This window comes from Ochotona princeps, chromosome 1, assembly GCF_030435755.1.
Source record: "Ochotona princeps isolate mOchPri1 chromosome 1, mOchPri1.hap1, whole genome shotgun sequence".
Classification (NCBI taxonomy): domain Eukaryota; kingdom Metazoa; phylum Chordata; class Mammalia; order Lagomorpha; family Ochotonidae; genus Ochotona; species Ochotona princeps.
Window position 1 is genome coordinate 40,193,710 of NC_080832.1, and position 144,179 is coordinate 40,337,888.

Consider the following 144,179-nt stretch of genomic DNA (forward strand, 5'->3'; position numbering starts at 1 on the left):
TAAAGAACAGAAAGAGATAAAGCAAGTGATAGTCCAAAAACTCTATATTAATAAGTGACTGTTTAATATTGCATTTCAGTGGCTTATTTAAAAGATCATGGTTAAAGATAAATAAATGCCCACATAATTATAAGAATTATATAATTCTAAACTTTTATTTATACACAAAATATATGAAAATTTTCATATATGATGTCAAAATGATTAGAACTACTGAAGAAACAGAAATCTCAACAGTCTTTTTTCCATTGTTAGGAAAGAAAATGATACTTAGTCGGGTTCTTCTAGTCAAAGATATTTATGACAAAGACAATTATGAACTGGACGAAGACACAGACTAAAGAGGAACAGGGTGGAACAGCATTAGATAGTTGTGCTGCTAGGCTTGACTATGGACAACATTTCAAGTTTACTCCTCCTGGTTTGAGCTTTGCAGCATTGTACCCACACTGGGTATTGCCATGTAAATAATCCCTGAGTGAAAGTTGCCATTATTCTATGTAGTGGTTTTAGAATACTTAACAGATACATTCAAATTCTTTTGTTATTATTATTTATTTGATTAGGTATGTTTGTAACTTTTTACATTACAAATGTGAATGAGAATGTGCCATGTATGATTTTTTTCTTGTAGTAAGCAACATCCATATTGCACAACTCTGCTGTTGCAAAGGCCCCTGCAAGGGGGCGCTCTCACCGGGTTTTCGACCAGATGGTTGTATATGGGTAGCACTACTAAAGTTTAGAACTTGCAGTGTCTCTCAGAATTTTTAAAATAAACTGTAAACTAATAAAAAATTTAAAAAAATCTCAATAATACAACTAAAAAACTACATCTAATAGACATATAAGTAAAACAGAAACAAAGCAACCTTAAGCACACTTGAAATATTGTACAAATTTAAATACATTAGCCTTCATTGCAAGAGAATTCAATATATTGCAGCTGTTCGATACAAAATTAATTTCAGAGAATTAGTGTAACACAGAACATAATCAAGCTTGAAGTCATATCTAAATAAAATCCTTACAGCATTGATTGGAGGAAAGATGCCTTTTCCATATTTTGTCGAAATATCATTTATGGGCTAATAGTTACCCTAATTATTAGCTACGAACTAATGTGAAAATGACTGAAATAAAATTTGCATGACCAGGTAACAAATCAAAACTTTCAAATACATAATGCTTTGAGTTTCTCTGTGCTGTTTCACCAGAAAATATATAGCAAAGATTGTGAAATCAGCCTTCCCCTATTATGTTGCTTAATGCAAAAGCAGGAGCTTCTTCCTGTAATCTACTTCTGGTTTGGACCCATTACATGTGGGGAGCGGCCGACCCCACGTGTATGTGAGGGGCCCCAAGATGGCGGCTGGCCGAGGGTCAGGAGGTGGGATTTGTCCCGCCAGTAGGCAGGCAGGAAGTCACAAAGATAGGCTAATGTTCCCCCACTGTGATTGCTGGCCTATCAGATAGTGCCCGTGGACCCACGGGGAGAAGTGATTGGTGGAGAACTGTATATAAGCAACCCATTTTTGACAATAAACCTTTTTGTTCGCCTGTGGCCCTTTTGGCTCACCCTCTCATCTTTTGTTTGGCTTTTTCCCTTGCCTCCCTCTTTTGGTTCGCCTGCCCCTTTTTGTTCGTTCGTTTGTGTGTGTGTTCGTTTGGTGTGTGTGTGCAGTGGTGTGTTTGGTGGTGTGTGTGTGGCGGTTCCTGTGGTTCCTGTTTTTTCCAGGCCCTCAAAATTCCTCGTCATTTTAGTGTCGCTGCAGGGCGGTGACAATTACACAAACTTTCCCTGTTATCCCTATATCACCCAATCTCTAAGAAGTATTATGTTGTGGTCAGATCGAGTCTTTCTTAATTCTACAAGTGAGAAAAGTTATGCAGTGTTTGTCTTCCTGTATCTGGCTAATAGAACAATGTGCTTCAGTTTGAGTGCAATGAAGAGTATACAAGTTTACACCTCTGACTAAGCTGTGTAAAACTCAATATGGTTTCATAAGCAATGGAATGTGAACAAAACCAGAAAAATCTGAGTATGGTTGGTGAGTTGTGTCAAAATCAGCATTTTATCTACATTACAGTACTGCAGTTTTGCAGGATGTCATCTTTGGAGAAAATCAGGTAAACTGTGTATAAATACACGCAATCTCTGTACCACTTCTTTAAAATACATGTAAATTTAAAATTATTTCAAAAGAAAAATTTGGCCGATAAAATCAGAATATAGAAAAAATATTTTAAAAATTGCAAAATAAATGTCGTTTAGCTACTGGGAATATTCTAAAGATGAAATGCAAATAACTAAATGCGAAGACATGGGATTGTCTACAAAGGTGCCTGTTTTCTAGATCTGTGCTCCCCTTTGCAGTTGGTGGAGATGGGAACAAGAATAAACCCATGTGTGTAATATCAGGGAGGAAAAATTTCCCCTAAGTGACAATGAATTCGATATTAACGAAGGTGGAAGTACTTATGTTGGACAGGATCAAAATCAGGAATATATCGGTGGAAAAACTCAGAATGCGGAATGTCTCCCCCCTCTCGGGTTCCAGATGGTAATCTCTACCTCATTCCAGCTTTCATGTCTCTAACACTGTATCAGTATAAATCTCAGCTATGTTTACACAGCAGGAAAAGAAATCTTCGCATATATAACATCATCTTGCATTGGATTTGACCGGAAAGCCATTTGTAGAATTTCAGCTTAGAGACAGGAATGAGGTTGGAAGGTTCCTGGAAGCCCAGAATTCTCATTTGGTCACTATTCATTTTAATCACACTAAATGGAAATGATGACAAACAGCAGTGTAGGAGCTCATTGTGGAAGCAAACACTGAATCAAGAAGTTATGTGCAAGTGCAGGAATATACTTGCAGCTTTGATTTCTTCCCAATGCTTGAATATAAATAGAAGCACTTTCAAAAATTGTCTGAAATAGTTTTAGTATGCACAACATATGAAAATAGCTTATTACATCATGCCTCACAAGGAAAAATCTATTAATATTTCAATGTGATTGCTTGGCAAAAACAAATCCCCCTGCAAACCAGAAGATTCTATGTACTGAGGAGAATATGTGCATACTATGAATTTTGATAATTAGGATATATTATCAAGCAATGTGACTCCTTTAATTTTTTAAAAATCCATGGATAATTAAAAGACACTTCTAGCTGTTACCTTCTGATAAAATCACAATCAATTATCTTCAAATAATTTAAAAGTACATTCTATTTATAAAGCTAATCAAGCTAACAATGGTTCATTAACAGAAAATTAACACCTCAACCACTAATTATAAAGTACAAAATCCACTCAATTATCTGCTTCAATAGGATAAATTGGAAATAACCCAGGGTGTTAGAGCAGAGACCGCCCATTCTGTCTTTATAAACTCACTCTCTTCTTCACACATTAGTGTTTTCTTAAGTGACTGTGACTGAGTCACTTCTGCAAGAATAAAAGAAAATTTTGGTGAATCTTTCTTTTTTCTTCAGCTTTTGTTTGTTAAGAGTTTTTAGCTGACTATGAAATTTTTATGTTTATAATCAAAATAGACTTTGGAAATTCAAAACGAAAATGAGCGATATAATATTCATTCATGAAAGTAGTGAAAGACATTTTAGTTAATCAGATGGAACTACACATTTGGTAAACCTAAATTAGAAACTTCGGTTATCATTCTGTGTGACCTTGGAAAATTTACTTACGCTTTCTTGTTTTAATACGTGTGACATGACTCATACATTGGATCATCAACCAGAATAAATGTTAGCAAAATATCTAAGTGTTTGTCATAATACCTAACTCATAGCAATACATCTAACAGTAGAAACAGGGGTAGAGGTTGGCTATATCTAAAGCCAGAAGATCCAATAATTTCGACACTAAGCTTTTATCACAAATTGATTTTTACCTAATAATTCATCAATAGTAGAGAAAGGAATAATTGAAAGAAAATTTACTTTCCTAAAAGTTAAAAGTTGTATTATAACATGATGTTTGCTTATGTACATTATAAAATACATGGTTTTAGCAAAATGCTGCTTCTTTTTTGTGAAGGATTTATATCCAACACCTCAATACAGAAAAGTTTATATTTGGGTGCTTGGAAACATAATTATTTAACAGGGAAATATCTCTTTGTGAAAATTCTGATGAACTTAAGAATCAGACATTGGAGAAGGTTGGTTCTAATTCCCTAAAGAAGGAAGAATGGGACCTACTCTCCATTTCTCTCAGAGAAGAATAAGAATGGAGCCTTCCTGAATGCATGATGGTCTTCTCTTTCAAATGGTGGTTTAAGGCTAAAGAATTACAGTGTATCAATTAAGGACAATTTTTCAGTGAAACATAAGCACAAGTTTGAAATAGATCAAATTTTGTGACATTTTTTCATCCACTGTTTACTTGAACAATTATTTGTCTTTAGCCCCAGTACAGTTAAGCTCTCTTGGCTGTTACTAATTGAAAAAGCAATACAATTCCCCTTAAAATATCATTTGTTCAATAGTAACATCTCCCAAGAAATTTATAAGGATTCTTCTGACCCAAAGAATAGAAAAGCATTCCTAGAAGTGGAAGCTAGTTTATCATTCGTGCTTATGTCAATACCTTGGGGCAGAGAAATCTAATTAGTATCACTGACATGACACAATGATGCTTATTGATAAAGTCAGATCTGACAGTATCATTTCCCTATATGCTGCTAACTTTTCACACTGAGAACACAACACACGACACATGCACACACACACACACAGAGGCATACAACACACATTTAGGTATGTATATGTTTCTATGAAGAAAGCAGAATGGCATTTCTACAGGAGAGATGACTACTTGTTCTGTAACCTTCCATGACATTCATGCACTGCTTCTGAAATAATACCGTGCAGAAGGTTTGTTTTCTAAGGACTATCCTCACTATCAAAGGCAAACTAACATGAGGCTTTCTTTCCTTGGTAACAAGGACCATAGTAAATGGTTCAATTTTCAAAAGAAAAAAAAAAAGTCATCTCTCTACTTCTAATCCTATGCTTAAATGTCCATCAAAACTTCTCCTCTGAGAGTTTCTCCTCATTGTCACAACTCTTTGTAGTCTTATTTATCATCAGGAGAAAAAAAACAGAAAAAACTTTTTATGTAGAACCACTGCTTCAATCTTCAGCTAACACTGCTTTATGCATTCACTGCTGTGTTCTTCAAAGAAAGCATTCAGAGCCATTATATTGACTCTCAGGTTATTATTCTAGGAGTCATCATCCTACCATTGTTCTTCTATTTTGTTTTTTTTTTATAATGTATTTTATTGTGTTGTTGTTGACAATCTTTTCATAGTTAATTACGGTTAAAGAAAGAAAAAGAAAAAAAAAAAGGTTCAGGGGGATAGGGAAGTGGGCAATACTATTATGTCCATATTGTTTCCATCTTGTATCTGAGGTAAAGGAGGATATTGAGGGAGAAGCCCCACCCGGTTTCCCGCCCAACCCGAGTCCCGGATGTGGGGCATGCTATGAGATATGTGCTCGAGTGGTGTTAATAGTTCTCCAGTTGTGAATCGCTGCCAGTTTCGCTCGATGAGGTCGTCCACTGATTGATATGGTCCATCATAAAGTCTCCGTTTGCCCCATTTTTTGCTGCTAACATGTAGCTGAGATGAATGATTGATCTGCTCTGTCTTCTGTCTTTTCTTGATTAGAGTTCTGAGTCCAGCAGTTCGATTGGGGAGATCTCCAAAGAAACTTTGAGGTATTCCCAGACTAGTTTCTTGCATGTTCTAGCAAGCACAGGGCCCGGCACAGTCCATCACCCCGATCAGCTGGTGGTTGCAATTGCTGGGTTGGTTCTGTTTTCAGTCCTGAGTTGCACTGGAACCAATGGGTGTTGCAGTCCAGTCTGGTTCTGCCCAGCACGTACTCGGCCCTCACACTAACCAGTGGGAGCTGCAGCCTAGTTGGGGCGACCCACGATAACCCCCACCAGGCCCGCCCCTGGTTTGCCAGTATGTGTAGCAGAAGACCAGTCTGTCTCCCATCCCATTTGGCTCTGGCACTTGTCAATGGGTATTAAAGCTTAGTTCTATCTAACCAACTCAACCATCCAGCCCTCACGGGTGTTGTTGAGTGCCTCTCTATCTAACCATCCCAGCCCCCGTCCTAGTTTTCATGCCCTCCCACGGGACTAGTGACCCAAGAAGGGGAAACCCACTTTTTCCCTCCCAGGTCTCTCTGTCCCGGTTTATGCACTCTTTAGGTGGTTCTGTGATTTGACTTGACAGAATTAGTCCCCAGTGCCAGCTTCTGCGGCTATGCCCAAACATCCCTCACCCACTCTAATTTATGCTTGCACCAGCAGGAATAATCATCCCAGCCTGGCTTTTCCCTGATCTATTCCACATGCAGTGCACAGGTGTTGTAGCCTTGCATAGTCTAGTCTGTCTCTATCCCAGCCCACGCTCTCCGGTGGGAATAGCTGTCTGGCGAGGGAACCAGCCCCTTAATCCCCCCGCCAGTTCTGCCCCTCCCTTCCTTCCTGGATCTCACGTGTGCTGGTTGGGTGCTGCATTCATATCCAGTATAGGCAACCACACCCTGGCATTCCATAATGTGTACTGGTTTTGTCTTCTATTTTGTTTAAACAAGAGTGTCCAAAGAGGAAATGAATAAAATTTAGGTTATCAAAAGGATCACCTGAAGGATGTTTCATTGGAGTAAAACAGAAATTAAAAAAAAAAAACTGGAAATAGAATAGCCCTCACAACAAAACCTGGAACTGGATTAATGTGGTCTTCCTGCTAGAATTAAAAGACAAGCCATTAGAATAGATAGGCAGAGAACAAGAAGGAAAGCTTAGAACCAGACAGGAAATGGTCAGCGGGGACTCACTTATACCTTACTAGGTAAGACACAAAGATTAGTTACTCCTCACTAAGGTGTTGAAGATTTCTCTGCACACCCCTCCTAAAACTGCATCTCAGCTGTTGACATATGCTTTGTTAGAGTTTTAAGCCAGTTTAGACTATCCTAAACTCTGCCAAGTTCAACAAAATTATGCTTCAACACTAGAAACTAAAAGGAAAATAGACACGAGACTGCTGAGTAGTACCCTATAGCCATTTTAAGGTATATAACCCGGTTGTATATAAACTAAAATTGAAATGTCAATGAAGTAGTCAAAGGATGTGGTTAAGAACTTGCATTTTCTAATATATTGGTCACTCAATACCATGTCAATTCCATAATGTTGTAAATTGTTGTTGATGTTATGTCGGGGCTTTTAATTGATCGGGATGATATTCTGCCAGCTCTACCTTCAGATGATGGTCTCCCCAAGAAACCATTGAATTTATCTGGACAATAAGATGCTGGACTCCATGCTTAGTATATGCTTGCAATGTAAGAATCTTCACTGAATTTGAACTGTAATACCGCAACACGGTGGAGGAATCCACCATGGGGGGAGAGGTTGCGGGAATCCCAGAACCTATGAAACTGTGTCACATAACGCAATGTAATTAATAATTTAAAAAAGAAAAGTCTATGTGACTCATTTGGAGACTCCAGTTATTCATGCACAATTACTCTAATTCATATTTTATCAGCAAGACTCATTAAAAAGAAGTGAAAGCAGAACAAAAAATTAAGTCCAAAAGGGACACACATTTAAAATTATTGGACAGAAATTTTAAATATGATGGTTTGTGGTCTAAGTAAGTAGCTATATTTAGTTAATTAGGGACAGTGGCTTAAGAACACAGGCAAAGGGTTAGAATATCTTTAACATACCCTGAAAGTTACTGAATCATTTTACAGAAAAATAATGCTCTGCATGACTGATCTCTTCATAAAATAATGGAATAACTTTGGGGAGTTGAGAAAGAGTATAGCATTCCCCTGCTTTCCACAGGTGATGACCTCCAATATCTACAGCAAATTCTAGGAACTAAATTGCATACATTCCTTTCCCTATAAATATGTACACATGATAAAGTTGGATTTACAAATTAAGCACAGCAAGAGGTTAAAAATAATAAGTAATAGTAAAACAGTAAAGAGCACACTCTGCTTTATGAATACAGTCTTTTAGAAAACTGTTATTGTACTATACTCTGTCTTCATGTGAAATGATACAACACCTTTAGCATGAGATGAAGTAGATGATGTGAGCTTTGAGATAGCAATAAGTAGCAACATAATGGTTAAGTGAACATAATAAGCACTCTGACACTGCAGAAATAGAACTGATAATCAACCAAGAAGGAAATTAGGTCAGTAGGAACAGGTAGCACATACAAATGCAGCGTGGATACATGGGAGAAAAGAATGATTCACCTTCAGGGGAGGATAAGGCAGGAAAGCTAAGATGCTTCATCATTCCACTCATATTGTACACTATATGAATTATATATTTCTGGAATTCTCCATTTGATGTATTTGGACTGAGGATTACCACAGGTCATTCAAACCATGTAAACAAAACCAAGGAGAAGGGGAAACTACTGTAATTAAATCTCTGAAACTATACTAACATACAAACACTGAATAAACTGAGTGAACTGAATGTTTTTCCACAGTTGGTTATTGATGAAGCATTGTGAGAGTCTGGTACTTCTTCAAGTTTACTTTGGAATATATTATTGGGGCATTTTATGAAAAAGGACAAGATAAGAGGAAAGATGACTAACTCACATTTGGAATTTTTAATTGATGGTTGTTGTTCTTTTCTTTTTATTATTTAAAATTTTCATGATACAGCTTCACATTCTCAAGGATTTCCTCTTCCAGCCTCCTCATTCCCCTTCCATTACATTGTTTCCCCCCATATTATTACAGCAGTATAGTCCTTCAGTAACAATCATAAGTCCTTTATCTATAATTCATGTTTTTCCACCAAGGGGTATAAATATGTATATATGCTTCAGGAAGGACAACTAAGATTGGTGTTGAAACTGTCCATGTGTATGGGGTAATTAAAGTCCTGAGGTCTGATGAAAACATGTAAACAAGAGTAATATTACAAATAATTGAAGAATAGCAATTTATAAGAGTCTGACAGAAGTATGTAGTGAGATCACCAATAATTTTAGAGAAGCAAGTTGAGAATCAAAGTAGGACTGTTTTATGCATGTATGTCTGGAGGGAACAGATCCAACAGACGTGTGTGTATACGTGTGTGTGTGTATGTGTGTGTGTGAGAAGCAGAGAGAGAGAGAACTTAAGGCATCCATCATGCAGTTGTGGAGGGAGATTGACTTGCCCTGAATTTTCAGGGTAAGCCAGCTGTCTGGAGAACCATGTAAGAGTGTTTATTCTCAAAGGAGTTTGCTAACAGAAAAGCTTTTTTTTCACATGGAATTATAGTTTTTTTTATTAAAACCTTTAATTAAGTTATGCAATTAACTTCAGGCCATATTTTGGAGGGCAGAAGCATCTAGAGTGATACTTAGTCAAACAGTTGAATATAATCTCTTAGCAAATTTGGTACATAAGCTCAACCATTGGAAGGTCCAAGACTGCGAGTAGGTAGAAGCCACACTGACCTAGGCTACAGAATGATGTTAGAAGAACAAAGGAAAGAAGAATTTTGCAGAGGGGTGAAATTTTCAGTAAACAGTAGACAGAACAGCAGAGAGACTCCACGGAGCAGAGAATAGAGAACAGAGCAGACAACTGCTAGTCTTGTCACCACCAGCCATTCTTGTATCTATGCAACTAGCTGGGAACTGCAATCTGACGAAGATAAGGTCAGAAGAAGACGCCACCTCTCCTGACACCAGCAGGTTTGACTGAGTCATAATTCTACAACCCCGCTGTTGTTGAGTCCAGCCAGAGCAGCTGCCATGGGTCCTAGCAACTTTCCTGCATCCAGGAAGGCCATGTTGCCTCCCTTTTTCCTTTGCCCTCCACCAGTTTGCCATGATAGAGTTGCTACTGAGCTCTGTTATGACCAGGGGTTAGAAGGCAGTCACACTGTTGTCAGGAAAACCAGGAATGGGAAAACGTGAAGGTTAGATCGCGGATCCCATGTAGGCTATAACATTGGGAGTAATGGGCATAAGTCATTAAGCTAAGAAGACAGGAAATCGTAGGTCAGTTCCCGTGAGAATTGTCTGCCTATGGAGACTGGAGAGATCCTTGTATACGGGAATAGGTTTAATAGTGGAGCTTTCCTTGGCACAGAGGAAAGCTGGAATTGTGAACACGTGAGCTGCCTCCTGCGCCCTCTCCCCACTCTGACTGCAGATAGAGACAATCCAGCACAACCGTCTTGACTATCCCCTGTGCTCTTGACTCACCCACAACCAGTAATGGCAGCTCTTTGGCCCCAGCCAATACATCCCTAGCAGATTCAGTGACCCACAGAGGCCAAGAATCTCCAAGAATAAAATCCTCAGTTAAAAAAAAAATCCTGAGAGGAAAACTAAACACCCAAATGCACAAAAATCAGTGGAGAAATAGAAGCATGAATCAGAAAGCAATATGACTCACAAAAAGAAACACAGTCATAATATAATTAATATTGGACTGTGAAGAAAAGCATGAAAAGAGATCCATAATAATGAGTGTAAGGCTACTCAAAAAAAAAAAAAAGAGAGAAACAATTGAGTGAAATTAGGAAAGCAGCACCTTACACAGAGGAGAAATTCAACAGAGATAGAAATATTGAAAAAAAAAGAAGCATTACAAATGGATATTGAGTAAATTAATTTAAGAAAAGACACAGTGACAGTGTAAAACCTTAACAACAAAATTGATGAGGCAGGAGAAAGAACATACCATCTAGAAAACAGGTCTTTTGAACTATCTCAGACAGAATCTAATTGTTTTTTTCAACTCTAACACACTCTTGCTGGAATGTTTGGATTTTTCCATGCCAAGTAACATGTAATCTGCAAACATGGATTTTTTACATATGCCTTTTCAATTTTGATATTCTTTATTTCCATCTCCCACTTAAGTATTCTTGCCAGTTTTTGCAAAACTATTTTGAATAAGAATAGTGAAATATACAACTATATTTATTCCTAATCTGAGAGGCAATACTTTCATCTTTCCCACACTCAGTATGGCATTGACTGGTTGCTTTGTCGTAGATAGCCTTTATAATTTTGAGATATATCCCTTAGTTACCCAATTTATGCAGAATTTTTATCATGAAAGGATGTTGAATCTTATCAGATGTTTTATACACATCTATTTAGATGACAGCATTTTTAAAATTTTGATGGTATAATTTATGACATTCATCAATTTGTATATATTGTGCCACCCTTGTGTCCCTTGAATAAATCACATTTGCTCATGACATATGATTTTTATGTGGTTTTATACTCAGTTTACTAGTATTTGGTTAAGCGCTTTTGCTCAACAAATGTTCATAAAGAATTTAGGTCTACAGTTTTCATGTTCTCTCCCTTTCTCTCTCTCTCTCTCTCTCTCTCTCTCTCTCTCTCTCTTTTCTTTCTTTCTTTATTTCCTTTTTGTTGTTGTTGTTGTTGTTCCAAACTGATGCTGGTCTCACAAATAGTGACGCAGTTTGGTTATATTCAGTATTTTAGGGAACTTTGCTAAGTATTGTGGTTAGTTTCTCTTTAAATATATTTTAGAATTTAATGATAAGCTTTCAGTTCCTGGAGTTTTCCTTGAAGGAAACTAATATCCAGCAACCCCAATGTGAGATATATGTTCCCAAATCATGAACACATTTTAGCAAAAGGTATTTGTGTTTTTACCAATACTGATCACAATAGTCAAAATATCGATCCACCAAGGTGTTCCATCGTCATTAGAATGAAAAAGTAAATAGTGATATATGTCTATCTCTGTCTAAAAGTAGATCAATAGATATGATAGAGTTATATGTGTGTGGATGTATAAATGTATAAGTATAAATAATGCGATATTAGTCATCTATAAAAAGAATATAATTCTACCATTTGAATTAATACAGTTGCATCTGGAGGACATCTTCTGAGTGAAATAAACCAGACACAACTAACTCATGTTCTCCCTTTTCATTTAAAAGAAGAAACAATAAGTGCTGAAAAAAAGCCTATGTATATTAATATTACTGCAAACATAATTTGACTAAACTTTGTTTTATATTTCCGTATACTTCTGTCAAAAGAGTTGTCAAAAGTGATATATCACTGCGATTATATCTGTGGCTATTTTTAAAAGTCCTCTATAGAAGTGAAATAGACATTTTCATTTGATTATGATTTATAAACCTTTCCTATACCCCTGCTGAGCCATGTTCTTTGTATTTTGTATTTGGTGAACTTTTTATTTAGTGGAAAAGTAAGTCTTTTTACCATAATGCAAATTAATATAATATAAAATAATATAAAGATCACTGGATGGCTAGCTTGCCTTTTGAAAAATTTAGAAAAATTGATGAACCATTGGACACACAAAGACAAAAAGGGAAAAGACTAATATTAATAAAATTAAATATGAAAAGTAGATAACACAATTAATATAACAGAAATGCAAAGAATAAGAATTATTACAAACAGCTATATGCAAACAAAGTGTAAAACTAGAAGAAATGGATAAATGTATGGACATTTACAATTCACCAAGATTGAAACATAAAGATATAAAAAATTCTAAATAAGCCAATAATCAAAGCCGAGACTAGATCATAAAAAATGTCCCAGAGGGCCCGGTAAAATCCTTGCCTTGAATGCGCCGGGATCCCATATGGGCACCGGTTCTAATCCTGTCAATTCCATTTCCCATCCAACTCCCTGCTTGTGGGACTGGGGCGGCCCAACACCTTGGGAACCTGCACCCACATGGGAGACCTGGAGGAAGTTCCTGGGTCCTGGCTTCATATCGGCACAGCACCGGCTGTTGCAGTCACTTGGGGAGTGAATCATGATCCAGAAGAACTTCCGCTTTGTCTCTCCTCCTCTCTGTATATCTTACTTTGCAATAAAAATAAATAAAATGTTTTTTAAAAAGAAGAAAAAGAAAAAAGCCAACACAAAATGGGGAAATCATGCTACACACGAGATTAAAGAAATACATGCAATTCCTAAGAATAATAACCAAAGATATGAAATCATCACGTGAAACAATTGTTACCATGTTATAGCTCCTCAATTCTCAATATTTAAGATATGGAATCAATGGAAATGTCCATCACCTGATGACGAATATGGAATTTATGTTATTAACAGATAGATGCTCAGTTTTCATCATCCATTAAAAGAATAAATTCTGAAATTTGCAAAACAAAAATGAACATGACGGAAAGTCCTTATGCGTGTGATCCTTATGTGGGTGATCCAGAACAAGCTCCTGGCTCCCGGCTTCGGATCGGCATAGCACCGGCCGTAGCTACCGGCGGTAGCTTGGGGAGTGAACCATCGGACGGAACATCTCTCTCTATGTCGCTCCTCCTCTCTGTATACCTGCCTTTCAAATAAAAATTAAAAAAATGTTTTTTTAAAAATGTCCCACAAAGAAATGTCCAGGACTAGAGGACTTCCCTGCTAAATGCTATCAAACTTTTAAGAAAAAAAAAATCCTAATACTTCTTAAACTACTCAAAATATTTGAAAGGAAGCACATCCTTCCAGACTCATCCTGTGAGGTATATATAACCATATTTCCAGAACCAAAGAAAGATAAACAAAAAAACAAAAACAACAACAACAAAACAGAAGCTCAATATCCCTACTGCAAAATTCTCAAGAAAACATCAGTAAATCAAATCCAGCAACACGTCAAACAGATTATCTCCATTCTAACTGAAATTCATCCAGGCCATAGAGGGATGGCTCATCATATACCAATCAGTAAAGGTGACATATCTGAGCAACAAAATTAAGTATAAAACCATGTAACATAATAATAGATGCAGATAAAGCATACTATAAAACACAAAATATTTTTATAAGTTTTTTTTTTTAAAGAATTATTCATTTTTTTTACAGCCAGATATACACAGAGGAGGAGAGACAGAGAGGAAGATCTTCCGTCCGATGATTCACTCCCCAAGTGAGCCACAACAGACCGGTGCGCGCCAATCCGAAGCCGGGAACCAGGAACCTCTTCCGGGTCTCCCACGCGGATGCAGGGTCCCAATGCATTGGGCCGTCCTCAACTGCTTTCCCAGGCCACAAGCAGGGAGGTGGATGGGAAGTGGAGCTGCCAGGATTAGAACCGGCGCCCATATGGGATCCCGGGGCTTTCAAGGTGAGGACTTTTAGCCGCTAGGCCACGCCACCGGGCCCTTTTATAAGTTTTTAAAAGAATCTATGTAGAAAAAAAACACCTCAACACAATTAAGACAATATATGACAGTACGTAGGAGAAAATGTGGAGGCATTTCCAATATGAACCCAAACCAGGGAGAATGTCTACTCTTACTACTATAATTAGATACGGCTTTGGATATTTTACTCAGAGCCATTATTCAAGAAAAAATATATGAATATGTGAAAATAAAAAACTAGGAGAGTAATTTATGTTAACTGGAGTTAAAATGTACACTGAAAATTCCTTGCTTTGTTCTTTGCCTCTTGATGTTGGCCAATCTATGTGCAGAGTCTTGGCAGGCATCCTTTCCAGCCTCCTTATTTCACAGAACAGAAAGACCCTCCTAACTTGGATCCTGCTTCTTAGAAAAGCCTCCTCCTTTGGCATTCCCATTTGTTGACCTCAGATTGCTACTTCCCCTAGTTTCCTGGATGGCTCTTATTGAGCATTTCTTCTCAGGTATAAAATGCTACAGGAAACACTTCCTGAACATTTTGGATCCAAGATAGTTCCTCCTTTATTCGTCCCAATGCTTTTTTAAGTACACACATCTTGATTATATCAACTTCCATATTGAGTAAAAGTTGCTCAATTTCTTCCTATAAAGATACAAGTGTATGGTAGGCAGGCATCATGTTCTACCTCTGCATTCTTGATGTCAATGTTTAGAAGACTCTCCAATGTTTTCTCAATATAGTGAAAAGAATGGAAAAGAAGAAATTAAAGATGAGATGTGAATCTAGTTGTCAAACAAAGAAAAGCAAATAAAGGCACTTTTCCATTGCTAGGACCTGTCTGATTTTTACCTGCATTTTTTTATCAGAACTTGAAAACAACAATAATTAACGAAAGAGGGGGGCTGATCCACAATGGAAAAAAGATGTTTATTTTGTGAAATATGACAAGATTTATGTGTGTTCAAAAAAGGGAGACACATGTAAGGAGATTAATAGCCTAATAAAGGGTCACCTTTTCAAGAGTCTTTAAAAGTAAACCTAGGGCCCGGCGGCATGGTCTAGCGGCTAAAGTCCTCGCCTTGAACGCCCCGGGATCCCGTATGGGCGCCAGTTCTAATCCCGGCAGCTCCACTTCCCATCCAGCTCCGTGCTTGTGGCCTGGGAAAGCAGTCGAGGACGGCCCAATGCATTGGGACCCTGCATCCGCGTGGGAAACCTGGAAAGAGGTTCCTGGTTCCCGGCATCGGATTGGCGCAGCACCGGCCCGTTGCGGCTCACTTGGGGAGTGAAACATCAGACGGAAGATCTTCCTCTCTGTCTCTCCTCCTCTGTATATCTGACTTTGTAATAAAAATAAATCTAAAAAAAAAAAAAGTTAAACCTAAATGACACCTTTAAGAGCCTAAGATAAATATCACTCTTCCTCTATATCCTTGTCTTTCCCACTGATGTCTTTTCAAGCAATGGCCACTCCTTATGAAAACAGTGAGATTTTATACAATATATCTTTTCAGAAGCTTTAAACTGGAAGTTATAATTTCATAATTATTCTGCTGGAATCAGAAATTTACTGACTCACATTTAAGTAACAGCAGGAGTAACTGGATTTTAGCTCTGACAACTGTATCTCAATCTTGCTTCCTGTTCCCAATTAATGGTGATTCCCTAACATAGCCAGCTTTCAAGTTCATTAACATTTTTATGTCTTCTTCCTTAATCCTAGTTTTATGGGCTACCTGATTAACTTTTAATTTGTTTTTTTGTATTTAACCCATTCTTTTAAAGTGAAAGACCAAATATAGATGTTCCTGAATTAAAACTCTTCCAAAAAAGACTTTTGACATTAGACATGAAACCTGGGTCGCAAGAGCATTCATAACCTGTGCCTGAATAATATCCACCACCTCTGTCACATTCATGAGCCCTCACTGCTGCTCACATAAATCTCTGCCAAAGTGACTTTTTATAAATCTCTCCCATCCTTAATGGTGTCCTCATTTGTTGGCTTAAAGAAGTTTTAATGGTTTTCTATTACTGTGTAACAAATTATTATAACTTAGTAGTTTAAAACCATAAAGCTTGGGGCTGGAAGTATGGCTTAGTAAATAAATGTCACCCACTTGTGACACCATGTGGGTGATGATTTATGTCCCAGTATCTCTACTTTCAGTAAGTTTCCTGCTATTGGCATGGGAAAAGCAGCCAAGTATGCTCCCAAAGAGACATTAGTGCAAGAGATATCACGTGACTAACCTACATTGCCAAGACTTGAGTCAGTATGATGTATGTTATTTATATGACAAACTTATCTGTTAGGAGCCACAGACTTACAGGCCTTAGACTTGGCCTACCTGACAGCATGCTGCATTGCAAAGCCTGCCTTGGGCAAGCAGGGCAACAGCAAGCAGGATATTGCGGCCAGTCCATCCCGTACAAAGCAAGCAGAACAGAAACTCCACCCTCATTCCTGTTCAAATAATTTGTTCCTCCCCTGTTTCAATATAGATGATTAGTTCCTTCCCTGTTTCAATGAAGATAATTAGTTTCAGGAAACCTCTCCCTTTTTCCTCCACTAGAGAAGAAGGTATATACATATGAGGAGTAAGATAAAGGGCATGGGCACTCTTTTTCACCAAGTACGTTTGTGTGTTTCTTGGGTTAGCAGCTGGGCATTCCCAGTCCACCCTCAGGGTTTGAGTGTCGTGTCCTGCAGGTGGGGACATCTAACCACAGTTTTCAGAAGATATTTCTTTCATTTGATGACATGTGATTGTGATTTTGAGTTAATCCTTCTGATTTTAGCACTTTGCAATTTACAATCAAATCAGAGATTCTATGCACAAATTCTGTTAAGAGTGTAGGATTTTACTGAAACTAAATTAGCAGTATATAGAGGTTTGGAAGTCTGATGTACAGACTTCCAGTTTCCTAAATAATCCAATTCTCAGCTCTAGCCAATCACTGTCTTCTATAGATTCTCACCCAGTAAGTCATGTCTGATTTGTTTCAGATCATGTTGGCATCCATATGTGATGTGTGGTGTGAATGTGTTTGTGTGTTTCAAAGTGTGTGTCTGTGTGTTATGTCTATCAATATCTAACTGTGTGCCCCCAAGATTCACACTTGAAACCAAAATCTCTGACATGATGGTATCGGAGGTAAGTTATTTGGGTAAATTATATGAGTCAAGTATTGTTTTTAGGAAAAGGAACTTTTCTTTCTTCTTGCCATAGGAGAATTAACAGAAAAATGATCAACTGCCAATAAAAAATAGTGCCATTTCCAGATATTGGACCTGCCAGTATCTCAATGTTAGAATTCCCAACCTCTGGAACTGTGAGAAGCAATTCTCCTGATACTTGGCATTCTGTTATGGTGGCTTAAACTTATTCAGACATAATGTGTACAGTTTTATTTATGTAAATGGTAGTTAATGCTACTCAAAATAAGTGAATATATACACAATTTTGATTTGTCTTTATGGTATTGCTTTTCAAATTTTGTTTTAAAAGATTTTATGAGGAATTTTTTAAATTACTTAGTTATCTGAACATTGGAGCTACAGATTGCCTGCGAGGGTGCAGGGGCCCAAGCAGTTGAGCCATTTCTCTTGCCTTCTCAGAGACATTGGCAAGGAGCTGCATTAGAAGTGGAGTGGCTGGGACATTAAACAGAGCACATGTGGGATGTCAGCATTACAGGCAGAAACTTTACCCACTATGCCACAACACTCATCCTGATACATTTTAGAAATTCATTTTCCTCCTAAACACTTGTGGACCTAGATTATATCTGTGATATTTATTCATGTATTGCAGTATTTACCACGGCATGTGATCTATAATGGACAATAGGTATCACTTATATGGGTTAATAAATGGAAACATTGAAAAATCCCTAAACAAGGTAAGCATGGATGAAAATTTTGAACCAGTTAAGTTAAAAACTGATGCATTGTCATTTCTAGTCCTCACTTGCATGATTCACACAGTGAGATTATCTCTATCTACTAGTTTTATTGTGAGGACTAACTAGAGTAAGAAATACAAACTGCTTAGCACTGTGTGCCCTAATGGGGGGTTGTTCCTCTCCTTAGGGTGACACATGGAAATGAGTGGCTACATGTGCCGTCGGTTTTGACCTCCTTATGCTATAAAAGTCCATAATTTTGGTAAAGGGAAGACAATCAGACACGCATATTTCATGGGTCCATTAGAGGGAAAAGAGAAAGTAGGTGAAGACACAGAAGGGCAGGAGGATGTTTTATTCAGAGTCTCAGCACAGCTTCCCCCATTACATAGGCGCAAAAGGAGTTGCTTTCATCAATAATACATATGTTAAAGGGAAATATCAACTTGTTTCCAAGTGGTTTTTTTCCACAAACATTTTCAGGAAGGGTAATTCCTATTGTGCCTGATAGATGAATTAGGTACATGATCTTAACACTGTGCTTCCCTCCCCCCAAAATTGTAAGTATTATTTATAACTATTGTAGATCGCCAAAAATTTGTTATTAAATGTGAATGCAACAGAGTTATAACATGGTAAAGCTTGTCTTCTCATAATATAAAGACTGCTTTAGTACAATTATCAGACGAATACACATGTACAAAACAAAAGTCACAAGAAGTATATCTGTGGGAAAATTAATTCAGAATTTTAAGAATGCCGCATGTTAATTGTCCTTATTTTGTTCGGAGGAGTCTATTACATATACAGTGAAAGCTGTTTATTTTGCAGGGCATAAGAAGGAATGTGCTTAGGGCAGTTTGATCCAGTTAGTATTAAGTTTCTGACCTTTAGGAGAAAACAGCAAGTGTATTCAAGAATAGGATTGGAATAGATGGGTTATACATAGCATATATTCTGAAGGTCTAAGAGTGTCAGAAATCAAACTCTGTAATTATAAGCAATAATATTATAAGATTCTATAATATGAATCTTCCATAGCTCTAGGGAATCATTTCAACAATCTATTCTAATGGGAAAACGCATCAAATGAAGCTGAACCATGTAACAAAATTAACTGCATTGGTAAATTCTTTCCCTCAAATTGTATTAATGTCATCAAACATTATATCTTCTGTTATCATTGGAAATAGTTACAATTTGCAAGACTAAATCATTTTCACAGTTGTTAAATTTGTTATAAGAAATGTGTGAAATTATTTTATAAATTCCTCATAATACATTCTCATCCTAGTCATTAAAATGTATAGGCTATAACTTGATGTGTTTTTAAAATCAAATTGTAAGTGCAAATGTAATAAAAATAAACTTATAGTTGCAAAATAGAGCTAAATAAACTTCTTCCTCTTATTTTTCTCAAGGTCATGGTAATTCATTTTACATCTCTGTGGGAACACCGCACTGGAAGTAGGCCATGGAGAATAATTTTGAATACATAAAACTGGGCAGGTTTGGGAATAAGGAATGTGGAGTTTAACACAGATGAACTTTATTTTACACGGCAAATGGATTTCCAAAACTATATAGAGAGGTGAATCATATAGGAAATCATTTATGACTCTAAGTAGCATATGACTTTTTGCAAATAAATAATATTGCCCAGAATATACTAAAAAATATGAGTATGGGTATCCATCCTCACACTGATTAAGATGCTGAAATTCATTTCCTGGGTCATGAGAATGTGTATCCATGGTGACCCCTGCTTCAGTCACAGTGGGACGTACACAATATCTTTAACCACTTTAAGCAAGGAACTATTTTTTTAACATCACTCAGCATGAATGTCGAAGTTATTTCTGTGGGGCTGTGTATCTGATTCCCACTTCTGCTTGTGGGAGTTGGAAAATAGGTCATCAATCATTTCTGTTGTTTCTACAGAAGATCATCGTGTTTTAGCAACCTTGTAAGTGTCCTTCAGGCAATGATATCTTCTGCCCTAGTCAGGGACTTCCCTCCAGAGGTCAGTGCTCTAGCATAGTGGATTAAGCCACTGCCTGCAGAGTTTGATCATAGGTTGGAGTTTAGGCTATGCTATTTCTGATCTAGTTGCTTGTTAGTGTGTCTGGGAAGGTAGCAGAAAATCTCCCATCTGTTTTAGCCCCTGCACCACCAGCTAATCAGAAGAATACTGGCTTCTGCATTCAGACCTGTCCTGCTTCACCCACTGCAGCTCTTTGGAGAGGCAACCAGTTACTGGAAGATTTCCAGGTTTCTGTTCTTTTCTCTCTCTGTAAGTATGCTTTTCATACAAAATTTGAAAAAAGGAATTTCCTACCAAAAATGTTTCCTTTTTTAAAATTTTACTTCTTTTTCTAATTTTTGTTGTTATGATTTTATGATACAGTTACATAGGCCATGGGATCTTGCTTATCTCCTTCACAATACCCTCCTTCCTCAGTGAGTTATCCTACATTATTACCATAGTATAGTTCTTCATAAACAGTCATATGTCTATCATTGTGTGTATGGACATTGGCAGAGAGTCCAGCATTTTAATGTCAAGATATAGTAAACAGTTTCATTGGGAGTCCATCTTTAGTCTAGAAGTAGAGATGCATGCTGCATTGTGTCTCACAACTGGATATGATAGTCTCTATTACATAGTTTCTATATATACCATTAAATGAAATGCCACAATGCAAAATCAAAAACAGGAAGAAAAATAGAAATTTATAATATCATAAGTTAAATAACATGGCCTAGATATAATAGTCTACATTAAATAATTACTATACATACCTTTAAATGAACAGTCACCAAAAAATCAACAACAGGAAGAAAAAACAAATTAACAACACCATGAATTTAAATAACATGACTAATGGGTTGCTGAAGAAATGAAAAAGAAAATCAACAACCTTCTTGAAGATAATGATGCTACTGTCTGATCTATGAGTCACTGAAAAATCCAATTACAGAAAGTGTTTTGAAGAGATGAAACTAACAGAACAAAATCAAAATCCATGAGATACAGTTTCCACTGATCTTTGTTGGTGAGATATGTCTCCTGTAGGCAACAAATAGACAGGTTTTGTTTTTTAATCTAGTATACTAATCTATGATGTTTGATTAAGAGTTTAAGCCATTTACATTCACGGTTAATATGAACTTGCATTTTCTAACACACTGATCACTCAATATCATGTCAATTAACTCCATGATTTTATAAATTGTTATTGATGTTGTGTTGTGGCTTTACATTGGAGGGAATGATATTCGGCCAGCTATACCTTCAGACCAGAGATGACCTCCCAATGAAACTGCTAAATTTATCTGGACAATAGGACGTTGGACTCTATGCATGGTACATGCTCGCAATGAAGGAATCATGACTGGATATGAAATGTTCCACTGCAACAATGTGGAGGAATCCAACATGTGGGGAGGCTTTAGGAAGGGGTTGGGGGAATCCCAGAGCCTATGAAACCGTGTCATAAAATGAAATTTAAGAAAATTTTAAAATAAATAAATTAATATATATATTCATATATATCGCCATTCTGGCATTAGGAATTCTCCACTATTTCTTTCTGAAAGTTTAGTTTTACATTCAAGCCCTATTCCACTCATTGGAAAAATAAATGTGGGGCCAGTGCAATGGCCAACAGACTAATCTGATTGTCAGCTCTGGCATCCAATTTGGGTACCAGTTTGAGTCCTGGCTGTTCCAATTTCAAGTCAGGTCTCTAACTATGGACTAGGAAAGCATAAAAGGATGGCTTAAATTTTTGGACCCCTGTACCTGCATGGAAGACCTGGTGAAGCCCTGGCTCTGGCTTTTGCAACTATTTGGAAAATGAAAGAGTAGATTGAAGATTCTCTCCCTCTTTCTCTTTTTTTTCTCTCTTTTTCATTCTCTCTCATTCTCTCTCTCTTTCTCTCTCTCTCTCTCTCTCTCTCTCTCTGTCTTCTTCTTTCTGTAAATCTGTTTCAAATAAATATAAACAGTGGCTTTAAAAAAAAGAAAAAAGAATTGTGCAAGTCTACTAAGAATGATGAAAAATAAATCAATAGGCATGCTTACTTACTGTCTATATTTGATATCTTATATGTTAAGGGGCATAATATTCTTCCCATTGTCTGTAGCTAACTTGATTTTAACTTAGGACAATATCTGTACAACTTTTTTTTCCATTATATAGTTTTGTAGGTATGAAGATTCTTCCTTCCACCTCACTTAGTGCACTTTCTCATAGTCCTAAAACTTAATATTGTTAACTCCTTTTCAAGGGGATTTGGTTTTGAATCCTGGAATCAGGGCTGTGTCTTGTTTCTTCAGCATGGTTGTGCTTTGACTGCTCCCAGGCACTGTGGGAGCCTTGCCATCAGAGACTACTTCATTAACTGTTGTCCTCGACTGCGCTTTTTCTGGGCCACCAATGTAGAAAAGTTGGAATGCCCAATCCATGTGACAAAGAAGGTGGGCCATGGTTAGGAGTAATCCAAGCAGATTTAATTTTTGACACCAAAGTCCAAGTTGAAACTTATCACGCTTCCTGTGAATATGGGAATGAGTGATTTTTTTTTCCTATTTAGTTTTTAAATGATAGCAAAGCTTTGTGCACTCTCCTTAATGTTAGCTCTTTTCCCTAATTTATCATTCCTTTCCAAAATCCAAGCACTTTTTAAATTTTTTATCTCCATTGAGTTAAATAGCAACTATTTCCACCTTATCTTTCACCTTCAGGTTCACAAATGCCCCCATACAACACAATGCAAACTCTTCAATGATTCGCCTTTTTAGCTCAAATATTCCTCTTATTTTTTGCTTGCCTAACTATGCATTTTTCATAAAAACAGAGATTGTAAAATGCTTAACTGATTTCACGTATTATGTTCCTTGATATGCCCTCATAAATAGATGTTCTACTTTTCTATTTATAAATATTGCAAATCAAATGAATGCACAGATTCATTATGAGGGAAATAGAACTTACATACTAAAAATCACTAATGAGAATTTTCTGTTCTATATTTTCTGTTTTCTTTCCAGCATTTTTATATATTTTCTTTAATTTAGAGATAAAAAGGAGATACACTAATAGATTCAAAACTCAGATTGATTTTCCATAAAAAAACACTGTTCTATGAGTTATTTATTTTCAAAATTTCCACTGACTGTGACTGACTGCCAAATTCTGCTGTCATGTAAATTGTAGAAATATCCCAAGTGAGATATCATGCTATCAAGAAGTGTTCTATTTCCCTATCACTTGGGAATGAGTTTCGAGCCAATTGAAATTTTTCCAATTGATGGCAATAATGGTTTTTGTCCCCTTAAGAATATTTCCTCTGAGTAGTTTACCAGCTAATCCACCTCCAATAACCTTTATCTGGCAACAGAATCAAATGATGTAGAAATGATTTAGTCTATGTTAATTTATTACTTCCTATTCCAAATGGCTCCGTGGGGGGGACGGGGGAGGGAGGCCTTTCTTATAATTAATCAGAGTTTGTTTGACCTGCATCTCCAGCCCTCTTTATACTTATCTTTTAAGAACTGTTAGCACTTACTCTTGGGAACTGGTGGGAGGCTTATGGCTAACCTGATCAACCAAATAAATGGCTGCTTTAGTTGGCAGTGTTCCCATAACTTTACTTAAGACTTTAAGCATGTCATGTGAGTAATGCAGTACAATTAGACCTACGAATTCAATGCAAGATATTTTCTAAAGTGAAGGAGATAAATGTAAGCATAAATGCTATTCTTGTCTTACGTTTTGTCAATTCACCCAACCAACCTGTCCTGAGAAAATCTCCTGAGATACACAGCCCTAGCTTAAGGTACTCACTTGCTTAGGAATAGCAAATCAGTAGAAAACAGCTTTCTTACACTTTCCTTCTTTTACATGGTGCCTTTGTTTAAAAAGTAAATCTTAAAAAAAGGAAAGAAAACTACACATCTAGGAAGTGTCATATGCTATATTTGTTCTCAGCTATTAAAAAAGTACTAAGAGACCCTGTCCTATGATTATTTTCAAGTAATTTAACTATACACTTGCAACATGAATCTCTTTTTTGAAAACGTCCATCATTTTCAGGTTATTTCTCACTTAATTCTTCCTTTGACCTAGAAATGATGACATTCATAAAACAGAATATTCACATCATGCTACTGCACCTTATACACACACACAAAGATGTCAACACATGTAAGAAATGATCTGAGATAGATCTTGTATTTGTTTGTTTGCATTGACACATTTTATGAGAAACCTACATGTACTGGATAAATTTAACAGATTATGTTTATTAAAATAAAATTATTTGAAATTAGGCATTGGGTCCAATGGGTTAAGGCATGGTTTGCGGATCTGGTAATCCATATTACAGAATCTACCTGAGTGCAGGATACTATACTATTGAGTCAGCTCCCTGCCACTGGTTCTGAGAAGCAGCAGATGATGGTGTAAGTATTTCAATTCCTGCCACTTATCTGGGAGGTCTGCTTGGAGGTCCTGTCTCTAAACACCAGTTTGGTCCAGTTTAGGCGACTGCTGCCATTTATGGAGTAAATCAGTAGATGGAAGATCTCTTTCTCATTCCCTTACTTTTTCTCTATCTTTTACATAAGTAAGTCATTTAAATATTGATTCTAAAAACAGATGACCATTTATTCTAACTGGATTTCAAAAAATGTGCAACAGGTGACATATGCTACTCAGTAAAACACCCTTTTGTATTCCAAATTAGAGTTCTTAAAGAAAATATATATTTCTTTGAAAAACAGAGTTCCAGGGAGAGGGAGAGACAGACAGACAGACAGACACATAGGCCTTCTATCTCTTGGTTCACACCATAGTTGAATGCAACAGCCAGGGCCTGCATTGTATTGAAACCAGTACCCCAGATCACCATCTGGGTCTTCCATGTGGGTAGCTGGGGCACAATGACTTGGACCATCTGCTTTCCCAGGTATTAACGCTGACAGCTGGATTGGATGCTGAACAGCCAGGACTCCAACAAGCACTCCCATGGAGGATGCAGGCATTGGATTAACCTACACATCACCATACTGACCCTTAATTGGAATTATTTAAAAATTAAAATATCCTATTTTGATCAATTTTATTGTAATGCTGATATATCTAAGTGAAAGAAAGCTATATTAAAAATTAAGCATTAGATAAAAAAACAATATCTCCTTCCTAACATTTTCCTTTCACTAAAAATATGTGGCATATGACATTTTTCCCCATATTCCACATTTATTCAAATCATAATACAGTTTTTAGTGACTTAGTATCAATAATCACATATTTCATATCCTGAAATATGTGAATATAACAGATATATAAACAGTGAATATAATAACCAATTTATTTCAATATCCAATGCTATTTAAAATTCATTTGTATTTCTGACTTTTGTTTGCCAGTGTAATAGCACCTATCCCAAGCAAACTGATAAGCTTTGTCTCCTCTGGTTTCTAGTTACAGAACTTGATTCAGTTTTCATTTGCCTATCGCACTGTATTCTCCAACTGATTGGGGAGTTAGTTTCTTAACAGTAAAAGAAAATAGTGATGACTGTTCTAGAAGCCAGGAGATACCAATCCAAAATATACTCATCTCTTCTATCCTCAAATGAAACTCCTTGACCTGGGGAAGGTCTATCACCCTTACAAATATAAAAGACAAAGAATTTAGAGCAAAGCAAGAACCAAGTTGGAGATCTCCTACTAGATGTGTTCTTTCTATCAGTATTTCATTATTACCTTCTTTCTTCAAGTTTTATAATTTTCAAGATAAATTCAAACTTTTAACATTAACTTTTATACTAATTAACATGAAAGTTGGCATTTGTTATTTCCCAGGTACAATCCTAAAGTACTTTGTGTGTTACTTTTTCTTTAACAGTTACAAGTACTAAAATAAAAGTTTTAGAAAAAATAAATTTAGTAAGGTTTAGTTGAGCAGTGAGCAATTCCCAAATCATTAGTTGCTAGAATGAGGCAAGATTTAGTGAGACTCTGGGTTTGCCATGTGCTAGATAACATTTGTAAATGGAACAAGGGATGTAATATAAGGTAAATGGATTCAAAGAGAGTTCAATTTGTTAAAATTTGTGCTTTCCTATTTCAGCCTGGTTTAACACAATCCTGACTGTTGTCATTGATTGAGACTGAGTTAATTTGTTGGAATTAGGAATTTGACCCAATATTAGATTCTCAGCTTGTTTATACTTCAAGAAAGGCTACAATTCACTATGCTCTCAGGTATGCAATTACAAAGGATTTTAGATTTTGCTTTTTATTTTTAGGTCAAATTTAGCTTAACAAATCAATCCTATCTACATAGGAGAAAAAATATGGCTTGATATTCCCAACCCATACATGGCAATGTAAGGTCATTAGTCCCCAGATATCCAGATATCACAATATGACTATGTCTGAAGAAAAGACATTTTAAGGGATTATAAAGTTGAAACAAGGCCATTCAAGTGGTTTCTAATCCAATGTGACTTCTAGAAAGAAAAAGTTCAGACAAGGGCATGTGCGAGCCCACAGAGGAACAACAATGTGGAAATCCTATGAAAAGGTAGCATGAGAGTCACAGTGTCAGAGAGAAAGACACAGGGAGATCTTCCAAACCCTGGTTCATATCCCAAATGATGACCACCACCAGAGTTAGGCCAAAAGGCACTCTGGAATCAGAAACTCCAAATGGATCTTCCACATTGGTGGCAAGAACTTGGGTCATCATTGGCTGCCTCCCAGACACCTTTACAAGGAATCTGTGTGGGAAGCATTAGGAAGTGGGGATTCCAATGGACATTTCCATATTTGGAGGAGGCATCCCAGTGGACACTTAGGATATTGTACCTCAATGGCCACCTTTCCCTGATGACATCTTGATCTCAAACATCCAGAATCCAGAACTGTGAGAAAGCCATTTTATTGAACTACACACTCTGTGGCAGTTTGTTAGGGCAGCCCTAGTAACTTAAACAAAGGACTTAAAAGTCAGAAATCTGACTTGAGAAGCCACAGCCCTAACTAGCATTCTAGGTATCATGGCTCACACGGTCATTTGGATTTCCCTCTGATTTTCCATAATATGAGTATCAGGTGTTCTAATTATCTATATAATTAATACTTGCATACAGTCTTTTTACCCTGGCAATTTTAGGGAGCTATGCAAAAATTTACATTTCAGCTTATATTCTCAATAACTTTGTGGCAGATTTTATATAGACTTACAAATGACAAATCTTTGAACAAAACACCAAAAATTTTGTGAACGATTAATCTTGAAAGCGAATCTTGTAAATTTATCACACCTAAATTGCTTTTCAGGACATGCATTGTGGTGTAGTGGGCTAAGTCACCAAGTAAGACACACGTATTCTGAACCAGAGTGTTTAGGGTAAAGTCTTACCTTTACTGAAGGGCAGGAGGTGGCCCAGATTCAAAGGTTCTGCCACTCAGATGGAGGACTAAGAGGGATTTCCTGGTAATTGGCTTCAGTTTAGCTCTGTTGCAACTTTGTGTACCTTCGAGGAGTGAATCTACTTTGAGGAGTGAATCATAGAATGAAATACTTTTCTGTCTTCACTCTCTCGGTCTCCTCCCTCTCCCTGTCACTATGAATTTCACATAGGTAGATAATTTTTAAAAAATAAAAATAACTGAATGATTTTGTTAAGAAACAGTTTTACAGACAACATAGAAATTCTGAGCATTAAGAAACAGACAGGATTGTCTTAGCACAGTCTCCTATAAACTTCAGAAGATTCCATGACCGATATGTGTTGTCCTCTATTGCCTTCCCCGGCCCCAAGCAGGAAGCTGGACTTGGCAACCAGTTGCAGCCAGACAAGAACCAATGCCAATATGGGATTTGAGTGCTTGCAGGGTGAGGATTTACCCACATGCCATTGAGCTGAGCCCAACATTTGTATTTTCTGAAGTGGAGAATATCATTAAATTTATGCAAATATTTTTCCAAAATTTATTGAAAATGTGTAAAATTTCAGAAAAATAAATACAATTGCCAAAAAAAGAAGACTCAACTGGATAAAGAAAGTATTGCCCTAAAAGCATGGAGTGTAGAGTATCAGTAGTTTGAAAACATCAGGAAAATATCAGGTCTCAAGAACTGAATTCTGACAAAAATTCAAAAACTTAATATCAGTCTTCTATAATGTATTTCTGATAATCAAATTTCTACAAATGAAAATACGTTGCACTCAGGTCAAATAATGTTAATAAATCACAAAGTTGTCCTAATGACAAGAAGTTGTAAAATATATATAGTATGACAATATTTAAATTCAAACATGCAAAGAATTATTTTCAGAGATTCAAATAAAGATTGTAGTTACAAGTGGCATAGAGATATTACTCAGCATAGTTTTGACATTTATGTTTCAGAAGAAATCAGAGGATATAACTTAGCAACACGAAAGGAAATTTAAAACTATTGCCTATCGATTTTTATTCAGATCTTAAGCTGAAATGTGAATACATGCTTATTCTTTTAGTAATAATTCACAGACTTTATTAGCAACAATAAAATTACAAGATAGCAAAATACAAATTTTTTGAAAAAATTTAATAGATAGTGCATTCAGAAAGCTCAACAATGAAAAAATTGTAGAAAAGTACTAAGAGAGAACAATCCACCCTTTTCCCAATTTACCCAGCTTCTAACTCTCTGAACAAAAAACATGTTTTTATTCTTTTATATACTTCTACATATCCTTAAGAATATATTAACAAATATGGATAGTTTTTTTCCTTGCCAATGTTTTACAAAACACAGCATGCTTCATGAAACTTTTTTTAATTAGCATTCTATCTTGGTAATTGTTTTATTTCAGTACATATGGTGTTTCCTTGTTTTGTGTGTGTCAATGTGTATGTATGTGCCTTGTGTAGCATTTGTTTTAATGGTTATATCAGTCAAAATATGTTATGTTAGACCTATATCATATTTATGAATATATATATTTTAAACACTTCTTAAAATTTCCTCAAATTTTCTATTCTATCAACAATGGTCCAATTATACATACTTATACAATTATACATACTTATATACATATACAGATATAGAAATAAATACAGACATAGATAGGTAAACATACATGAATATTTGAAGAACATATTTCCAGAAGTGAAGTATCTGGGTCAAAGTATACTTCCACTTGTATTTATGATCAATATTTATCATACTGTCACTCAAAGAAATGCACCCTTCTACTAGCAATGTAACGGAGAACATTTTTCCAGTATCACCCTGCATGATTTAAATTTTTTTTCATTTTTTATTAGTATTTATGATATGGTTCCATATGCTGTTGGTTTCCTCTTTACCCCCAAATTCCTTCCCCCACATACTGATTTTCCTTATATTATTATAATAGTATAGTTCTTCATCAACAGTCATATGTCCATCATTGCAGCATGGACAATGGCAGAGCCCAGCATCCTATTCTCAAGAAATATTTAACAGTTTCATTGAGAGTCCATCTTTGTTTTGGAGGTAGAGATGCATACTGTATTGTATCGTTACATCTTGATATAATAGCTTCAATTACACAGTTACTATACATCCTCTTAAATGGAAAGCAGCAAAACAAAATGAACAATGAGAAAAATAGAAATTTACAAGACCATGAAATTAAGTAACTTACTACTGAAATGACTAATGTGTCACCAAAGAAATGCAAAAGAAAATAATATTACAGCATAACCTTTGAGTCAGTGACGAATCTGAGGGAAAAAAAATGTTTCGAAGAAATGAAAATAAAAACAAAAACTTGAAAATCCATGAGATATACTTTCTGCTGATCTTTGTGAGATGCGTCTCCTTTAGGCAACAACAGTTAGCTAAGTTTTTTGTTTGTTTTTTTTTTTAATCTATGACATTTAATTGATGGTTTTAAGTCTTTCATATTCAAGGTTAAAATGAATAGGTGGTAACTTGGTCCTGTCATTTTAGCAATGAGTTTTTCAAAGTTTGGTTTATTCTTCTGGTGTTATTTTACTGGGATGTTCTTCACTTTTGTTTTTGGTTTTGGTGAGAGCTATTCATTTTTCTATTTCACTTATCTTGACAATAGTTCCTTCATTATTTTCAGAACCACCGTAACCTCTCTTCTGCAAACCACCTGTTCACATAAGATGTCTATTTTTCTATTGAGCTTTTTCTTTCATTATTAATTTCTGGAAGACCTGTAATATATTGGGGAACATAGCTCTGTGTCTCTAACACAAATCCATTTTCATGTCTTTAATCTAATTTTTCCAAATAGAAATTGTTAAATTTCATTTTAAGCTGATTTTTTTTTGTCTCTTGGAAAAGCAAATAATATTTATAGAAAGACTGACAGAGAGAAGGATCTTCCACCCCAAATGACTCAACAGTTCACTCCCCAAATGACTCAACAGAACTGAGTCAATCCAAATCCAGGAGCCAGGAGCTTCTTCTGGATCTCCCATGTGGGTGCAGGGTAACAATGCTTGTCAGCCTCTACTGCTTTCCAAGGCCACAAGCAGGGAGCTGGGTGGAAAGTTGAACAGCCAGTACGTTAACCGGTGCCCATCTCTGACCCTAGTACTTGCAAGGTGAGGAATTAGCCATTGAGCAATTTTGCCGGACCCACAACTTTTTGAGTTTACTTTATAAGTATAAAATCTCCAATTCCAAGTTTCAGAAATCATTCTTTTACACTTTCCATTGATACTCTTACATATGATTTATTTTGAAATATTTTAAAATTTCCAACAGATTTGAAATTTATCATATATAATGTATGTATGGAGATATGCTGTATTTAATTCTTATTTTCTCAAAAATACCATTTTTAAATAGATGAGTCTAAGAATATAACAGTAGGATTAATGAGTTTTAACATTCATTATTATTGTTATGAGTGAGATATAGATCTTCACTGTTGGGCTAATACAGTGTTCTCATGGATTATTTTAAACATGACAAAAGTGCAACTGGAAAGCTAGACAAAGTAATAATGCCAAGACCACAATTTTTCAAACCCTACAGGAGTCATACTAAAATGATCTCAGGTAAAATATTAAAATTTTAATTTATCTTTCAGTAAACTGAATTAAAAACGTTGTATGCTTGTGATTGTGAAGTGAATTGAAAATACGTCAGCATAAACATTTTGGGGGAAAAGAAATACAGAAATGGTAGGATGTGTGGGTAGAGAAGGCAGAAGGAAAGGCGTTGGGAGTATCACTATGCTACTAACAGTATATTGTAAAATACTGAGCATTTGCTCACATTTAAATAATATAATTATTAAAATAAATATATTAAATTCTAAAATTCCTATTTTTTAATATTTGAGAAATTCTAATGCGTTAAGATTCTAATCCACAAAATTAATACAATAAATATAAACAAGGAAAGGATATCACCTCATCAGTTTATATAAGTGGGAAATGTCTCTGTCACCCTTGGTAAGGAGCTCATGTCTCAGCAGTACTGCAGCTCACCCATACACTGCATAGTTGCTTAGAAGTCATATTGTGGCAAAATTTCCTCCACATCTTAGACATCAATTTGCCTTAAATCAACAATAATCAGAGAAGAAGGTTAAGAGCTAAATCGAATGTTCATGTTCAGCCACTCCCCCTTCCTAATGGATAAATAAGGGCTACCTGAAAGGGCATGGGAAAAGAACTCAAAGTATCTTTTTCTGAAGGCAAGAAGCATGTTTCTAAACCCAAGATTTATTGAGCGACTGTCATTTGGCTTAGACAAGCCTGCTGAAATCTCACTTTTTTCCTTGACTGGGCTCACTCCAAATCTATTGCTAAATCCTGAGAGGATAGGAAGAGTTGATGTGTAAAACTTATTCTTAATGTGAAGTTTCCTGAGTATCACTGCTCCTTCTGTATTAGAGGATATTCACCTAATTTAACTCTTATCCGGAATTCTAAGAAAAGACAACCATATACAGAAAAAGAAATGGGCATGTCTGGGTAGGACAGAGTTTATTAGAAAATGTAAGAACACCTAGGGAAAGTTAATAAAAACAACAGCTTTACCAGTCTAGTTGAGACTTGCTTCTTAATCAGTTGTGTGATTTACATCAAAACAGCCTTTAAGCCTTAATATATGCTAATAAAATGAAGTACATGATTGTTCATCTCTGAAGGATCTTCAGGCAATAGCATCTATTATGCTAAAAAAAAATTAAGGCAGCAACTTTTGATAGCATGAGGAGTAAAAAGTTTATTGATTTATGTATTTACTTACATATTAAAAATTACCTGTTTTGCAGTCTTGATTAATCAAATTACTGCCAAATTTCCTCATAATTATTTAAAATACTTAAATATATGCTTAAATATGTTCAGGTATTTAACAAATATTGAAATATTTCAACAGTTTGTTATACTGTTTTGAGTAATTACCATAAAAATTTCACTGTGCTGACAAAAAAAGCAACTAAGAAAAAATAAAATTTAAAATTCTGTGCCCCCAAAAAGCTTTATAATAATACTAATTAAATACGTTTTATGAAGAAATTATTTTTTTAGTCCATGGCCTAAATATTTAGTATGGAGTAAATGAAGGAATTAAATTTATAGAGACTGGGCCCAGCACCGTGGCCTAACGGCTAAAGTCCTCACCTTGAACACACCCCGGGATCCCATATGGGCGCCTGTTCTAATCCCGGTAGCTCCACTTCCCATCCAGCTCCCTGCTTGTGGCCTGGGAAAGCAGTTGAGGACAGCCCAAAGCTTTGGGACTCTGCACCCGCGTGGGAGACCCGGAAGAGGTTTCAGGTTCCTGGCTTTGGATTGGCGCAGCACTGGCCATTGCAGTCACTTGGGGAGTGAATCATCGGACAGAAGATACTCCTCTCTCTGTCTCTTCTCCTCTCTGTATATCTGACTTTGTAATAAAAATAAATAAATCTTTAAAAAAAATTTATAGAGACCTCATGAGAAGTACAACTCAACGAAAGTACAATTAGAGGAACCAGTACTGTAATACAGCACCTTAAGTTGCTGTCCGCAGCAGCAACATTCTATTCTTCCACCTCCCTAATACTGTGTTAGAGAAAACCTGAGTTCTGCGTCCAAGCAACCACATGGGAGACTTTGTAGAAGTTCCTGGCTTTATGATCAGCCTGCACCAGCTCCAGTCACTGCAGCCATTTAGGAAGTAAACCATCAGAGGGAGAACCTCTCTGTCACTCACTCACTCACTTGCTCTGGTCCTTGCTCTTATATAAATCTGCGTTTAAAATTGATGCTCTTAAAAAACACAGACACACAACCAGAAAGGCATTGCTATGGCCATATTAGATACTTTCTTCTTTTTTTTCCCCTTTTGTTAATTTACTGTGTTGATTGTTCACAGCCTAAAATATTCTATTATAAAGAATAGAATGTTACAGAATCCATTTTTATCTTCAATAATTAACATGGGATACACTAGCCACTCAAATACAGTGATCTTTCTACAGGAACATAAATAGTGCATATTGCCTTAATAAGAAGTTTCATGCTGATTTTTTCTTTATTTCGGAGGAAAATTTTATTTTCTTGCGGCTCTTTCAAAATGAATTAAAATAAACATTCATAGTATTCTTCTGCTCTACTCATACTTTTAGACTGCCCTATTTTTGTTCAACATATTTTATAACATGACTACCTAACACAATCCAGAAACTCTCATAAAATACCACATATTATCAAGAACTTGTTACCTTAATACTAGCTAAATTAGCACAACTGGAAAAATTATTGGGACTTTCTTTAACTTCATCAATGAGAAGAATCACCAGAGGCCCTAGGTTTATGGCTTGCCAATAGATAAAAGGAAATCCCATATTGAATCGAAATAGTGAAAGGTAAGCTCTTGAAAATCTTGTTCATTTTCTTTTCTAATTGAAAATTCATGCTTATTTTTCAATGATAACGAATTATGATAGTATGACATTTGCCTTAAGGGAAGCAAAACTGTCTGCAGCTGAAGCAGCTGGGAGAAGCTGAAAGATTCCGATTTTGAGTCACATTTGTTCTGAACATCTCCAGCCCTGGTGTTAACAGGAGGACAGACATGAGGTTATACCAGTAGCCATCCCTAAACCACTTGGGTGACTGGAGACTATATTGTAACCCTGCATGGAAAAAAAACAGCTTAACTGTTAAGAAAGTATGCATCAAATCTAGGTACTATTGTTCATATAGTTATGGTTTCATTTACAGATAAGATAAACAGTGTCAGATATCCAACAAGAAACTAGTACCACTTCATGACACTTAAGACACATTAGCTTTATTGCTGATATCTGTCTTCTCCAGTGGATATGGCTCCTGGAAGGGCAGAACTTTCTGTTTGAATCCAGACCTAGAGCAGTACTTGGCACACAGTGAATGCTCAATAAATTTGAGTGCATAAGCCAAATAAGCTTAAATTATCTTCCATTTGTATCACCTGTTTACACAAAGGAGCTTATAACTGCCACTCTTTTGCATCTTGATTCTATCCCTATTACAGTGTCAGCATTTCCTAAAAGTGGAGAAAAATCTGGCTAGTAACAAAGTTTATAGTATTTTCTTCACATATTTAATTAATAACTGCAAAATAAGATTTTTATGTAGGCACATACAGTTAAAGTCGGTTTTAAAAAGTATTTCCAAGTATTAACATCAATTTTATGTCTGTATATTTCAGCAATAAATTTATTTTTAGGTATTTGATATGATGTTAGCTAAGTTTACAGGAATTTAATTTATGAGGTTAAGTTAAAGGCATAGACACACAGTCACCTTTCTGAATCTAACATTTGATTTAGTGACATTTTATTTAACAGAATTCCATTCATTCTCAGAAATCAACAGGCATGAGACAGTTCCTTTAAAAAAGGAAATGAAAGATTTTAAGTATATAAAATATAAGCGACTTGTTTTGTAGTTTTAAATTCATCATAAAGCTAATAAATAATAAAATTTTCCTGGAAACTTACTCTTAGTATACAATAATAAAATTAATTATGACGAGAAACAAAAAATTCAACACAAGAGAAGAACTACAGCATCTTCCATGCACTGTGTATACTCAGACTTGAAATTTTATTTAGGAAATAATACTAAACACATGTTTAAAACTGGTAGAAGAGATATTACAGAGGCAAATGACTTGAACTGCACAGACTTTAAGGATCAATTAGAGAAAAAAATAAAAAAGAAAGAAAAACCTCTTGACCAAATGCTATTGGTCTCCTCTCTAGACATGTTTTCCCAAAGTACTGACCCTGATCACCATACATTTGTATAACTGACATGAAGCATGGTTTATTTCAATATGTGCAAGTTAATACATAAAAGTAAACAGCATCTTTACCCACCACAAAGCTACTGTCATATTTATTGGCTTCTAAGATCATTTCTATATGCATATTCTTATTGTTCAGGTTATAGTTCCTTCAGAATTATCCATCAATCCTTCAGTTCAGTGTCATATTAATGAATAGGGGGACGTGAGGGTTGGGATCTGGCAGGTGATAGGAGCCTCGAGTTATTACAAAGTAGGAAAAGGCACAACAATATAGTAGAGGATAAGAGCCAACCCAAGTTTGATAATCATGAAAAGATAAATCTCAAAAGGTAAAAAATCAGAAACTCCTTACTCCAAGAAGCACTTCAGAGTACATTTGGTGACTGAAATCATGGGGTACTCAGCCCAAACAGTGGAGGGGGAATGTGGTATTCTTGAGAAGGACAAATGTGAGTTTAAGGTTATGAAAACAATATCTGCAATTAAGGAGGAGATGGAAGTTGGAAAGCCTGTTTAGACTTTATGAATGGGGCCTGCATTGTGGCATAATCAGTTCAGTTACTGCCTGAAACACCAGCATTTCATGTTGAGTGTTGATCCCAGTCCCAATCCAGATCCATTCTAATGTGACTGGGAAAAGCAGCAGAAGATGGTCCAAACCCTTGGGCCCCTGCACTGTGTGGGAGACCTGAATCCCCTACTCTTGGATGCAGCCTGGCCTGGCTCAACCAGTGTAGTCATTTGGGGAGTGGATGGAAGATCTTTCTATCTCTCTGTGTCTCTCGCTCTGTAACTGTCTTTCAAATAAGTAAAATAAATCTTTTTTAAAAAGTGGGAGGGCCCGGCGGCGTGGTCTAGCGGCTAAAGTCCTCGCCTTGAAAGCCCCGGGATCCCATATGGGCGCCGGTTCTAATCCCGGCAGCTCCACTTCCCATCCAGCTCCCTGCCTGTGGCCTGGGAGGGCAGTTGAGGACGGCCCAATGCATTGGGACCCTGCATCCGCGTGGGAGACCCGGAAGAGGTTCCAGGTTCCCGGCTTCGGATCGGCGCGCATCGGCCCGTTGCGGCTCACTTGGGGAGTGAAACATCGGACGGAAGATCTTCCTCTCTGTCTCTCCTCTGTATATATCTGGCTGTAATAAAATGAATAAATCTTTAAAAAAAAAAAAGTGGGAGCAATTCTGTCAACTGTCCAGACTTTGAATTATTAAATTTCTCTAAAAATATCAAATATAAAACCTAAGTGATGCAATACATTTTTTTAAAGATTTCTATTATTATTGGAAAGTTGGATATACAGAGAGGAGGAGAGACAGAGAGGAAGATCTTCCGTCCGATGATTCACTCCCCAAGTGAGCCGCAACGGGCCGGTGCACGCCGATCCGATGCCGGAGAATGCCGGGAACCAGGAACCTCTTCCAGGTCTCCCACGTGGGTGCAGGGTCCCAAAGCTTTGGGCCCTCCTCGACTGCTTTCCCAGGCCACAAGCAGGGAGCTGGATGGGAAGTGGAGCTACCGGGATTAGAACCGGCGCCCATATGGGATCCCAGTGCGCTCAAGGTGAGGACTTTAGCCGCTAGGCCACGGTGCCGGCCCGATGCAATATATTTTAAAAGAATTAATTGGATAAATAACTATGATATTTACATTTCTGGGTCATGGAAAGAACCTAAAATCATCAAAAATATTTATTCATCTGTGTTATGATTATTGTACAGAAATGATCACAATTTCTTTTTCCGTCCCTTTTATTTTTCTTTTATAATAAATGTAATGTATATGTATTTTCTCTGAAATTGATTTCCAATACTGCAGCAACTGTGGTCTTTTGATTCCACAATTAAAAAAAGCTGGATTAACTAGGATAATTAGTGAAGAACAATTTACTAGGGTTTAAACTTCAAAAGGACTTTTCATAGTTTCAAGAGTCAAAAACAAAGTTGAAGTCCTGATGCAATACTTTTGCTCTGGGGCACAGACCCAATTTGGAGAAGGGGGTCAGGATTTTTCGTTCATATTATCATCACCAAAAAGGAAAAAAAATCCCCTTCGGAGATCAATAGCAAGATGCTTTTGAAAATAGGAAAACAGAAATATTCCCTTAAATGTAGTCCATTGATATCTATTCAACTTATTGAAACAAATTAAGATCTTCAAATGATCCTTTTGTAGTTGCTACCAAATTCCAGGTATTCTTCAAGGCACTGTCAATGTGACAGTAAATGGACACACATAAATCCCTGCACTTGCAGAGCCCATATTCTTCAGGGGGAAATGTAAAGTAAAGTAAATAAGCTATATGGTCTACCAGGCAATCAGTTCTGTGAGATAAAGTAGAACAGAAATGGTGACTGCAAAGAACCATAGCACCCTTGCTTTTTAAATAGAAAACAGACTTCTCATTGAGAAAGTAGTGTTTGAGGAAAGGAATAAGCCACAATGATATCTGGGACAAAGAAGGGGAGTGAAAAGTACCTGTAGGCAGGTGGGGCAAGTTCACAGAAGAGCAAGGATGGCACTTTGGCAAGACACTGTAAACATTGGCCAGATTTGTAAGAAGAAATGAAGGGAAGCCCATGGGTGGGAGAATGTTCGAAGCAGAGATTTAAAAATCACCAACCATTTTAATTTTGTACAGATTAAAGTGCCAGCCTAATGAGAAATTACGTTATTCTCTACTGCTGCTTACTGACTTCATGACGTACTCCTCACACAACAACGGGATTTTGGCTTTCATGCTTTCAGAAGATTTGGAAAAATGAAATGATCTGATGATTGTTTATGATAATAGAGATGCATTATTCCTAGTGTGTTGAAAACTGACTCTACAAGCGAAGGCAGGGAGTAAGAAAACTCATTTGAAGATTAACAAAATACTCTAGGTAACAAATGTTGAAGATTTGAACTGGAGAATAGTTCAGAATGTGGGCACGTGTCGAAGAGCCAACAGGATAGACACACTAACCGGAGGTGACTCTGAAAGAGGACAAGAAGGATGACACAATGTTTTCATCCCTAGAAACTTTTAACTTTGGAATTGGGAATGTTATGACCTGGGGATGCTAGTGAGAGTTGATTTCAAGGTGAAGAAGGAAAAATTTGGTCTGTGAAATGTTACATTTGACATTGTCATTAGACATGCCATTAAAGACAATAAATAAACTAATGCAAAGGGAAGGATAGTACTATGCTTCTTTATGACATCAAAATGTAAAGTACACTTTGTTTTCTATCACCAAAGCCACATTTTTAAAAACTGTAGCTAATGCTTTATACGTAAACATGCACATAGCTCCATCATCTGAGTACAACTAAGTAAGTGCAAAACATCATTTTTTTTTCTTAAAAGGCAAGAATTTATTGTGTGGTTTGTGATTTAGCCAAGTAAATTATCAATTAGACACAAGGGAAGATAGCATACTTGGTTTTATTGTGAGAGGCAGAAATGATGCTCAGAAGTGTTTTGATGATACCTTGCTGCATGGACACAAACTCCACACTCAGCTGCAATCTCACTTCGCAGTGACCACTTTTCATTGGCCAAGTATTTAACTATATCATACACCATCGCTATACTATGTTTTTATATTCTATAAACGATGATATTTCTCCCTTGAACTTTTGAGAAAAAGTAACACACATTTTTTTTTTTGGTTGGTTATCTGGTTTTCTTGCATTTGTGGTTGGTCCAATTTTATTCTCACTCAGTATACTTCTTCAGTGGCTGCTGGAAATTTGTTCCCTTCTGACAGGTTTATACAAGAAACATCAGAAACGATTCTCATTAATATCAAAAGCTGTGCCCAGCGACATGACCCCAAGTTTGTGCCAAAGAAGTCCCTTAGGTCTATTGTACAGGTTTCTAGCGAAGCATAAAAAGTTTTTCTAAACCACACCAGATGAGTTTATACTAAAAATAAATTAAATAAAAGAAACTCCAAGATGATGCAGATGGATGTTTATTAAGGATTTTTCTCAGATCAGGTTGAATGTTTTTATTTTATTTAAAATTAGCTAATATTTTGACCTGATTTTATTTTATTATGATTCAGTTGAATCAATTTTAAAGTTAATTCCAGTATCTGAATTTAGTCTATCATATCATGTAAACATTGTAGGAAAACATGTGGAAAGCCTATTTGAATCATTCCTCTCCTAATTGCCATTCAAAAGTAAATTTACCTCATCATTAAAAAAATTATCTTTCAGAAGTAAATCTACTAGTTGTAGAATATAGAAAAATCATTTTGATTAAACAAATCTGTGTTCCAGAACATCTGTAGACAAATTGCCATTTTTGCATGATCAGCATGACTGTGTTCAGGCTAAGCATGTCTACAGCTAATGTAAAATACAATGTGCCTTGGATCTTATTTCATTTCAAACACATAAGTATCGTGAATGAAAGTTCAAATGTCATGTTAGAATTCTGCTTATCTTGTGTGCTAAAACTTGTTCTGAATATCCTTATGCATGATGGCAACTGTTCAAGTAGTCCTTATACACCAAGAAAGGGAAGCAAGCAATATTATTAACGAACCAGTCACAATAAGTCATTAAATAAAACAAAAGAGGAAAATGCAGATTCTCCATAGGTGTTCTTGACATCATAACTTCTTTTCAAACTGATGGACATGTCCATAAATTTCAGGTGGTATATAAAAACAAAAGAAGCTTGAATCAGAAGACACGCTGCCACAACTCTTACTTCGTGGAGAGTCATGAACATTTTTCTGGACATCCAAAACAACTTTCCAGTTTGTCAATTCAGCAGAACTTCTGTTCCCTTGGGAAATTAAAGACACTTCAAATGTTTACTATAACAATGTGACCTACTTAGCAATATTAATGACAACCTAGCTGCTTAGTTTTCTTGTGTATGATTATATGAATTTTAGGAATAAAATGTAAACAAGCATTTTATATAAAAAGATTTAAGAAATGACTTTCTTATTCTTATGCAAACCCTTAGAGAAATAAATATCATGCATATGCATTTCAAGATTTGTTTGCAAAACCCTAATAATTGTAAACTGTGTTAGCATTGAATCAGGTTGATTACTAACGTATTAAAGTTACTGTATTGAACTTACACAATAATTAATATTTTATGAGACTACTCAAAGAAAGGCCTCAAATCTTTCTTGAAATTATATCTATATTTCACCTTTACAGTACAGAAGCACTCATCTACTTTCTGGAGGACAATACAAATAAGCTTCATATGCCAGCATCACTGCTTTCTTCCATTTCTAAAGAGGCACTTCTTCATATTTCTTAAGAGTATATTTTCATGATAATTTCTTCCTTTTTAAATAGCAGTCAAAAATGTGTGCAAATATCACTAATAATGTGATAAAAATAGCTATTTATTTTTAAACCAGCTTTGGAAGCAGCTGCTCCTGAAACAACAGAAGTAAAAAAAAAAGTTCAGAAATACAAGGTGAAGCAGGTGGGAGGAGAGATGAAAATGGACAACTGGCCTATGCCAAACCTGTTGCGGTAATTCTTCAAAATACACAAATTTACAAATAACAATAAAAAAAGCAAGTCATTGTTCTCAAACTAGGGAGACAAATTCATCAGGGCAAATAGAGAGTGAGGGAGAGACAGAGAAAGTGTGCACACACCACTGCAATTAAAACACCAAATTATGGGGTACTCATTTACTAGGTTACACAGTTAACAGACAGGGAGGTGTTACAGAAAATCACATAAGGGGAAAATTTTCAAACACTGCTAGTTAACTGGTGTTGAAGGCAAAATTTATGAAGTTGAACAAATATCCCTTGACTAAGCGGTTTTACAAACGTTACTGGGAAGTGAGTTTTTCACAGCCTGAGCTAGATAGAGCAGTTTCAATAGGCATCACTGCTATAATGTGTTCACTCATTTTAAAATACTTTACACAATCCAGCCAACTCTCAATTGCTCATTTAAGCAACAGCAGACATGCAGCAATGCCAGTGCAAAGCTTCCAAATGTGTAGCAGGAAAAGACTGTGAACAGGACTTATAATTAGATAGATACACATATAAATACGACTTTCTACTTACATATGACACTAACTTGAGGGCAGGGTTGAGAAGCTGGCTCTGTTGGTTGACACTGGAATCTAGTGAGCATCAAAAGGAACTCATGAGTTTAAACAGCTGACTGTCCTCCTGCCATTACAGTTTGCACTTCACTCAAATGGATCACACAAATTAACACTTGTTCGTGTTGTGTATCGACCAAGGCTATAGAAGGTGTCTCGGGTAAGTAGAAACATGAATCTATCAATAGTTAGTGTTCTCTGAAAGGCTAAGAACTGCTGTGGAGTCTTAGCCCCAGTTCACCCCTATCTCTGTGACGGTCCCAGGTGAAACAGGGCACTTGATAAGCATTATTCTTCTGAATTTAACTAAAGACTGACTTTCTTATGGTGTTTTTCACTCATGTTAATTTATGCAGTTTTAATACTTTAGACAGTTTATTGGTATATTGCAGATTGGCATACTGATTTTTTTTTAAGACTTTGTGGAATTGTAACAAAAACTCTGAAGTTTTTGGCTAAAAATTATATCAAGTATGCTATACGTCTTTACCTCTGTTGGTTTCCAACACTGCTTAGAGATTTTTTCCTATCAAAAGAAAATATTAATGGTAAAATCTCAGTCTTACAATTTATCACATTGAGAGAGTGATAAAATAATTTTTTACGCTTTCGAAATTGAAATTTAAAATAAGAGTTTTACAACTAGCTACAATTATAGATTTTTTAGGGAAATTAAGCTTCAAATAAAAATGAATTCTAAATTTAGATTTGAATTATTGCACACTGTCTTAGATGCCCTCGGATGCTTTCATTATATTTCCTCCATGTCATTATTTTTCAATATTTTCTAAACAAAAATGTGTGCATATAAAATTATTTAGGTAATTATTTTGAGTATGAGAAAAGCTATTATATTTTGTCACTTGATATCCACATTATGTTGAAATCTCTTGATTTTTAAAGAGAAAAGTCACTAAAATGCCACATATTCAAGACTGCACTATAAATTAAATGGAAATTACATTGATAGACACACTGAAAGTATATTTCATTGTTCCTCATTTTCATTAGCTTCAGAAGGGGAAGTGGTTATTCAAGGCTAACATTTCATGTAATGATAACATACATCTCTAATACCATTGAACATGTATGATTTGCTTCATAAGTTTATCTCATCAAGGATTTATTAGAGCTCATTAAAATATATATATGTTGTGGGTGTGACTATACATATATATTTTTTCAACCAGTACACAATAATTATAAATTAGCCCCTTATCTGAGAGTGGCAAATTATGTGTTCAAAATTAGCTGTGTTCAAACATTATTCACTCTCTTGATTAGATTTTGAGGGGAAAAATGTTCTTAAATTTATTAGACAGGGATACCATGGGTTCTTGAAACAAAGACACATTGTGAAGACAGCAGTTTAAAAAGAATCCATTCTGTTTCCGAGTCACATCTCAACTGGGTAAACTTTTTTTTTTTTTTTTTGCAAAATTCCAGAAATCAAACAACACAGAAGAGTTCAAGTGTTCAGTTCATCAGCTCATCTGTCATTCTCTGTCTCCAAAATGAAAGGCCAATGATAGTCTCCAGGATACAATTTCTCTGAAAGGAAAAATCACTAGACAAAAGAGATATTAATCATAACAATTGCCAAGAATTATTCAGCCCCTGTATCCAATCAAAGCATGTTTTTATATGAACAGTTTCAGAAAAAAGAATAAAAGCAATGAAATGGTCACTGTGATAGCTGAAATATGGCTTCATGGGAAACGGGACTACATTCAATGAATTATAACTGTTTATATGTTTTTTTCTGTTAATTGTTTCAGCTTGTATCACTGGCACTGATTTAGGAGTCATTAATTTTCAATTAAATTATTACCAAAATTTACAAACTTGACATAAAGAATACATAATATTTACAAAGAACTTGGCACTTACAGAATAAGTTATTGACTTTTTTTTTTCCTAGCCTGGGACACCCATGGTTCAGGGAAATGGAGAGGCCTGGTTCTTTATCATGTATTATGCTACATTAACTTCAATAAAGGAGCCCCCAGCTGACAATTCCTCCAGAGTGCCGTCCCTATTGCTGAAAACCAGTACCTTCCACTTGTAATCCACAGGAGCAATGTCCAGCAGCTGTCAGTCTAGAGAGAGCAAAGGCTGCATGTTTTCTTCCTCATTTTTATCCATGTGTTTTAGTACTGTTGGATCCACTACCGACTGAGATCTGAAGAAGGTGAAGTCAATGACAGTGAGTTATTACCGAATAATCACCCAGATAACATACTCTTTTCCTTTTCATTGTTTTTTCTTATCATTGTTTCTCCCACAGATGTGGATTATCAACAAAAAAACTCAACATTTTTATATGTTTTTTGTTAAATTTCTCACCAGAACGTTCAAAAAAAAAAAAACTAAAGTAATACTTTAAAGTCTTGTAAAATACTTAAAGATTTTTAAAGAGCAAAAAGTTTTATGTTTAAAAGGCAATGCTTACGATTTGAAAAAACACATAGTTTCAAATTTATTTATACATGTCTCTGATAGCAGGTTGGAATTCCATCTCAATATGTCAGTAGGAAACGGTATGAAAGTGAGATGGAAAAACATCAATGACACAAGACACTATTTTGCAAAAGGCTGCCATCCTAATAGCTACAGCATTATGGAAGCAGCTGCCCTTTCAAAATTCTCTTGGATAATGAATTCTTCCCCTGCTGCTGCATTCCAGCCAATTGGCTTTTGCTGTGGCAGTGTGCTTCTTAGCAGACCTCATTAACTTTTGAAGAGAATGACTATAAGCTAAAATGCAACTGTTCATGCTAATGAAAAAGAACAGCAACGGAACTAATTACCATAGGAAAAAATAATTACAGGATTAATGGATAAACTGACTCCTTCCTTTAAATGAACACATTCATTTATAAAGAGAGAATGAAAAGAGTGATAGCAGCATCAAAAAGAGAATAACTTTTGTTTCTTATGTAATTTTCTGCATTTTATCTCGATGTTTAATAGGTGTCTCAGAAGAAAGACTGGTAAAAGTTTTCTGCTTATTTGCAAGACAAGGAGAAGAGGAGAAGAAAGAATACAAAGAACAGGATGGGAGAAGAGATTTTGTATTATTTCTAATGCAACAAAACCTAATTATTTCAGGTAAATGAACATGAACAGATAGAACACATTTTAACAAAATGGACAATTGCAAAATACACTTAATAGTTACGTTTTTAAAGCTACTTTTAGTTTAATACCCATAATTTCTGGCACAAATAAGATCTTAATATCTTAACTTCTGTCTAATAAAGTATTCTCATAATGAAAGAACATTTCTTTTCTTAGAATTGTATCTATGTATTACTTGAGATACGTTGAAAAATTTTTATAATGGAAAATTTTATATTAAGAAATTTTTGAAAAAATAAGCATTCAAAATGAAAAACAGGACAGTATTTCTTACTAAGAAATACACAAATTTTTTTTCATAAAGTTAAATCTACTATATAAGTGTTGAAGTACATCCTGATGATATTCATTAAGGATACAGCAAAAATGTTCACACAGCACAAGACACAGAACTGAAATATTTCCATAATATTCTATCAAGACAAACGTCACGGATCATTTGCTCTCATTTGCTTTGCATTATAGAATATGTTATTAGAACGTATGACAATTTGAACAAAAACTTTTAGACTACATGATACTATTTCACCTAGAATCAGGTTCTTAGCTGATTTTTATCATGCACTACATATGTTAGCATTGTTAGATGATAAATGCTACTTCTTAATGTTGTACAACTCCTCAAAAACAAGGAAAAAACCTGGCAGAAACAGTATGTGATTAAGATTTTCTTTTTCTTGGTACCTAATTGCTGAAAACATGCTGCTATGTAAGAACAGACATTTTTTTCATTTACTTTCATAATTAAAGGAAGAGGATTATAAATGCAACAGCATGACTGCTAATGAATCAGGTTATTCCAGCTTCAAAACAGTGAAAAGGCAATCAGCAGCACATCACGCATTTAATCTGTCTGCACAGCCTTTGTAGACCTTGCAATGGATAAACTGTATGTATGTATGTATGTATGTATTTTCATTTTTTAAACATTTACTTATTTTTATTGCAAAGTCAGATATACAGAGAGGAGAGATAGAGAAGAAGATCTTCTGTCTGATGTTTTCACTCCCCAAGTAACCACAATGGCTGGAGCTGAGCCAATCTGAAACCAGGAGCCAGGAACTTCTTCCAGATCTCCAACGCAGGTACAGGATCCCAAAGCTTTGGTCCTTCCTCAACTGCTTTCCCAGGCCACAAGCAGGACGCTGGATGAGAAATGGGGCTGCCGGGATTAGAACCGGCGCCCACATGGGATACTGGGGCGTGTTCAAGGTGAGGAATTTAGCCATTAGGCCACCGTGCCAGGCCCGGTACATAAAGGTTTTTTGATTTGGGGAGCTCACTGAGCCAGAAACGTGCTTTGACTGCCTGCCTAGCTTGTTAGCAAAGATGACAACAGTAAGCAGGGGAATCCAGTGAGGTCTACACTGAAAAACCACAAGTGTATGGTGCAAACACATCCAAATATAAGCTCTGATACTAACGTCAGATGTTAACATTCAGTTATGTTTACCATACTTCAAAGAATCACTGACAGACAGCAGGGCATTCCTGAACCACTCAACCTATATTTACTGAGCATTGTTTAAGGGGAAGCCCTTCTCAGAGAAGTCGAGATTTTAAAGAAAACAAGACAGACAAAACAACTACTTGAATCTTACATTGTGGATAGGGATATGTACATAAAATTAAATAAAAATGAATTGTTTCAGGCACCTATAAGTGCTATGAAGAAAACAAAACACTGGAAGATGACAGATAGATAGTTATGAGCATGGGGTAGAAACAGATGTAAGACCAGGTTGTGCATAAAAACCTAATGACTTGGGCCTGGCGTGGTAGCCTAGCAGTTAAGGTCCTTGCCTTGCAAGTGCTGGCATCAAATATGGGTGTTGGTTCTAATCCTGGTGGATCCATTTTCCATCTGCCTGCTTGTGGCCTGGGAGGGCAGTCGAGGACAGCCCTAGGTCTTGGGACCCTGCACCCGTGTGGGAAACCTGAAAGAAGCTCCTGGGTTCTGGCTTTCGATCAGCTTAGCTCCAACAGTTGGCGGCCTCTTGAGGAGTGAATCAACAGACAGAAGGTCTTCCTCTTTGTCTCTCTTCCTTCTCTGTATGTCTGAATTTTCCAACAAAAATAAATAAATCTTAAAAAAGAAAAACCCTAAAGACTTGCAAGGAAGAAACCTTTAATTAGGAACAACTGTTTGAGATACAGGAAAAGAAAACTCCAAAGCATAGTGACAAGTCTAAAGACTCTCAAGCAAGAAGCTGGAAGAACTAGGAGAAGCTGATTGTATCTCACAGGTGTGGGAGGAGGGAGTGGGCAGGATAAAACCAGAGCACAGAAGGAAGCATGCCAGATCACAGAGCACCTTGTGACTGTGATAAGGAAATTTGTTAATTCTTAACCAATAGACATTTACAAGTTTAACCTAGGGTTATTAAATGACCTGATTTTCAATTCCAACAGTTTTTGAATTTCCATATAGATGGTGAATGGTGAGGAGGGGTACAGGTCAATGTGGAGATGAACAGAGCAATTAGGACGTTACTATGGGCAAGGTACAAGCAAGCAATGCCATGATGGTGGTGCCACCAGGCTGTAGAAGATAAAGAGAGAAATATGAGTGACAATGACATAGGAGGAATAGATTGCAGAAAAAGTCATTGCCTGCTAGGTTGGTTAAATCCCATGGGTCACAAATGGTAGCCCTCGCTACGTTCATAAATACTACAGCTCCATTGTGACAGGCTGTCATGATGAGTCGATCAGTTTTATGTTAACAATGAGAATCATATACCATGAATTGAAACTCTGCTGCACTACATACATACTACTGAACATGAGGATATAATCTCTATAAACCAACTGTCATCATTCGAATTGTTTTTATTTGGAAGGATACTACTCTTGGGAAGTTGCTATCAATTATTTTTCTTTAAAAAAATTATTTTGGTTTTGGGGGAGGCAGGCATGGTAGCCTAGTGGCTAAAGTCCTTGCCTTTCATGTGCCAGGATTCTGTATGGGCCCCAGTTCATGTCGTGGTTGCTCAACTTCCTATCCAGCTCCCTGCTTGTGGCCAGGGAAAGCAGTCAAGGACAGCCCAAAGTCTTGGGACCCAGCACCCGAGTGGGAATCGGGAAGAGGCTCTGGGCTCCTGGCTTCGGATTGCCTTGGCTGCAGCCATTGCAGCTGCTTGAGGAGTGAATCAACGGATAAAAAGAAATATATCTTAAAAAAACAAAACCAATAGTTGGAAAAGCCTTCAGACTCTGCATTCTTTTAAAAGAGTAGTGAGGCATCCAGAAGAATAATGTCATCATTACACAGAAACTAACAATAACAGCAGCAGCACAAAAGAAACCAGTATTAAGAAGCCTGTGTGCCACTCCATGAATCAGTGCTTTTGAACAAAGGATCATCATTAGGGCAGGATACAGTTTATAAGATGTCCTTGCATACTCGCAGAACTGGAAGATGACAAGAGACGTGTGGGTGCTGTAGTTTCTATTTCTGAGTAGGGAAACTGCATCAGAAAAATATTTGTTGGGCCCAGCACCATGGCCTTAGTGGCTAAAGTCCTCGCCTTGAACGCCCGGATCCCATATGGGTGCTGGTTCTAATCCCGGTAGCTCCACTTCCCATCCAGCTCCCTGCTTGTGGCCTGGGAAAGCAGTCGAGGACGGCCCAAAGCTTTGGGATCCTGCAGCCACGTGAGAGACCTGGAAGAAGTTCCTGGATCCTGGCTTCGGATCAGCATAGCGCTGGCCGTTGCGCTTACTTGGGGAGTGAATCATCGGACGGAAGATCTTTCTCTCTGTCTCTCCTCCTCTCTGTATATCTGACTTTCCAATAAAAATAAAGAAAAAAAAGAAAAATATTTGTTAACATTATATAAATAAATGCTGCACTGGTGTAGTGAGGAGAAATCTGAAAAAGAAGTCTTATTATTTGCTAAAGACTAAAATCAGAGCTGATCATGCACTTACATGAATCAAATAACCTCTAGGGTCTCTACCACCGTTACATTCCAGTTAGATCCAAATCACCTGGAAAAGTGCCTACTATACTTTCTACATACTTTACTATAAGCACAGACTGAAAGAAATGCATAAAAGTGCTGTAAGTCAAAGTGACAAGCTACTCTGCAACTCTGTAACTCTAAAACAAACTCTACGAGCAGCAACAAAAATCTGTAGAGAAAACAAGAGTTTTCCCTAGAAATACTTCCCCCTTTAAACATAGATTTGACAGAGGTATTAAGAATGAACCACAAGTTTTCTGAGTGTAAATGAAATTAGGTGTTTGCGTTTGTGTGCTGTTATCATATTCTTTAAAGCGAATTTTGCACAGAATTCCAATAAGTCTTAGGAGAGATGTTGTCTTAGCAAAAGCAAATGCGTACTTTTCCCAGACACCCATCTGCTTTTCCTGAGGTACACCATCAAAATACATATTTTCATATGTATTTATACATATATATGAATATATATACAAATAATATATATGTATAATTTTCACTTCACACAGAAAACATAGAGTTAAAGGGACAGGGATGGTGAGAGAGAGAGACAGCAAAAGCTCACATTTTTCCTTGTTTATTTCCAAAGGCACACACTACCCAAGTTTGGGACAGCCCAAGTTAGAAACATGAACTGAATTCGTTTCTCTCATGTGAGTGATATGTAGCCAAGTACCTGAATTATTTCATGTCTCCTGGGGTTCACATTAACAGGACTCCGGAGCGGCAATGAGAGGCTAGAGATGAATCCGAAATTCTAATGTGGGATATGGGTATCCTAAATGGTATCTTCACTACAGTGCCAAATTTCTGTCCCTTCAATACAGTTTGAAAACTACTGAGCTTAGTGATTTCTAACAGCCCTGCTAGACTTTCTGTGAATTTAAAACAATACTAAATTGAGATGGCCTTGAAATATTTGGTCTGCTTTTAAGCTGACAAACAACAGTTGCATATATTGGTAAGGCTTAATGTGATGAGTAAATAGTGTCCTTATATAATCACACTTTTACGTAGGACCAAAAAAGGTAAAAATAAGAAGACAGAAACAGAGCATAGAGTAGTAGTTACAGTGATTGAGGCCACAGCTAAGGAAGGCAAGATATTAAACCAATACATAAAGTATCAGTTGGGAGGAATGGATTCCAGAGAAGTCTTTAAAAGCACTGTAACTGTATGAATAACAACATAGTGTGCATCTAAAAACTGCTGAAAGCAGATTTTAAATATTCTTACTACTGGAAAAATAAACTACTCTCTCTGACTCAAAATCCCTAAATATCTAATCACAGAAGCATGGAAGGCTTTAAATCTCACCAGAAAATATATACAAAAAATCTTGGAGTTAATCTTGGGGTTAACCCAGTTCCAGCCTCTACCCAACCAGCATACCTTTTCATGGCCTTGGGGGAGAGTTCCTTTTCCACTTCCTTGACTGGCACACTGTAGGAGTCCACATTATATTCACTGTCATCATCATACTCATGGTCTAGCAGTGTTCTTGCCCACGTTCCCATATCATACGGGGGCAGCATTCCTCCAAACTCAGAGGGAAGGATCTCAGGATGAATCAGTTGGTGAAGACTGTTCAGGTTGTTTCCATGCAAAAATATCTATAGAGGAACAGGGAGGCAAACACAGAGAGGAAAGTAAATACCATCCAAATGCTAGGGCGAGAAAGGACATAAATAGCAAATATAAATATTGTTATTTAAGTATCTCATTCACTCTGCGAAACAGTAACATTAGGACTATTATGCTAATATTTTATACAAAAACCCTGAGGCTCAGGCATTTTGAGTAGTTTCAGGCAGATGAGATAGTAATTAAGGTAAACAGATAGAGTGACACATTTAGTTTTCTATTTCAGAGTTGGGACATGAGCAGAATAAGAGGAGATGCTGATCTGTACATCACCCTCGCATTACTGTGCCAATGTGCCCACGTGCCGAATGAATGCTGTTAAGACAGACCCTCCTCATAAGAGACTCATCAGTTATTGAGCCTATCAAGTTATTAAGCCCAGAAGCTGTGAATAGCATGGCTTTTTCTTTATTATCAATAAAAATAAGGATATTGTAACCACTAAGTTACTGCTTCACAGTGCAAAATGGCTAATGTAAATAAAAGAGGCACATCAAGAATATCATAATGAAAGCCTGAGTGGAGCCCGTGTCCTAGATGGCATATGTTCTGTAATGTTGCCAGCATCTTCTCCATCAGGGGTTCCAATGTTAATTGTCCAACTAGAACATGAAGTAATGGAATAAAAATATAATGTTGAGTGGATATGTTAATCATTGATATTAAAACCTAAAAGGACATTTTTTATTAAAGTTGGAAATTATTTAAATCACATAGTCAAGATTTGCATCTCCACAAATTGGTGCACCTCTTCTCTTTCACCATTTCTTTCTTTTTTTTTTTAAAGATTTATTTTATTTTTATTACAAAGTCAGATATACTGAGAGGAGGAGAGAGAGAGAGGAAGTGGAGCTGCCGGGATTAGAACCAGCAGCCATATGGGATCAAGGCGAGGACCTTAGCCACTAGGCCACGCTGCCAAGCCCTCTTTCACCATTTCAATCTCAAAATTGCAGAGTAACATTCTTTCAAAACACCATCATCATATAAAAATGCATGTAATACTTAAGAATTATAAGTAATCAAAAAATAATTTCATACTTCAGGCTACATATGAACATTTATATCTGTTTTTCATACTTTTAGAGTCTGCTGAAGTAGATATATGAGTATAGGGGTACAAAGAATAGTCCATAGAAACAAATAAAATTAGAGGAGTGAAATCCACCGATTAATAAATATATTCAACAAATCATGGAAGAATAAAAGCAAACAACAGTAGGTCACTGGTCAATTAAAGCAGGGCAACTGACTGCCTGCAGTCCAGGATGCGGGGTCTGAAGTAGAGGAAAGTACTGTGTGTACACAGTGCACAAGATTAACTGTAAACTTTACATCTTCCCACTCCTGTCTGAAAGCACAGGAGCTGATGATTATGTCCAGGAAAACACATACCCCATACCCACACAGCCCCCCACACTCCCCTAGTTCTCTCTCATGAAATTAAAATAATATAAAATAATTTTCCTGGAAAAGTTAAGCTCTGCCCTCTGAAGCTATTATTTTACTAGATATACACAATCTTTATTCCATAAGATGTTCTTCCCATGTACGAAACCTATTTTAAAATATGTGATAGTTATGGTAATAAATCCTTAGAGTATTATAAGTAATCCTGGAACTCTTCCTCTCCCTTCTCTTGTACTGCTACTTCTCCCTCAGCATCACTTTCAGCCTTGACCACGCTTTCAATTTCCCCAAGAAAATAGAGCAACCAGATGAAACCCGCCCACCAGCATCTGTGCCCATGTGCCCGGCCTTCCGCGCTGGTACAATGGAAGGGGAAGCCCTGCAAAGGCCAGCCTCTCCACCCATGCATTGCAAGTCATCATCCTTCCCATTCTCACTGACATTTCTCATCAGTTCTGTCTTACCTCTTTCACATCACGACATCTCTTTTCTGATGGATTGTTACCATTAGAAAATATATATATATATATATGTATATATACACACACACACATAGATAAAGATAGATGATAGATAGATACAAAACAAGATACCGATACCACTGCTCCTCATGAAGACACATACACCTATCCTGTCCCTACTTCTGCCTACAATTGTTATCACACATCTTGACTTACCTTTATTATAAAATTCACCTGTACATTGCTCAAATACCAGTTCCCATTTTCTCTTAATCAAACCAAAACATGATTTGTCTCCTGTGATAGACAATGTTCTTGGCAAAATCATTCTCGCTGCTTAATGCAGTGCTCAATTTTCAGTACTTAATTATTTTGAACTCTCAGTGGCTCAAAACCCCTTGAAGCTGGACATACAATTCTTCACAATTATTCACCTGTTAAAATGTTGCTCTTGGATTTTTCATTGCTTTGATTAATTCTGTGTTGCAACAATGCTCGTTGAGCTATTGCTATGTTTATTTTTTAAATTTCTAATTGTTTTCCTTCTTTCATTTTATGCATGAAGTCTTGTAGTTGTGAACTGTTCTTTTTTCTTTTGCCTGACTACCTTAATTTTTTTAATTGCCTGAAGAATAACACTTCCATTTTAAACATTTTGCTTTTCTACACTTTACCATTAAAGAGATTATACTAGATGATCTGGAGTGGAAAGGAAGGGGATGAAATACTATAGGGAATCAGCAAGGAGTAAATAAAGAGTTCATTAATTTGATGAAGAGGAAGCTTAGTGCTTGAATTCTGGATTCAACAAAGATCCCTGCTTTTCACAGAAAACATGATAGCAGAAGGACATACTAATTTAAGGAACTAATATTGGGTTGAACAATGAAGATGCCAAACAGATTCATAGGGAATAAGAAAGTTTACTTTGCATGGAAAGATTTCAGAGTGAAATTTTCAGGGAAATGCCTGATAATGACATCCAAAATTAACGGTCTAATCAGTCAGTCTCATTGGAGTTTAGGGTCAAAGTTAAGTTAATCACAGGAAGACCCACATATGAGTACATGGAATAAGATACACAGCTACTTCTTAAGTTGTCTTTTATCAGTTTTATATAAAAAACAATTATTGTGGGCCCAGCACCATGGCCTATAGGCTAAAGTCCTCGCCTTGAACGCGTCCCGGGATCCCATATGGGCGCCGGTTCTAATCCTGGCAGCTCCACTTCCCATCCAGCTCCCTGCTTGTGGCCTGGGATAGCAGTCGAGGACGGCCCAAAGCCTTGGCACCCTGCACCCATGTGGAAGACCCAGAAGAGGTTCCTGGATCCTGGCTTCGGATCGGCGCAACACCGGCCGTTGCGGCTCACTTGGGGAGTGAATCATCGGAGGGAAGATCTTCCTCTCTGTCTCTCCACCTCTCCGTATATCTGATTTTGCAATAAAATAAACAAATTTTTTAAAAAATACAATTGTTGCATCACAAGTATAATGTGTTGAATAGTGCTCTGATGCTGAAAAACCTGGAATACCAGCAAGGAAATATAAAAGGCATGTATCGTGCATGGAGTATGTAAGTAGAAACTAAAATATTTTGAACCGCATGTTTATATGAAAATTTCCAAATAATGTGTTTTTAGTTAAAAAGATAAAGTTCAGAAACCCCTTTCCTATCTGAAATAATACTAACAACACATCATGCTAGGTATTGTCAAAATTGTAATTTCATTCAAAAAAGCCCTAGGATCTAGAGATCTTGTCTTGTGGATAAAAGAGCAGAATCATGACAAAACCAGGTCAGAACAAGCTATCCTGTGTGCTTATTTCCAAATGTGTCTCATTTCTGTGACAGAAAGTCACAAACTGCAGATATCCAAGGCCATATGTGATGAGGTACACGACTGATCTTTCTATCCCGTCTCCTTCCACCCTCCCCCATAGTTGTGTTATAGCTTTCTTGTATCGCTCTTGTTTGTCAAATATAATAAGCCTGTGTCTAACTAAAGATCTTGGTCTCCGTTATGCCTACTGCCTGAAATGCCTTTTCCCATATTTGTACAATCCCACTCTACTATCTACTAACTATAATTTAGAGGAAATTATTTAACCTTCTGTGCTCACATTCCACTGTATAATATGGGAAAAATTACAATTCTTACTCTAATGCCTTGTTGTAAGGGTTAAATGAGTTCACATATGTAAAGCACTGTGAACAGCGTGTGGTATACAAAAAAATATACTACATAAGCACTTGCTACTATAATTTGTACTAAAAACCCCAGCAGGTGTTTTAGATCACCTGATCACTCCTTCAAAAATAAAGCTTGAAAGTGCATTTTTGAGGCGTTTCAACATATTTTCTGATTCTAAAACATAAACAATTTGATTCTTACTAGTAGAAATAGTTTTTAGTATGAATTAGAATTAAAGAATTCTTCCTCCTAAATCATCTTCAACAAGTAATATACAGTAAACTTCTGCTCACTGACGTTTGATACAATTGCATAATTACAACTTGTCCACACTCAAAAGCAAGCCTCTACAACATGGACATACCCAGCATACCTCCTTATTAATTAAGAAACAGGAAACATTATCTTGCACATAGATTTTAAAGTGAATACATTTTACTGTCAAACCAATCATTTGGAAATTGGACACAGCACAAGGCGTAAAAATAGCTCTAATACAGAGCTGGAAGATTCCGATTTGTACATTATTTCTACAACATGAACTGTTGTGAATATATATGAACAAGCAAGTTACATATCCATACAAAGACTTACTTTCTTCAGCATGGAAATAGCAATAATGTTGAAAAGATTAAATAAAATAATGTACCTTAAAATGTACTCTTAGAATGCACATTTGGTAATAATAATAAATATGTTCAGTATCTATCATGCAACATGTACTGTGATACTTTGCACACATTTTCTTAGTTTCAGAAAAAATGATTTTTATATATGTTCATATAGGTATAGATAGATAAGATAGACATCACTGAATTTTTAAAAATTCAGGTAATTTGTAACTTAAAGAGAAACTGAAATGCCTGCAAAATACATTCTTTCCAAACTATGTGATAAAACGTGATGATCACTGCAAAATTACATTAGAAATTAAAAATGGATTGAAACTAAGAAACAATACCCTCTTCCGCGTCTTCTCCTTTAGAAAAGGCCGGATCACAGTGTACAGAGCATGAATATACCATGGTTGATTGACAAAATGGATTCCTCCAAATCGAGCTGGAAAGCTGTCCTACAGTACCATAGAAATGAGAGAAACGAAACATGCTTTAATATACTGCGAGATTTAGGTAAGGCGATACAGTGTATCTTATCTCACACACATAAATTGGATTATCTGTGTAGTTATAAAGAAAGAATCTTAGACATTAAGAACCTTAGTACATGAAACATCAACATTTTCACAGAAATGGAAGCAATGCGTTATAAACCAAATCCTTTTTCAAAAGTAAGTAATTGATAAAAATTGGGGGGGGGACATGTTTCATTATCTTTAAAATTTGCAAGGAGTAGACACAGCTGCTGTCTGTCACCTCACTCCCCAGATTCCCCCATGGAGAACGGAAGTTGTGAACAGAATCCAGGTCTGCCCTGTAGGTGACAGGAAGCTGGAGGCAGGAGCAAAAGCCAGGAATCAAACACCGGCACTTCCCACGCGGAACTCAGGAATCTTAACTGGCACCTTAACTGCTGGCAGGACTCTCCCCAAAAGCGCCATATTGTAAGCCTACAGGCTGCTCATCCTCAAGCATTTGATGTAAGTTTAAAGATAGATAAATGTGTTTATTTTTGTGCAAAACAAACCTTAAATCTGTGCATATTTTCTTCACAATATGCATTTCCACAAACTTTCTGAAACCCTGCATAAGCACAGATTTCATTCATTTTTCGAGAAAGAACTCAGTCTTCCAATTACAGTTTCCGCTAAAAAAACTGGGAGACACGTCATATTAGTTACCGGAAACTCTCCAAGAGCTGGCATGATGATGACTTTCACTAAATAAGATCCGTGGTAGTTCCTACTACCTGGTATTTCTTTACTGTAGTTAACTTTTGTGAAGTTTCTCTGATTGTAATATAGATTCACATATCTGAATTCCATCATCACCATTATTATTGATATAATGATTGCTACGCTTCTTTTACCTGGCTATACATAGTTATGATCAAGAGGTTTTCTTGAAGGTTTACTTAGCAACACAATTTTCCTTTTTAACTTTTCCCTAAGAAGGTAGCACCTGAAGAAATGTAGTCACTCGCCAGCCCTCCATGTGACATTTCAGTGTCTCCCTGGGAGAACCTCATACCTTGGAAAATGTGATCAAATGAAGATTTTACACCAGCTATCTGCTTCCAGGGCCACCAGGATTCACTTACTCTACTGTATTTTTCCATAGACTTCTCTGTTTGTTGCAGAAGCACCTGCCTCATGATTCTGAGCAGTATATCTGGAAATACTTTGGTTTTTATGTATCCAACATCTTGTAGTTTCATGCATGAGAATTTTTGAGTCACTGTACTGCCTGCAGAAAAATTGCTTAACACGTGTTTCAGTTATACCCCTGAGTAAGCATTTCTTATTGTGAACAAAACTGAATTAACCCATTAGTAAAACTATTAGCTCAGTTGTCCTGAAACTCTGGGAATCTCAACAAGTCCAGTATTACTCTCTCCTGGAAAAATCAACATGCATTAATTGCACGTGATGCCATGGTTTTCTTGGCTATTTCTTCAAAAATATAATGATGGAAAGTAGGGGCAGAGTGAAAACAAAGGAAACCATCACTTTACAATGAAGTAGTTCTAGTTTTAAAATATGACGTAGTGTCAGCGGTTAGGTACCAAGTCCAAAACAAGGTCACTGTCCACAGTTCTGCTGTTACCTTTCCTGTGATCAACCTCACTTCTCATTCTATCCATTATACAATCTTTATATCCCTGTTTCATTGGATGGTCATATCAACCTGCCGCCTACTGTCAAAGTGATCCTAGTAGAATTCAACACTCATCATCTCAACACATGTTACTTCCCAGAGTTCCCTTCTTGCCTGTGGTTACGATGCTGTTGTATAAATTGGATTTTGCTCTCTTCCAAATACCTGTTATGTTTTCTCTCCTTTTTGTAGAATCTACTCTTACAACAAATCTAGTAGTTTTAGCTTAACCTTCCACATTACCATGAAGCTGTTTTGGATTCTTTTCTCTCACTTCTTATCCTAAAATTAAATGAGAGAAGTGCTCACAAGCCATCACCTACACAATGCCTACAACCATCACTGCACTTGCTTCATGACCTTGAAATGAACTCTGTGTCAATCTCCATGCTCTGTATGGTAGACTGTTGGTCTCAAATTTGTGTCCATTTACATCATGCCTCCCACAGAGGTCATGCGATACAGATTAAAACTATGAATCTTGTGTCAGAAATGTTGAATGCAAAAGTTCTGACAATAAGATATTCTTGAGCAATATTTAAAGGATCAGAAGGAGGAAGACATCAGTCAATGTCCCGCCATTCTAGCAACTGAGAAGCCGGGTCTCAAAGGGGAATTTATTTACAACACTTCCTGAATTCTATCTTCTACTTTCCAGGTATCACTTAAGAGGTGGGGGGCCTCTGAAACAACAGAAGTGAAGCAGATACTAAACTTTTCACCTCTGAATCCCAACTGCAGGCTTATGACCTTGAAGTCATGAGTCTAGCATTTGCTTGAAAGTTGGAATTACAGAGGGGGGAGAGGGCACACACACACAAAGATACATACATGCTGGTGAGAGGAAGAGATAGAGAGAGAGAGCGAATCCCCCATTCACTGGTTCACTTCCCAAATGGTCGCAAAGGCTAGGCCTGGACTAGACCAAAGTCATTAGACCACAGTTCCACCCTGGTCTCCACGTGGGTGCAGAAGTCTAAGCACAGGACTTGAACCAGCTCTCAGAAGATGCTGGCATCACAGGCTGGTGGCTTTAACTGCCATGCCACAACACCAACTACTCTAACACAGTTGTAAGCCTTAGCTCTGGACATTAGATCCACTTTCTTTCATCAGTTTATTTAGTTTCTGCCTTGTGGACTGAATTTTGAGTAAGCCTTTTTTATTTTGCCTTTATATAGCTGGAATTTTGAAGACACATACTCATGTGTATGTGAGTGTGTGTCAGTAAGTGTGTGTGTGTGTGTGTCCCACCACAGAGCAAGGTAAATGCTAATTAAATGGAATGGACTCTAATATCTACTGGTTAATTTAACTATTTATATTCTTTGACCCATAGGTTCCTATAAAATGGGAAAGACATTTAGTAGAATTGTTTGTGGTATTTAGTAAGGTCCTCTCCAAGATATAGGACTACCATATTACCATCTGTCCCAACTCATACATATGGACATGACCTTGGAAATGATTTTATATTGTGGTTTACTGGGTGACTGCTTGACCTTATGCAGCACAACATAGAGAATCATAGTCAAAATTATAACATATGACATGGTAATCATTAAATGTTGGCCACACTGCTCTTTAATGGAGATCATGACACAAAATATCCTGCAGTTAGTGAAGGCACTCACAAGGTATAATGTAGAAGATTAATAGAATTTCCTCTCATCTTCCAAAAACTTCTGCTGATTCACTCACTCTGGTTCAGTTTCTTTGTTTTGCTCTTTTTATTTCCTTGAGTGGAAGATATTACGTCTAACACACAGATTCTCTTGCCTGAATGCTTCACTTAATGGAAAGTTAGCCTATCAGGTGTTAGTTAAATTCACCATCTTGTCTATCCTCTGTTGACAACACACTCAAATGACACCCTTTCAAGTGGGGAAGATGGGTTTGGATGCACCTCTCACACGAAATACATGACTTTCCTCAACAATAAGCTGCAATTGCAAGCAATTTCAAAGTGAAGGTCAATCAAAGCAAATGCTTCCCTTTCTCTGCACTAGCACTGCAGAAAGCATCACCGGGATGAACCCATGTGCATGTATCATGTATACCACAGAAGCAGTCACAATGTTGTTAACAAAATACATTTGTGCAAACACTCAGCTATTCAAAAATAAAATGGGGAATCTAAGCTTTTAGAAGATTATTCAAAAGTTAAAAATAATGTTTATTAACTACAAATTATATATTTAAATAATACTATCTCAAATAATGTCAGATTTGGGAACAAATTAATCAAGCCAATATAACTTTTCATACAATCAAAAAACAGTTTTGTAGTCAAATGAAGGTAAATGGGCTTATCTGTGAAAAGCAGGTCAACAATTTTAGCCTTGTTTCGCAAGTAAGACTTCCAGGACTCCTTATCAGTTGCGCGTTCTTGGTGTGAACACAGGCAGGAATTCTGTGCATAACTCATGTCATCATAATTATTTCTATCAAGGGTCATATGTCTTTTTTTCTTCCTTTCCTGTATTTTTTCTACTTCAGAGGAAGAGAAATAGAGCTAGATACAGGGCTAAAGCAGGAGAGATTCAGATTAAGACACAGAGGGGATACAAAAAGAGTCCTAACTATCAATCCACTCTTTAGATAAATTTTAAAAGACTCACTGAAGATTGATTGGTTGATTTAACAGAAAGATTTACAGAGAGATGGATAGACAGAGAGGAAGATCTTCCATCTGCTGGTTCACTTCCCAAGTGGCCATAATTCCTGGAGCTGAGTTGATCTGAAACCAGGAGGCAGGAGCTTCTTTCGGGTCTCCCAAGACGATACAGGGTCGCAGGGCTTTGGGCCGTCCTTGACTACTTTTCCAAGCCCCAAGCAGGGAGCTGGATGGGAAGTGAAGCAGTTGGGATATGAACAAGCAAACATATAGAATCCTGGTGCATGCAAAGCAATGATTTAGCCACCAGGTTGCTGTGTTGGGCCCAGTTTACTCATAGTCAGGATCCTTGAGCCACCCTCTCCTGCCCCCCAGAGAGCACAGAATGTGAGCCCAAGCACTTAGGCACTTAGGGTTGGAATGTAGCTGTCCTAAAACCTTAAGCAATAGATAAAATGCCTTCCTCCTGTTCCTTTGAAGCATTTGGTTTCAATGAGTATATATACCACAAAGAATATATAGTGACAAATTTAAACAAACAATATCTAAGAATTTCACCTTTAACTCCACAATTCCATCTTTAAGGTTATAGTGGGATCTAAACTATTTCATTATTCTTTTAATGGTACTTTAATGTAAAATACAAAATACAAAATAAATACAAATTTACCACAGAAATTTTGAATGAAAAATAAAACCATGCTTTTTGAAAACAGTGACTCGTATCCTTATACATAAATGACAAGACTATATTTTAACCATCATGGTGCAGGCTTCCAATTCTTGTCAGTTACTATTTAAGTAGATGATATTAAGCTTCAACAGCTATCCTGAGTTAGGAAAACAGATGTTATAATGGCCCATAGATGTAAAATATATATTTTATTTTCTCAGAAAGCATATTTGAAACTAAAAGTGACCATTATAGCTGGCTTCTTCTGAGGTACCACTCTTAGTTCCCTGCAGCTGTGCTTAAATTTATTAGCCAATTTTAAACTTTACTAAATTTAAACACAGCTGATGATCTGTTTGACAAGACAACCACCCCATGTATCTCCGTGTTTCTTGGAGTAGCTTTTCTAGATTGCACAAGAGTTCTTGCATACCATATATTCAGTTTAGAATGTTGTACAGACCGAGTTTCCATTATCCTAAGTGACTGAGAGAAGAAATGTTTTGTATCTTTTTCATCTTTGGGATATTTGCACATACAATAAGATATCTTGAGCTGGAACTCAAGTCTAAATACAAAACTTTTTAATTCTGTATACAGCTAGTACATATACCTTGAAGGTAATTATATACAAAAACATTTTTAAAAAAAGAATATATCTGATTTATTTGAAAGGCAGGACTACACAGACAGAGAAGGAAAGACAGAGAGAGGAGGATCTTCCATAAAATGCTGGTTCACTCCCCAAATGACTGCTATGGCCCAAGATGGTCTGGGCTAAAGCCAGGAGCCAGGAGTTTCTTCAGGAACTCCCACATGGGCATAGGACTCAAGCATGTGGACTACATTCTGGTGCTTTCCCAGGCTAATTAACAAAGAGCTAATTCATAAATGGAGCAGTAGAGGCTAGAATTGGCACCCAAAGGGAATGTCAGCTCTGCAGGAATCAGCTTAACATACCATGCCATAACACAAACCCTTTTAAAAATCTGAATATACCTGCATTTTATTGGCACCCACTGCATTTGAACAAATATGGAATTCTGCAACTGGAGCATTGTGTGATGACTCAAAAAGCGACATATTTTGCAACACTTCAGATTTTGCATTTTGGATAGCCATACTTAATTTGTATTAGCTACTTGTATACATGTTCTAACCATCTTCAGGAAGCTTCAGATTATTGAAGTTGTTTGCCTTATGGCAAAAGCACTGTTCCTATCCATTAACCCCTGGCCCCTTACACAGCATCAATGGCATGGTCTGGAACCAAAACAAGTAACATTGCAATTGTGATCCCATATATTCAGTCTCATTAATGGACAGGGAAAGTCAAGCCTGTTAATCAATTACTTGACTTTCAAGAGGGAAAGATGATGATGATGATTATTATTATTATTATTATTATTTTACCAAAGCGCATCAGCTGGTGTCTTCCGCCTGAGATGAGGCAGTCAGGAAACTATTAATTCCAAACTGGTTTGTGTATCTTCTGTGCCTATGTTATAAGCGATAATGAGCCATATTTAAATGAATGTAAATCACAGATTAAAAATAAAGAATCTTGACCCTCATATCATACAAAGAAATAATTGTGCACACGCAGGAAGATGCTTCAACCTCATCCTCTTAACTTCTGTTTATTAAACCCAGGAGGTGTTCAAGGAAACATAAGCAAAGGAATTTGTTAGGGTTCAGAGAATTACACAGAGGCAAAATGTCACCAAAAATTAGATAATTATTTTCATCTGTAGGAAAACACTAGTGAATATACTGTATTCAATCAGGTTATTCAACACTTTGTTGTAAGAGAAAAAAAGGAAAAAAATGAATGACTATGAAATGAGTATCATTCCCTGTTAAAGGAAACATGTCAGCTGCTCTTACGACAAAGTGTTAAGTTTACTCAACAAATGCTATGTGTATTTCCCCTAAGGTGTCGATGGAATGTGCTCTACTCAAAAGTACACATTTCATTTTCTGACATTTCTGTTGAAAAAAAAAAACTTTCCCCTAGCCTATATACATTCAAGTTGAAGAATTCATGACTCAGACTTCCAGAAAATCTTTCTTAACTCTGTTACTGTCCTTTATGAAATTTAGTTTGCATTACCAGAGCATGCTAGCTTTGTTCTTCTTCAATTAAAGAATGTCCTTTGTTTTTAAGATAGTTAGACATGATGTTTCAAACTCTCCTATGCAGGTAACATTAAAAAACTGTAGAAGGGCTTGAGAAAGGTACATGTTCTAGATGTACACTACTAGCAAATCTAACTTAGGAATCAGAAATTTCATAGAACAATGCCCTGAAAAGCATGGTGGATACTAAGCATATAAGAAGAGTAAGTCCAATATTAGCATTTTAAAGGTAAAGAAATCTTACCACATTGTAATTTTATAACTGACATTAATTGTTTAGACACAAATTTTTTTGCACTTTCACTTCAGAGCGCTAGAAGAATCCAATTGGACCACTCAGAACAGGATGACATCAAGGCTGCAACGGTTTAGGGAGCCACAAATCAGAAAATTGTCATCCTAGAAGGCATATGATTATCATCTTCCCAACCTGAAATATTTTGAGATGTGTTTATTACAATAGTCTAAATATAAATCACTGTTTAAAATTTTAACTTTGTTTTTAAAATCTGAAAAAATAAAACTGATTCAGTAGTTGGTATGCTTAAATCTATAATAGATAATATCTTTTTCACATTAAGTAATAATTGCATGTTAACTTCATAGAGGGACAATAAATTGCTGTACTTGTTTTATTGTATGTTGAACACAGACACACACATACACCCCACACACACACTGAGACAATCTGTAGTAATTCCGAGCTTCCAGATTAAGTTCACTTCACAGTTAGATAAATGCATTTCTGTCAACAAAGAATCCCTGTGACTCTCCTACAGTCACACACACAGGATAACCAAACACATCCAAACAATTATAGGGAGAGAGAGCCTACCAGGATTCATACAACTAGATGTTTAATTTGTGGACTGAAACTACTGAGGCTATAACAAAATCTCAAGTATATCCCAAATACAGAAAGGTTGCTATTTTGTTATTGTCTGGCGTGTTCATAGTTGTTCACTTGATACTGACCACCTAGTCTTCATAAACAACTAAAGTTTAATAAACAACTAAAGTTTAATATTATATGAAATATCCTCCTCAAAACATCTCTATGTAGCTAAAAACTGTTTTTCAAAGCAAAATCAGCACTAAATTTATAACATGTTCAACTACCTCATAATTTAATGGGCAAAAATATATGTGTTCCTCGAGCACAGCTGAGATTTCTGGCAGAGGCAGTTAATAACTGAAGTGAATCACAGCCACACAGCCCCAACATTAACACATGAGCTCAGTTCACTCAGGGGCCATTGGTGTACATAAGTGAAATATCATGGGTAACAAAACACACAGCCTCTTCCATAACTCCTCACAGTTTATGAAGCACCAAGTTTCTCTTTTTAATTTATTTTTGTTTTCCATGATACAGTTTTCTAGGTATGGAGATTCCTTCTTCTTCCCTCCTGCTCTCACTATTCTCCATTTTCCATATTATTACAACAGTATAGTAACAGTTACAAGGTCGCTGTTTCAATTAGGAGTCACAGGAGAGAAAGCAAAGTAAAAATTTTTAGTTTATCAACATCTGACATCATCAAACTCTTAAACTTAATGAATGGTATGGATACAAAAATTCTGTGTTGTTTGTTTAATGATATAGTTCCATACGCTCTGAGGTTGTCCATGCCCTTCCCCAAGGTCCCTCCCCCCGCTTCCACTGATTTCCTCTCTAGTCCTTCATGAACAGTCAGAAGTCCATTGAAGTGTTTCCCGACAATGTAGGCACGGATATTGTCAGAGAGTCCATCATCTTACTGATATGATGTATTCAGTCCTTTCACATAGAGTCCATCTGTAGTCAGTATGCACAGAGACATATAGCACTTGGTCTCCATATCTGAGCATATCAGTCCCCGCTACACTTCCATTATATATCCCCTAAAATACAGAACCAGGGGGCACACTCCAAAATAGGGTGAAAATAATAAATTTTTATCAACATGAAGTTAACAAACATGCTACAAAAACAAAAATGCATCACAAGTGTGGTAAAAATGGTAATCGAAAACCTTCTTTTAGGAACAGATGCTAGTGTGTGACCCTGTGGCGCTGAAGGGATTACAATTAAAAACTAGGCCTTCATTATTCATGAATTGTAGCAAAACAGTGTTGAAGTGGATATTTACAATCTCAAGTGTTTACAAGCAATCCATCTTTTATGGATGATTGATTAATGAATTACAAGAACTTATTGGGAGAGATACAAATAACTGGGAAGCACTAAAAGATAAAATTTACAGCAAAACAGTTATACTTGACACTACAAAACCACAAATTGAAACCAAAAAGAGCCATTCCATAATCAAAATGGAATACACACTAGTTTTCTTTTTTTCTTTTTTTTTTGAAACAAAGAACTGTTGTGAAATTAAACTTTGAGAACAGAAGCAACAGATCATAAGGAAGCAAAAATTCTATACTATCCATGCTTTGCTTACAATAACCTCAAATTCCCAACTTGAAACACAGAAAATCATGATTGTCATGTCAACCAGCATTTATTGAGGCCTAGAGTAAGGATGCTGAACTTTGAATAATTGAATTGTACATTTTCAAAATAAACTTTTTATTGTTATTATTATCTTCCATTATACAGTTTCATAGTATAAGTGTTTCCCCTTTCCATCCTTTTTCTCCTTCCCATTTCCCCCAACTGCCGTTGCCCCACCCCCTTATTATCACAATAATACAGCCATTCATTTGCAGTAACAGATCAAACATTCTGCTGTTTATATGTATATTGCAGCTATAGGTAATGCAATAAATCTCATAAACTGTCAAGGTATATTTAACAGTTTCATTAGTGGGCATTTTTTGTTTGTTTTCTGGGAATAGAAGTGGAGCGATTATCAAAGCCAGTATAGACAGTATACAGACACGTGAAAATTGATCTGTCATATGTTGCAGCTATCCCACTCCTGGGAATGTAGCCAAAGGAAGTGAAATCTACATTCGACAAGGCAACCTACATCCCCACATTCATAGTAGCACAATCCACACTAACAAACACATGGAAACCACTCAGATGCTGGTCAAAAGAGAATGGATAAACTGTGGGGTTTCTACTCTATGCAATACTACTCAGCCAAGTAGTATTCTACCATTCTAGCCAAGAATGAAATTCTACAACTTGCAACAAAGTGGTCCCAACTGGAGACCATTACACTCAGTGAATAAGCCAATCCCCAAAGGACAAATATCATATGTTTTCTCGGGTAGGAGGTAACCTTCATGCAAATAGAAAACAAATAGATATATAGGTAAACAAACATTTCCACATGTTGCCATAAACAAACTGTATAATGGAGTTAGTGTAGCAGGAAATGAAGAAGTGCCGCAACATGTATAGTGATTTGCTAAGACATGCAGTGAGACTCCAGTATATATATCAACTGACGCGAGGAGAACCCTATTATTACTCCTGCTGCCATATCAACAATGGTTTGTTCTCCTGTTTGATTCTTAAATTCTTTAAGATAACACATATTCATAAACTCTAACTATTTCTTAGCCAAAATTTACAAAAGAGAATAAAGCTGCCAGACTTGGCATATACAAAGTTGAGAACAAATTAGAAGTACAAAAAATGAGGAAAAGTCTTTGAGCATTTCAGTATTCGCCTACCTTTATCAGGCATGTGAAGCTGGCTAAGAATTTCTTACTTATTTACCTTTATTTATTTGAAAGAGAATGACTAAGACAGAGTGAAGAGAGGGACAGATTTGCCATCTACTGATTCACTCCTTATATAAGCACAACAGTCAGGCCTGGGATAGGTGGAAGCCAGGAACCCAAAATTCAGTCCAGATCTCCCCCTCAAGTGGGAGAGATCTGGTTGCCTAACCATCAAAAAACTTTTTTTAAAGGAGAAACAAGGCTTCACCAATTTAGCAAGATGTAATATTCTACTGAGGGAACACACTTTGGTAAAAAAAAAAAAAAATTACCAAAAAGAATTCCAAAACATATTCCTTGTGTCCCATAATGTTTCTTTAATACATTTAATAATATATTAAACAATTACCATTTTTGAGACAAAATTGTACATACCAAATATTTGGCTGTTTTTACATTTAGTAACTAGGTAAACACTGCAGAAAAAAAAGTAAATTCACTTCACCAAAAGGATGAGTGAGTGAAGTATTTACAGAATTCAATATTAAACACCCTTTATAACTGTATTTTAAAGAATCTCAATGAAAAAAAATACAGCATTATATTTCTAAATCAGAAAATTTAATCTATTAAAACAAATTAAAGGCCTTGTAAAAACACAGTTAACTGGGCCTGGCGGCGGGGTGGCCTAGCAGCTAAAGTCCTCACCTTGAACATGCCAGGATCCCATATGGGCGCCAGTTCTAATCCTAGCAGCTCCACTTCCCATCCAGCTCCCTGCTTGTGGCCTGGGAAAGCAGTCGAGGACTGCCCAAAGCTTTGAGACCCTGCACCGGTGGGAGATCTGGAGGAAGTTCCTAGCTTCCGGCTTTGGATCGGCGCAGCACCGGCCTTTGCAGCCACTTGGGGACTGAGTCATCGGATGGAAGATTCTCTGTCTCTCTTCCTTTCTGTATATCTGACTTTGCAATAAAAATAAATAAATCTTTAAAAAAAACCCAGCAAACTATCAGCATTGTTAACTCTGAAACAGAATACTGGAAAACATTTATTTTGTTATTTATAAAGTTTAAATATAAATATTTAAAATTTTATTAAATAATTGTGTACAATCATCAGCCAATATTTGAGGGTTATTTGTTTCAGCAGTCTAGTGGATACCAAGTCCACACTGAAGTCTCATAAAAGAACATAAACTATTTGCACATAAACTATCCATATGCTTGTATACATTGTATATCATCTCTTGATTCTTTAGAACACTTAGTGCAATGTAAAAACTATGTAAACTATGACTATACTGTATTACTTAGGTGCGCTTTTTCAACTGATTCTGATGAAGAACTGACTAATAGGGAGAACTAACTCTAATATATATAATGTATATATTTATATATATATATATTAGAAACAGTGAAACATCACACATCTTAGAAAATAGGCAAAATCACTTTGTTATGGAAACATTCAGCCTCATTTTAAAACAGCAGTAACATTCAGAGTATCAGTTCACTTATTCTTTCAAATAAAGAAGAGACATGTGAAAGAGAAAATCAGAAACACAGAGCAAAATTAAAAGAATCATAGATGCATGTGACGACACTTTAAAATGCTATAGGAATCTGTACCATACAGATGGTTCCTTATTTATTATGGCTCAATTTAGAGCTTTTTTTTATTTTAAAGTGCCATGAAAGTGACATTCATCTATTAGAAATCACACTTCAAATTACATTAACCACAAATTATAACTCTAGGCTAGTGTAAGTGTCCTGAGCACATCTGAGGTAAGCTGGGCTAAGCTATAACACTTGCTAACTTAGGCATATTAAATATATTTTGGCTTGCAATATGTTCAGTTTATAATGGGTATATTGAGACACAACCTTATTATAAATCAAGGAAGATATTCATTTTTAAATACTTTGTAATATACATTTTTCATCCTAAATTAAGTCCTGGGCCAGTTTCATAGGTCTGACTCAAGTGAGGAGTCAGGAAGAAGCTACTGAAGCTAAAATGATTTCTAATCCACTGCTAGAGCACATTCAGCTCCTCCACTTCCTTCCAGAACTTTGCAGTGTCCATATGGATTGGGAGGCACTGCATAATAAAGAGAGCATGACAGTATCTAAAGATGTTTTAGGCACATGTTCTTCTAAGAAGCACACATGAACCAAAGCAAGACTGAGGCTGTAAGCAGTCCATGATAATGAAGAACTTTCCTATAAGGCTGCACATAATATAGATGATGCCACAGTTTAGTAATTTGGGAATATTTCCTTTTCTTCCCTGTTGAGACCATAGCTGAAAGGAAGCAAGGATGAAACTTGGGATCAATATCACCCTTCCAAAATCCAGTCATATTTAATGATGTTATATCTAAATTCAAAAAAAAAGATTTTGTAATTTCAGGTTTCTAAGATTTCATTATACCTTTCTTGGGTTTGTTAAAATATCTTACAGATGTTCATCAATTTTGGCTAACTGAAAAAGATTCCGATTAAAATGACAGAAAATACATGTGGTCTAAGCAGGATTCTTCATTCCTGAGCTTACTTCCTGTAATTTCATTGGCAAATAAAAATCACCCAAGCTATTCCACAAATTTGTTTTCACACAATTAAATGTTTTACTACACATAAAGCCTTACTACAAATAAAGTTTTCAGTATGTAATATTCAACAGGTTGTTGAACAATGCATCCTTAAATTCAAGTAGAAACATCATCCCTTGGCATTTTCTGTCTCCCCATATCATTATAATACAGTCAGATCTCCATACACTCACCATATATAGTGGAATTACAAAATTCAACCCACCAATTTACATGAACACAATATTTAATGTCTCTATTCACTTTAGGGCTATCACATAATCTAAGTCTTTCTACAATCCTGTTACAGAACACAAAGAAAAATATTGCAACTCTTTAAAATCATTATTGTATAAACTCCCAGAGAAGCACAGATTTTCTGAATATCAATGGTTGATATGTATGTGGGGGGTTTGTCTGGGAGGTAAAATGTCTCCCTAGCTTTAACTTCTTCTTCAGATTCATTGAGTAGTACTAATACGAGCTTACTTATCCAGTCCTCCCAGAAGCCCTCAACCCCTAACTGAACAAAACAATTCTGAAACGAAGAACAAAGCTAATTTAAAAACCTTTTTAAGATAAAAGGAGAAACTGATTTAAACTTAAGCAATATGTCATTTCAACATGGAAATAAATGTCATATTTAAGTTATCAGGACCTGTGATATTTCATTTATTTATTTTTAAAGATTTTATTTTATTTTTATTGCAAAGTCAGATATATAGAAAGGAGGAGAGACAGAGAGGAAGATCTTCTGTCTGATGATTCACTCGCTAAGTGACTGAAATGCCTGAAGCTGCACCGATCCAAAGCCAGGAGCCAGGAGCCCTTCCAGGTCTCCCACATGCGTGCAGGATCCCAAGGCTTTGAGCCGTACTTGACTGCTTTCCCAGGTCACAAGCAGGGAGCTGGATGGGAAGAGGGGCCTCCAGGATTAGAACCGGCGCCCATATGAAATCCTGGTACGTACAAGGTGAGGACTTTAGCTGCTAGGCCACCCCGCTGGGCCCAGGACCTGTGACATTTAAAAACCTTATTCTTTACATAGTGTGGCTCAAATGTGTACTAAAATTTAGGTAGATCAGAGGCTGTGAGAACAAAATACAGAGAGTTTTCTCAACATCATTTTCAGTGCATGCCACCTTGATCACATCCATTTTCCCATTTCTTCAGCATCCTCTTGGTTCCTGGCTTCAGTTACACCTCATGGTCCAGGCTCAGAACAGTAAATGAAAGATACTGTCTCTCTCTTTCTCTCTCTCTCTTTCCTAAGTGTGTGTCCCTCTCCATAACACTTCTTTCAATAGAATAAATTTTTTAAAAGAAACAATATCCAAAAAAAATAGGTGCATTTTGCCCTGAAGATTTTCCCTATTCTCTATCAACTGTTAGCTTTAGAACCAAAAATTTAAATTCAATTAATTCCTAAATATGTCATTGTGTATTTCTCATTTAAATCCACAATCCATCTGTATTTATTTTTTAATAAAGTTGGAAATTTAGTTTGGGGTTCATGCTTTTGCTTATGGACATCCAGTATCATTTTTGGAAAGTCATTCTTCTTTTAATTGTTTCTATATTTTGTAAAATATCAATTTGGCATATTGGCATTTATTTACTTTCGAGTTCTAATTTGTGTTTCATTTATTTGTAGGTCTATTGCTTTTTCAGTTCCACATTCCAGTATTTATTTCTCTAGGACAAAGTGCTTCAAAGCGTGCACAGAAACATAAAATTCAAACATAAGTCTACATATCTGCCAAAACTGTTTTAAATCTCATGCATTATTTTTTATGATAATCGTTTTCCATGAAGTTTTTGAAGAACACTGGTATTATTATTATGAAAATCACTGAAAAAGAGCGTCTGCTTCCTTTAATCATGCCATTTTAAAATATCTTTCAAATTCAATCCTATCTTGTTCGCTGCAAATAAATAAAAGTTAATTCCTAGGAGATCTGGAAATAGATTCTCCACACGACCCAGCCATCCCACTCCTGGGAAGCCACCCAAATGAAATGACGTCAGCATATGAAAAAACATTTGTGTCCCTCATGTTTATTGAAGTTCCATTCAAAATAGCTGATATGGAATCAACCTGGATGCGCATCAAGTGATGACTGAATAAAGAACTTACAGTATCACACGAAGAATATAGCTTAGGCATACAAGAGAATGAAACCCTATCTAAAATGGATGCAAATGGAAATCATTATGTTTAGTGACATAAGCCAGTATTAAAAACAGAAGTATCACATTTTCTTTGGTATGTGGTAATTAGTATAGAAAACTAGAAAAGAGTAACAGTAAAACAGAAATTTTATGATTGTCTTTTTTTTTTAAGATTTATTTATTTTATTACAGCCAGATATACACAGAGGAGAAGAGACAGAGAGGAAGAACTTCCATCCGATGTTTTCACTCCTCAAGTGAGCCGCAACGGGCCGATGCACTCCAATCCGATGCCGGGAACCTGGAACCTCTTCCATGTCTCCCACACGGGTGCAGGGTCCCAGTGCATTGGGCCGTCCTCAACTGCTTTCCCAGGCCACAAGCAGGGAGCTGGATGAGAAGTGGAGCTGCCGGGATTAGAACCGGCATCCATATGGGATCCTGGGGCTTTCAAGGCGAGGACTTTAGCTGCTAGGCCACGCTGCCGGGCCCTATGATTGTCTTTTTTAGCCTTTATTTATAATTGAGTGGAACTGTGATCTTTCTTCTTTTCACTTGTTGAATATTATAATTAGTGCTGAATCAAGCCTGTGATTATAGAGTGGATTAAAATTATGTCTTTGTAAAAACAGATGAAAGAATAGAGTGGCAGGGGGTAGAAAGATTTGGGGGAGGGTATAGAAGGGAATTGTGATTGTCTACTTAAACTTTTACCTATGAAATGCAGCAAGTATGTTCTCTGCAATTAATTTATTTAAAAAAGACAAAAATGAATAAATTGAAACAAGTTCAGAAAGTTTAAAGTGCCACATCATTAATGCGCTATAAGTTAGGTAAGCATGAACTGTGCCACACTTTCAAATCTGCCCCTTATACCACTTGGATATAATTTCTATATCTATTGATAAGTGAGAAAAAGACAAAAACCTGAACAAACCAGGGCTAAATATCATACTATTAAGAATATACTTCACATACCACCACAGTGGTGATAGTGCTACTATACAAACAGCATCCAGCTTTAAAATATATATAGCCAGCTCTAAAATATATATGTATGTGTATAAAATATATATATGTGTGTGTTTGAAATTCAGAGTAACAGTACTGCAGTTGAAACTGGGCTAGGCCACAGGTGGGAACCAAGAACTATATCTTTTCACATGAAAGTGGAAGGAAACGAAGTGCAGTGCCATAACCTTCTAAACACACTAACAAGAAGCTGAATCCAAAGCAGAGGTTGGACTCCAGTCTGGACATTCTGACATGGAATACGGAAACCACAAGCAGTAGCTTAATGCTCTGGGCCATAACACCAACCAATGTCAATTGCTAACATGTGCTTAGAGAAGAAAAATGAAATCACATCAAATTGATGATAAGTTAATCTTTAACAATGATTTATATGTGTATTTGAAAGACAGGATGATAGAAAGATGGAAGTAAGGTGAACCATCTTCTGGTTCATTCCCAGGTCTGGATCAGAAACACCAGGAGCCAAAAATACACTCATAGCTTTGCACATGGATTTAGTGGTCAATATTCCACTACCTCTCACAGTACGCTCACAGAAAGCTTGAAAAGACAGTGCCTAGCACCAGAGTTGAATCTGCATTCTAAAATGAAATATCAGAATTCTAAGAAGCAACTTATCTTGCTGCACTTCGGTGCTCATGCCAAATACATTAATTTAAGGAATATTTTAAGATGGCATTTTTACCCTTCTACTCATTGTAAGACACCTTCCCTACCATCCAAGAATATTTAATGTCTAATTGCAATAAAAATCATTTCCCTGGTTTTATTACAAGGTCTCTTAATGGCTTACAATGAATGACCCACAAAATTTTTAAAAGTAAGAATATTTTATTCAAAATAACAGACAGCACATGTGTTTGTATTCTGTATTACTAAAGATGCCCATTAAAAATGACAGCAGGTGCAGTTATCCGGCTCAGTGTTTGAGGTCACCATCTCAGAGTACATAAGCAAGGTATCTGGCTCTGACTCCAGCCCCTGACTCCAGCTGCCCACAAATTCAGACCCTCAGAAGTAGTAATGATGGCTTACATGACAGGGCCCCTGCCAACTTCACTGGAAACTTGGATTAAATTCCCAGCTCCCATTTCAGCTCCTACAGTGCGCCAGTCAGGATCCACTACAGACCTTCGAATAGTGAATAAGCTCTCTCTTCATCTCTCCCTGTTTCTCCAATCAATGACTAATTTTTTATAATGGGAAATTGATATTTTTCAAGAAAAGGAAACTACACATAATAAGAGGTCTAGGAAAAAAGCATGATTATATAAATATATTAACACTTCTGAACGGTAAAAAAAAAGGCTACTAGATAAAGCACAGAATACAGATGCAAAAACAGGAAGAGAAAGTAAGTGGAATCAAATGAAAACAATGTAAAATGATAGCCAGAGAACACCTCTAGAAAACAACTGAATTAGAAGAAAGTGGCTAGACTGAATGAGGAATTATTATTTTTTTTTAATTATTTATTATTTAACTTCATTAATTACATTGTATTATGTGACACAGTTATATAGATACTTGGGTTCTGCCACCCCTCCCCAAACCCTCCCACCATGGTGGATTCCTCCACCTTGTTGCATAACCACAGCTCAAGTTCAGTTGAGATTCCCCCATTGCAAGCGTATACCAAACATAGAGTCCAGCATCTTATTGTCCAGTCAAGTTCAACGGCTTCTTAGGGATACCCTCTCTGGTCTGAAGACAGAGCCAGCAGAGTATCATCCCAGTCAATTGAAAGCTCCAACATACCATCAGCAAAAATTTACATCATTATGGAATTAATTGACATAGTAATGAGTAACCAATATGTTAAAAGTAAATGCGAGTTCCCAGCCACCTTCTGTGACCACCTCACCTACACTTCAATTTTAGTTTATACACAACATATAACATTCAAAACATAACATGTTATACATAACATCATATCATCTTAAATTAAGGCAAACATGTGGTATTTAACCTTTTGGGATTGGCTCATTTCCCTTAGCATTATGGTTTCCAGTTTGGCCCATTTGGCCACAAAGAACTGCATTTTGTTTTTTTTAATAGCTGAGTAGTATTCCATGGAGTAGATGAACCATAGCTTTCTTATCCAATCCTCTGTTGATGGGCATTTTGGTTGCTTCCATGTTTTTGCAATTACTGATTGTGCTGCTATGAACATAGGAGTGCATGTTGGTTTCTCATAAAACAAGTGTTCTGGATATATTCCTAGGAGTGCTATTGCTGGATCATACGGTATGTTGAATTTGAGTTGTTTGAATATTCTCCATACTGATTTCCATAGAGGCTGTACCAGCCTGCAGCCCCACCAGCAGTGGAGTAAGGTTCCCTTTTCCCCGCAACCTCGCCAACAAGTGTTGTTGGTGCTTTTATGCATGTGGGCCAGTCTTACTGGAGTTAGGTGGTACCTCATTGATGTTTTAATTTGAATTTCCCTTATTGCCAGGGAACTTGAGCATTTTTTCATATGTTTATTTGCCATTTGGGTTTGTTCCTTTGTGAAGTGTTTGCCCATTTCCCGTGCCCATTTCTTGAGTGGCTTGTTTGTTTTGACATTTTGGTTGTTTTGTAGCTCTTTGTATATTCTGGAGATCAGCCCTCTATCACCTATGTCGTGTGCGAAGATCTTCTCCCATTCTGTGGGTTGCCTTTTTACTTTGTTGATTGTTTCTCTAGCTGTACAGAAGCTTCTTAGTTTGATGAGGTCCCAATTGTTTATTTTGGTCTTGATTTCTACTGCATTTGGAGTCTTTTTTAGGAAGTGAGGGCCTACCCCTAAGTGTTCCAGTGTGTTTCCAACATTTTCTTCCAAAAGTTTGAAGGTTTCTGGATGTAGGTTTGGATCTGTTATCCATTTGGATCTGATCTTAGTGTATGGTGAGAGATGTGGATCTATTTTTTTGTTTCTGCAGGCTATTAACCAGTTGTCCCAACAGCATTTATTGAACAGACCTTCCCATTTGCCTGGATTGTCGTTTGTCTTTTTGTCAAAGGAATTATTTTTAAAAGAGGAAAAGCAATTTCTAAGCATGTTTTATAATAGTCAATACAAGATGTTGATAGTAAATGCTAGGAAAATTATTCAACTGTTAACTATAAACTATTCAGTTTTTTAAAGATTTAAATATCATACTTGACATAAAATTTAATCAAGTTATTTGCAGCAGAAGAAGAAAGAAAACTAAAGACTTAATGAGGCAAAAGAAATAATTTTAAAAAGTACTGCTGGTTGGGCCCAGAATGATGGTTCAATGGCTAATGTGTTGCCTTGCACATGCCAGAATCCTGTATGGGCACTGGTTGATGTCCCAGGTGCTCAGCTTCCCATTCAGCCTCCTGCTTGTGGCCTGAGGAAACTGTGGAGAATGGCCCAAAGCCTTGGGACACTAAACCTACATGGGAGACCCAGAAGTTCCTGGCTCCTGGCTTCGGACCAGCTCAGCTCTGGCTATCGCAGCCACTTGTGGAGTTAACCAACCTGCTGATGGAAGATCTTTTATCAGTATCTTCTTCTCTCTGTGAATATGCCTTTCCAACAAAAATAAATAAATCTAATATATATGTATACATACATATATAAGTACTGCTGGTAGACTTCAAATGCGCTTGAATGTCTACAGAATTTAGAGTTTTAGTAGCTAAACCATCCTTTATATTCTTGAAACCAATTAAACAATCTGATCATTTTCCACTATCATTGAGGTTGTTGTACAACTTAGTATTTCAGGATAACACAAATATTTAGTGAAGTGATGGCTAGAGTGAAGCCAATAAGCAAATCCATCACCTCAAACAGTTCCCAATTTTGTATGTAGAAGAGAAAGGAAAAAGAACAATTAAGGCTTACTTTCTTAGGCAATTTAAAGTATATAATGCAATATTGATCACCAGTATTTACTCACTTTGATTAACGAAACTTTATACCTTTTGCCTAACATCTCCCATTTCTCTTTCCTTGCAAGTTTCTACATTGGATATTTGCTTCATCAAAAACAGTAACCTAAGAGGAGACACCTAACACAACAGAAACACCCCTCCTCTATTCTCTGATAAAACTGAAATATAGAATAAAGATTAAGATATGATTAATGTTCCCCTTGAACAATGACCTATCTTTTTTTGATACATACCAATTCAAGTAGCATTAAAGGCCCTAGAATTTACTTCATTCAGTTTGACTAAAAGCTTTCAGTTTCAGATATTAACATGAAGAGCAAAGTGTGTGTTGTTTATTAGAATCTTCCCAGCCTAGTTCCACTGTGATATTACCTGGACTGCAAAGTTCAGTATAGGGCTAGGAAAGTGACCAATGACTGGAAAGACACAGGAAATGTAACTGAAGTAGAACTGACCTTTATGCTTAGCCAGAAGAGAATGAGCAGTCCCCCAAACACGCAATCTTATCTGAGTCAAAACAACACATAGTTTCAATTGGCATAAAGCTTGACTTCAAAATGACTCATCCCTACTTCTCACTGCTAGAGTATTGAGAACACTAAAACAGATCACTCAAGCTTCTTGCATAACTGGAACTCCTCTAAAGATTAAACACAGGGACCAAACACAGAGAGATTAAATAGGAATTCTAGAATCCAGTCTCTTTCTGTCTCTTAGAACAGCTTTCCCAGGAACAATGATGAGATTAATGATCACACACACAGGATTGAACAAGAACTAAATATGTAGACTTTTGTTAAGCCTCCACTTAAAAGTCCCTTTAAAAGAAATAAGAAAATGCTGGTATAAGATGAGCCGCTAAAATATTACAAGACCAAAATGTAGCATGATAAATTGTACTTCTTTTTCTAACATTTGGCTTTTGCATAGGTTTTACTTTGTGCTCTTTGTCATGTACCATGTATCCAGTGTGCAGAGATTATAATCACTTCATTGTATCTTCAGGTCTAACAGCCATTCTTCACGTAGGAATATCATAAGGGCTAGTTATTATAAAAGCACTTCATCAATCTGTCTTTTGATACAGAGACTGTGTTACCAACAGTTTCCATTATCAGATCACATTTCTTTTTTTATATTTTTATAGTTATTACATCCCATAATGTGTTTTTTTAGATATAGGGATTCTATCATGAATTAAACTATGGATGTGTCAGAGGCAATAGTTGAGCCCATAAATCCTTGAATATAAATTTTGACATATTCTACAGATTTCCAGGAAAAGAAAACAACTTTTTATTATCTGCTATGTAAGTGTTCTCCAAATAACTCCTTAAAACAAGCAAATAATCCAGAATGATTTGTTTTCTTGGAAGACAGAAGCTCTCTTTCTTCCTTATATGATGAAAGACAAGCTCTATGGAAAATTTTGAAATGTTTTGTGTTTTTAGACTAAGATATAAGCAAAACACATGAGCGTACAAGAATAAAGAAAAAGAGGGAGACAATTATAATCTGAATCCTGGTTACCAAGTGAAGAAAGCTATCAGGGAGATAGTACCTTGACCGCATGAAAACTTCAGTCTTGACTTAGACTTATGAATTATGACACTCTGAGATGATGAAGAAACTCCCTAAATTTTTCTAAAAGTTTGAAAGCTATTTTAAAGGTCTTAAGGACTGGAGGAAACCAAAACTTCAAAGCAGGTATGAAACCACAGCAACTGAATTTCTAGGAGCTCTCCATGGTGCTGCTCATGTCAGCCTATACTGCCTTGAAAATTTTGCATACATCACTGAAGCCATTCTCATACATATTTGAGTTAGGCTCCTTCTAAGTTCTAAACACTTTCAAACTTGAATAAGCTTCTTGTCATTTACAGAGGAATATTTTTACTTACTTTCATGGGGACAATTACCCTACAAGTTCAGTTTATAACAGTAGCCCACCGTGGTACTGAAACAGTACCTCTGTTGAGACACCAGAACTCAGTTACAACTAAATGTTTTCTCAATTCTGTACAAACCGACCACGGCCACATTTGGGTCACAGACTTTCTACTGTTAGCTTTAAGTGAGACAATAAGACTCCCACAGAAATATTTCAGAGGCTGTCTCTTGAAACCAGGTGAAAAGTTTTCCATCAATCTCAGTCACCTTTTCATCGCATTAAGTATTGTTTTGAATCATAGGTAAAAGCGAGTTTTACTTGTTTACCAGGAATTATGGATATAGTCTTTGTAAATTTGCTTGGTATTTCTCTTTCAGATTCAAAACAAAATAAAACCTCTGAGTAACTGCATCTAGTTCAAGGAAAATCATAATCAATATAAAACGATCATCATCATAATCATCACTACAATACAACTATGTCTTATAAAAGATAATAATTTCTTCCTTTGGCCTTTGCATCAAGATAAAACCAGTGCTGCATGACTTTTATTTATATGACTTTGTGATCATAAACTAAATAATATCTGTCTTTAAAGAATTTATAATTTTTCAAGTCATTGTGTTACATTGCATAAACACAATATCTTGGCATCCTTCTTCAAATTTAAATGACAGTAGCTATAAAAATTACAATAAATTCACAGCATCAGTGGCAGTCAAATGAGACAATTGCATGAGTAATTCAAATATATTGATGAAATTTCGGAAGACAAAAGCCTCAAGTTGTTCTGATCTTCAATTATAAGAAGATGGAACTGTCACTCATTACGGTTATAAAATATGTTGAAAAGCTTGAGCATTATATGTGAAACAGATGTAAGAATACTCCTAAGAAGTATTTCTTAGGAAAAATTTCTGTAGGACCTTGGACATTACTTGCTAAGAACCTTGAATCTTAGTAAACTGATTGTGTGTCATATTTTCCAGATTTAAATCTAAAGAAACCAGAAACTGGAATGCTCATAGATTGCACAGAAAAACAAATAAACAAACAAAACAAACAGCCTTAAAAAAGGACCACTGTTGTGGCTTTGGGAGTTAAACCACTACCTGCCTCATAGGCAACAGCTCAAGTTCTTATTCCAAAGTTCTCTGTAACTAGGAAGGCACTACCAGATGGCCTGTGTTTGGGTCCCTGGGACTGATGTGGGAGATTCAGATAGAGCATCTGGCTCCTGTCCTGGCTTTGGTGTGGCCAAGCTCCGATCCTAGAAACTCCCTCTTCCCTTCTCCTTCATTTTCTCTGTTCAATTCCCCTTCCCCTTCCTTCTACCTTTCTCCCCTATCTCTCTGTAACTCTGAATCTCAAAGCTGCTTTTTTTAATGCCCTGGCAAAAACTTGCTTCCACAAGTAAAAGGACCATGAAGGTGTATGTAGAAACATAGCAGCTGAAAGTACCTACTGCCCAGTGAAGTCAGTTTTCCCAGAGAAGAGGAGAATCTTCTCTTTTTGTTTCTGGGGTTCTAGAAACCTGGTAATTGTAAACACAGGTGCTCAGCTGACACCTTATGACAAACTAAGTGTAATAAGGCACTGCCAGTGCCCATGGATAACCAGCTGAGCTACATGGATGCATTACTTTTCTGTGCCTAAATTAATTTAGTTTTTGATCAGTATGTTTTAAAGGTATACTACTATAAATCATCAGTGTTCGGTGTGATAACATTTCTTGTGACATGTGAATTTATCTGTACAAACATTTTATGAGAATGAAGATGTTTGAGGAAGAAGATAGAAAATAAATGCATTATAGGTGGTTGTTTATTGCATCAGCTACAATGTCACTTGGGATATACTCATGCCATATCAGACTTCCTTGGTTCAAGTCCCAGCTCCACTTCCAATCCAGATTCCTGATAATGCATACCCTTGGAACCAGAAGATAATGGCTCAAGTCTTGAATTTGTGCAACTAACCAGAGTGACTCAATTGAATTTTGGGCTGCTGATTTTGCTTTGGTCCAGTCCGGCTGTTAGGAAGTAAATCAACAAATAGAAAAATTTCTCCTGCTGCCTCTCAAAGAAATAAAGAAATAAAAATTCAAAAAAGAAAAAAATAGCTATATAAAAACCATGTTGTTATTCTAAGGGGTTTTTTGATAGCTTAAGGTTTCTGAAATCAAGGAATCAGTGGGTACAACTAGCAGTAATTTTGTGTTCTGCTTCTGAAATGCTATTATTAAAGTAGTCCTACTATTAAAATCTATAAAGCACACTAACTGGAAAATTCATGCTCTAGGATCACAAAAAAAAAGTAATCAGAGAAAAACTGAGAATGGAGAATAAAAAACTTTCTCTGCGGATTGAAATATCTATAAAGTGCCTGTTGGGTAGATATTATGATCCACTTGCAGAAGAAAGCTTGGACAGGGAAGGCATAAAAGAAGCTCCCAGAATCTTTTGTAAAGAAGTTGCAGGCTTCTACAAAGTAACACAAATTTGTTTGAAGTCAGGCTTCTTCTCAGAAATGACAGATGCCAAACAACCATGAAATAATGATTTCAAAGTGCTAAAAATCACTTTCAACTTGTATTTCTGACCTAGCAAAACTATGAGACAATTGTGAAAAACAAATAAGCACATTTTAGGAAATAAAAATGTTCTGCAATTTGTCTTTGCTGTATGTACATTTTCAGACAAAGAAAAAAAGAAATACAAATTCACTAACTTTAAATCTATCCAAAAGACATAAAAGAATCCAAAAACTCGGAGTACAAAATGCAATAAAATGTTACTATGACACAAAGGTGAAACGTCCATAAATTCTAGGATTATAGCTCTGATATAAGCCTATTAAACAAGATGAAAAACCATAACATAGAGTTTTTAGAATACCTACTAAATAAAGCTGAATTCCTTGTATAACGTATGGAGATTTTTTAAACAGATAGTGTTAATGGAATTTTTACTTTTATTGGTTAATTTCTGTACTACTGAAAATTGCATTGACTTCTACATGTCTTATTATATGCTGAATAACAAGTAAACTTCAACTACATTTTTTGGATTTATTCATTTCACAGGCAGAGAGGGAGAGAGACAGAGACATAGAGAAAAAGCTTCCATCTGTTGGCTCATGTCCTCAGTACCGCAACATCACAATATCTGGGGCTAGACAAGGTCAAAAGGAGGACGAAGCTCCATTCAAATCCATCCCCATGTGGATGGCAGGAACCCAATTACCTGAGCTAGCATGTTCTGCTTCGCTAATGCATTAACGGGGGCTGGATTGGAAAACAGAGAGAAAACTTAATTCTAGGTGCTCTTATGTAGATGTAGACAACAACTTAACCCAGAGTGTCACAGTTTCTGAATTTTAAAAGATTTTCTCCAACTGGATTTTAAAGCACATAACAAATATTGACAATATAGCAAATTCTATGGCTTCTGCATCCTGATGTTTAACAGTAATTCTATTTAAGTTCATAAAACTACACTGTATCATGAGAGTTTTTAGTGTTTTAAGAGCTGTTTTTCTTCTCTGGGAGTTTCTAAGTCTCAGTCCTCACTTAAAAAGTCTTTACACTCAGTACAAAAAATAATTTTAAATTTGGAGGAAAATTTACCTCAAGAAAATAAAATAGCAATATCACTACAGCCATTGTAATAGTTATTTTTTTTACTACCTATTAAGTCTTGGGAATCTGGAAAAAACATTTACATTTTTCTCCTTAAACCTAGTATACCTTTGAATATTCATTGTAAGAATTGTGGCCACTGTGGTGCTAATTGCGAGCTAATCTTCTGCCTGTGGTGCCAGCATTTATATAGAGTCTCAATCTAGTCCCTGTTGCTCCACTTCCCATCGAGATTCATACTAGTGACCTGAGAAAGTAGGGGAGGATGGCCCAAGGCCTTGGGTCCCTGCTCCTATGTGCAACCCCAGAAAAAGCTCCTGGCTCCTAGCTTTGGATAGGCATGGCTCTGGTCACTGTACCTATCTGGGAATGAAATAGAGGGTGGAATTCCTTGCTCTGTTTTTCTCTTTACCTTTCTTTTAGGAGCCACAGACTTACGGGCCTTAGACTTGGCCTACCTGACAGCCTGTTGCATTGCAAAGCCTGCCTTGGGCAAGCAGGGCCACAGCAAGCAGGATATTAGGCCAGAACATCCGGTGCAAAGCAAGCAGAATAGAACTTCCACCCTTGTTCCTGTTCAAATAATTAGTTCCTCTCCTGTTTCAATATAGATGATTAGTTCCTTCCCTGCTTCAATGAAGATAATTACTCCCAGGAAACCCCTCCCCTTCTCCTCCTCCTCTAGAGAAAGAAGGGATATATATGAGGAGTAAAACAAAGAGATGAGGCACTCTTTTCCATCAAGTATGTGTGTCTGTTTCTTGGACCAGCAGCCCAGGGGGCTAGCAGCCCTGCATTCCCAGTCCACCCTCAGGGTTTGAGCATCGTGTCCTGCAGGTTGGGACAAATTGGTGGCCGGTATGGTGAACCTGATACGGTGGAGCTACTGAGGAACCTTGCGGTTAAGACTTCGGCCAAAGCGTTTGGGGTGTAAGGCAAATAAGGTGAGTCGATAATTGACTCGGACATTTCTAAGAAAAAATTTGCAGGGGCATAAGTGATTTCATCTCCAGACCCTCTCCCTGTCTTGGGGCACGAGGGATAATCTGAGGGACCCCGGAAATCCGGAGGCAAGCTTAGAATTCTGAAACTAATTATTATGGAACTAATTATTTGAACAGGAACAAGGGTGGAGGTTCTATTTTACTTGCTCTACAGAGGATGCTCTGGCCTAATATCCTGCTTGCTGTGACCCTGCTTGCCCAAGGCAGGCTTTGCAATGCAACAGGCTGTCAGGTAGGCCAAGTCTGAGGCCCATAAGTCTGTGACTCCTAACACCTTTCTGTATTACTGTTTCAAGCAAAATAAATAAATCTTCAAAAACGAGTGAACGAGCAAGACTACTCAGGTACACTACGCAAATTATTTTACATTAAACAAATGTAAGACTGAGAGGTAAAGAGAAGAAGGCACACGACAGGCAATCATTATAGGAAATGGAGTTTGGAGAAGATGTTTTCATTCCTTTTACTTCAGAGTAGGGATTAAACTTCCTTGAAATATTGTCCATTATAAGCTATTTGTTTCACAGACCATAAGAAAAACACTTTGAAAGAGATGACTGAAGTCATCAGTTATTTTAGGAAATGAGAATTGGGATGTCCATCCATTTCTGCTCTCCCAAAGCTCACGGTTAGACTTCATTTCTCAGCTTCCCTTGGCATAAAGAGTTTCCAGTTGTTCAGGCTATCATCAATATAGCGCACAAAAAAAATAACAATGTACACTGCTCCAAGACCTGATCCACACAGATTTATCACATAGGACTTCTGTTTTTACACTTTTTGGAGAATAATGTCATTGAACAAGGTGATCTTGGAGCTCACATAAAGATGACAGTGTAACGAAATGGAAAGAATATGGACCAGTGAGTCAAAAAGAACAGCATCACCATTGATCAAATCATTTTTTTTTTTACTTCACATGGGAGATGTTAGACAATTTACACATTTGTTTGCTACACAGTATCTTGCTAGATTAAGTAGCTATGTCTCAGTCACCCACATTTTAAATTTTCAGATAATTGTGGTTTCTCAAAGTGCTGTTTCTTAGATCCTGAAAACACAGTTAATTGTGCATCAAACAGTAACCCACTAAAACTTAAGAAAGCATTACTCCAGTGAGTTTACTGTGGTTTCTTGATACCAGAAGAAAAGAAAAGTGAGTTCTTTCAAAAGAAAGTCTCCTTAGAATAGTTGTGATGAAGGAGATGGAGCATTTTAATTTACAGAACAATGTTAAGAAAACAACACGGGTGCTATCCAGGGACAAGACAGATGAATCATTCACCCCCATGATTCTGGCAATATGGTATTATAATTTTAAACATAACAAATGGATTTAATTTGATTTGCCTACATGAAATGCATAGTGGGAGATGGGTGGCATAGTGACAGAAATACAGAGAAGTATGGAGAGGAGAAGCAGCTTCAACTCATTGGTCCAGCCTCAACACATGCAACAGACATGAGGGGGATCAAAGGCCAGGAGCCAGGAACTTCATGTGGAAACCAAGTAATTGGCTATCATTCACTACTGTCTATGCACAGCAGTAGGAAACTGGATCAGAACTGCAGAGTAGCCAAGACACAAACCAGCATTCCAACAAGGGATGCAAACACTGTAAACAGCAGCCAACCCACTGTACCACAATGTTTATCCCAAGAAAAATTCTAATTAAATATCTATGAGATGACAGTTGTAAAAGTGAAAAGAAAATTTGAAAGCCTAGCAGTTTGATTCACATCTGTAGGAAAATTTTGTTCTAGTTAAACTTTAAACTAATTTTTAAAAAGGATGCATAGAGTGGGTGAGTGCTAGTGATTGAGATGCCCACATACCAAATCAGAGTTCCTGATCTGAGTGCTGGTTATGACTCACAATGCCTGTTTCCTGCAGATGCATGTCATATGGAAGGGAAAAGATTGCTTAGGTGGTCGGGTTTCTTCCACCCACAACAACAACTTGGAATTGAAGCTCCCAGCAACAGCTTGTCCATCAACTGGCTCTTGGGGCCATTTGAAGAGGGAACAACTTGGATAAAATCTGTCTCTTTCTGATAAAATTTTAAGTGTTAAAATGAAATTGAGCAATGAGGTTTTTTTTTAAAAAAAAAAGGGTAAATGAATGCTCAAATGTTGTAATTTTGATTTGAAGAGAGTAAAGAAAACCTGCATTAACTCATCTTTTTTGTTCTCTAGTTGAGAACAAGTCTAAACATAGCCAATAAAATGAAATGCTGACTTGCTCATATTGTTCATTCAGTATTTCATCATACATAGTTACTTGCTATCCACTCCTCACTATCTCAATGACTCAGACCATAAACTGTTATTTTATTCTTTTTCTTTTGTTGTTTCAGTTATTTGGCTATTTGAAGGAAAAATAACAACCCTCTTTGTCAGCTGTTCAAAGCAGAGAAGTATTGAATTTTATTAATAATTACTACTACACTTCAATTCAAAAATATATATTAAACTCTAATGTACTCATCTCTTCACTTTGTCAAAGTTGACACTTACTTCCTGCCACTAGATACTTAACACATCCTGTTGCTAATCAAAGGAAAAAAATAGTAATTTAACACAGTAAAAATAGGGATTGCAAGCATATGTCTATGCATAAATGTACAGAACTAATTTAGCCCATTATCAAAGTTAATATAACCATTAGCCAGCTTGCTGAACTGAGTAACACATATATATAGCTTTTACATGCTAATTATGAGCTCTGAAGAAATATCTACATCATACGTTTGTGAGATTCAGCTTCTCACCAAAACTACACTCTCACATTATAAAATAAAGCAACTTCAGGACTTTCACCTAATTTTTGTGTTAGGTTAAGTAACAACTGAGAGGAAGTACACTTAGCTCCACTGGTTATGCATGTGATCAACAAAATGTCACATTTTTGCAGGCTGCCCTTGACACTGCTCCTGGTGTGACTCTGACTCTGCATACAAAATGTAAAAATAAGAATGTGTGAATGAATATGGTTTATGAGTTTGTGTCTTAATTTTCAAAAAGATAGACACTGTTCTGACCACTTCCACTGATGCAACACCATGTTGACTTAAATTTGAAAGGTGTTTTGTAAGCAAAAGGTTTCTGCCACGGTCCAAAGCATTCTAAGTGTGAAAGCTATTGGCAGATGAGCAATCATTACAAAAAAACATTGTTGTTAAAGCACAGACTCCTTTTGTTTTATGTTGAATGCCCAATTTAGTCAGTATCTCACTGAGTTCCTTTTTACATTCTCCCTTAAGCACTCCACACACATATTCATACATACTCATGCACACACACACACACACACACACACACACGCCATTTCAAAGTTTCTGAAGCCATAGGTTAAATGTGGACACAGAATTAACTAACACCAGCCTGAAGTGTAATGGTGCACCTAATTTGCTAGTGATATTCCAAGTCATCAGCCTGGCCTCTGTTCCTGGCAAGATTCTCTAGGTAAGACTGGGCTCCCAAACAGGAACAGAATTTGCCATAGTAGAACATTTTGCCTTCCTTGTGAAAAATCAGAACTCTCAAAGCCAACAGATTAATAGCTGATGGTAACACTGTGCCCTTGAGTCAAATGAAAGGACCAATGAATTGATTACACACTCTTTATTCTTTCACAAGCCCTTCTTTAAAAGGCTCTTAACATATCTGGCACTACTTTAGACAGTTTGCAATAATCCTATATTCGAGTCTTACGTAGCAATTCAAAGAGCTATTCATTTCCTTGTTACAGCGGAACCCCTTGCCAGGAAGCTATGCTCTGACTTCATTATGAACTTTTTGGCTGATGGAGTTTGGGGATTCCTGTGAAATTGTAAAAGTAAAAGCACAGAGACACAGCAGGATAGTGTTAAGTGAGGGAAACATAAGCAAATCCAAAGTGCAACAAGCAATACAGGTACGTTTTGCATAAATTTCATAAAATGTAAGAATTGGAGTATTACAGATTCACAAAAGAGCTTGTATTTTCACTATTAAAGAATGTTAGGGATACTTTATAAGAAAACTAGCAACACAAATTTTAAGTGTACATAATCACTCTCATGTCAGAGTCTAAGCTTTTACAGGTATATGCAAACACTTCATCTTTTAATTGACTTTCCAGGCAAATACTTTACAGCTTGAAAATCATGTTTACTTAATCAGATGTTGATTTTTCTAAGGAGAATATTCTTTCTATAACTACCCTGGTCAATGAACTTCTTGAAAAATTAGTTACCCTGCATCAATTATTTAATCAATGATATCAGCTATTAAGATGTACTATTGCTTATATAACATTATAAAATAGGTATAATTGTACAGACCAAAATTCAAACTAATTAAGACACTGGCCCAAATACTTAATATGCAGCAAAGATGCCATCCCAATCCTTGTCTGTCTGACTACCACACCCAATCTATTTCTGTCCATCCTATTTCCACCTAATCACAAAGTCTATTAATTGGCCATGTGATATGAGCACATGTACACTGTACTTATGGAGCATGCATCATTAAACAAATTCTTAGCTGTTAACTCCAGCTAGAACAATTAAAATACATGCTTTTTCAAGTAAAAAGGGGGTTAGTGAAGTGGACTTGTGGGGAATGGGCAAAAATACATAGTTTAAAAAAAATCAATTTGAACAGGAGGAAAAAAAAGTTTAGAGACTGGTAACATGTTGATTTATTCCTAGGGAAAGCTCTTCTCTTTACAGTTGCACTACTGTTGGCAATCAGGAGGAATGAACAATTCTGCTTATTCAGTCTGTGTTGGGGAAAAATGAGAAGATACAGATATATTTACGGGAACTACGGAGAAATCAGTTCCATACCTATAGCCACCATACGCCCCAAAGACATGGGGAATGCTCTCCCTCTCCAGACGCAAACCTTAAGGTTTAATCTAACTGCAGATCCAGGCATGCTGATACTCAGCACTTAAAAAAAATCCCTGGGCCAAGCATTCAGTACAGTAGCTAAGACTTCACTTGGCAGGCCAGCAAAATGACGTAATGAGTGAAGCCCCTATACGAAACCTCAGCATTTCATATGGCATCAATTGATGTCCCAAATGTTCCATTTTCAGCTCAGTTCCTTGTTAGCACACTTGGAAAATCAGCGGATGACCCAAGGGCAACAGACACAGCATCAAAAACCTCTGGACCCTGGCATTGGCTTGGCCCAGACACGGCAACTGTAGCCACTCCAGGAGTGAACCAGAGCTCTCTCTGCATCTCTCCGTCTCGTTTTGTAACTCCAACCTTCAAACGAATATACACACACACACACACACACACACACATATATATACACACACACATATATATACACACACACACATATATACACATTCCATATGAGAGTTCCTAGGTTTGAGTCTGGTTCCACTCTCAATTCAACCTTTTTGCTAATGTTCTGCTGCTGGTGGAGGCATCAGGTTGTGAATTTTCGTCACTCAGTGAGAGACATGAATTGAGTTAAAGGATCCTTGCACGTGCCTGTCCCACCCAGAGCTACTATGAACATTTGAGGAGTGAACTGGTAACAGAAGATTCTTTCTTTCTTTCCTCTCATTCTTTCTTTTCTTCCTTTCTTTTTCTTTCTTTCCTTTCTCTCATTCTCTCTCCCCTTCTATGAGTAGGTGTGTGTGTGTGCCTGAATTTCAATAAATAATAAATTATTTTTTCTTTACAAGGAGTTACATTAGTGGTCACATCTAACGAAGAAACTCAAAATTCTCAAACACTCAGTTTTCTTGCAATAATTTCTCACACTATTATTAAATTATTCTATAAATATTAGAAAACAGCCAACATACTGATTCTGTTTCTGGGTTCTTTTATTGTTTTCTTACAATTTTCATGGGAATAATAGGTGTTCTTCTGTCTGTCCAGCTGAAAACTTTCCTGCCCCCCAAACAGAGAAGGTACAAGTAAACAATAATCATTATGAAGGACAGAAATAGGACCGACACTATATGTTACATACATTTCCAAAAATGTGCTATCTTCAACATTACTAGCTCTCCCTGTTGGGGTTTAAATGGATGGAGTTTAAGTTATGACAAGTCAGGTTAAATCACCAAGAACATTTCAAAAGGCCTGCATCAGAAAACACCTACACAGAAAAAAAAGATCACTATTCAGTCAAGATGCAGAAATCAAACTGTGAATTCAATTTAATTAATATGTTTTGCTGCCTGGGGAAGTTACCAGTTTTTTGGAGGTCAGCATTCACAGAGTGAGCACCTATACATGTAGTTGCAGCCACTATGGAGAAGAAACCTGGATGATTTTGGCTTATACAAAATAAAAACATTTAATATAGTGACCTAATGAATGGCAAAATTCAAATTTCTGTCTTAGACCAGCTAAATTTTTAATTAGAAAAGTTAACTATTCTGTTGCAAGTCTTAAAATCTTGTTCAAAATACATAAATACCAAATAAAGTCATCCAAAAATTAATTTCTGTATTTCTGTAAAAGTTTAAAATCAATTCCATAAATATTAGACATAAAATTACATGAAATAAAGCAGAAAGCAGATGGGTGGTTATTATATTACATGTCATTAAGTAACTCATCTTCAGTTCTACAATTTCCAACCAATTAATTACCGTCCATCCAAAGATTCCAGGCCTTACTCAACTCCTTGACAGATTTTTCCACCAAAAAAAAAAAAAAAACAAAACAAAAAACACAAGCAAACAAAACACCACTAATTAAGTTTAAGAATTAATTCAAAATGCAGATTATTTTTACCAAAATGCAGATTATTTTAACAGAGAACAAAATGTCTACCCTTTACTGATTAAATAAGATTAAGATATTACTGTCCATTGCTCAAATTTAACTAAGTAAATGCAAAAGTAAGAAAGATATTTAGACAGTTAACCAATACATGAAAAGAAAAATAAGCACAAAGCAAAGTTTTCCTAAATATCTAAAAATTAAAATCTAACACCATTTTGCTTATTCTGACTATCAAGAGAAAAATTTCAATTCACACCATATATATGTTTAGGTGGAGTAAAGATTTGTGCCACATAATAACAAATTTTATCTCATTGTTGACAGACTCAAATGCATCTTTTCTACTGTATTCCTCAGCTCAGTGACTGTTTTAATGTTCTAAAACTTTAAAAATTTGGCTGTGCTATACTTTAAGACATATTGGTAGTCCAATGCATTAGATAAGAATTGGCAAACCTGAGCATCCAAGAGTATACCTTACCTGAAGGCCTTCAATAGCTAATCTCAGCATGCTTGGTGTCAGTTTAGAGGCTTGCTTGAAGGTGAAGTTACTCCAGTCTATAATTAAAACAAATCCATTGACTTGAAGCTCAGGATCTTCAATCATGGCTTCTAGAGAGAGTAAGATGGCACGCAAAATATCCACCAGTGTGTACCTAGTAGTAATAGAAAACTACTGAATTATATCTCGCCACCATTTACAGAGAAACCATAAAAAATTTTCAACACATGAAAGATTCCTTTTCAAATATTTCAAGAAGCTTAAGGAAATTGATTCTTTTACAAATGCTCTTCTAATTACAAGGTTATTTTAAGTGCATTACAGGGACATATTCTCATCTTCTGTATTCTATACCAACAAGTGGAAATGCTTTCAAAAAATGCTACAGCTTGTTTCATGTTTTATAAGTATTTAATTCACTTCCTGGTCCAATAATTTTCAAAATCTCATTTCAGCTATCTTAAAACCAAGTACTCTGCTATTTATTTGTTTACTGGAAAATCAGATATACAGAGAGGAGGAGATACGGAGAAAGATTTTTTGTCCAATGATTCAGTCCCCAAGCAGCCGCAACAGCCAGAGCTGAGTCAATCTGAAGCCAGGAAACAGGAGCTTCTTCTGGGTCTCCCATGTGGGTGCAGGGTTCATGGTTTTGGGCCATCCTCAACTGCTTTCCCAGGTCACAAGCAGGAAGCTGGACAGGAAATGGGGTTGCTGGGATTAGAACCTGCACCCATATGGGATCCCTGCACGTGCAAGGTGAGGGCCTTGGCCACTAAGCTACCATACTGGGCAGCTTTTAAACAGCTGCAAAGTACCCTCAGTGACACTGACATTACAAAGTTTGTAAAGTTTGATAGTGAAATTTGAATTAGTTGTATTGGTAAACAGGTACACTGTACATACATTGCATGTGGATAATAATCGATGAAAGTGACACTGAGGTTGCTGGTGTGGCATACCTGTAAAAGCTGGAAGCTGTGACACTGCATCCCATATGGGTGAAGGTGTGATTCCTGGCTGCCCCGCTTGCTACCCAGCTCCTTCTGATTGGTGTGGGCAAATTAGCAGGGTTCGCCCACAAAGGACTGGACTCTTAGGTTTCTGACTCTTAGGTTCAGATCAGTCCATCTCCAGCCATCCCACATCGCATCCATTTGAGGAATGAACCAGAGGATGAAAGATGTTTGTGTGTGTATATTTCTTCCCCCTCCAATTGCCTTTCAAATAACATAAAATCTTAAAAAAAAGTGACACTCGATTTTAACTATCTGCTTTGAGTTTGTATAATAAAAGAGGAAAGATCTGAGGCATACGACATAATAAATCAGGAAAATAACAGAAATGTACCTGTTATCTTACAAATTATCCAAATTTAGAGCTTGGGTCTCCTTTTTTTTTTTTTAAATTTCTACTGCATTCTAAAATTTCAATAAATGTTTTCTCACTCCCACTAAACGGACTAGATTGAGTGATAAAACAGAAATTATGGAAAACGCCACTGAAAGTAGTGAAAGTAAAAAATAAAAGTAAAATTTAAGAGACATTTTAAAAGTAAGCATGTTAAAACATGGTAATTAGATGTAGGCACTAACAATGAAAAAACAGTAAAGGATGACAGCTTGCGAGTCACAGTAAACAGTAGAATGTTTAGTCAAAATCAATGGAGTAATCAGAGACCAATGTTGGAAGTAAGCAAAAATGTAAAGTTTTCAACTAAAGATGTTGTACTAGAAAAAAATATAGCATACCCCAAAACATTTACTGAGTGATTATCTTTGAAAAATAGACCTTAAATTCAAGAGAGATCTCAAGCTGAAAACACTAGAAATGAAAGTATACAAATGCTAAATTCAAGGAAGTTAAAAAATGTAATAGAGTTAGAGTGGAGAGAATTACTTTTATCAGAATAGATTACTTTTGAAAACAAAGTTTTCAGATAAATCTGAAAATTCACTAAAGATGGCAACACATTGAGTTTTTGTATAAGCCACATGATAGGTTTTTCCTCCTTGGACATTCAAGTGAAGATGTGCATGCAAAATTACCAAAAGACCACAGGAAAAAGAAGGAATGGGAAGCAGATGGATTTAGAACAAATATCACTGTCGGTAAAAGTGATGGGCTCACAAAAATGGTGTGAAACAATGAATACATGTAAGCTCATAATTCTAGTTTTACTTCTAAATACACTTAGAGTCCAACAGAAAATGCATAAAAGTTCATAGGTGAAATACTTAACATAGGAATTTCAGGTAGTTTCTCTCCTTAGGATTTCATTTTCGTCTCTAAATTCAGAGACTTGGAGTAGAATCTCCTTTAGGATTACAGCAGTGAGCAAGCATAAATCAGGGCATCCAGAAGACTCTATGATCAGACTCCACTGTGCCTTTCATTAGCAGAATGGTCTGGGTGTGTCACTGATTTATCAGTGATGATTAGTTCCCTCATCTGAAAAGCTGAGAGTGATGATACTGATCTCACAGTTGGGAACTGGGAGGAGACACACAGTCAGAGACTGCACATAATTCTAGGTATGAAACAGTGCCCAATGGTTTTGGCGGCATACATACAAATCTTGGTTGTGACTATATGCACAGAAATTTAGAAGACAACGATGACCTTTAAGACAGTCTCCTGCATAAAGCAAGGATAAAGAGGCTTAGGGATATGACTTTATTAAAAAATAAACCCATCACCAATATTATGGCACAGTGGGTTAAGCAGATATTTGTAAGGACTAAATCCCATAGCAGAGCAGAGGTTTCAAGAGCTGGCTACTATTCGTTCAATTCAACTTCATATTAACATTTCCAGAAAGGCAGCAGAAGCTAACCCATGTACTTGGGTTTTTATCACCATTTGAGAGAACTAGTCAGAGTTCTGGCTCCCAGGTTTCATTCAGCCATTTGGGAAAAGAGCAGACAAAAAATCTTTCTTTCTGCCCCTCCCTCTCTGTCGCACTGATTTACAAATAAATAAATAGGTAATTAAAAATGTTTTAATCAATAAAACATATTGGTTAGCCCTTGTTACTAAATCTATTAAATATGCACCACTGGAAAACTTTGTCACTTCATGACTGGCCCATCTGCATTGCAAAAACAAAATTCTAACACAGCATTGTGATGTGAAGTTTATAAATTTCAGACTGACAACTTGGAGCAGGACAGCTATATTCTGATAGAATTTAGATCATTCCTTCAAAATAATGTAACTTCTGAGATCCATTACTTAGTCTGAACAAAAAAGAAATCTAAAAGTTGGAAAAATGCAACTCTGAACACTGTCCAGATTATGGGGATGATCATTCTTACGTGATGCATAAGAATACCACTAGCATTAACACCAAGATATCACTAAATAAATCTTGAATCTGAAAACAGCTTTGCAAGGATGATGCATTCATGTGTGCAGAGAACAAGACATATCACAAGAAATGGTCAAAACAGGCAATTTAACTTAACTAACACACTTGAAGTACATTTTCCCTAAACTGTGTAAAAATCAAAAAAATAATTTATATACGTATCATTTCTATTCCAAATGAAATAAAAGGAGAAAATCACAGGACATTAGTGAAGAAACATAAATTCACAAAGTTTTTAAGAATAAATTTAACCAATTCCAATTTTCTTGAAAAATTGATACTCTCTTCCAAGAGGAAAATTAAGTGATTTTTATATAAAGCCTTGATAATTCTTAAGGTGAGGAAAAGAAAAACATAAAAACATCTTAGCTAACTGTATTCAAAGGGTGAATCAAAGCCTCTCTTGACTAATTCCAGTCCTTTGTTGGCAAACATGTTATGTTATTAACATGTTATGTTGTTCACTAGGCTATCGCTAGATAGATAATGATGATAATGATAATGATGATGATTATTATTGTTACACAGGATCTTCTCAAAATCCATAAAACTTTTCAAAAGAAATGTTGCACTTATAGGTTTTTATCTCTTTGGGAATATTATGATGAGTCTTCTTATTTTAATTATGTTTAACTGTTACAATTTATAATTGGAGAACACTGTGATGAAACAGTCCACAAGTTCATGGTTTGGATTTACACCTAAAGGCTATGGAGAGCCATCCTTGCTATTATTCTATTATATGTTGACGAAAGTCATAAATAACAAACAACACATCATTGCAGCTTTTAACTTCTGACTATTCTTTCCTAAATAACATCAAATATTGTGGAGAAAATGATGTGTGGCACATAATCAGAAGAAAACATGACACCAAAAAAAGAATTTTGTGACTGGTATCATTTCTTTACACATATCTTTTGAAATAAGTGCAAGAATGTGCAAACAATAAATGGGGATGACTTTGACACCATGACTGCTCTTTATGAACTGTGTAATCAGAAGAAAGTATCTACTTCTTCCTGAATTGCTTCAATTACATAATCAGTCTCCCTTGCAGAGCTGGGTATATAGTCATGAATTAATAATTTGGAGCATTTTATTTGTGACAAATGCAGAACAACAACAAGGGACTGAAAAAAAAGAGCCTCTTATTTTTCTAACCTCAGTTTTCCTGGAAAACTGAAGATGACATTGAACTTTTCCAAAACTCAACTCCCTCTTTAAAAAACAGAGATAATTATAGGTATTCATGGAGCAGAATGCAAAATATTTAGTGCAGTGTCCAGCACACAAAAAAACACTTAATAATGCTAGCTTTTATTATTCCCACAATTAGATGATTTTTGCTCTTTTCACATAATCTGTACTTGTTTTTTAATCATTTAATCTTAACTTTATAAAGTCGTCATGGGTATAAAAATGAAGTATATAAAAAGATGTTAGTAATACATGACATATAATAGAACCAATACATATATTTGCCACAGTAATGTTACTATAACTGTTTCTTACAGTTTGTATTATGACACAACATTGAACTCCTTTCTCCTCCCAATTTTATAGCTACTCTCGTTCATTTCTGATTTTAGTGAGTTGTCGAATTACTCAAATGCAGAAACATGCCTGCAGCCAGGAGGCTGCAGCCCCCTCATATTTTTTGCTAGAAAATTATAATTATGGAAGGGAATTCCTAAAAGCATATTCAAGAAAATATTTAACAAGACCAGGACAGCTTCCTGTCTCTAGCCATGCCATGTTTCAGTGGCTTCTAGGCCAACATTTCTCTCCAGGGATTCATAGCCTCTCTTCTGACCAGGGCTTACCACCATTACAAAGATTAACTCAAATCACAAAGAGGTCATATTCTGCTTCCGAACGTTCCCAGCGTGACGGGAAAATGGGCATCCTGGCATCACTGAGAGCATCACAACAGCCAGCAATTTCCTGTTGTCGCTAAATCAATCAGCCATTATTAAATTCTTCATTAAGGCTGCACCGGCCCCTCAGTTTTCATTAAGCCACACTTTCTAATGTCTAAAGTACTTTCTGTTATAAAGTTGCTTGGGGGATAGACCAAGGGGAAGATTTACCTTTATTAATGCTTTAGGGCATCATTAGTATCAAAGCTGATGAGCCCATCTAGGTGTTTAATATTCCTGAGTGAGAAGAATAATAATAGTTCTATTTCTGTAGTATCTTAAGATTTTCAAAGTGATTTCAACTGCATTATTGTAATTTCAAAACAGCTGCAGCGTCTAATCTGGTTTTGTACTTATTATTTAAAAGATAATGACAAGAAGTCTCATAAAATTTAAATCATTCATCCAAAATCACCATGGGAGCAAAGAACGGAGCCTAGACTAGATGTAAAGTCTTTCTGACCTCCCCCTTAACTTTCCCATACATGCTGAATGAATGACTCTTCTGCTTTTCTATGTGTGACTTCTGCTTAGCATGTGGCACAGAAGACAAGAGATCAAAAAGTCAATGTCAATGTGGCACCCGACAGGCATTCTCCAATAAGATTGTACCAGGAGATGTTAGGGGAAGAAAAGCAATAAAACATTCATTCATTCGTGGATGTCAATATAGGAACGCATGAACACTCCCTAGAGGAAATATGAACTCTGAAATGTTCATCTGCCTGGCTTGTATCTCTGAGCACAGATTAGCTTTCTGAGCCTTGCTTCAAAATTTCACTACTGCGGGAATGCAAGTCAGTGAGAACAAAAGGGCCACTGGAAAGGATACATGTCGGCTAAGACAATCTTTAAAAAAGGACTGAAAAAAAAAACTGTTCACTAATTGCAACTAAAACTATAAAACAAAATAAAAAGGAAGTGTCCTTGAAGGAAAATCCATCACTCTTCCTTTTTAGACTGCAATATTTATTAGTAAAGTCTTTGACTTAAGAAAATTTATTCAAGGACAGTGTAGCGGCAAAGTAGGCTGGTCCTCCTCTTTCAATGCTGGCATCCAATATGGACCATGGTTTATGTCCCAGCTCCGTGCCAATGGCCTGTGGAGAATAACTCAAGGCCTTGGGCCCCTGCACGCACATGGGAGATCCTGAAGAAGTTCCTAGTTCCTGGCTTCACACAGGCACAGCTCTTGCCGTTACAGCCACGTGCTGTGGACCAGGAGATGAAGACCTCTGTCTCTCCCTCTCTCTGAAACTAAATACATATAAATAAATCTTTAAACACACACACAAAAAAAAGGAAAGAAAATTTATGCTACCACCAGGCTTAATCAAGATTTTCTAAATCATAGATTTTTAAAGTATGAGTTTAATTTTTATATAATGTTTAATTTTCTTTCCCTAAATGCACTTTGGTAACAAAAGAAAATGATAGATTAGTGATGCAATCGCATGTGAAATACTTAATGACTACAATTGATGCTGGAGAAGTGTTTTGGAATAACGAATGTACATGTAACAGTGAAGACTGGGATCAGCTAGCCAGCAGCATACGTATATATATATAGGGAGACTGCACCACACAGAGATGCCCGAGCAGTCCTGCTCTCGGATTTGCAATATTGCAAAATAGTATCCTCGTTTAACTTCTCTGGGAGTCATTTATCTTGTCATATTTTTTTATTGTCAGAGAGATTGTGTATTTTCTGTTTACATTTCCTCTAGCATCTATTATATTTCTATACACATTTCAAATGCTTGGCTGAAATATTTTTAAAGTATGAATGACAAATCACTCAATTTGTTGCTGATGTTACAATGATCCTGCCTGCAAGGATAGCTTTTCCCTCATGCCAGCAATGTCACAGGCTGAACTGTATGTGCTTTCCTTTAATAAGACAAGAAATTCAAACTTTCCCATGATAGAGAATGTAGTTCAGTTTTTCAAAAATAACTTACTAAATCATTAATTACTGTTTCATGGTTTTAAAATATTTCACCGTTTATTTTGAAGCATTCTCTCCTAGCACAATAATAGCTTAAAATCCTTTGTCCCAACTTCATTTAAGGTTGTATACTAGAAATGTGAAAACAGCCTAGTACAGGTCAGTACCAAGTTACAACCTACTGAAGTTTGGCATTCCTGTTTTTTGCTGTTATTTCAGGACTATTTCTAATTACTACATAATTGCCCCAGTTTTTACAGACTGTCCTACTTTTTCAGAGATATGGCAAAATAACCCTCTAACATTTCTCTAGAACATTTTTTTTATTCTCTTCACATTTTTAATGGTATAGACCAAAACTACAGTCTGGACTCAATTACAGTTTTCAGAGGACTTATTAAAAGAACTTCCCAGCAACAAAGCAATATGGAAACTCTGTTGAGATAAAAATTTTATGGATGCCACCTGCCAATTTTAATTGGTCTAATCACAAACAACCCATAACACAGCAAGCAGTTGCTCCAGGATTTGAAGGTTTCAAGGATTCTCCACCACCACTATGTATGACAATGCCACTTTAATTGAAAAACATTTTAGTACTTTAATAACTTGAGACAACAAATACTGAAAAATAAAGTCTCCAAAGCAAGGCTCTTCTTATTTGTTCTTGATTTCTTTCTTTAAGGTTACTAACATGTGAATATGTTTCTTAAATCATCTGGTTAATTGGCTTAACTTTTTTATCTACTCCTAGGCATTTCTGTTTTTAGTTTAGTTTATTGTTCTTCCAAAAGAGAGTAAAATTTGGAGACTGGTAGTAAAGCAAATCTGCATGATCTGTGGCTATTTCTTAAATTCTAAGTCATCACTATCATTCTCTTGAACATGGGCCACATTATTTCAGTAAATGAGATCATTATTATCATTCAAACTGAAGCCTCAAATAGCTGATCATTTCTTCATTTTATCTTTGATGAAAAAGCGACACAATAAGAACTAAATGCAAGAATAAGATTTTGAAGTACTTTCTAGAATGAATGAGATCATTGAAGCATCTAGCACATCAGTTTTCACCACTTCCAGAGGTTCAATGATGTAAGTGATAATCAATGTCCATTATGACAAGCTAACAACAGTGCAAGATGGTCATTGCTTTCTGAATAGTCTCTGTGCTAAAAATCATTTTCATCCTAACTATATATAATTGGTTTCTAGTGACTATTAACCAAATTTCAGGTATGTGGTAGTTTGTTATCCTATAGTACAGAGAACAGGTTTATAAGTTAGCCAAGGTCAACAGAGGTAAAATACTTGTATTACTTACAGACAAATTGAAAGCCAACAAGCCAACTCTGAAGCTACACATCATTATTATCTTTCAGGTTATATAATTTCACTCATGAATATTCCCAAAATTTTTGTATCAATTGATTTCAACTTCTCAGATTTCTGCCCATCTGCTCTTGACCCTAGCATGCCATCCACAGTCATTTCAAAATTCCTTTTCTCAAATACTGTTGCCTCTTGTACCTTCATGGTACATTCTGCTCACAATTCTGCTGATAAAACCAAGTGGAGAATTTGAAAATATCTGCTGAATCCTAACCAGGACACTATCATGTGGAAAGGAAACAATATGCAATGAATGGAAGAGTACTGAACCCTAGTAATGTGGTACAACAAATAAATCATTTTAAATTTCGTGGAGCGCACTTTGGTTTTTAGAAATTACATTAGATGATATGAAATGAGATAAAGCTGTGTAAATCCTTTCCGTGAAACAGTAGCTCAATGGATGCAATAAATAAATCATCTGATCCAGCTCAATTCTTTTTCTTTTTTTTGGGGGGGGCGGGGGGGGAAGAACCACAAACTACTGTGAAACTCATTGTGACACTCCATCCAGGATTTGTTTGTTTGTGTAGATTTGTGAGAAGGCGGGTACACTGTAAAAATGATTTCTCCTTAGTTTCCCTGATGATTCCATTTCTTTACAACAACTTAAAACGAACTGCATTATTTTACAGTCGAAAGAGACAGTGTTTTATTTATAGTTGCCATTTCACCTGTATTACTTTTTTAATGTCCTGAGAAGCAAACAAAACTGTTCAACAAAATTTAATATAAGAGAAAGGCCATCTTGAATAACATTCCTGGGTATTTTCTTCTTAAAAGTAGGTAACTCTTAATGCAACTAAAACATCTGTTGTGTATCTGCTCTAGTTCAGTTACAATTATAAATATAATTATACAATGTAGTTTTTTGTTAATCCTACAGATAATTTCTTACAAGGGTTTTACAGATTTTCAAAAATGTGTAGTCTTGTGTTTTTCTTTGAATGAGGGAGTTGGAAATAATTTGATTTCAAAATAGATGGAAACATTTTCATTTCATTTCTGGTCTCTTGCTATGTCGTCATCCATAGCTCAAACTACTATTTCTTTTAAACACTGCTGTTTGAAAACAAAACTTGCTGGAAATCATGGGATTCACTAAATGTGGGCTTCATTATGGCCAGATGTATAGTCTTCTTGGATAATCAGATGTTTTACAATAAGTTCAAGGAAAGAAAGATGAGAACAGTTGGCCCACTGAGAAGAGAAGAGCTTTGGAGAGTAAGAGATTTTGACACATTGTATCTCTAGGTTACTGAGTTAAATAAGGTAAATGCACAGGAAAGTGGCAGACTTCAGTGGATCAAGTCAGATGAGCTTTGAGGCTTCAGGATGGAAGAGGGTGCCAGGTTAAACATAACTGGAATACCCCGAAATCTGTAGAGTTGTCTCTTCCGGGCAACCCAAGATAATGGTTTACAGAAGATGTCAAGAAAACAGATGTGTTTAGCTACTGGTGCCTGCCACTGGGTATATGTTAATTTGGGAGAGGGAGCAGGTGAGGTGAAGGAAGGAATATGATTTAACGAATGTACAAAGAGGAAATTCAACTTAAATTTAGACTAGCTCTAAATCACATGTATACTTTTTGATCTTTGTACTATAACTTCTTCATTATGCCTGTTCATTTCCAAACACAGAAACAGAAGTCACGTTTATGAGCTTATGTACCTATAAATTTTACATATAAAAATAAGCACCAGATATTATATCAATCACATATAAACTCACAGTTATGTATATATATATATACTGGGTATATATGTATACACACACACACACACACACATTCTGCTGATGGGGCATTTCTCAAGGATACAGCTTTTCATTTTTGTAACTTTAATGCACATAAGTTTTATACTTAAGATTTTCATAGGTTTGATAAAAAGTTCACTACATAAAAATCAATAAATCCTCTCTCATTGATTTCCAGAGACAGAAATTTTGATTGCTGGTAATGTGTCCTTATTTGAAGCCAAGAGGTAGACAAAATGTAAATTTTTTTCAATAAATCCAGTATAATCGGTACACATAAAAAACAGGTGTGATTTTCACCATTTTTAGGTTAGTAAAGGTTAATAAACCTAACTGATAATATTAATTATTAGCTAGTAGCTTTCAATGTTGTTAATATTAGCTCACTAACAAATGAAAGTAAGTTACATACAGAAAATAAATGGAAATGGAGGTGCATGTATAAACTTGTCACATGGAATGCAATCTGCCTCCTTGGCATCTCCAAGAAATTTTAAGGAATACATCATTATTAAAAGAAGTCATATATCCAATCTCAGTATAGCTCAATAAATAATTTTCCAAACTGATTGACACATAGAATATGAGATTTTTCCTAAAATAAAAATTTGTAGTTTGAAAATAATTGGTTTTTAAGACCATATAAATCTCAGCTGAAAAAAAATGACACTGTTTGAAGAAAATCTGTGATTAATAGAATGCATTTTACAGTTCTTTGAACTTTCCTACCTGATAGGAAGATCTCTATAACTAACCGAAGTAACAAAACTCATTCCCTTTCAACAGCTAACTATGAATTTCTTGAGATATATGATTTTTCAGGTAATAGTTTTTATTTACCTAAAAAAATCAGAGTAGTGCTCAATTTAAAATTGTAAGAGAAACGTGATTTATTACAGAGAAAAAAAACTTAAATATAGTAACTTACATTCTAAGACACAGAGGCTCTGAGAATTGATAAAATCAATAAAAACTGCTCAGTAAGTCTTTTACAATTGCTTCAAAGATATTTTAAACTAGCCAGATGCATCAGAAGTCATCATTCACAGAACTAAAAATACAACCAGCTGCTTATGATTCACAGCCCTGGTAGACTGTGCATGTGTGTGTGTGTTGTGAAATACATCCAATCATTCATTTTTAATATAGTTAAAATTAGTATACATAGAAACTTCATACTTTTTTGTTTGCTTCATGATGATTGAGGAAATAGAAGTGTTACTGTCTGTATTTTCTCTGAAATAATATAAACAGCATAACAGAAGTCTATCAACTGAGGTATATGAGCATCTTCCACTTTCATCCAAAAGATGAAAAATCACATTGGACAGAGCACCTATTCTTTAGATTAGTGACAGGTGTGAAGCAAGCACAGCAGTCAGTCTTTATTTTCAGAGCTGCTTGCGCTGCTCAGCGGCTGCGGGTACAACTATTCCTTTTCATTGAAGTGACATAAATCATATTATTGCCTCCTCCACACATCACCAAGCAGAAAACTTCCCAAACCACAAAACTCTCTGCTTTCGTTTGAACATCAGTAAAAATTAAATATCAGTACTAAAGACAGAAGTTTAAAAAATGCGAAAGAGGATGAAGGAGAAGATGAAGAGGCTGAGAATTTTCTTAGGAGGAAGAAGGAAAAGTTGTCTCCATTTCCATACTCCTTTCTCCATACCAGTAAATTCATTCAGAAGGTTGAAAAACCTGGGTTTTTTTTCAAATGACTTGGACTTCAGTGCAATAATATAGTTCAAAGATCACCTAAAACTGTAGTAGAAACTAGATGTTAAAGAAGAGTTTAAAACTAAAAGTAAGAGACCTCTCCACTTTTTAAAATGCCAACCCAAACCTCATTTTTTGTTGGTCTAATTTCTCTTTATTTCCAGCCAATATTGAAGCTGTAAAATGTATGACACTACTCAGGGCAAATTCTGGAACCTGGGAAAAGTAAAATGGTTTACCTGCTCTGATCCCAGTTAGCAGCAAAAAGGACTAGAATCTTCCTTCCGTAGTGGTCCAGATTGGCCAGGCCCCCGGGGAAGCCATCCTTCAGCGCCTGCTTGATGCCTGGGTCAGTGGCCTTGAAGCTTTTGAACATGTCCAGGTTCTGTTGTCGGTACTCAAAGTACTGGGCCAGAAGGCGGAAGGCCTCGAAGTGATGAAACTTCCTGGCGCGCAAGAATCGTAAGATGAAGGCGTCATCGGTGCGCAGAAAGCCAATGTCTGGCCGGGTGATAACCATGTCCCTCACCTCCTGGATATCCTGGTGCAGGGTGTCTGGGTTCTCATTGAGCTCCAATCGAGCTTTCTCCAGGGTCTCAGGAGAGAGGCCAGCTTGTAAATGAGTCATTGTTCAGCGTGATGCTGAGCCTGTCCTTTGGGAAGCTAAAGCTGTGGTTGACTGTCTCACCACTATCCTCCTTGGCCCTTGTCACCACCACCACCACCACCACACCCTGGCCCCTGGGCCTCCCTGCTTCCTCTGCTTTGCAGGATATGGTTTTTCTTGGTGTGCAATTACCCTGTTGCTCCTGCTTTGCCACTTCTGTACTGGGGTGGGTGGGGAGTGGTAATAATCTGTCCCCCACCCCCTTCAACACAGCGCTCACTTGGGTTTCCTCTTGCTTTTGCTTTCAGGAGATGTGAACCTTTGCGGAGCCTGTTGGCCTTTCTTGTCCTTCCTCTGTCCTAACGAAACACCCCTAATGCCACCTTGCACTGGTTCTGCTCTCCCCACTATCTTCCTCTCTTCTCTTGCAAAATGGAACAAAAACAACCCCCACGCACGTGTCAACCCTGGCTCCTCGATGCTTCTGCGGTTCCCTCTGAAGGGTGCGCCTGCCAGGGCTGGCGAGGGGGATTCTGATTAATAATGAGGTGCTTCTTCAGCGCTGAGTTCCAGGGCGGGGAGACGCATCTTTAACAGAAAGAAAAAAAGAAAGAGGAGGGGGAAAGCAGCTTATTTTTCTGCCTCTCTGCTCATTCAAAGACGCTGTTTTTAAGACCTTTGTGGGGATTTTATTAAGACGGTATCATCCAATTAAGTGGAGCCTCTGCAGATAACGCACCTTCCCCCTCCCCTCCCGGGTACACCGAGATCTCACTAGGCATCCAGCTGGGTTTTGGGGTGGCGGCGGCAACAACGTGGGCTCCCCCCACCCCCACCCCAACTTCTGCCTTCCTCCGTCCCTTTATTTCAGCGGACTTACCGCGGGGGTTGGGAAGGTAGCTCTCCAAGGAAGGAAAATTCGAAAACCAGGGGTGTGATGGGGGAGGGAGTTGTGGAGGATGAAATTTAAAATGTCTCTATCATTTCTACAAAACCCCAGACCAAGAAAAAAGAAAGAGCAGCCGGCTCCTACCAGCAAACCCGGAGGCGGGGGCGCTAGGCAATGCGGCACTCCCTGGCATCCGTCAGCCCAGGCTTCAGCGGCGGCGGTGGCAGTAACTCCTCTCCGAGGGATGGAGAGGGCAGAGGAGAGGGACGGTTGCGCGGACCCGGGCCGCGGACGCACTCCGGAACAGCCGCGGCCGCATCCCGCCCCGCGGGAGGGGTTGGGCAAGGCAGAGCTAGGACCACCGCTGTCCCAGGTCCCCGCCGGGCCTTGCCATTTTTCGCCTTGGGAAGAGGAGGGGGTGGGGAGTGGGGACCGGGATGCGAACGCCCGGCTTGCAGAGGCCACGCGGGCGGCGGCCGCCTTTGTGCGCGGGGAGGCCAGGGGGCGGTGGGCGCGGCGAGGTGGCTGCCCGCGGGCCTCTCCCGTTGCGCTCCTGAGCGGCCCCGACTCAGGCGCCGCGCCGGGCTGCTGCTGCCGAGGCGCCGGCTGCTGCTGCTGCTGCTGAAAGAGGAGTCGGCTCTGCCCAACTCCTCTCTAATTATCCCAGCACCAATCTCGCGGCGACGTAAGCGCCCGCTCCGCTCGCGCACGCTCCCGCGCTTCTGGCTGCCTCGCTGGAGTAGGAGGACAATTTCGGTGGCAGTCAAATACCCCGATACCCAAGTTTGGCTGGCTCCTGGTCCCCACTGGGCTGCCGGCTGGTGGGAGCGGCACGGCCAAGGCCAGGCGGGGCAGCGACGCCTCCTCTCAGGCTCTGCACGCCGCTCTCTCGCCCTTTGTGTGCGAGACCCCAGAGCGGCCGGGCATGTAGCTGTTGTAGATGGTAATTCACATTGACACACATCTTCTTGTTCCTGTAGAAGGTAATTCCGATGTGAAAGAAGTACGGAAACAGTTTGTACTTTCCGCCTAGTCTGTTGACAGAGACGTTTGATTTAGCCAAGACTTGAGTCCCAATGCATTGTGTGGATGATTAAGCCTCCTCCTGAGGAACTTAAACCCAGTAATGTTTCAACCATAAACTCCTTGATAAATTCCTATTGAAGAAGAGGAAAAGGAGAACCAGCGCAGGAAATTACATCGTTGTCAAGGGGAGGGGGACGGGGACGACGCGTCATGACACATTTGTCATTTCATAATAAAGCAAATGTTTCTGAAGATTTACACGCTCGTCCTCTTACTTACATGCGTCTGTATACTAGCATCATCACACCAGCACAGGAGACTTTGAGGCCAAGGTGACTGTAAATAGGCATGTAGAAAATAGATACTTTCCATTTTCAAAGTACAAATCACTGAAAGACATATTAGGCTTAGAAACTGAAAAAGCGCATACTGGGTTCTTTCTCAATGCAACTAGCGTTTACCTAATTCCACCATGTGCTATGCATCTTATGAGACTGTGAATGAGAAGTGTTCTTGAAGATAGAAGTTTGTCACGCCCTGATGATTAAAATCTTCCAACTTTGTCGTTCTTCCAAGCATTGCACTGACAGAAAGAAGAAACGGGATATGACAAATCTACCACATTTTGTGAGTTAAGGCAAAATTATGTGAGAATTAGAATACAAAATAAATTATACATATGCCTAGTCATTCTCAAATTCATGTTTTAGAAGGGAGAAGGAAATTGGATAGACACAGGTGTATATCCATACATGTGTCTACATGTGTTGATTAGATCTGTTGTAACGCCATCTGCTCCTTTCTGTCGGACTATTGTTTCAGGACCATCCAAACACCAAGATCTTCAGGTATTCAAGTCTTTTACACAACATGGCATATTATTTGCATAAAACCAATATACATGCTCTTATATATTATTTTAAATCATGCCTATATTACTTATAATACATAATATGGCATAGTGATAAATAGAATGGTTTTACTGTATTTGCTAGATAATTACAGTAAGAAAAAAGGGAGGATGCCAGCTTAGCAAAGATTCAACCATTTCCCCTGGATAATCTATGGTTGGTTGAATTGCAAGTGGCAAAATCCAAAGACACTCAAGACACAGTTTACATGTGAGTTTATTTTAGACTTCTCTTGGGCTTTCTAGGGTTGTGACTCTTACATGCATTCTGATTGCAATATGAACTGCTAGATACTTTGATTCGCCTTTCAAAATACTTTTTGAAAATTGATTTTGGCCAACATTTTAGAAGCTGAAGAAATTTTGTTCTGTGTCATAGCAACGGTATGAAGAGATATAAGCTATCCCCACTGTGGATTAGTAAATGTGCCCTACAAAGAAGAGACTGCTCATTTTGTCAAAGAGCCTTTACAAGGATATTGGTGTAGGAAATAGCCTTGGAAAACAGAGGTTACTGTTCTGTCTGCAACGAAGATAGGTTTATTTACAGCAAAGAAGCTGTGGTGTCTGATTTCTGAACAGAGCCACCTGAGCTCAGAACTACCCTGCTCTTGTGTCCCCTAATGTATGTAAATATCACCTGACCCTCTTTTCTTAGCCTTACCAGATAGATTCCAGTCTGGTACCAGAGAAAAGCAACCTAATGCTCATTATGCTTTCTGTGCCTGAGTGAAAAATCCTATACTTCCAATCCAAAAATGTTCTATCTTTTGCTAGCACTGGTGAAACAGGTTCCTGCTGATTTGTTAGCTTGTAACCTCTTGACATAAAGCAGAAATCCACCATTGTACTTAAGATCCAATTGTTAAATTTTATTCTCTGATAGGGAAATACTGGATTACAGTTTTGAAACAAGTTTATAGAAATAAATTTGTTGTCCTATGCAATGGTGTGATCCATATTTAGTAACAGTGCTTTTTCTATTTATCTAAAATAAAATTTCTGTAACTAGTTCATTTTTATATGGCAATGTATGATGTGAATAGCCATTATTATGTAGTAGGATTGTTGAAGTAGGTCAGTTAGGTAAATATAATATTTTGGAGGCCAGGCACTTGGGGTGAAGGTCAAACTGCCTTTGGAAATGTCAACACCCCATATGAGAGTACTGGGTTTTAAGCCCAATTCTATGCTCCATTCAAGCTTTCTGTGAATGTAGATCCTCAGAAACAACGGTAGCATAGTTGCTGCCACTCCTGTAAGAGAACTGAACTGAGTTCTTGGCTCCATCTATTGCAGATTCTTGGGGAGTATTTCTGTCTCTCTGTTTTCGAAGTGAGTAATTTTTTTAATTAAATTATATTTTCATTATACATACAAACTATTAATTCCTTCTTTAAATTGGTATAGTCTTATTATATCTACTTACATATTTGAAATAAGTTCTAATATCGAATAGAAAAAACTATCTAAAAATTAAGCAAGGTGAGAGGCCAAAGCATTGGCTCAACTGGCTAATCCTCCCATCTCCAAGTGCTGACATCCCGTATGGATGCTGGTTTGTGTCCAGGCTGCTCCATTCTCATCAGCTTCCTGTTTATGGCACGACAGTGACCCAATGTCTTGGGACCACATACCTCCGTGGGAGACCTTGATGAAACTGCTAGCTCCTAGTTTCAAATTGGCCTGGCTCAGACTGTTGCAGCCGTTTAGGGAGTGAACCAATGGCTTCAAGAGCTTTCTGCCTCTCTTTCTCCATGTAAATCTGCCTTTCCAAGAAAAATAAATAAATCTTAAAAAAAAATTGATCCCTGGGCCCGGCAGCGTGGCCTAGCTGCTGAAGTTCTCACCTTGAATGCACCAGGATCCCATATGGACACCGGTTCTAATCCCGGCAGCCCTGCTTCCCATCCAGCTCCCTGCTTGTGGCCTGGGAAAGCAGTCAAGGACAGCCCAAAGATTTGGGACCCTGCACTCGCGTGGGAGACCCAGAAGAGGTTCCTGGTTCCCAGCTTCGGATCAGCGCAGCACCGGCCGTTGCGGTCACTTGGGGAGTGAATCATCAGATGGAAGATCTTCCTCTCTGTCTCTCCTCCTGTCTGTATATCTGACTTTGTAATAAAAAAATAAATAAATAAATCTTTAAAAAAAATTGATCCAAGGGTTCATCCAAATGACCAAGAGCATTTCATTCTCATTCAATATTTTTTTTTTGTTTGTTTGTTTTATTTAACATTTTTTTTTTAATTTTATTTTAAATTCATTAATTACATTGTATTATGTGACACAGTTTCATAGGTACTGGGATTCTCCCCACCCCTCCCCTAACCCTCCCACCATGGTGGATTCCTCCACCTTGTTGCATAACCACAGTTCAAGTTCAGTTGAGATTCCCCCATTGCAAGCATATACCAAACATAGAGTCCAGCATCTTATTGTCCAGATAAGTTCAACGGCTTCTTAGGTATACACTCTCTGGTCTGAAGACAGAGCCAGCAGACTATCATCCCGATCAATTAAAAGCTCCAACATACCATCAGCAAAAATCTACATCACCATGGAATTAATTGACATAGTAACGAGTAACCAATATGGTAAAAGTAAATGCGATTTCTTATCCACCTTCTGTGACCACCTCATTGACATTTCAATTTAGGTTTATACACAACGTATAACATTCATAACATAACTTGTTATACATAACATCGTGTCATCTTAAATTAAGGCAAACATGTGGTATTTAACCTTTTGGGATTGGCTCATTTCCCTTAGCATTATGGTTTCCAGTTTGGCCCATTTGGCCACAAAGAACTGCATTTTGTTTTGTTTAATAGCTGAGTAGTATTCCATGGAGTAGATGAACCATAGCTTTCTTATCCAATCCTCTGTTGATGGGCATTTTGGTTGCTTCCATGTCTTTGCAATTACTGATTGTGCTGCTATGAGCATAGGAGTGCATGTTGGTTTCTCATAAAACAAGTGTTCTGGATATATTCCTAGGAGTGCTATTGCCGGGTCATACGGTATGTTGTATTTGAGTTGTTTGAATGTTCTCCATACTGATTTCCATAGAGGCTGTACCAGCCTGCAGCCCCACCAGCAGTGGAGTAGGGTTCCCTTTTCCCCGCAACCTCGCCAACAAGTGTTGTTGGTGCTTTTATTCATGTGGGCCAGTCTTACTGGCGTTAGGTGGTACCTCATTGATGTTTTAATTTGGATTTCCCTTATTGCCAGGGAACTTGAGCATTTTTTCATATGTTTATTTGCCATTTGGGTTTGTTCCTTTGTGAAGTATTTGCCCATTTCCCGTGCCCATTTCTTGAGTGGCTTGTTTGTTTTGACATTTTGGTTGTTTTGTAGCTCTTTGTATATTCTGGAGATCAGCCCTCTATCACCTAAGTCGTGTGCAAAGATCTTCTCCCATTCTGTGGGTTGCCTTTTTACTTTGTTGATTGTTTCTCTAGCTGTACAGAAGCTTCTTAGTTTGATGAGGTCCCACTTGTTTATTTTGGTCTTGATTTCTACTGCATTTGGAGTCTTTTTTAGGAAGTGAGGGCCTACCCCTAAGTGTTCCAGTGTGTTTCCAACATTTTCTTCCAAAAGTTTGAAGGTTTCTGGATGTAGGTTTAAATCTTTTATCCATTTGGATTTGATCTTAGTATATGGTGAGAGATGTGGGTCTATCTTTTTGTTTCTGCAGGCTATCAACCAGTTGTCCCAACAGCATTTATTGAACAGACCTTCCCATTTGCCTGGGTCGTCGTTTGTCTTTTTGTCAAAGATTATTTGGCTGTATTTCTGTGGGTTCCCATCTGGTGTTTCTATTCTGCTCCATTGATCTTCTTCTCTATTTTTGTGCCAGTACCAGGCTGTTTTGATAACCACTGCCCTATAGTATGTCCAGAGGTCCGGAACTGTGATTCCCCCTGCTAACTTCCTGTCATTCTCATTCAATATTAATTCACCTTGCCAAATTAATTCAAAGTGATTTAACCAGAATATAATAATAAGCAAAGCTAATGAAAGGTATAAATAAAGAGTTATTGGCAAAATAATTAAATACTACAAGGCATTTTCAAACTGGAAAGTTTTGTTTAGTGCTATATTTAAATTGGATAGAATAAGTTACTTTTGTTTTATAATATTCCTTTACCGCTAAATAAAATAAAATATATGCTCAAAAAGGGCCACAAAACAAAACTCAGAAGTCATATATTACAAAGTAAATGCATCTGTAAATATTCAAATTAAGTAAAATTAAATTAAAGATCGTTTTTAGTAATGAAAACTACTGTTGTCTTCTTTCCAACAAGGAGAGCCACACTGTCTTCATTTTACAAACTAAGTAGCTGCAATCTATTTTTTCCTGTTATAGGACTTAAGTGAAAGTGATCAGTCATGTGAAATTTTCTGATTGATTTTTTCATTTGGCGTTCTGTTTGTGTGAATCATCTAGATTGTTTCATGTAGCCAATTCAGTCATATTCAGTGGTGATGCATGGAATTCATTTCACAGGTAGTACAATGTATTTTTGTGTTCTATTACCGTTGGAAATCCATTATTTTCATTTATGGTCTCTTGGGAATGACAAATGACTTTTCAGGTACATATCATTCGGCATGCATTGACACACCAAGGAATGAAAGTTGCTGTGTAATATTGACTGCACACTTTGAAGTTTACTTTACAAACCAAATAATCTTGCAAGCTATTTCGTCATGTCCCCCAAATTATACAGGAATTCCAATTGTATCATGTCTTCACAAATTTGGGGGATTTATTATAATTTTAATGTACATTTGAACAAAAATACTACATTATACTTTTAGTACACATTTTGTGATTACTAATGAAATTATGTAAGTTTTCACACTGCAGCGCACTGGCTACCTGTAAACTCTTTTGATTTGTAATAGTGTTTTACAGATTCAGACTATAAACTTTTGTGAATTATATATGTTGCTGTTATCTTTTTTATGGTCTGGAACCTGCCTTTTCATTCTTACATTAGTTTGTTTCTTAACAACCTTAAATTTTAATGTATTCATTTTCTTATTGTGAGAAGTGCTTTTGCGTCTTCAAGTATACATTATGATTACTTGGAAATTCTTTTATACGTTTTATAAGCATTATTGGTTTTGGTTCTGGGTTTTCTTGTTTTGTTTTACCGTTTCACATTTAGACTTGATTCTGAAGGTTTGGGGTTTTGTTTGTTTGTTTGTTTGTTTTGGTGTAAAATGTGAGAAGGAGGTCAAGGATTTTTATGTGAATATCCAGTTGACTCAGCATTATTTGTAGAGATCATTGAATGAAAAAAAAAAATGTTTTCCATACCAGAGAGAAGGTGAGGCATTACCACAAAACAGTTGTCCATGCCTGTAACTTTTAAGTTACTGCATTATGTTATGCAGCCAGAATTCCTCAATTGTCCTCCAATGTGGAGTTAACAGCGTTATGATCACCTGAAAATGTGCTAGAAGTGGAAATTTTCATACATGGAAACATTAAATCATAAATCTCAAAAAGCTGTAGTGACTGTCACGATTTTTTGGCTAGCCCTTTGAGAATTCTCATTGATACCAAAGATTGAGAATTACTGCATCAGCTTTATCCACAAATTCAACCTTTTCACTGTTCTTTCTCCCTTTCTGTATCTGAGAATCCACATAACAATGTGGGATTTTTTTCTCCCTTAATTCATACTTTCCAGACTCCTGACTGTGAGAAATTAATTTGTGTTCTTTGTAAGCCACCTACTTTATGGTGCGCTTCTAGTAACTAACCCACATAAACTGAGGCATTTCTAATAAACTATCTTTTATGCTCCCCTGAACTCTAAACCTGCCCTCTGGACCATGGCCAAAAATACTTTACAAACTCTCAGCTTTTCTTCCTTCAATCATAAAATATCCCCCAAAAATGTCATAGCACATGCAAGATTTTCACCCAGATTTCCTTCCTCAAATTGCACATGATTGACTACATGATATCATTAGGTAGGGTTTACTTTTACTTATGATTCACTTCTACATATCCACTGCAGGAGGATTGGTCTACAAAATACCTAAACTGAATCTTTTTTTTCTAGAATACATAATAACGTAGATCAGGCTCCAAGTTTTCTTATTACTGATCCACAATATATTTAAGTGTCAGAAATTAGTGTTATTTCCGTATATATAATCAGGAAGTACAGAGAAGTTATTTTACCAGAAGAAAACTCTTCTACATTATTAAATCACTACTCAGGACCCATTGGTTCATAACAATAAAGAGAAAGTACAATTTACTTAAGCATTGGGACATCTTTCTAAATTTTCCCTTTTGCATTTATTTCTCAAGTATTTATTTTGTCATCTTCAGGTATCACTCACATACAAATGACAGGCTGAGCCTGAAAGTATCAGAAGTTTATAGATTAACATTTAATTGAGCTGAAATTTAAACTTGTGGGGCCAACACTGCATTGTAATGGGTAAAAGTGCCTCTTGCAATGACAGGAGTACTGCTTTCCTTGACTTGACTACTCCGCTTCTGATCCACATCCCTGCCAATGCACCGGTGAAAGGCAGCCAACAATGGTTCAAGTGATTTTTCTCTGCTACCCACATGGAAGACGTGCAAGATTCTTGCCTTCGGCTTGGCCCAGGCCAGGCCATTTGAGGAGTGAACCAACAAACAGAAAACCTCTCTCTCTCTCTCTCTCTCCCCCTCTCCCTCTCTCTCTCTGTAACCTTTTCAAATAAATAAATAAATATTTTTCAACAATAAATCAGGAAATATTAACTATTTATTTGAGGAATTGTACATTCACACAACTTTTTTGAAATAATGCAGGAATCCCAAGTAACTATGAACTAGTTTCTCCTAAGGGTAACACCTTGCAAAACTATAATTACAGGTAACAACCAGGTTATGGACAGTCATAGGTAGGCTTCAGAACATTTCATTCAACACAGGAATCCGCCACATTGTCCTTTAGTAATTACTTCATATAAACTCTACTTAACCCTTAGAATAGTGCCCAAAATTTATGTTCATGCACCAGAGAATGGACTCCTCTTCCTGCCATAATTTGAGGGCTGATAATTTTTAGTGTCTTAGATAAAACGTTTATGATGTACTTTCAACCCATAATTTGGCAGTCTTCATCATCATAATAATAATTTATACTCTTCGTTGTTAATGTTCTGGTTGATAAGCAAAAATCTTTCCTGTAGACATTTACTTCAACTAATCCTATTTCTCATACCAAGTTAGTATCAAAGATAATTTGGAGAATCAAACCAATGGTATTGATTTAAAAGCGTTGGACAAGTACTTGGCTATGTTTGTTATCTTCCCATTGTTTCATTAGCAACGATGTCACTCCTTTACAGAATCTAGTAATGGCACATTCATTCAGTGTTCCCCTGGTGCTACAAATGCTTCCCAGATAGTTAGATGCAGTGGCTATTCATCCTTCCATCTCAGAAATAAGTACACTCTAAGAGGTGAATTTACTAAATTTTGCTAGCCTCACATTTTTTATAAAAATATGTACTATATTATCTGCCAAGATGTCAATTCTATTTGATTTTATAATTCTATGTTAAGCCAACATAAATGATTTTCTTTTGTAATGTTATACTCTACTTCAATAATAAATTACTAAAATATAATTTCCCTAAACCACTTAATTTCATGTGTCAATAGTTTTATTACTGAAACTAGATTAGATAATCATCAAGAGTCATTTCAAGGAGAAACTCTTTGAAAGCTGGTGTGTGTGTGTGTGTGTGTGTGTATGAATAGATGGAATTAGTGAAGAAGTTTCAAATGCATATGTATGAGCCTCAGTTATTCACAGAATAATTAGCCATGTGCTCAGCTCCAGCAATAATTTATTGCGAACAACATTAACTCTAATTCAGTAATTCTGTCCAGGGTGAAAGATATTTCAACAAGCATGTGGAGCACTGCTGTGTGTTGAATGTTTCAGAGTTGATGTTCCTTAAATGAATGTAGTTATATTCAAGCTTTTCAACCGCAGTAAACATGCCTGTGACTAAATGTCACCCTGTTGGTGATGCCTCACCAGTGCATAAGAACAAATTCAGTTCTGTCTCATTGCTCTTATCTTGAGGCATATAATTGTGATAGATTTTGATACTAACTCTTTAAGTCCAAATCCCTTTCATTTTCTCACAAGTGATTTTGCTCTCAAACATACTGACATTCTTGTTATTGCCTCATGTCTGGTAACAATCATCTGGAAGGAACTGGGCTTCATGGATTATAATTATACTTTATTGGGTTTAAAAGTAAATTTGACACCACAACAGGGAAAACATAAGTATATTTGTCCTGCTTTATGACCCTAATTCCAAGAATACAATCAAAGAGGTCAGCAGTGTGGGAGGAGCACAAAAATGGAAGACAATTAAAGCTTGTGAAGTTACAAAAAGTCTCCAGATGCTTTCCAGCAACAGACCATCTTTCTAACAAGTGGAATTGATCCATGCAACATAAAATGTAATATTTGGGCATTTTAACGTATTTAGATAAATTGAATAGTTTTCATGTATTCGATATATACAGCTTTAAACATGTAATGGCATTTACCAACCTCCTCTTTCTTTTATTTTTTCAATGGCGGACTCAGAACCCTAGCCAACAAAAGAAAGAAGAAAGAACAAGTCAATCAACCACCTCAGCTATATGTTGGCAGCGAAATACTGGGCAAACGGAGACTCTATGATGGACTATGTCAACCAGTAGATTCCTCAATGACCTCATCGTGCTTGGCGTGGCGAGACTGGCAGCGATTCATGACTGGTGAACTATCAAAACCACTTAAGCAAGTATCTCAGAGCATGCCCCATATCCAGGACTTGGGGTGGGTGGGAAACTGGGTGGGGCCTCTCCCTCAGTAACCCCCTTTACCCCAGATACATGAAGGAAACAATATGGAAATAATGGTCTTACCCACTTTCCTATAGCCCTTGAACCTTTTTACCGTAACTAACTATGTAAAGATTGTTCAAAATATAATAATAATAATACTAATAAAAAAACATAGTTTAAATTTACTTTATAATCACAGACTCATTACTGCACTAAGTAAATAATTCAACAAAGAGAAAGCACTGTTACAAAGTAGTATACAAGTAGGGTTACAAATAAATTAAATCTCAAGATGTCAATTCTACTCAGTCACGCTGCATTTTTGTGTTTTCTGTATTAGCTACCATAAATCAAAGAAAACATGATTTTTGTCCACTTTTTTTTGGCCTCTCATCAATAGAAATACTGTGTGGTAGTTGACTTTGGAACCTGCATCCTGCAGAGTTAAACATGCAGGTTACAGAATACTTCTAGAATTATTATTAAGAGTATACCTGTCTCCCAATAACTATGCCTGAAAGATACAATCCCCTTCATATAAGGCCTGAGAGTACTGAAGGATCACAATGATTCAATGTTTTGTCTTCATTTTGTTATCTAATAAACATTGTTTCTTAGTCGACCAAAAATTGCAATTCAAAAAACAGAATATTTTGAATGGGCCTTTAGTTTTCTACCTGTTGGGTAAGCCAAACTTGTCTTCATATTTCAAGAGATTATGAATACCCTGGTGTTGGTAACCCATGAAAACACAGGCACAATTATAATCCAGCATATTCTGCAAAAGTAGTAGTCAGCTTGGTCAAACTGTTAGCTATCCATTTTCTACAGTACATGATTGCAAGCATTAAGGTACAAATTTACTATATACATGGTTGCAACTTGCAGCATATGTTTGTCAAGTTGCCATTGGAAAAAGTATAAACAATTCTCACATTAACCACAGTAAAAAAAAATAGCATCATTAAACTTTTACACGATTTTCTTCGACTAGCTCTAATTGTATATTGCTAGAACACTAATCATCAAAAAGTCACATCCTACCTCTATCTTCTCTTGCTGTAATCATTTAAAAGCTTCAACACAGAGCACTAGATGTGGTTGCTTGGTGTTTTGGAGACTGTAGGGACTGGTGTTGTGGCATATCAGCTTAAGCTTCGACCTTTGGCATTGACATTTTATGTGGGCACAGGTTCGAGTCCAGGTTGCTCCACTTATATCCAGCTCACCACTAACACACCTGGAAGAGCAGTGGAAGAAGATCCAAGTGTTTGGGTCCCTGAACCCACCTGGGAAACCTGGAAGAAGCTTCTGACTTTTTGCTGGCCCATCCTCAGCCATTGCAGCTATTTGGGGAGTGGATGAAATATCTTCACTCTCACTGTTTCTCCTCTGCTTTATATAACTGCCTTTCAAAAATTCTTAAAAAGAGGGAAACTCTAGGACATCCTCTTAACTTGTGAAATGGGACAATAGGTTGGAGAGTTGGAAGTACAGAGATATTTGATAGATACTTGAGTTAAATGTTCCTTTGAAATTGATTCGAGGCTTTGAAATATCCTGTGGCTTTAAACTGAAAATTCCAGGAATAATTGAGTCTTCCCTGCATCCCCAAGGAAGCCCTTGGGTTTCTTCAAAGAAAAATAAATTGGTATAGCTGTTCACCAATGTCTCCCAGTTCCCAAACCAAAGAGTCTTAAGCAAATTGCTGTCAATGTCTTTGTTGACCTTATGTGTTTTAATTATGATACTGAAAATAATGTTTTTATAAGAACTCAAATACGTTTCTCTGGACAGATTTATAGAGAGCTGATTTATACTAAGAATAACCCACAAATCAAAATATTTGAGATTTTTTAAGGAAATCAAGGTAATCTGGTAAAAATGACTGAACATCTTCGTTAACAAAAATTTGGAATGTTTCTTTTTGTGTCCTAAATGCTATTAAACCCTTCTCTGTGCAAGTTCAAATACTCTACATTTATGATATATGATTAGCTATACTCTGGAATCAGTTATCCCGGTGAACTAGAATTTAAAATAACATATGGTTGATGTATACCTCATAGACTTGCAATGACCTGCATATCTGATGAACTGACTCTAGAATAATGACCAATCTTAAAATGCTTTCTTCTCATACCACCAACCCACTGCTCTACAATAAACTACTGTGAGACTAATGGTGACTTATAAAAAAAAACCTGCATGTTTTCACAAGGAAAATTAATCATTAAGTCTAAGAGGCCTAAAAAATAACATTTTTAATATAAAATGTCTGATTGGGTTCCAGGAAGTGGGAAGAAAAGGAAATGGCATGATATTAGGAGCATCCGTCACAGGAAATTTAGAGCTCATCTCATCAAATTTCTGTAGTGTCCAGCCTACGTAACAATTCATTTAGGTGCTGCAGCTTTAGTCACCTTTTAATCTCAATTTTGCTACTTTTACAAAAATATCTTTTTTAAAAATCCCTCAAAATTGGCATTTTTATAGTTTCATATAATAGAATGACTTTGTGCTAGTTTTTATTGGCTATCATTTTATACCCATGAAAATGATAAAATGAGAATATATTCTTATAAAAAAAATTACTGCTCCCAGTGAATTCACAGAATATTTGCAGCCATTCTTGTGAATGTAAGGATATAAAATAAATGCCATAACTAATTGTATTTTTTCTAAATGCATAATGAGTTTAAGATTTTGTTTGTGTCATTCTTTTTATCTGCTTCTGTTTTCTCCTTTACAAAGAGAAGAATTTGCAGTTGTTATACTCACCCAGATATTATGGTGATCTTTACAAACAGGTTAAAGAAGGTGGCACAAATTTTTAAGTGGTACTTTTTATTTATTTTCTTTTAAGGACTGATTTATTTATTTGAAAGTTATGTACATATAGGCAGAGAAACCTTCGACTCACTGCTTCACTCCCTTGGATCACCAAACATCCAGAAATAGAACAGGCTGAGACCAGAAAGAAGGTCCTTTGTCTATGTTTCTGACAAGGTTGGCAGGAACCAAAACACTTGGATCATCTTCCACTGTCTTTTCCAGGGTATCAACAGGGATATGAAATAAAAGTAGAGCATCCTGGACACCAAATGGTGCCCATATGGGATTCTGATGCTTCCAGTGTGACAGGCAGCAGTTCAACCCACTACATCACAATACCATCCCCTACACTTAATATGAGTGTCTTAAGAACACAATCATTAATCTTCTCTGGTACTTCTAAAGTAATCAACATACATGTTGATGGAAACTATCAAAATGGTTATAGATTTTAAGAATGTATTTTCTGAAGAAAATGTTAATGATTACAGACTAATTGAACCTTATACAAACCTTTCTAATCATCATTCTGTCTCTCCTTTTCAGACACTGAGAACAGCGAGTTAAATCACCCCTCTTCTCTACCATCTTTCATTCACCTTCAACATGTGCTTTGAGTTGTTGCATGAAAATTATACTCATGCATTAGTGACTGCCACTGACATATTTTTGCCAAATGTTAATCTCTGTAGTATTTGCACTCGTAATCTCCCCATCTTTCCTTATCATGTTTAAGCTTCACTGAATTAATAATATGTGTTTGGCTTTTATCTTTTGCACTTAGTTCCTGTCACTTCAGTTAATTCCTCTTGGAAATTTTACTAGAAGTTTACTTTTATTCACTGTGCATATTATTACTCTAAATGTTGATGTAGTTGTACAATGAAACATCAGGTGGTTTTACAATTCATGTTTATTTATCAGGAAGCCTTGACTATCTCTCTATCTATCTATCTATGCTGTAGAAGCCTAATCACTTGAGCCATCTTCATTGACTACAAGGGTCTACATTAGCAGGCATTAGGAACTGGACCCAGCTGTTGAACTCTAGTGCTCTAATCTTTACCGTTATATTAAATGTCTGCCACACAGGTATTTATTTTAAAACATAAATAAAACCATTGATGATCACCTAGATAAGGTAAGTTACACAAAAAAACGCAATAAACTTTAAGGAAAATATTCTTATCAGTAGAATATGAATTTTCTAGAAAGAAGAAAAATGATAGGAATATGCACTACACTTTTTTTTTAAAGATTTTATTTTATTTTTATTACAAAGTCAGATACACTGAGAGGAGGAGAGACAGAGAGAAAGTGGAGCCGCCGGGATTAGAACCAGCGGCCACATGGGATCAAGGCGAGGACCTTAGCCACCAGGCCACGCCGCCAAGCCCTATGCACTACACTTTACCAGAAGCTGTTTTGTAGAATACAGTATGTAGTATATTATCTTCTAAATTAGACATTTATGTTATTGTAACTTTTGTATAAACATCTATTACTATGATAATCATAAAGTACAAAAGATAATAAATAGGGATATAGCAACCTCATTAAGTGGTCAGATTGATTAAATGACAATGCATAATGTCTGGATTTATTTGGGGCTTAAAAAGGACACAATAAGCCCATAAAAAGTATTTAAAACTATTATTATTTTACAACACTTTTGTAGTTTCATTATGCTTTTCCTAATCCTATAACATTTGTGTTCCTCACATTTGCAGTCTCAGCCCTTCATAGTGGTTTATCTACTTCCCCTGCCATGCACATTTCTAACCCAGCTACTCCGTGAAGTTTCAGACTCACTTAGGCACAGTCTGAGTGTATTTTTACTTGCAGTACTTGCAGTTTTCACAATGGAACATGCAGTAGTAGCACTTACGGTCTCCACAATGCAACATGCATTTAGTAGAATACTTCCTCTAGTTTCTACATACATACTTGACCTCTGGATTCCCATAGATGAATGCAAAGTTACATCATCAACAAATCAAACCAGAAAACTGAAGGCCAACCAATATTCTGCCATCACACCTCACAACTAATATTCATTATGTGAATTCTTTTTCATTATCCCATTCATAGCTCTAAAATATATACACTCTAATCTCGCTTCACTGTCATTTCCTTGGTCAGACCCTATATTACAACTCAAATACCTGCTCTTGGTCTCACTGCTCCAGTTCCAGAACATAACAATTCAATTGTTCAACAAGCATTTGTTTACCATAGTGAGCTTCCTAGAACACACAGATTTCATAAGCTAAGCTAGGGATATTATAACTAGATGTCATTTTCATGAATAACATCATGCTTATTTTAAAGACTGTGCAAGGATTGTAAGGAATAGTAATGCTCAAATAAATATAAGAATAAAATGTCATAATATTTTTCATTAAAAATGAATAGGAGGAATGAGTATATGGCATAGCAGTTAAGTCAACACTTGGGAAACCTATATCCCACGTCAGAGTTCCTGGTTCAACATCAGGCTAAAGCACTCTTTTGGAGGCTCCAGGGATGAAACAATTACTTAAATCCCTGCCACTCATGTTGGAAACCTGGACTGAGGTTTGGGCTTTCAGCTTTGCCACCATCCATCCCTGGCAGCTGTAGACACTTTGGGGTGATGAAAAAGGATGGAATTTCTTTCTATTCATCTATCTTCCTCCCTTTTAAATATAAATAAAAACTTTTTAAAACATGGGAACATAAAAAATAGCTTCATGAATTGTATGAGAACTTTTCAAAAACTTTGGGAAACAATTATAAAAACATCACACATACTATGCAAGCTTTCATGCATGCCAAAATAAATCTATCTCCTTCCTTTCTGAATATTCATTTATGTATTTATCTTATTAGAGAGACAAAGTCAGAGATCTGGATGTACTCTCCATTGGCTCATTCACCAAAAGTCCACAATGGCTGGAGTTAGACGAGGCCAAAGTCAAGAAATAGAAGCTCAATCCAGATCTCTTTAGAATGCTAGGTGCAGTGGGTCACAGGGATTAAACCTTTTGAGTCATTTTCTGTTGACTCACACATGCACTAATAGTGGGAAATTGGAGTCAGGGGACAATAATCAAACCCAGCTTTTTGCAGTCTCTTGTACAACAGAAATTGCATTAATGGGCATCAAGAGATATTAATTATGTCTTTCCTACTTGCTGAGCTATGAAGATCTTACAAAAATATCTCAATTAGATAAATTCAATATTCCTTCCAAATTTAAAATCCTGTAATCATATAATACCAACCACGAATAGACTCTGCAAGATATTCAGTTAACTAAAAATGTAAATAAAAAGGTATATATTATAGCAAATCATCAATGTTAAATGAGTATCTTTCAGTCTCTTTATAAATTGTTCTTTTTTATGAGTATGCTACTCATTAGAAAATTCATCTCTTAATTAAAATTGAGATGGAAAACAGTTTGTATTACCTGTAAATTACACCTTGAAACCCATTTTTTAAAGTTTTCCATGATATTGATACATAAGTATAGGGATTCCATTTCAACCTCTCCATCTTCTCTCCCCATTCTTCACACACAGTTTTCCCCATTTTATTACAATAGTTTATTCCTTCATCAACAGTCATGCATCCAACATTATACTAAGTGTATCATAACATGGTAGACAATGGTAGAAAATCTAGTATCATGTTGTCAAGGTACATTTAATAGTCTCATTGAAGTCTTTTTTATGCAGGAGTATAGATGCATACTGAAATATATCTTCTCTTCCTGGTATGCTAGACTCCACCATACAGTTCGTCTATGAGAATATATGTAAATGCTTGTTTACCTAAATATCCATTTGTTTTGTATTTTGTATGAATGTTGCCACATATCAGAAAAAAATATGTGATATTTGTCCTTTTGAGATTGGTTTATTTCATTGAGCATAATAGTTTCCAGTTGGGATCATTTTGTTGTAAATGATAGAATTTCATTCTTTTTAATGGCTGAATAGTATTCCATGGAGTAGATATATTACCATTTCGTATCCATCCCTCTTTCAATGGTCATCTGGGTCATTTCCATGTGTTTGCTGTTGTGGATTGTGATGCTATAAATACAGGAATATAGATCACTTTCTCATTGGCAGATTTCACTTCCTTTAGAAATGTTCCCAGGGGTGGGATAGCTGGGTGAGATGGTAGATCAATTTTCAGTTGACTTAGCACTCTCCGTACTGAAATCCAATGCAGCTGCAGTAGCCTACATCCCCATCAAAAGTGGAGTAGAGCATATTTCTCCCCAGATCTGTACTAGCAGCAGTTGAAACTCACTATTAAATCTACTTTTAGTGATTCAGTTCTAATCACTATGATTCAACCAGAGATAAAATTTCATTTATCAAATGAATGATCATTTTCCCTGACACTGTGTCTTTTATTAGTATCTTTTCATGCATTACCTTATTTGATTAGAGTAATAAAGAAGCAGGCATGAAAAATTCAAAACGTAATATTATATTTCTTCAAATGAGTTTGATTTAATGTCAGAGCATTATCATGTGACTGTAACCTAAAATTTCCAGTTTCACATGAACATGATAATATCCCCTTGAGAATCTAGCTGCAAACCTATCAGAGAAAAATTAAAGTAATTCATCAAAAGCCTAAATTGACTGTTTCAGTAAAATGGACATTGATTATGTACCAGTTAAAGCAATTGTGACTTCTACTGAATGGAAATTAATTGATTCCATCTGTATAATAAACACAATCCACCCCCAATACTGTCTTGGTGAACAGAGCTATGAAGATAACTGGGAACACAAATGTACTCCGTATATCACCTAAATGTTGAATTTAGGTTTGAAAATGCTGAAGATCAATCCCAAAGAATACATATTCAAGGAAATACAACAAACCAAGGACCTGCACTGTATACCACTCTCAGCACTTGGCTGCCAGCCAGCCTGAAAAAAGAACTGTAGGACTAATTGTTGACTGATAGTCCTAGTAGGATTCAGGCTTATGAATATAGAAAGCAGTTTACAATTATTCCAATGATTAGGTGAGGAGCAGAGCAAACCCCTTCTCACCACCATAGTTAAGGTTTTATTTTGGGCAAAACTAGAAGATAGATGATTTTAAAATGCTCAGTGTCAATGTATCTCTCACTATCCTTTTAAACAAAAAGTAATTTACAATGTGCCTTCTCAATGCTGCTGTGACAGAGGCAAAGGGAAAATAAAATTTCAGATTTTATTCATCTTAATGTTGACAACACTGCATTGCTAACAATGGAGGCCTTACATCTCACTTATTTTAGCAGGTGGTATAACCCTTTTCTGATTTGTACAGACAATTAAGCATTGTGGCACAGTGAAACAAGCATAACCACATAATGTCTGCAAAAGCTGTTTGAGTTATGTGAATTCAATAAAACATACTCAAATCAGAAGAGCAGCTGCTCCGACTAATTTTTTTTAAGTGAAACTATTGGATGCTACATTGAATTACAGTTAAGTTTTAGTTTCTCCTTCCTCTGCCCTCATCTAGTTGCACCTCTGTTAAAATACTATGGTAACTCATAAAACAATGGATATTTATTGCATATTTTCTCTGTGACAACTAACAGGCTCTTAGAGAATGATTTTCATGGCTGTTTCATCTGTGTACCCTGCATAAGCACAAAAAAGTACTATTGAAAGAAACAGATCATTCTTTTCATGTGTGATTGAACTGAGTTTAATTTAACCAGTTCAGAACAGTGTTGTTTTATAATTTAGAGGAGAAATTTTTATGAAACTGATTACTACAGCCATTATGAACAACAAGTGATCCTCAACAATCTATGACAGGATTCCTCTAGAGATCAATGGCAATAAGCCCTCCACATTCAAGTTGGAAACTAGATGCAAAGATCTGATGTTTGATATAAATGATCATGTGTACAAAGTAGCATATTTCTTACTCCTATCACATAATAATAGTATCCAAATGAAAAATGAAAACATCAGTCAACTAAATGGTTATTTTGGTAAAATATTAATAAGTCAAATAGTCAAAAAGTATGCTCTGTATGCATAACATATTCAACTGGGACTTCTAAATAGTTGCCTGTTCAATGTGATTTGAGCAAAATATGTGCTGAAGTGATTCAGTTTTATGTTTTTCCAGTAAACTTACACATCAAATGTCTTAATTTTTATACACTTGTTTTCACATTTATTTACTGGGTGTTCTTAGAATTTAAGAGCATTCCTCTGAAAGGTACAATACTTTGTAATTGTGATTTGCAAAATGAATTGGAACTTCTATGCACTCCATGTTAGTATTAAGCTAGTATTTGTACATAAGCTTAAAGATACCTTAAAAATGTTTCGCATTATGGATCATGAAGTCTTTGACAATTACATAATTTGAAAGTAGGTTATCTCAGAAATCAAGGAAGGAACCGGATGACATTATATTCTTAGAACTGAATCCACAAACTACACTAAATTGGTTACTTTTTACTAGCATAAAGCTAGATTTTTTTAAAAAAATTACTTTAATAACAGGAAATATAGAGGCTAAGGCACATAACCACCCCGATATCCGATGATAAATATCTGACTTTTGACTCCCCATTCAAGGAAAGTGTAACATAAAATGTAACTACTTAATGCTCAAATATACAAATCCACAGTGCCATATTGGCAACTACATGCACATTGTTGTATAACCCAGAATCACTTTTTTTTCATTTTTGTGTGAAGCTCTATGCCTATTAAATAGCAATACCTTCTTCCCCTTCCCTCAGGCCCAAGCAACTTCCATTCTATTTTCTTCCTTTTTTTTAAGATTAATTTTATTTTTCTCAGCTTTATTTAGACAAAACTGACAAACAAAACTTGCAGATATTCAAGTACACAAGATGATGTGAAGCATACAGTTTGAAATACTGTCTGTAACCCAGCTAATTTGTGTACTTGTTGACTTACCTGTTTTTGTGAATGTGTGTGAGAAAAGAATACTTCAGATCTATTGCCTTACTACATTTCAACTACAGAAAGCATAGTAGTCACAACGCCGTACATCAGGTACGTAGAATTTATTTATTTATTAAGGATCCATAGAAGGCTATGCTTCCAACTGCTGTACAGAAATCCCACGTGCCATAAATCTGTGTTCTGCCTGCTCTGTTTCTGATCCAGCGCCCTGCTCATGGCCTGGGAAAGCAGCAGCAGATGACTCAAGTTCCTGGGTCCCTGTGCCCACATGGAAGTACTAGAAGAAGTTACTGACTCTTGGCTTCAGATCAGCTAAGCCTGGACATTAAGGCTATTTAATTCATTGCATATATGTATATTGTAGTTTCTTTGTACATTTATCAGTTAATAAAACCTAGGGTTTTTCCATACCTTTGACATTTTGGATAATGCCACAGTGAACATGGCAATGCACTCATCTTTAATGTAGTGATTTACCATTCCATTCTCTGCTTCTGTGAGTTTGACTACCCTTAACGCCTAAGAAAAGCTGAATCAAATAGTATGAAATGATGACTGCTTTATTTCAGTCCTCAAGATGTATCCATCATGCATGATACACGTGACAGGATATGTTTCTTTTTAAAACTGAATAATATTTCATTGTCAGTATATGCCATGTTTTCTGTATCTAGTCATACATTTATGGACATTTAAGTAATTTTCATGTCTTGCTTATTGTGGATAATGCTGCAATGAAAATAGAACTATCAGTATTGCCTCAAGATTTTGCTTTAAGTCATCCAGCATAGACACCCAACAGTTGAAAAATTGTGTCATGTGGCAGTTTTATTTTTAATCTTTTGAAGAATCCCCACACTGTTTTATACAGTGGATGTATCATTTGATATTCCCAAAAACACAAAACAAGAATTATAATTACTTGTATCCTTGCCCACACTTATTATTTACACATTTTCTATTGTTGAGTATGTTGTTCTTCTCATGTTCGCATAATGCCTGTAGTAACAAGAGCAAGGCAACACTTGATTGATTGATTTGCATTTCCCTGATGATTAATATTGAGGATCTTTGTATATTGGGGATATTTACGTCTCCTTTCAAACTCATTTGAATGTTTTTATGTTTAATTTTTATACTGAGTTACAGGAACTTTCTATATGATTTAGATATTAATTGTGGAAAGAATGCATGATTTTAAATTATTTTCTCCTTTCTTTGGATAGCTTTTCCCAATTATTTTACTATTCAATGAAATAATTGTAGAAAAATTTCCATGTCTCGGGAAACATATGGACACCCAGATCTATGAAATCCCATTGTTTCCAAATAGATTCACCCAAAGATGTCCTCACTATGACATATTACACTTAAAATGTCAACAATAAAGAGATAGTTTTAAATGCTGCAGGAAACAAGTGCCAATGGTACACATCCAAGGAAAACTCACAGTAAATTTCTGGGCAAAAAAAAAATGTGAATGAAACAATAAGTACTGAAAGAAAAAGAACAGAACCAGACAAAAATGCTATACCCAGCAAAGCTGTCTCTCAGAGATGAAGAAGGAATAAATCAGCAGACACTAAAATATCACCTTTACACTTGCCTTAAAATAAATGCTTGAAAGAACTCTGCAACTAGAAAAAATTATTATGATGATCATAATGCTATATAAGAGTATAAGATTATGAGCTAATAAAAAAGTATAATCAAATTCAGAGTTTTCCATTACTGTAAAAGAGGTGTGTGAATTTTTCAAATCTCTATCCCAAAGGATAAAAAGCAAAATGACATTTTCATACTGATAATGACAGACACAATAAGGTGATAAGGAATGCATAATAAGATGTAAATTGTTGCAATAAAAATACAAATTGTGGCAATGAAAATGTCTGGAGTATCTACATGCAATTGACATTTTTACATGCATAAAACAGTATAAAATCTGTTTTAGAAAAGCTTTGTGGTGACTACAAAGCAAAAAGCTTTTGAAGATACACAAATGAAAAAGAGAAAGCAATTGAAAGCTACTACTTATGAAAATCACTAACCCCAAAACATAAACAAGAAAACAGTAACAAAGGATCCACAACCAAACATAAAAACTACAAGCTGGTATTAGCATGTCTTTACCTACCAATAATTATTTGAAGGTAAACTGAAATAGCCATGCAGTTTTTTGTTTATTTTCAAATGTGATTAGTGGCAATAATGGCTTTGAGTACCTCAGCTTGGTGACCTGGGCTGCAGGTATCTGTGAAACCAGCAGAAGAAGGTAGATTGCTGGAGCTCTTGTAGCAAAGGTTCTGGGGGATACTCTTTTTATGCTTGGCAGGAATTAGATGAACATGGTGTTGGATATGATCCATGAATCAGCTCTCCTACTAAGTAGAGGACTGTCATTCTGAGACACTACTTGTTAGGTTGAGTCCAGGAAGTAGGGACTTAGCCATGACTCTGGTCCTGAGGACTAAGGGACAGCATTAGCACAACTCCAGGGAGGAAGATGTGTTTCAGAACTGAGAAGGAAGGGTGCAGAAAACAATTGCAATTTGGACTCCTGAGTCAGCAGGACATAATAATTACTCTGCCATTGAGAGAAAGGGTATCACATAATTGGAAGTCTGGGTTCTGGAATCATGAGACACAGTCATTGCTGTGGGGAGCCATGCAGTTGGGTCGGATGGCATGGGTGTGTGATGAGCACCGCTCCTTGGTTAGCAAGGCTACGAGGAGTTTCTAGCAGCGAGGCAAGGCCCTGCAGAATGTCTCTGGTCACCTCATTGCTGCCTCACCCCGTTGTATGGACACTCAATTACCTCTCTGATGTTTCATAGAATTCTCCTGAGGGTGTTGATGTTGTTTTTCTGCTAATGTGAAGTGATACCTGTAACTGGTATGACACTTCAAATTGATCAATCATGTTATGATAAAAACATCTTTAGCGACGTAAGGCTATGAAACACAGCTAAAAGTATACAATAGTACAATTGAGCCCACAGTGTCTCCAAACATCCTGTTATGTGCCCACTTTTGTCCTGGAATTTGCCCTAGTGTAAGTAATGTTTTCCTTAAGAAATGGCTTGATAATATCTTGCAACTGATGGCAATAATGGAGGTACAAAGAGTTTGTTTACCATGCACCTCGAACTGTTACAACACATGATATAACGCATTCTAGTTTCTCACCACAGAAAGCAAAAGTATATGCGGCATCTTCTAAAGGGAAACAAATGTGAACCCCCTCAAAATGGCTTAAAATCTCTATCTTATATTGGCACTTATGTTTAGGGAAAGAAATCAGTTTATAAAAACTTTTGTCTTATATTGGCACTTATATTTAGGGAAAGAAAACAGTTTATATAGATAAAAGGAAGTTTTTTGTAAAGGCCCTCTGTAGATTGGCTGAGCTGCCTTGATCCTTTTCACTGCCCTTCAACAAAAGAACAAAAAACAATTGAATCAGCAGTAGGTGAAGGTGACGGTAACTAATGCATGACTTGATTATAAGATTTAGCAAAGAACCTATGTTATATGCTTGTATAAGATCTTTTCATTTATAATCTTTTAATTCTGTATTCTTAATATTTTAATCAATATTAGTTTGTGTTTAGTAAAAATTGATTTTGAGTATAAAATTAATTTTGAGTATAAGTAAACTACTTCTCACTATGTAACTGCATGTGCTGGCAACTGTGGAATTCCTGGCTTCAGCCAGGTCACTGCAGATTTCAATGAGTAATGGCTTGCCAAAAATGTTTTCTTTAAAGTAAATAATATGTTAGGATTGTTTTTTACATTTTCTTAGCCATGATGTAAAAATGAAACAATTGGATATTGTGCAAAAGTTTGTGATGATTTGTATGTAAATAAAGAGGGAAACTTTTCTGAGTTGTCCATTATGAGCATCAAGCCATAGTGGTCCGTGTCTTATCTTTTCCTCTTACAGTCTCGCCAACCCATGCATCCTTTGCAAGCTCTCAGTCAGCTCGAGCTGGTCTCCGGCACATTGCCAAGAATGTATACTGCAAATTATATTCACTTCCTTGTATACTAGTGTCCATTAATCAGTTAATCTATGAGAATACAGTGTATACATGTATATACATGTTTACCTATATATCTACTTGTTTTGTGTTTTGTATGAATGTTGTCTTATATCAGAGAGAACCTATGATATTTGTTCATACGCTTCTCATAAAATCGGTAGTGCACATCTCTACTCCTGAATAGAAGGAGGGCTCGCATTGAAACTATTAAATATACATTGACAACAGGATGCTGGACTTTCTACCATTGCCTGTACTTACTATTCCACAATACATTAAATAGCAGAATGTTGAAATTGTGACAGTTTCTGAAGTATATTAGTGTAATAACATGGGGAAAAACAATGGTAGGGAGGGATGGTGGGGAAGAAGGAAGAGGAACTACAGGATGGAATCCCCATACTTAGCAAACTCTATCATAAAAAATAAATTTTAAAAACGTTAAGATCTTTAATAAAATGAGAGAAAAAGTCCCTGCACCCTGCACAACTACAAAGCTTTAGTTCAACAAGAATATATGATGATTGTAAATGTATATTCATATGGAAGTATTGCACTGTAACAGATTAGACTGCTACTTACAATACCAGTATCTACTATTGAAGTGCTGGTTTGAGTCCTAATGACACCACTTCCAACCAAATCCCTGCTGAGGTACCTGGAAAAGGAACCAAGAATTGCCCATGTTTGCCCTGACATCTGTGTAGATACTAGGTGAAGGTTTTGATTCCTAGCTTCTGCTTTGCCCAATGGCCTTTGAGAGTGAACCAGTGAATGGAACACCTCTCAGTATCATTCTCTCTCTCTCTCTCTTTCTCTTTCTCTCTCACTGTCTGTCTTCTGTGTGTGTGTGTGTTTGTGTGTGCATGCATATGCACATGCAGGCATGTCTCTCTCGACCAAATAAATACATAGTTTTAAATTATATGCATATAATAGTTGTGCACTCAAATTTGGGAAACAGTGTTACTGGATCTAAAGTGAGGCACAAGTTCTAATATTAGAAGTATAAAATATTTCAATATCCTACTTTCCTCCATGGACACACATTGAGACTAACATAAATCAAGAAATAAAGCTAGTTTATACCATAGATCAAAAAGACCTAACAGACATCTTTAGAATGTTGTGTCCAAAAGTTACAGAATATACATTATTTTCTCTGTATGCTGCTATATTTCATATTGAATGTAATACTGAAAGGTTTAGCCTGAGCCATTATGAAAGAGAAAAATAGAAGAAAAACAAACAGGAAATGATAAAGTCACATTATCATTTTCAGCAGACATGATTACATATGCAGCAAAATCTAGAACTGACAGAAGTATCGATGGTAAGCTCAATAGGCTTACCCTACATCTGTAATTGCTGGCATCCAATATGGGCAGCAGTCCATGTGCACCCAACTGCTTCATTTACAATCTAGCTCCTTGTTTACTTCCTGGGAAAGCAGTGGAGGACGATCCAACTCTTTGAGACCCTGCACCAACATTGGATACCTGGAAAAAGTCCTGACTTCTGGCTTATGATCAGTTTAGCTCCAGCCATTGTAACTATTCGGGGAGTGAACCAGCCAATGGAAAATCTTTCTTTCTCTAAATCTACCTTTCAAATAATTAAACCTTCTAAAAACAAAAAGGCCTTTGAAATCCTTGATGATTTCAAGTAGTCACAGTATACAATATCAACATGTAAATTTTAGTATCATTTTGTACATTATTAATAAAATCACTGAGAAATTATAAAAGCAATCCCATTTACAATAACTACAATAAAAAAACCTCAGAATGAATCAGGATGTCAATGACCTCTAAATTGAAAATTACAACACACTGAACATAGAAAATGGAAAAGATACACAAAAGCACAAAGACCAACATGAATATTCAGCGCAGTGGTCAAGATGTCTGTTGTAAGGCCAACATACCACATTATGATGCTTGGGCTCAAGTAATAGCTCTGATTCCAGCTGGATACTAATATGTGCCCTGGAGGGAGGCAGGGATTGCAAGAGCACTTGCATCCTGGTCACACATGAAGGAAACTTGCATTGTTTTCTGAGCTCCTAGATGTGTGCGACACCACTGTAAACATTGTGGGCATTACAGTGAATTAGCAGGAGAAGATCTCCCTTCTCTGTTGCACTACCTTTAACATATAAATAAATAAATAAATAAATAAATAAATAAATAAATATTTTTAAGCGAAAAGACATGCCATTTTCATGGATTCAAAGAATTGATATTGTTCATTGATATTGTTAATTGTTAATTATGGCCAAGGTAATTTACATATTAAGCATAATCACCATAAAACACCAATAGCAGTTTTCATACAACTAGGCAAACAATCATAAAATTTGTATGCATGGGGTCTGGAGCAGTATCCTAGCGGCCAAAAGTTTCCACCGGGATCCCATAAGGCTGCTGGTTCTAATCCTGGCTGCCTCGCTTCCAATCCAGTTCCATGCTTGTGGCCTGGGAAAGCAGTCAAGGATGGCCAAAAGTATTGAGACCCTGTACCTGTGTAGGAGACCAAGAAGAAGCTCTGGACCCCTGGTTTTGGATTGGTGCAGGTCTGGCCATTATGGCTATTTGGGGAGTGAATCAGCGGACGGAAGATCAACCTCTCTATATCTCCTCCTCTGTATGTATCTAATTTTCCAATAAATATAAATAAATCCTTAAAAAATCGATACATCTGCACAAAGGTCCCAAACAGGTAGAACAATCTTGAACCAAAAAATCAAGTTGCAGGCATGTAAGATGCCCACAGTTTCAATGTGTCACATAGATATATCTGGTAATCTAATCAGCATGGAACTGGAATAAAAACACATACAGACAAGCGGAACAGATTCAGATCTGAGAAATCAATCCATGTATCTTTGTCAAAAGTGCCAAAAACATATATTGTGAAAAGTACAATGTTTTCCTTCTTTTTTAAGGGTTTATTTATTTTTATTGGAAAGGCAGATATACAGAGAGGAGGAGAGACAGAGAGGAAGATCTTCCATCCAATGATTCACTCCCCAAGTGACCGCAATGGCTGGAGCTGAGCCAATCCGAAGCCAGGAGCCAAGAGCTCTTTTGGCTCTCCCACGCAGGTGCAGGGTCCCAAGCCTTTGAGCCATTCTCAACTATTTTCCCAGGCCACAAGCAGTGAGCTGGATGGGAAGCAGAGCCACCAGGATTAGAACCAGTGACCACATGGGATCCCGGGCGTGCAAGGCTATCGTGCGGGGCCCCAATGTTTTCAATAGATACTTAGGAAACCGGATATCCATTTGGAGATGATCAAACCTTCACACCAACAGCTGTCATGCTACACAAAAATCAATTCAAAATGGATCAGACATCTAAATGTAAGACCTGGAACTGTGGAAAAACTATAAGAAAATAATTTATGACCATGTCATGGGCAACACGTCCTTTGGAATACACAGACAACAAATACATGAATAAATACATTGGATTATATTAAACTAAAAATTTCTGGATAATCAAAGGAGCTATTAAGAGCAAGTTAGACATTCCAGGGAATGGCAACTTGACACCACTGCTGCACCAGCAATCCACCAGCCAGGGGGCAACAGGGAGCCCATGGGGTCCTGTGGATGAGGGACTGGGGAGAGAAAGGGCTAAGGATATAGCACCAGTGGGCATGTGGGGACCTGGGAGCTCACCTCTAGGCAGGTGGAGCAGGTGGAGCGAACCTGCGGATTTCCCCATGTGCGTGGTTCTGGGCAAGGTGAGGAGAGAGGAGGGGAAAGCCCCAGGTCAGCATGCTGCTGTGGTGTGCTGGTGGATCAGGCCTGGAGAACATCACTATGCCTAGGTCTGGTGTAAGTGGAGGGGTAAGGCATCACGACAGCACATGTGCCAGGAGTTTGGGGTTCTGGTGGGGAGCCAGAGCTCTGGGTCAGCACACCACTCACTGGGCTTCCGAACACTGCAATGGAGAACCCATACACTCCTGGGAACAAGGATTGTGGAGTGAATGGGGAAAAGGACAAGGAGATATGGAGTAGGGAGGACTGTTGTGAAATCATCTTGCAGGTGAGCATGACTCCAGATGGACTCCCAACAACAAGGTCAATGTACTTGCAGGTATGTGAGAGGCTTGAGACCTGGTGTTTCCAGGGGCCGGGGGAGACCTGAATATCTGTATGGGTCACACCAAGGCACCAGCCCACATGGGAGACCTGAGCTGGGCATAATAGCATGGATCATTGCTGACCACCACATGCCACCCTGCATGAAAGCTAGGGCTGAGGGTCTGTCTGGCAGGGCTAGATCTCAGTACCTAACAGTGAGTGTCAGAACAGAGATGGGTCACATTAGGCCGGGCTATGACACAAATCAACATGTAAGAGAATCAGGTCCGGGGTGGATTCTGTTAGTGGGAGAGGGAATATGTAGGCCTAACCCTGTGGAATTACAATTCTCACTGGGTAGCTTGAGAGTTGGGGTGGTGATGGACCGAGCTAGGCATGACCATAGAATCCATCGACAGTCACAGGTACTGAGGCTGGAAACAAGTTGGGTAGGTCCAGGCTGCAGCATCCACATGTACACCTTAAAACAGGGTGTGGGGCAGGCCAGGTGGCAAAATTCACCAGCTCTTACAAAGGCCAGGACAAAGGGATCAGACTATGCCAGGTAATGGCGTAGCACCTGCTGGCATGCATGAGGTATGTGTCTGGGAGTGGGCCAAAAGGGTTATTTGGGAAATTCACTGGTGGGCCACAGCTCTTACTGTGTTCCAGGCCTGGGTGTTGAGCAGGCTGGGCAAGTTAGTTCAATCCACCGGCCAAGTGTGTGGGTTGCTTTGGAAAGGGGTAGACTGTGCAGAGCTGAGCAAATCTTGGCTGACCAGCAAGTGCAGAAATGAAGCTGGAGCACAGGACATGCTGGGCTAAGCTATCATACCTAATGGTTTACATGAGCCAGGGATGGGAACAAACTGAGCAGGGCCAAGTTCCAGCACCCACCAGAGAGAGTTGAGTCTGGCAGGCCGAGTCAGGCTAGGCTACAGCATCCAAAGGAAAAGGTCAAGACAGGTGAGTGGTATGCCAAGCTGGGTCAGAGCAACCACTGACATATGCAAGATCTATATCTGAAAATAGGTGTTTTGGAGGAGCAAATGGGACATCCAAGCTGTATTGCGGCTCCAACTGGTGAGTGTGAGGGCTGGAGTGGGGGCTGCTATCTGATCTGGACATGGAAGAAGTGTCCCTCGGTACAATGGGGACCTGGATCTGGGTTGTGCCAAACTGGGATAGACTCCAGCACCCGCTGGTGCTTGTGAGAACTGGTGTAGGTGTAGCATGGGTTCAGCTAGGTCTCTGCACCTGCGGAGCCATATATGAACACTGTCTGGGTGTGAACCAGATTTGGCTGTGCTGTAACACCCAACAGCAAGGAATGGGATGGGTGAAGGCCTGTCAGAAAAGGTCACTGTTTCTGCTAAGACTGGGGTGGACTAAGTAGGGCTGGCCCATGGACCCACCAGTGGGCTCGAGATCTGGCACTGGGAGAGATTCTGATGGCAAAGTTTGGGGAACTGCTCTGTCAGACACAGTCCCTGCAGGTGAGCACAAGAACCAAGACAGGGAGCAGCCCAGACTAACCCAGGTAATGGCACCCAGTGGTATACGTTTGGTCTGGGGTGAACCAGGCTTGGCCAGTTCACATCACCAGCTGGCAAATCCAAGAATCAGAATAGACTGTGGGACATGCTGAATTGGGCCACAATACCAGCCATTCCACATTAGGGCCGGAATTTGGGGGCGGCTGGGCTTGGATAGGCTGTATCCTCACCAGCATGAGCTATAACTGGGTGTGACCCAGAAATTGCAACTACCAATGTGTGAGCAGGCTGATTTGGGCGACAGAGTGTTCCAGACCCTGTTAAGAATCAATGATTAGGGCCCGGCACTGTGGCCTAGCGGCTAAAGTCCTCGTCTTGAACGCCCCGGGATCCCATATGGGCGCTGGTTCTAATCCCGGCAGCTCCACTTCCCATCCAGCTCCCTGCTTGTGGCCTGGGAAAGCAGTCGAGGACGGCCCAATGCATTGGGACCCTGCACCCGCGTGGGAGACCTGGAAGAGGTTCCTGGTTCCCTGCATCGGATCGGTGCGCACCGGCCCGTTGTGGCTCACTTGGGGACTGAATCATCATAAGGAAGATCTTCCTCTCTGTCTCTCCTCTCTGTATATCTGACTTTGTAACAAAATGAATAAATCTTTAAAAAAAAAATCAATGATTAGACAGAACTGAAGGTAAATCAATAGATTATCTTTTAATTGCCATGGCCTATAATGTGTAATATTGTGCTCTATTCTTCCAAATGCAGAAACTGAAATTTGAAATAATAATTGGCTAACATGTGTATGTTAATTACACAAAGTATTGTCAAACCTAGTCTCAATTCCAAATCATGTGTTTTTTCAATTATATAATAATCCTGTTCTTTCTTGTTTTTATTCAAATGCAGTATGATATGGTTGTTTATTATTGCAGACATTGTTAATAACAGATACTTGCACATGCATTGATTATATCATCACAATAACTGAGATCATCAAATACAGTCTTCCAAATGCTACTTCTTTTTTTCTCTGCTTGGACATTTTTATTATATTTTTATGTTGTATTTTGAATTATGTGGCACAATTTTGTATAGGCTGGGATTCCCCCTGAAACTCCCATCCCCCGACAGATTTTCTCCATTTTACTATAATGGTGTATTTTTTCATAAGGAATCATAATGCTATCAGTTTCTAATTTAAGTGTACCCTGATATTGTTGGTACAGGCAATGTCAGACAGTCCAGCAGGGGTGCTTATTCCATTACACCCCTGTATCTGGATATGGTAGACCCCAGTACTCCATCACTATACATTTCCATAATTGAGAAGCCATGAAACAATGTCAACAACTGGTATGAGTTAGAACAGCCACAACAACAACATCAACAACAAATTACAGCACCGTGAGAAAATGTGCCACTGAGTAACCAATACATGAGTGACAAAAAGGAAACACAAAAGTCTCTTGGGAAAAATGATGCCACCATGTAATCTATGAGCCAGTGATGAATTTGACAAGAGAAAAGAAATTATTTGGAATAAACAAAACTGAAATAAAAAACATCAAAACACATGGGATATAGCACCCCCCAAAAAAACAACCAAACAGAAAACAATATGGATCGGATTGTTGAAGTTATACTTTCTATGCTGGTTTCCTTATGTAAGAGAGAACATATAGTGTTTGTTATTTCGTGATTGACTCATTTCACTGAGCATAATGGTCTCTAGTTGGGACCACCTAGTTGTAAATGGTGTAATTTCATTCTTCTTAATAGCTGAATAATATTCCATGGAGTAGATGTACCACAATTTCTTTAACCACTCTTCTTTGGACACACATCTAGATTGTTTCCATGTCTTTGCTATTGTATATTGTGCTGCTGCAAATATAGGATTACAGATCCCCTTCTCATACGCAGATTTCATTTCTATTGGGCACATTCCTAAGAGTGGGGTAGCTGGGTCATATGTCAGGTTTATTTGCAATTCTCCAAGCACTCTCCATACAGTGGTTTCCACAGTGGTTGTACTAGTCTACACTCACACTTCCTAGACTTCTTAGAAAAGACGTCAAAGACAAAGGCAAGCAAAGTCAAAATGAACAAATGGGACTACATCAAACTAAAAAGCTTCTGTACAGCAAAGGAAACAATTCACACAGTGAAGAAGCAACCAACAAAATGGGAGAAAAAATTTGTACACTACACAAGTGATAGCGGACTAATAGCCAGGATTTACAAAGAGCTTCAGAAACCCAGGGACAGAAAAAAAAACTGTAACAAATTGGGCAATGGAAATGAACAGACATTTTTCAAAAGAACAGATTCAAGTGGCTAACAGACATATGAAAAGATGCTCAGGCTTTCTATGCATCAGGGAGATACAAATGAAAACCAAGTTGAAGTACCTCCCAATTCATGAGACTGGCCTACATTCAGAACTCTACTGACAGCACCTGCTGGTGTAGATGTGGGGAGAAAGACACCCTCCTTCACTGCTGCTGGCAGTGTAGACCAAATGCTACTTCTAACCATCACCAGGCTTTGATGATGCATAACAAAGGATGTAACAGGTGCAGTAGCTTGTCTAACTTCAGGATAGTAAAGACCAGTGTTAGGCAGAAATTTCTGGAACTGTTCTTGCTTTGGGATTTATTGTGCATCCATAATCATGAGGCAACTGAGGATGGTCTGACCTAAAATGCAGCCTTTGTTTTGGGGTCCATGTACCTATGTGTCATTCTAATCTCCTAATTTCATTGGCTATTTGCTTAATTTTTATTCTTGTACAACCATAGTCTACATATTGCTAATTTGTTTATGTAAACAGATAAAACAACTGGACATCTGATTCTCAGTGTATACTTAGGTCACTAGGAAGAAAAACATGTAGGAGATAATACTTATCTTCTAGTAAATTCCTTTAGTCAATATTAGCAAATTTGATCTGCATTCAAAATCAAACCATGTATTTTTGAGGAGGAAAGCAAGTTTGCAGTGCTGCAACTCCAGTGTGAGTTCTCTCTCATATACTTTTTGTGTGAACATTATGTGTAACTTCTACCAGGACCTTGAAAGTCACAGAAGGATTATATTATTCCTGAAAAATACAGATAATTATAATTAACAATACAGTGCATATCCAGAGATTCTGCAATTGAATTCATTTACATATCATTTGGGCATGATGGGACTACTTCAAAATTAAGACATTAAATTGTTGATTACTGTTTTAATGTGTCTGAGGAAGATTTCCTATGAGTCTAGAGGAAAAAAGAGGCACTGTAAGTCTTTCAAAATTCTCTCTCTTTCTCAATGTTTGGATCAGCACAATCACTGATATCCCATATGGACACCAGTTAAAATCCTGGCAGCTTCATATGGGCACCAGTGCAAATTCTGGCACCTCCCTGCTTATGACTTGGGAAAGTAGTGGAGAATGGTCCAAAGCCTTGGGATCCTGAACTGCATGGGAGACCTGGAAAAAGCTCCTGGCTTCTAAATGGCTCAATTCAAACTGTTGCAGTCAATGGGATGTGAATCAGCAGATGGAAGATCTTTCTTGTTGTGTCTCTCCTCAATTTCTTGCCAATAAAAATAAATAAATCTTTTTTTAATACTCTCCATTATACTAATTAAAGATAAAGGAGTTTTCAAAAATCTCTTTTGGGAAATGGTCAACAAAAAGGTCATTAACAGAATTGGAAAAAAATCTTTACACTCTATAAAACAATATGGGGCCTACCCAAGAGCAACCTTCCCTCAGGGTAAGCACACCATGAGGGAACATTGGGAATGGGATTATAGTCCTAGCTCCACCCTGCTGCCAAAAGCCTGCTGCAGAACAAGTCTGGGGGGATTCGGGGCCTTGGGGTTGGGGGCGGATGGCAGCCCCCTACATAGTGGTGTCTGTAGGAAGCGCCCCTGCCTGGTCGGATCTGAGACTGGGGACTCAGCAGGCCAAACCACTGCCAAAAGGCAGTGACTGAGTCCTTGGCTTTGGGCGGTCGGTGCACCAAATAGTGCCAGGCTGTCACTGTTGGCTGCCCAGCAGCGAGCTCTGAGGTTGTTAGAATAAGAAATTGCTGCTTAGGAAACTTTTGAGTAAGCGTGGGGACTGAGACCTGATGATTTGGAGGGGAGTGTCCATAACATCTATTTGAGCCAGACTATATCACCAGCCAAATTAAGAATCCTGAGAAAGGCTATTAGCATAGAGCATCACTGACTGCCACACATCGGTCCACACCAAAGCTATGGATGGATGCCTGTCTAGCTGGGCACCATTGTTTGACTGGGTGGTGGAACAGTGGACTGGTCACTTTCAGCAGGGTCAAGACACTTACCAGCACACAAGAGAATTTGGTTCAGGGGCAAACTCTATGGTGGCAGTGTGGGCCTAACCCTGTGGAAATATAAGTCCCGCAGGTCAGTTTCCGAGCTGGAGTGGTGAGGGGCTAAGCTAGGAGTGACCATGGCACCTGCCATCACTAATGGGTAAAGAAACCAATGGCATTCTGGGCAGTTCAAGGCAGCATCACCTGAAGGAGCATCCTTAAACAGGATGTGGAGTGGGCTGAGCTGCAACTGGAAAGGGGCAGACTGGACAGGGCCAAACAAATTTCAACTCACAAAAAATGAATAGAAGTCAGGATGGAGCACATGTCATTCCAGCCCAGGATGTTACAACTGGTCTACAGGAGGCAGGGATACTATGCCACAGCATTGAAGGCAAAGGCTGAGACAGGTGAGGGGAATACCTGTGGGCCTCATGTGAGCTAGATTGAGGAAGAGCCTGATTGGGCTGAGTGTTCCGAATAGTGCAAGCAAAATTAGACTGGGCAAGGGTTGGTATGGCCTTGCCACAGCATCAGCTGGCAGAGACTGGCAAATTCTGTTAAGTTAAATGCTAGAACTACCTGGAGAGTGCACAATCCAGAAGTTGGAGTGGCCTAGTAAGGAGATAGTGGGCACCTCCCTCGTGGGTAACCACTCCCGCTGGAGAGCACCAAAACCAGGACAGAGGCAGGGGTTGCTAAACAGAAAGGCACCTTCCAGTATGTGTGTGGGCTGGATAGTAGGATGGTTGGGTCGAACTAAGCTTCAATGTCCATTGACAAGTACCAGAGCTTACTAGGAGGTGGGACATACTGAACAAGCCTGAGGTACACACTCGCATGCATGAGAACTAGGGAAGGGAGCAGGCCTGGTGGGGGTTATGGGGAGTTGCCCCAATTAGGTTGCAACTCCCACTGGTTTGCGTGAGGACCGAGTATGAAGTGGGTAGGATCGAGCTGGACCACAATACCCATTGGTCCAAGTGGATGACAGGGCTGGAAACAGAACTGACCCAGTGGAGCCTGGTCACATTAAGCAAAGCCATGACATTAACAAACACACTAGAGAACCATATCCAGGGGAAGATTCTGTGGGGGATGTGTGGGCCAAACCCTATGGAAATTCTAGCCCCACAGGTTACTTCAAGAGATGGAGTGGTGGTGGACTAAGCTAGGTGTGAACGGGGAGCCTGCCATCAAACATAGATTGGAGAACCGATGGCAGTCTGGACTGGTCGGGGGAGCAGCACTCGAGTGTGTATCCTGAGTGGGGTATGGGGTGGGCCTGGCTTCAACATTCACCAGCTCATGCAAGGACAAGAGGAGGGCCGGACTGCAATGGGCACTAGCCTAAAGCCCAGTGGCATGTATGAGAATTGGGTCTGGGAGGGGATCAGGGGGAGAAACTTGGAAAGCTCCCCTGACGAGTCATAGCTCCCACTGGTGAACAGGTGGTCCGAACCTGGGGGTGGACAGGCTGGGCAAAGTAGCTCCAACGGCTCATCAATGTATGGAAAGGCAATGGAATGGGCTCACCGGGCAGTACTAAGCAAACCTTAGCCCACAAGTAACATTGGAAACCAGGATGGAGCACAGGACATGCCCAGCTAGGTTTTTGCACGAACTGGTCTACGTGAGCCACGGACGCTGAGCCACAGTGTCTAAGGTAGAGGTCAGAACAGGTGACGGGCTGAGCCAAGCTGAGTCACAGCAACCAATGGCATGCTTAACACTGGCTGGGAGCAGGGCCAGTTGGGAAGCTAAGGGGACATCCTAGCTGGGTGAAGGTTCCCACCAAGGAGCACGTGGCTGGAATAGGGGCTGCATTCTGATCAGGAAATGGTTGTAGTCTCACTTGGCACAAGTGCGGACTGGGACAAGACGCACCAGGCCAGGCCAGACTCCAACACCTTCTGGTGTTCTGGAGGATCAGGGTAGATATGGGATGGACTAGGCTAGGTCTCAACCCCTACTGAGCCATGTATGAGCTATATGTGGGTATGGATGATCCGTGGCTGGGCTGAAAGATCCAACAGCAAGAACCAGTTTGGGTTGAAGGCCAGTTAGGAAAAGCCACTGTTCCTGCTATGACAGGAGGTGAACTGAGTAGGGCTGGCTCATGGTCCCCCTGCTCTGTGCAAAATCTGGCATTGGGAGGGGTTCTGATGGAGGAGCCTGGGCAACTCCTCTGGCAGAACACAGATCCTGCAGGTAAGCGCACGAAGCATAGAGGGAAACAGCCCAAAAGAGGTCATGGAAAGTGTCCCACAGGCATGCATTTGGCCTGGGTCGGGGGCAGACCAGGCTGAATCAGTTCATGTCATCCACTGGCAAATAAGAGCACCAGAACAGAGTGTGGGTCCAGCCAGGTTCGGTCGCGACAAAAGCAGTGCACAACACGGAATGTCAAGGTGAGGTTGCCTGTACCGGATGTGACTGCAGCACCAAACCAGCACACGTGACAATCAGGAAGGGAGGGACAGAGCCGGCAGGGGAATAAGGGGTGGTTCCCTTGCTGGACAGCTACTCCCACTGGAGAGCATGAGCTGGGATGGGGGCAGACCAGACTAGGCAGGGCTACAACACCTGTGAGCCTCATGTGGACCAGATCAGGGAAAAACCAGGCTGGGCTGATTATTCCTACTGGTGCAAACAAAATTAGAGTGGGTGAGGGTTGTTGGGGCTTAGCCACAGCAACAACTGGCAGAAGTTGGCACTGGGGGTTAGTTCTGTCAAGTCAAACCACAGAACCACCTGGAGAGTGCATAATCCAGGAGTGGGAGAGGTTTGGGAGGGAAATAGTGGGCTCCTCCCTCTTGGGTTACCACCGCCCACGGGAGGGCACCAAAACTAGGACAGGGGCTGGGGTGGCTAGACAAAGAGGCTCCCAACAACATCCATGAAGGCTGGATAGTTGAGCTGGTTAGATGGAACAAGGTATTAATACCCATTGACATGTACAAGAGCAAAATGGGATGTGGGACAGACTGGACTAGTCTGCTACACATACTGGCAAACCAGGGTAGGGGGCGGGCCTGGTGGGGTTATTGTGGGTCGTTCCGACTAGGCTGCAGCTCCCCCTGGTTTATGTGAGGGCCGAGTATGTGCTGGGCAGAACCAGGCTGGACTGCAGCATCCATTGGTTCCAGTGGAAGACAGGGATGGAAACAGAACCAACCCAGCAATTGCAACCATTGCAATGGACTGTGCTTTATAGTACATACAAGAATCTGGTCTGGGAACACCTCAGACAAAGTTTCTTTGCAGATCCTCCCAATCAAGCTTCCAGACTCAGAACCCTAAACATCAAAAGACAGAGGACAGAACAAGTCAATCTACCACCTCAGCTATATGTTGGCAATGAAAATACTGGGCAAATGGAGGCTCTATGATGGACTATGCCAATTAGTGGATTCTCCAATGACCACATTGTACTTAGAGTGGTGCGAGTGGTAGCAATTCATAACTGTTGAGCTACAAAAACAACTTGAGCAAGACCCTGGGAGCATGACCCACATCTGGGACCTGGGGTGGGTGGGAGACTGGGTAGGGCTTCTCCCTTAAAATCCCCTTTTACATCAGATATATTAAGGAAACAATACGGAACTAATTGTTTTGTCCATCTTCCTGTAGTGCTAGAACCTTTTTACCCTAATTATGTCAAGATTGTCAAAATTAATTAACTAATTAATTAATTTAAAAAAAAAATAGAGGCCTAATGTCCAGGATTTACAAAAAGCTTCAAAAATTCAATGATAGAATAAACAACCCTGTGAAGAACTTAGAGAAGGGAATGAGCAGGAACTTTTCAAAATAATAAATTCAAAAGGCTAATAGATACATGAAAAATGCTTAGACTCCCAAGCAATTAGGAATGTAAAGATGAAAGCCATGTTCAGATTCCTCCTAACCCCAGTGAGATTGGCCTACATTCAGAAATCTACTAATAACACTTGCTGTCATGACATTGGGGAGAAAGGAATCCTATTCCACTGTTTTTGGAAGTGTAGGTTACCTATAGGACAGCAGTTTAGAAACTGTTTTGACAACTGAAACTTCATGTATCATATAAGTAATCCTATTCTTGGGATTATATCCAAAAGAATTGAAATCCATGTTTGATAAAGTGACCTGCAGACCTTATATTTCTAGCAGCAACTGCAATAGCAAAAATATGGAAACGATCCAGGTGCCCTTCAAAAGAGGAATGCGTAAAGAAACCATACTACATCTACTCCATGAAATACTAGTCATTTAAAAGAATCAAATTCTACCATGTGGGCTGACTGTTCCGACTGGTGCAAGCAAAAACTAGAGTGGGTGAGGGTTGGTTGGGCTAGCCGCAGTACTAGCTGGCAGAGGCTGGCACTTGGAGCTAATTCTGTCAAGTCAAATGCCAAAACTACCTGGAGAATGCATAATCTGGGAGTGAGTGTGGCCTAGAAGGGAAATAGTGGGCACCTCCTTCAGGGCTACCACTCTCATTGGACAGCACAAACACCAGGACAGGGGCGGAGTGGCTGTACAGAAAGGCACCTGCCAGTAGGTGTGTGGGCTGGATAGTAGGTTGGTTGGGTTGAGCTGGGCTTCAATGCCCATCGACACTTGCGAGAGCTAACTAGGAGGTGGGACAGACTTGACAGGCCTGAGGTGCGTATTGGCAAGCATGGGAACCAGGGTAGGGGACAGAACTGGTGGGGGTTATGGGGAGTTGCCCCAACCAGGCTGCAGCTCCAACCGGTTTGTGTGAGGACCAAGTATGAAGTGGGCAGGATCGAGCTGGACCACAACACCCATTGGTTCATGAGGAAGACAGGGCTGGAAACAGAACGAACCCAGCAATCCCAACGATCAGCATGAGCATAAGCTGATTGGTATGACGGACGGTGTCGGACTCTGTACTAGCAAACTCGCACAAGAATCAGGCCTGGGATCATCTCAGATGAAGTTTCTTTGGAGATCCCTCCAGCTGAACTGCTGATCTTAGAACCCCAACCATGAAGAGACTGTCAGCCAGTGGATTCTGAATAGGATTGATTGCAATTGGAACTGAGAGATTGGCAGCAATCCAGAACTGATGAACTATCAAAACTGTACGAGCAGGACCCTCAGAGCGCGCCTCCCATTGGGGATCTGGGATGGGTGGGAGGTTGGGTGGGGCTTTTCCCTTTGTTTTTTTTCCCTGACCTCAGATACAGGGTAAAATGAAAAAAAAAAGTATACAATCCAAAAAAAAAAAAAAAATTCTACCATGGACAACAAAGTTGTCCCTACTAGAGACCATCATGTTAAATGAAATAAGCCAATCCTAAAAGGACAAACATCATATTAGTTCTCTCTGATATAAGGCAACCTTCATGCAAAACCACAAGATCAAAACGTGAAATAGGTAAACATGTGTATACATAAATTCTCATAGATGAATTGCATAAGGGACACTAACATAAAGGAAATGAAGCTATGTTGCAGTATACTTCCGTAATTCAGGAAAAAAAACCTCCCAATGAAACTGATTAATATACCTCGATAATATGGTACTATATTTTCTATCATTGCCTATAATGCCATGATACACTTTAAATATCTGAATGTTGGACTTGTGAGTGCTGCTGAAGGGCTATACTATTGAAATAATATGGGGTAGGGTTCCCTTTTCCCCACATCCTCACCAGAAAGTGTTGGTGGTATTATGTATGTGTGCCATCCTTACTGGAGTTAGGTGGTACCTCATTGTTGTCTTCATTTGGATTTCCCTTATTGCCAAGGAACTTGAGCATTTTTTCATATGCTTGTTTGCCATTTGGGTTTGTTCTTTTGTGAAGTGTTTGCCCATTTCCCGTGCCCATTTCTTGAGCAGTTTGTTTGTTCTGGTGTTTTGGTTTCTCTGGAGATCTTTGTATATTCTGGAGATCAGCCCTGTATCTCCTATGTAGTGTGCAAAGATCTTCTCCCATTCTGTAGGTTGTTTTTTTTACTTTGTTGATTGTTTCTCTAGCTGTACAGAAACAAGAAGATAGACCCACATCTCTCACCATACACCAAGATCAAATCTAAATGGATAAAAGACCTAAACCTACATCCAGAAACCTTCAAACTTTTGGAAGAAAATGTTGGAAACACACTGCAACACTTAGGGGTAGGCCTTGACTTCCTAAAAAAGACCCCAAAAGCAGTAGAAATCGAGACCAAAATAAACAATTGGGACCTCATCAAACTAAGAAGCTTCTGTACAGCTAGAGAAACAATCA

General features: G+C 37.5%; 1 protein-coding gene across 1 annotated transcript; it reads right to left on the reverse strand.

The window, feature by feature from the left end:
- Positions 1 to 43,342: 43,342 nt before the first annotated feature.
- CLVS2 (clavesin 2) lies at positions 43,343 to 103,650 on the reverse strand. Its single transcript, XM_004587215.4, has 6 exons — positions 103,474 to 103,650; positions 102,073 to 103,028; positions 89,701 to 89,875; positions 55,355 to 55,465; positions 50,077 to 50,297; positions 43,343 to 43,760 (listed from the first exon to the last, which is right to left on the reverse strand). The coding sequence occupies exons 2-6, from the start codon at positions 102,459 to 102,461 to the stop codon at positions 43,673 to 43,675; spliced, it is 984 nt and encodes a 327-aa protein (XP_004587272.1). The 5' UTR covers positions 102,462 to 103,028; positions 103,474 to 103,650; the 3' UTR covers positions 43,343 to 43,672.
- Between the last annotated feature and the right edge of the window lie 40,529 nt (positions 103,651 to 144,179).

Excerpts from the sequence above, each read along its gene's own strand:
- CLVS2 (XM_004587215.4), bottom strand. The coding sequence starts at position 102,461 with ATGACTCATTTACAAGCTGGCCTCTCTCCTGAGACCCTGGAGAAAGCT. Across the intron at positions 89,876-102,072 it reads GCTAACTGGGATCAGAGCAG|GTACACACTGGTGGATATTT; the intron begins GTAAACCATTTT and ends TATTACTACTAG. Across the intron at positions 50,298-55,354 it reads AGGAGAAGACGCGGAAGAGG|ATATTTTTGCATGGAAACAA; the intron begins GTATTGTTTCTT and ends GTTCCTCTATAG.